The sequence below is a fragment of the Poecilia mexicana genome, unplaced genomic scaffold, assembly GCF_051168715.1.
Source record: "Poecilia mexicana isolate PSO_F unplaced genomic scaffold, ASM5116871v1 scaffold_2, whole genome shotgun sequence".
In the NCBI taxonomy this organism is placed as follows: Eukaryota; Metazoa; Chordata; class Actinopteri; order Cyprinodontiformes; family Poeciliidae; genus Poecilia; species Poecilia mexicana.
In genome coordinates, this window is record NW_028263371.1 from 20,306,793 (window position 1) to 20,450,320 (window position 143,528).

Genomic DNA, 143,528 nt, shown 5'->3' on the forward strand with positions numbered 1-143,528 from the left:
ACTAAAATATTATGCATGAAGTATATAGTTTACAAACTAAATGTTTGAAATTAGATATTTAGGCAATATAAATATGATAACTTCATGTCATCGTTTCTTTTTCAACAATTCAGACTTAGGAGTCAGTCTGAACCCAGCTTTTATTTTGATAGTCCACTTCCTCTTATTAAATTTAATTAGCTAAACATTTAGCTAAACATTTCATTTGTAAATTCTGTTTTTGTTAATTCTAAAATATTTGGTTGGAGATAAATTATTAGTTTGCTTAGTAAATATTAATGAATTAAAATTGCTACTTAATATTTAGGTTGGAGCTAAAAATAAATAGCTTGCTAGCTAAATTTTTAGCTTCAAATGAAATGCTTAGCATGCTAACTATATACTTAAGTTGGAGCTAAATGTTTATTTTAGAATAAAATGAAATTTATAAATGAATAACATGATAAAACCAGCAGTGAAAACTGATCCCGTGTTTTACAGGTTAAAAACTCAAATCATTTCCAAATGGCTCCAATCAGAACAGATGTGGCTGTGAAGATTCATGAGAATCACATGGAATCACCTGGAATCATCAGTGAAGGTCGGTGAAGGTCAGTGAAGCCTGGTCTCCTCGGCTGTGAGAACGAGGCGGCAGACAGGAAGCACCAAGTGCTAACAACGTTACGGTGGCGGAGCGTTTCCTGTGAGAACGTTTGGAGCAGACAAGGCTGCCATTCATGCTGCTGGTGTCGAATGGAAACGGGTTCGGGTCAGACGGGCCTCATGCTGTAATAGGACGCCACTCAGTCCACTCAGAGGAAACCCAAATTTAGCCACCTTCTCGACTCATCCAGACGCTGCAGCAGCTACTGAAGCTGCAGTAATTCAATCACTGCATTCTGGAGGCTTTGAGGTAAAAACGGCCTGATCTAATTAGCGCCTCATCTTCCTCGTCTTCCTCATCTGTGAACGCAGCAGAAACTGTCTGTTCTCACTGATGCTGCAGGCCAAGGTCAGAGGTCACGCCTGAAGACACGGTAAAGGCACCTGATTCCGAGGCGATCCAGTTCATCTGCTGAAACGTTCAGGAGGAAAAACGAAACAATTCATCCCAAAGAACAGGAAGTGTTGACAGAGATGGTAGAAACATGAATGATTGTCACTCTGAACATTTACAGGAAGAACATTTTCTTCCTGCACTTTGAATTGCCTTGTTGCTGAAAATGTGCTATATAAATAAAATTACCTCTCCTGTAGCTCAGAAATGTCTGACATTGATCAGAACATTTCAGAGTTTCTGGTGGAAATGTTCTCCAGTTTTCTATGATTTCACATGTCGCCACGGGAACGTCGCCGTGGGGACGTCGCCGTGGGAACGTCATCTCGCTGCAGAGCGTCTCCTCTGACCATTGCAGGTTTTTCTGCTTTCACAAATGAACTCTGACCTGATTCCAGCTCCGTTTCCCTCAGGCCTCCTTTCCTCCTCCATCTCGGCGACAAGCACCTCGGTTCTGCTAATGAGTGGAAACGAGGCGTTGAGTTGCTGCTGGGGGCCAACAGGACGGGGACACGGAGGGCCAAACAGGAAGTCCTGATCCACTGCCACGCTGTCACCGAGCCGCTGGCCGGATTCATTTAATCACTGATCAGCTGCAGTCAATACAAATCGACTCCACAACATGGAAAACAGCTATAATAATAATAATAATAATAATAATAATAATAATAATAATAATAATAATAACAATAATAATCCTTAATGTTATTCAAAATTATTCAAATTAGTAATCTGCATAAAGATCTAATTATTTACCAAGTCAAAAATAAACAAAAGATTTAAATAATTTGAATTTTTAACTGTTCAAATTACCATGTAACCATCTGATTATTGATGGATATAATGTATCATTTTATTACTGAATTATTGTTATATTGATGCTGGTTTTGTTTTTTATAAAATTGAAAGAAATAAAGATTATTTATCATCAATATAATTAAATTTAAATGCTATATTGAATAGCTAACTACTAAACACAGCCTTAGTTTGTTTATGTAAGGAATATTAATAAGTTTATACTTTCATTTATTTCATTAAATAAGTAAAACTGAAGTTTTGTCAGTTTGGTTTAAAGCTGCAGTTCCCGCCGCGGCCTGCAGGGGGCGCAGCAGCATGCCGCCCCGGTGTGTCTGAGATGAGTTAGAGCTGCTGCCTCCATGTTGAGGCGGTTTATTACGGGATGTTCTCCCGTCCTGATGACTTTAACGAGGCTGTAAGTCCCGCCGTTCATTGCTAACTTTTATTCTGAAGGGCTCAAATTAAAAGTTTATCTGGAGCCTCGTAAAGGCGCGACCTCACAAAGACACAAACCTCTGGTTTATTCAGACACGTTTAACATTCAGCCTGATGCTCAGAGTCACTGGAAAAATAATTCTGACTTTTCTCAGGAAATTCAGGAACAAACTCTACAAAACCCTTTTTATTTATTTATTGTTTTCCAGTTCCAGTTCCGGTTCTTCCTCTTTTAGTGTCACTAATCACAAATCAACGTTTTATTATAGATAATCTGAGAGTCTTTATGTTTTTATGTTTCTGTGTAATTTGTGACATTTTCATATAAAACTTGTTTAATTTAAGCTGAAACCGCCTCGGTGCTGCCCCCTCCAGGCTGAACGGTGGGAACTGCAGTTTGAACCTGAACAGTTCAGGAATCAAACCGTTTCACTCAGACAGCTTCCAGTTCTGGATGAAGTTTTTTGCAGACGATAACCTGCTGTTCCCGTAAAAACATCGAGTTTAAATATGATTTTCAGAAACGGTTTAATTTAAAATGCATAAAATTTAAAACATTTCTGTCAAAATAAACTGCTGGTTGATCAGACGGTCCCAAATCCATCCAGTGGTTCAGATAATCTGGAGTATTTTCTCTGATTCAGAAAAAAGACAATAACTCAGATCACTGAAAAACACCAAATCTAACAAATCAGTTTGTTTAGTTTGGAGGGAAAATATTTTAATACACCTGAAATGAAATAAAACTAACATATAGATCACATATCAGCAAATAGCAGCTTCTTTAGAGTCAATAATCCATCAGTATTGATAAAAACATCATAACTCCATCATCAGATTGATTTAAATATGTTTCTATATTTGGATGAAAGTTTAGTTTTGTTTTATTTCAGATGAACTGAGACGTTTACTCAGGAATTCAAACAAAAACACTTGGTTTAGTGTTTTTAGTGAAGCTAACAGACGAAGCGCTAGTTAGCTTGCTTAGCTTCATGCCAACCCGATCGGCTCGGTTCTGGTTCTGGTTCTGAGAAGCTTTGGGCTGAAATGTTGGATTGGATTAAAATTTAATGAAGTTAATTGCTGGAGCCATAAAGTATTTGAATTAAAAACCATAAAAATAAACAAAATTAGAAACATTTTGAGTTCAAAAAGTTTTTTTTTTCTTACCAAATTTTTAACAGAAAATTATTTATAGTTTTTAATCTCTTTTTAAACCGTCAGACTGGAGCAAAGTGCTATGTGACATTAGCTTTAGCGGCTACATGTTAGCATTGAGATGCTATCTTAGGCTACCACAGCTTCTCTGATATGCTAACTGCTTTTAGCTCAACTTGAACCCAACAATGCTTTCCATCGTCCAATCAGATCGTTTAGCAGCAGAAATGAGCGAAGCGAAGCTGCTTCATCGCTGCTGCTAGCGCATGTAGCTGTGGATCAGATTTATGGTCCTACCAGAAACATGTGAACATAAAGGTTCCTCTCTAAAATCTGATTATGTTAAAATTAAATTAGTTAATCAAAATTAACTTGTTACAGTTTATATCTGCTGCTTTATTTTGATCTAAACTCAGTAACTCAAAAACATGAAATGGATAAAAGTTAAACTCCAGATTAAAATCTGGATTTCCTCAGTAGATTAACCTGAATCATCCCCCATCATGGCCGCTTGTTGCAGCCTGCTGATCTCCCAGGTGAGCAGCTCCTGTCAGAGCCTTCATCATCACCTTCATCACCCCCATAATGGATGGCAGCGCCTCGCCCTGCATGCAGGAAAGGTTTAATTAAATCACAGTCCAATCATAATCCATGTTGTTAATTAAACTGGATAATTTATAAGTACAAAAGAGGGTATTTATTAGCTGCTGGTGGCAGCGCGGCGCCGTGCGCGCGCCTCGTGCACGGCGGCCCCACGCACACAGCCGCTGCCTCCAACCTTTTACTATTGATGCCTCGGCATGATTGATAATGAGACGGAGAGCGCTGCACTATTTGTCTAATGGCGGTGCAATTAAAGCCCTTGTAAATGACCCGCGCCTCGTTTCATCCTAATCTATGGAATTTTGATTGAATTTGTCGGCGCTAATTGAAAAATACTGCTATTTAATGTCTGCACTGATCAGGCTCCGTAATGACACGGCGTCCCGGTGACCCCGGGGGGGCGGGGCCGCTCATGCATGTCCTTGACTCGGAGGGGGGGGCTGCTCGGGGTCAGAGGTCACATGTGTTCCCTCTGATGCGTTTCGACGCCGCTGGCATTGATGAGCTGCTGCTGAATTGATGAGGAGGTCGTTCCTCCGTCCATCAGGACGCAGTTTGGAGGCGAGCAGGAGCAAACACTGCAACGGGCGGGAGACACGGCAACGGGCGAGAAATGGATCGCCAGATAATCACCGTCCGCTCCGTAGTTCATCAGCGGTCCGATCTGATTCCGTCTGCAAACACAAACCCAGCAGGGAGCAGAACCTGGAGGCGCTACGATACGAGTCTCTTTTCGTTTTCATTAATGGTAGAAATGATCTCAAATAACTAAAGTGTCAATATTTTTATCTGAGATTTGATTTTATTGATCCGGTATGAGAGGCATTAATATTTCAGAATCGAGTTTCACATCTCCATGAAGATAAAATAGAAACATCTGGGTTACTGTTCTTATTTTAAATATTACTTGATCAAATCAAATATGTTTTCATCTGTTTGCTGCTAAATTACATCAAAGGTTTCATCAAAAATACCCAGTTTAAGTGATGCTGCCTCCCACCTCCAGGGGGCAGTGTCTCACACTACTGCTGCCTGCTGCTGTCTGACAAGTTACAGGTCATGATTAATGTGGCGAGTAACAAAAAGTCACATTTACTGTCACATGAGCACAAATATAACAAAATTCACTGCAAATGTTTCTAAATCATTTCTACAAAATCACTCATTTTTATGTATAAAAAAAAATCATGAAATCCTGGACGGACTCATCAAAATATTCAATATTATTTAATTTTAATGCAGAAAGATATTTATTAATATTTCAACAGTTTGTTCATGCATTCTGGAGCAACCAGCCCTTTAAGGACATTCATCATGTTGAAGTGTCCAAAATAAAAATCAGAATTAGACATCTGTTAAAATTTAAAATCAAACTCCTAGAGAACTTCTCCAGGTTACCAAACCTCTGACCTGGTAAACTAAATCATTTCAGTTTTAATTTATCTGCGTTGAATTTTTAACAGCTGAAGTTTGGATCTAAAGCAGTTTCAGATTTGGACCCATCCTGCTGTTAGAAGAATAAAATGTTCATTATTATGTTTTTAACTGTTTTAGTTTTTCAAATCAGAACAAACTGATGTTAAACCTCTGTAGAAAATGTGAGCCGTTACTTTAGGACCGATTTGTCTTTACGCTGATGATCCGCTAGTTTCCTTCAGACAGTTCTGGTTTCTAACAGACCAAATGTTTTGTGCTGAAAACTCCTGAAAACACATAAAATATTTGGATCAGTGAAACAGTGTAGATATGAAACTTTACTTTAAAACTTTAATTTGATTTATGATTCATCAAATTAACAGCATGATGAAGATCCAGTCAGAGAAATAAAACTAAAGTTTTCTCAGTTTTAAAGATTCACATAAAAACAGAATTGAATCGTTTTTACTTTAATGATTATAAAGTCACAGAGGAAACGTCACAAGTTCATATTCTGAGGGGGGAAAAGCCTGAATTATTTTATTTTTGGCCCTAATCTTCCTCCGTACTCCAGTTTCCGTCCATCGGAACCAGAACTTCGGGAAGCCAGGATGAAACTCGGAGTGTTTTCAGATGATGAAGTTAAACTGTTTCACTTTCACTCCGGTTGGCCCCACGCAGCCTCCTGCGGCCCCACGCTGAGTGGGTCCGGATCGTTCAAGAGCTTCGGCTCGTCACCTGACATCCGCCAATCAGCGGTCGAGGGAGGCGGCGTCCTGGCGGTAAAGGCAGCTCAATTAACCAGAGGGGAGCGCAATTTAAATCCAAAACAGTTGCGGAGGCGCGCAGCGGCAGGAAACACACACCGACACACTCCGGCTGCAGTAGCGGGTCAGAGAGGAGCGCAGTCCGGAACCTCGGGTCCGGAACCTCAGGTCCGGGTCATCTCGGAGCGGAGCCTCGTCCTTCCAGTTTGCGCTTTTTTTCCTGGAAGCGGCGCATCTCCTGCGGACTTGAGGGAGGAATGCTGATCTCTGAGCGGATAGCCCTCAGCTCCCGGTGACTCCCGGCGGGGCTCCGAGCCCTCCGCGGCCGCCCGCAGCGGCTCTCCCTCGGCCTCTCTCGGCTCCAGCGGCCGGTCTTATGAGCGCGGCGTTCGGTCCGTCCTTCATGGTGATGCAGCGGCCACTCGGAAGCACCACCGCCTTCAGCATCGATTCCCTGATCGGCGGGCCCTCGCAGCCCAGCCCGGGACACTTCGTCTACACCGGGTACCCGATGTTCATGCCCTATCGCTCCGTGGTGCTGCAGCCGCCGCCGCCGCCGCCGGCCCTGCAGCAGGCGCTGCCCGGCGGACACCACCCGCAGATCCCCGGCCTGCAGAGCGGCTTCTGCTCCAGCCTGGCGCAGGGTTTGACGCAGGGCATGGCGCTCACCTCCACCCTCATGGCCTCGCTGCCCGGCGGGTTCTCCCCGTCCCAACAGCACCAGGAGGCCGCCAGGAAGTTCGGCTCGCAGGCGCTGCGGCTGGAGGCGGAGGACGGGAAGAGCTTCCTGCCCGGTAAAGAATCCGCGCTGCCGGCCTTCCACGACGCGGACGCGCCGCTGCAGACTTCCACAGGTTGGTCCACGCGTGGGTCAGACCGGAGTTCAAGTTGAGCTGGATCAAATGATCTAAAACACTTTGATTAGTTTCATCTCCTTGTTTCCAAAGTTCAACCAGGAATATTAGTTTAATTTAATTACATAATTTTGATTCAGTTTAATTTAAATATTTGATTTAAAAGCTAAAAATAAAATTCACTAAATTATGACTAAAACATTTATATCTACTTTATTTATAAATGTAAATAACGTGTTTATATGAAATGCTGCAGGTTATTATTATAATTATTATTTTTCTAAGGAGTCATTAATTATTCCGCTGTTTTTGCCGCGGGCCTCAGTTAAAACGGATCAACAGAAAAATCTGATTCATTCAGTCAAATTGGCCCACATGGGCCAAATTTAAACATTTATTTTATTTATCGAATATTAATTTATTTGTCTAATCTACTATTTAGTTTTAAACAACAACATTATAAAAAAAAAACATCCAGAACATCCGGAATTTCGCTGCTGAAAGCCTGAAAGCTGCGCGTGCTTCAGGTTTACTGGCTCGTGATAGATTTGTTTTTTATTTGTCATCACCTCTGACATCACACACACACACACACACACACACACACACACACACACACACACACACACACACACACACACACACACACACACACACACACACACAGAAGGCCGCGTGGAGACATCGGTGCGTAATTACGCGTGAAAGCGGAACGTCCCGCAGCGCGTCCTGATTCCGATCCAGGCTGATGATGGATACAAACACCTTCATCTCCTCCTCCTCTTCCTCACCTTAACGTCCAACAGCGGCTCTGATCAATCAGCATATTTAAATGATTAAACTGGGAAATAAATGTTTTTTTTTAATGGCTTTTTATTTGGAACATAAACCAGATTAAAGTTTTTTTTCCCCCTCTTGTTATTGATATGTATTGATTTAATTTCCGGATAATCAGATTATTGTTAATCTCGCAGCCAGAGCTCTGTCCAAGGAGGAGTCCAAGGAGGAGGACAGCGGCCGGAAGGACGAGAGCTTCTCCATGGACAGCGACCTGGACTACAGCTCCGACGACAACCTCACGTCCCTCTGCCACAAAGAGGACGCGGACGGCGGCGGAGGCCTGGACGACGCGCCGCACCTGCACGGCGCGGCGTCCGGCGGCAGTTGCGCGGCGGGAGGCGGCGCGACGGGCGGCGGCGGCAAGAACCGGCGGCGGCGCACCGCGTTCACCAGCGAGCAGCTGCTGGAGCTGGAGAAGGAGTTCCACTGCAAGAAGTACCTGTCGCTCACCGAGCGCTCCCAGATCGCGCATGCGCTCAAGCTGAGCGAGGTGCAGGTCAAGATCTGGTTCCAGAACCGGCGCGCCAAGTGGAAACGGGTCAAGGCCGGAAACGTCAACAACAAGTCCGGGGAGCCGAGCCGGAACCCCAAGATCGTGGTTCCGATCCCGGTGCACGTCAGCCGCTTCGCCATCAGGAGTCAGCACCAGCAGATGGAGCAGGCCCGGCCGTAGGACGGTTCGGATGGGTTCGGACCGAACCGGCACAACTCGACTCCTCTGTCGTCATTTGTTTTTGACTCGTTAAATTAAAATGTTTCCTCTTCACTCCGTGACTCTGCTGAGACGGATCTCACTGACCGGTTCTTTTTAACGTCTGAGCCCGAGAACGTTCAACCTGCTGAAAGAGCCGCAGTTTTTCACCGCAAACTGCGCCGCAAAGTGCGCGTGGAGCAGCTGATGATGTAAATACAGACCGGAAGCTGCGCGCGCTTGACTGAATGAAGCTGCTAACTTATTTATACACTGATGTGAAAATCTGCGATTAAAGGACGCAAAGTGAGCCGATGCGTTCAGTCTGACTCCTTCACACACACACACACACACACACACACACACACACACACGCACACACACACACACACACACACACACACACACACACACACACACACACACACACACACACACACACACCTCCATCTGGATTATTAAAAGCCAAACTCTTTACTTTCACTGATTCTTTACGTTTAGTTTAATTTTTAGGCTTCCAGACTTTAATGAGGAAGGAAAACTTCGTAAAAATGAAACAAAAGCGGTTAAAAAAGTGAAGAAAAAAAATCGAAATAAACTCAAGATCAAAATGAAGAAACGCGGAAGGCGACATGGCGGCGGGTTGAATTGAATTCAAACTAATTAATCTAAAAACAATGATCTATAATAATTTACCTTCCTCCAGGTGGCATCCTGTCGTTTATTAATCAGGTTTAATAAATAAAAACTGAATAATTTCTTATCGCTGTGAACCGACCGGCGGCTCCAGGTGAAGAACTGAAGCACCTGTGCGAATGACGCGTGTTGCCAGGTGCAAAAATCCCCCGATTAACTTAATCTAAAAATGTAAACTACTAACATCCTTCAGTTTATATTTATTAATTTTTAATTATTCTAAAGTTTATAATAGAAAAATTATTTTCTAAATAAATTTAGTAATTAAGCCCCAAATGTTTTAAATAAAGTTAAACATTTTAAAAATTAAAAACAGATTTATTTACACAAAATTTAAAATTTTTATTGTTTATTTTCGGACTAAAATAGTTTAATTTTGTGTTTTTATGGCAGCAAAGATCCGGTCGAGGTTCGGCCTCCTGGATCCGAACCACGGCCTGCGGAATCCAACATGGCGGCGCCAGGAGGCCGATAAACAAGACCTTCATCATCATCTTCATCCTCCTCCTCCTCAACCATCTGCTGATAAACCTCAGCTGGAAAATTTAAATATTATTTACTCTTTCATTATTATCTCAAGACAAATATTTAATAATTAAACTAAATATTGTCTTTAGTTCATTTTAATTTCTATTGACAATTTACCAAGTAAAATACCAACTATTGTCTGATATACTTTAAAGTGTTTATACCAAACAATACTCTAAAATATATAATTCATATCTCTGAACAGATTAGCAGGAAAATAAAACTTGGTTTTAAGAATCTAAATTAAATAAATTAAAGTTTCAGTTTTCAGCTGAAACATTTTATACTCCTCAAAGTAAAAGAAAAAAAACTCATTGTCAAATTTTATCTGACAAATCTGCACAATTTAATAATAAAAAATATTTTTTCTTAAGCAAAATTTCAGAAACGCTGTGAAGTTTGCAGGAATGTCGGCTCCATCAGGATTATTTTAACCTCACAATAAACATTTGTTTAATATTCATGTTTCTAAAATAATAAAATCTCACAAGTTCAGTTTATATTAAGAAGCATTTTCCTGTCTTTATTGAAAAGAGACAAATTACAGTAGAAGATTCTGCATTAGGTAGAACTTTTCAACATCGGTACTGTACAACAAAATTTAATAATAATAATAATAATAATAATAATAATAATAATAATAATTAGAATAACAATGACAACAATTACAATAGCGGTCTGGATGATAAAACAGGATAAAACGTGGATGGACTTCAGGAGGAAATGTACAAAAAGGTTTTTCTGTGGGAGTTTAAATAAGATGGAGGCTGGAGAGAAGTTATGAAAGTCATTATTAAAGTCATGATTAAAGTCATTATTAAAGTCTAGCACAGAAACATTTCTACAGTTCATCATTTAACAGGTTTTTATTATCTACACTGCTGCCTCTGCTTTCCAGAAGCAAAACAATCATTTTTACAGGTTTTATCTGCAGTTCAGCAGAGCATGTTTACAACAGAACCGTCTGAAAACTGAAACAGGCTCCAATATGAAAACTTAAAATAAAAAATAAAACTTCTTTCTCAATTATTACATTTATTATTTTGCTTTGTTTAAACTGTATGACCCAGAAACCAAAAGAAAACATCTTTACCGACGCTCTCTGTTAGCAAGATTATACCAACAGACGTGCATAATTATACTAATAAATTACTGGCTGTTGCTTTATGCTGGCATTTATTCCCAAACTGTTAAAACTGTTTATATTTAGCATGAAGGACAAAACTCTAGTGGAATAAAAAAAAAAAAAAAAAAAAAAAAAAGACGCTTCATACAACTGGAAAAAAGTCTGCTAATGAAGCTAATTTGTTCAGCGAGCTAGCTGGGAAAATGACTCGGCAGATTTGAGCTAACAATTAAAACGAGCCGACGCTGATTTTTCTCTGATACCGTTTGGCTTATTAAATGTTAACAAACTGACCTGTTAATGTTGTAAACAGAAACTCACCAGAACGATGACGTTCTTTTTAAAGGAAAACCAGCAGCTCTTTGTCTCACTCACCCACTGGTTGATGCTCCTTTCATTGGGAATTTTAACTTTTTAAATTTAGTCAGAAGGAAAATGACTCTTTAATGGACCCAGACTGTCAATAATTTCCTCACCTGCTAAAACCAGGCTGTTGATTTAATGAAGTCTTTGAACTGCTAGCTAAGCAGCGACATGACTCAGCTGTTTTGACAGTAACTGAATTCAGATCTATGCTATTCCATAAATGGAGCCAAATGTTCAATATGGCTTTAAATGTCCCAAAATCCATAAAGATGAATTAGAGATCAACAGAATGATTTAATGTCATAATGGTAAGCTAGCCAGCAGCTTTTATCAGTTAGCAATGTTAAGCTAACAGGTTAATCAGTAGCTACATCATCACACGGTGCTTTATTCTCCAATTTACCACATTTTGTATTCAGAGAGTGTAAACAATACAATATAAATCTTAATAACAGGGACAATAACTCAGCAGCTTTTCTGTTTGTTGTCCAGCTAACTCAGAGCACAGTTAGCATTAGCTTCCCTTTTTAACGCAGTAAAACTGATGTTAGCCGTCTTTCTTGGCCTGTAAACTTTTTTCTGCTAAAATAATTCCTATTATAATATTTCAAAACTGCCACAATTTTTGAAGCTGAATCACAAAATGTATCTTGTATTATGTAAACTAAATAATGATATCCAACTTCCTGGACAGATTTTTATTGAATCAGATTTTCTCCTATAAGCTTAAAACACATTCTGGGCTGTTTGTTTTATTACTTATAAAATCAGAATAAAAATAACTTTTTACTCACAGATTTATTAGAAATTTCCCTTTAACCAAGATGTGCTGTGACGATGGATATAAGCTGTGAGTTTCAATAAACATAAATAAAGTTATATTAGAAAACGATCATAATAAAGACGGACAGACTGAGTCAAATTTAGTGCATTTCTGAATCATTGGCCGACTTCCTGATCAGAACCATCGGAAATAGAAAAACAATACAATTTACATCAAAAATCCAAAACATTTTGAGATTAGAAAATTTCTAGAAAAAACAAGAACATTTTCTGAGCTCAAAAAGTCACAAGTTTATGAGGAAAAAAACTTTGAGTTTGATCTTAACTAAAATTGAAAATTTTCACCTTTGGAAGCTCAGAAAATGTTTATTTTTTCTAAACAAAATATGTGAAATTTATCTCAAAACTTCTGCATTTTTCCTCAAAAATATTTTGACTTTCTGAACTCAGAGATTTCCAAATTTTTTCCAGAAAATTTCTGATTTTAATCTGAAAATCTCAGGTTTTTCTCTCATTTATTTATTAATTTTTTTTAATCTTCAACAACCCAAATACGGTGTCGTAGTTCTGGTTCTGGTTGGACTGAGAGTAAAAAACATAGCATTGTTCAAACAAAATGTATGGAGAAGCAGTTTGTGTGATTCTGGGATCATAAAGGCAAAATAAAAAAGGCAAGAGGAGAAAGTTTGAATTTAGAGCTGTGAAATCAGATAATCCAGCTGCTGCAGCAACATCTAGGTCAGGATTTCTAGACGGAGTGTTCTTCCTGAGGCTCCTTCACTTTCAATCGACACTTTCTACAAACACCAGGAGTGATTTGACTAGGCCTGATGCCAACAGGAGGAGGAACGTCAGCCTCTTCAGGTTACCATGGACACCAGCAAAATGACTGACGAACCAAACAGGTTAAAAGACGTTTTTGTTAGATTGAAATAAACGTCAGCAGAGGAAGCTACGGTCTTCCGACTCTGTGTTCAGATGAACTTCAGGGTCCAGAACCGGATCAACTCTGGGTTTGGATCAACCACTGGGCTCTGATATGGAGTACATTTCTGCCAAAAAATCTCTCAAAGTTTGAAATCAGTCTAGAAAAAATAAATTTCTGATCTCAATAATTGTTGAGATCAGAAATCTCAACATTTCTGATTTTTTTCTTGCATATTTTTGACTTTTGGAGCTGAGAAGTGTTCTTGTTTTGAAATCAGTTTGTTAGCAGAGATGTACTCCTGTACTTTTTATCTCTAATGGCTCCAATACGCCGCTGCACTTTGACCTCTTGCTGACTTGGCCAATCAGATCGTCCAGAACCTCCTGCTTGAGTCCCAAACCAAACCGACAGACTCAACTACTTCCTGTTTGTGCTCGTTGTCACGGTGACCGTGACAGGAAATGAGGTGCAGTATTTACAGAAGAAGAAGAAGAAACAGCCCTTCGTCAGACGACGTTCCCTTGGTCCATTTGGACAAAACGAACGAATCAGAAATGGAGAAGGAGCCTCTGGGCCCCGAACCTGGAGGCTCCCAGGACCGCTCTCCCATTGGTCCACCAACACACACTCTCACACACACACAACACATTCAGACACACTCACAGCGGGGAAACTCCTTAAATAAAACAGAGTCTAAGATCCCGTCCCACCGGGCCTGGTTCTGGTCGGTTCTCCTCTCGTCGCCATGGAAATGGGTGCTGTGGGATGTGTTCCTGTTCCTGGATTCTGATTGGCCGATGAGGTAAGAGACCCATTTCCCATCGTGCTCTGGTCCCGTCATGGCGGCGGTCAGATGAGCGCGGCGCTGCCCAGGCTGCTGCAGCTGTTGTTGCGGTTGGCGTTGCGGCGCGGCAGGTTGGGCGTGGTCATCAGGGCGTAGCGCTCGTCGGCACCGCCGTACTGGGCCAGAACCTCCACACACTCCTGGCTGCCGGACTGCCGTGCGTACGCCATGGCGCTGTTCCCGTGGGCGTCCCTCGCCATCAGGTCGGCACCGTACTGCAGAGACAGCGGAACCGGATCAGACTGGGTCCGGCTGGCGGCCCGGCCGGCGCCGACCCGGAGGACACTTACCCAGACCAGCAGCTGCAGCAGAACCACGTTTCCCTTGTGCGCGGCCAGGTGCAGCGGCGAGCAGCCGTCGCCGAACGTGTCGTTGACCTGCTGGCGGGAGGCGTGGGCCAGCAGCAGCACCACGCCGCGCAGGTCCTCCTCCGCCGCCGCACGCAGCAGCTGCTGGCCCAGAGGCGGGTCGGCGCCGGGCAGCGCCGCCACAAACAGACGCTGCTCATACTTGGCCCGGATCCAACGCTCACGCTCCTCCCTGGAGACAGGACATGACATCACAGCTCATCAGAACGCATCATCAGAACGCCTCACTGCTGCCAGACATCAGAGAGAAAAAAAACTGATAAAATGATTCATAAAAACATCAAACAGGAAACAGGAAGTAAACTTTAACTCAGAAAATAAAACAGCAAACAGGAAGTCCGGGTTTCAGCTGGTTTACAGTTTTATGGAAGTTTGTTCCAGATCTGTGGAGCATAGAAGCTGAATGCTGCTGCCTCCATGTGGCTCTGGAGGCTCAGGTCAAAGGTCATCCCATCTGTAACATTTAGGTAGGAATGTTTCTGCATCGGGTCGACAGGTCCGGCTTTAGACGGCGATGAGGAAACGTTTCTACATCTGAGAGGCAGGAGGAAGAATCATCACCAATCCAGGATCATCATCGGTCTAATCTGTCTAATCCACAGCAGAGTGACTCTAATCTGTCGGCTAATCCCTCCGTGTAAACAGAGGCTCACTCAGCCAGCAGGGATCAGTCTGGACGGCTCGGCGGCCCGGTGGACCAGTGGTCCGGTACTGAACCGTTTCCTGCTGCAGACTGAAGGATCGTTTGCTACCAATGGCAGAGTCTCTCATCCTGGACAGGTTTCTCTCTGAACCCGATGGATCGGTGTGGGAACGGCTCTGGACCTCATTAGCTCTCTTCCTGGATACCAGCTGGGGGGCAACAGAGGGGCAGTAGGGGTATGTGGGGGGGCAAGGAGGCGCCTAGCATGGCGGAATGTCTCCAGGTTCCTCCTTCCTGCCCCGACCCAGAGACCAGAGAGGCTGGCTCCGACCACGGCCCAAAGCCCGCGGACAAAGCCTGGAGGAGTCCTGGAGAGAGCGCGAGTGTGTGTGTGTATGTTATATGTGTGTGTGTGTTTTATATGTGTGTGTGTGAGCGCCCAGCGGGACTCTGGAGGAAGTGTGAGGCCGTGGGACCAAGAGACGCATGCCTTCCTCCTCTGGAGTTGCTAAGAGCCGCCAGGCGTCCAGAAACACCGAATACCAATAACCCTACAGGTCGCCATGGAAACGGGATCAATAGACGATCCGTCTGAGTTGATGTTCAATAATTACACTGAGAAATCCAGAACCAGAACCGCACGGCATTCTGGGGGATGTAGGCAGAGGAGAGACTGTAGTCGCTCAACAGCTCAGGGCTAACGGAGCTAGCAGTGGATTCAACTAACTCGCTCCCTCTTCAGTTGCCTAGCAACAGCCCACTAGCTCTTTGGTTGATTAGCAACAGCCTGCTGGGTAAATTGCACAGCAGCAGTTTCAAGTTTGGAAACTTTAAAAAAAACTGGATAAAAAAGGAAACATCAGCAGATGTTTAACACTAAACCTAATCAATAATCATCGATACTGATGATCTGATTGGTTAATATCATGATTGGTTTTCAGCCATTTTGAAGTTGAACCTCATCTTGTTCTGATGGTTTGGTGTTTACAACCATTACTGAATATTTCTAACACATTTTAATGTAAATTAGCATCACTGTGATGTAATCTAACTGCCTCTGTGTATGTGTGGCTCCGTGTGTGTGTGGCTCTGTGTGTGTGTGTGGCTCTGTGTGTGTGTCTCTCTGTGTGTGCGTGTGGCTCTGTGTGTGTGTCTCTCTGTGTGTGTGTGAACTTCCAGGCGTGTATTTAGTAAACAGCGAGTCTCCGTCTCGAGTTAACGACTCCTGAAAACACAGCTCTGGACACTGGAGAGGCTAATTGCACTAATTAACATCGCCGAGTGTGTGTGTGCTAACGTGTCTGCAGCACACACACTCAGGTTGTGTGTTAATCTGTGTGTGTGTGTGTCCCTTTTCACATCCCATTAGAGGAAGCGCTGTGTTTTCAGCACCAAGGCATGCTGGGTAGATAATTAAACACGAGTCCCGGTGAGATCGCTTGTGACAGGAAAACACACACACACACACACACACACACACACACACACACACACACACACACAGACACACAGACACAATGCAAATATGTCAAGCGCAGCCCAGAGGGCTGATTGTGTGTGTGTGTGAGCTGCAGTGGATCTGTAGCAGGACGGCTGCTGCTGGTTTTGTTCCTGTTACAGATCAGATTCATCTGAACGTTTCAATAAAACAAAAAAAAAAGAACAGAAACCAGTTCAAATCCCTGAACTCAAACCAAAAACTAAAAGCTAAATGTTCCCTAAAAGGTTTCCACAGAGACAACGGCAACAAGAGCCTGAAAAAAAAAACCACAACAGAGAAAAGAAACTTCCAGATTAAACTGGGATTAAACTGGGGTCTGTCCTGGATTCTCCAGTCTCTGAAGCCTTTGACCTTTGACCTGCTGACTGACAGCTTCATCAGCTCTGGTTGTGTTTGGCGTTCCTCAGGGCGCCGCACTGGGCCCACTGAACATCTCTGACTTCCTGCCTGTTGTTTGAGCTCCGACAGTTCGCACTGTGTGTGTGTGTGTGTGTGTGTGTGTGTGTGTGTTCCCCCCCAGCGGCTGCTTTGTCTGGCTGTTGGACACTCAGCACTTCCTGAGGGCGTTGAACCGACAACCAGAGTCGAACTCACCGAGTCGCGGCGACAGAAACAAACCCAGAGATTCATTTATCCACTAATGATGCTTCACACAAAATACTTTGATTAGGACATATGGATTAAGTCCAGATTAGTCAGAGCAACTAAAACTAGAGATGAAGAATCAGCAACGAGGCGATAAATGTGAAAATAAAATATCAGAGCAGCAAAAACAAAAAACACAAGAATCCAAAATAAAACAGGAAATAAAAACTGATTCACCAGAAATGATAAAGATAAATCTGGACTGAAAGTTTTCTAAGATCATCAATTAGAAAATAAAGATCTGCTACAAATTAAATCTGAGGAATAAAAACTGAAAAATGTCAGAAAATAGAAAATCCTGAACCAGATGTGACAGATTACAACCAAAACATAGAAAACTCAAACAACTCAAAAATAAATATAAATATATAATATAAAATATATTTATGGAACCAGAACCAGAACCAGGAGTTTTCTGTGGTGATGTTCTATTTTAAATCATGATACTTTTCTCTGATTTCTGTTCTATAGTTACCTAATCAATGACTAATCATTGCTGATCGATTGATTATTCAGATTTCACAGTAAATTAACTGATTAAAGTTTTTCTTTCTCTCAGTGATGCTGTTTGGAAATTATCTGAACTCTTCCTAAAATCGAGACGGGTCCAGATGGTACCGACCGTCCAACCTGGCAACCCGTTGCTGCTGCTGCTCAGCTCTGTGCTGGTTCTTGTGGTTCTGGTTCCCAGCAGCTCCAGTCTGAGTCAGACGGATGAGCCTCCATTAGCTCCGGTGGAGGCTGAGGGAGGTAATGAGCGGTGAGGATCGGGTTAAGAGTGACACGGTGTCAGGCTGCTCTTCTGGCCTAATTAGCCCTCTAATTAATAGATTAATAGCCGGATAGATGGAGCATCAGCTAACTGCCTGACCTAATGTGCTTTAAAGATGAATCCCTGCCAGAAGAGGTGAGGGCCGCCGATCGGCTCCACCTTCACCAGGAGCCGGAGAGAGAGGCTGAAATCAATTAGCGGGTCGTTAGCCGCCCTCGGATGGGCTCAGATAATTAAAAAGAGGCCGGCGCAGGAGACGAGGGGTTAACGGAGCTGCCACCATGCAGATGAGGCGAGGAGGAGGAGGAACGGGCCGGAGCGACGGGAAGCCGATCCCTGGGCTGAAACGAGACGCTCCACTGATGCTGCACGGAAACCAAAGAGGAGCCGAGCAGCGGGGGGGCAGGATGTAGGAGACACCCCCTCTGGTAATTAACTACATGTCACAGAGCGTCCTGAGGGACCCGGAGACACACGGGGAGCATGGAGGAACATGGGGAACCAGGAACATGCCCTCAATGATCCGAAACACGGGGAAACCCAGAAACATGTCCTGAATAACCTGCAGCTCTTCGTCAGAACCAGCAGACGTTTACAGACGATCCGCTAACAGAGCGCTGACGGTTCAGGTCTTATAGCTCATGAAAATATTTTTATTCATCAGGAAACTGAAGATTTTAATTAATATATTAGAAATATATAAACTCAGGTCTAGTTTGAATATCAATAAATGTTTTACTAAAGACGATTACAGATCAAAAACAAAGAGTTTATTATTACAACAACAATAAACTGTATTAAAATGCGGCAGTGGCTGATGTCTGGACTGCAGGAGATGTTACTGTAATTAATATTTTCACACCTTATCAGGTATCAAACCATCAGAACATTTTCAGGATTTCATTCAGACTGACTGCAGGAAACTACAGATGATCTGGACTCCCGACCAGCTGCTGGTTTTGTCTCCTCCAGGCCTCCGTCCCGCGGTCGGCCATCTTTTCCGTGGCAGTGGGATCAGCTGAGCGTTCACCAGCGGCTCGCCGTGAACCCATTCAGTCCAAACACATCACCGCCCACGGCGGGACGGCGGCCGTCCTGCTGCTGCTCTGTGAGCCGGGAGGGGGGTAGTTATTTATTTCTTCATTATTAGAGGAAGGCTGGGGGGGTTAATCTGATGACTCAGGCATAAAGAACGCGCTTTTAGTTTGTGCTTTTAGTCCGCATTAGCATAACCTGGCCGCCATGACAGGCGATGAATGAGCTGCTGATTGGCTCGAGTCGGCGGCTTAATGTCAACAGTAAATTGGAGGGCTTGTTAGGCGAGCTGGGGGGGGTGAGGGGGCAGAGGGGGGCGGCGGGGCAGCCATGTACAAAATAACGTCCATTAGGACTAATCTAATCAAGCCTCCTTTACAGATGAATTAGAACCAAGGAGCCAATTATTCCTCAGCGATGCAGCTGGGCAGAGGGGGGCGGGGGCCGCAGAGAGACTGGCGGAGGGGAGGCGGGGGCCGCAGAGAGACCGACCAACGGGGGCGGGGGCCGCAGAGCGACTGGCCGCGGCCGGGTGGAGGGGGCCGATGGAGCCCAATCTGGAGCCGCATCGCGTGAGAAAGTTATTTATACCGCAGAGCGTTGATGCTGACGTGACACCAGGACTACTTCCTCCTGGAAACATCGGGGACAGGAAACGTCGTGATTGTCCACCACTTGCAGACTGGGCACAGGTCGAACAGGCCGGGTCCATTTAGGACGATTTAACACGGAAAAATCAGCTTTATGTAGCAGGAAGTTCATCTGTCCAAACAGGAAGTCAACAGGAAGTCCATCTATCTGAACAGGAAGCTGTGTGAACAGGAAGTTGTCTCAGCGGCGTCCTTCCGTCCATCTGGACCCTGCGGGAGGTTCTGGTTCCGTGTCATGTGACTCGTGTCCCATCTTGTCCTTCCCAGCTGATCTGAGTTGGTTTTATGAGGATCTGAGTCGGATCTGCCCCCAGACACCATTCCCCCTGACCCTGGGGGGCAATTATTCAGTGATGCGGGGCCCCCTGCCCCATCTGGTCCCCTGGGCCCAATCGTGGCGCCGTGTCGGCCGCAGCTGCCCCCCGGCTCAGATGAAAAGCCCCCGGTCTAATTTTAAATCTGTTAGCCTTTTCAGACGGAGCCGAGCGAACAAGACGGATCTGCTCCCATAACGGGCCCCGGCCCCCCCGGGCCCCCAGATCCCGGCGCCGCAGACCTGCTGCTGAATTATTACTGGCCGGGCATCCGTCATGCGCTGCGCGCCGTTAAACGGTGGAGCATCGCTCCGCGCCGCCATCCTTCACCGCCATGCTCGTTTCTCTGCTGTCAGAGCGACACCTGAACGCCTCGCAGCAGAGAGGCTGAGCGAGCAGAACCGGGCCGGATCGCTGACGGTTCAGATCGGAACCAGAGACACCATCTGATGACTGATTGGTTCTGATTGATCCGTTCAGGACCTGCTGCCTGCTGATAAAAGCAACCAATAATCAATGAGACCAGAACCACCGGTCCAAACGACCGCCCCGACACACAGACCGAGTCATCAGGAGCCCGAGGAACAGAATGTCCAACAGAGTCTGAGATTAATTAATCACAACTAATCTGAAACTAAAAATCGACTCAACGAGAAACATTTACAGATCAAAACATTTTTCTGCTGCTAAATTATGAAATAAATCGATATATTACAGATATTCATAGTTTTTAATCTTCAACCTTCAGATTGGGGAAACCTTAATCTGTTCAGAGTTTCAGGAGCTTCTTTATTAACGCTAACATTAGCGTTAGCTACTAGCTGTTAGCATTGAGATGCTATTGTAGGCTAGCATAAACTTCTTTTAGCCCAACCAGAAACGGTGAGCCGTAAGAAACAGATTAACTGGGTTAAAACTTTAATGTAACTAAATAATCAGATTGTGCTTCAGCTTCAGAGGCGGACCAGAAACGAGCAAATACCAAGACTGTAGAACCGGGACAGAACCGGGCCTGCAGGAAGTTTCAACCATCCTCTTCCAGTTTCCAAAATTAACTGGATTTTTCTCCAGCGGCTGAAGAAATGGACCAGCCTGAACCAGAGGCTGTCAACCCTCTCCAGAGGTCAGAGGTCGCAGCGGGAGGGTGTGTCCAGGGGGCGCTGTCTCTGCCGGTCGGCTCGGCCCGCTAACACGGTGTCAGGCCCGCTGAGCTGGTGCTGGACACCTCATTAAACCGATGAGCAGCGGCTGAGGGAGGCGCTGCCCCCCCACTGGGTTGGGACCCAAACTTAGCAGCCCCCAGAGCGCCGCCATCAGCCACCATCAGCGGCGGCGCGGCGAGCAGCGCGCGCGCCAGCCGAGGCGATGACGGCTAACCGCGGGCTGTCGGGGGTTAATGGCAGCGTTTAGAGGACGGCTCGGTCTTTTGGAGGCTGGAGCCCAACAAGAAGCGCCCCCCCCCCCCTCATAAGCCCCACCCCTTGACCCCCCCGCGGCGCGGCGGAGCTGGCGCGGCTGGTGTCGGTCCACACCGAGCCGCTCGCTTCCCTCCAGCTCAGCCGAGACGATTCCTTCACAAATAAAGGTGTTGGTCTCTCCATCCGTCTCCTCCTCCTAATTGGGAGGCGGGGGGGGCGGCGGGGGGCAGTAAGGGGGGGCAGCAATGACAGACAGGAGGTCAGCGTAATTGCTGCTGGCCATATTTAACATTAAGATAATCAGGCCATTAATTACCCTTTGGATCATTAAATCAGCCACTTGCAAAATGAAATTTCGGCCTCTATTACTCACTCCACAGACCACGGGGGGGCAGGGGGCAGTTCTCCATCCATTACCCCACATCCACACTCAACCCTCCACCTGCACTTTCAGCTCCTCTTCTCTTTAACACGCCGGGATTTAAACACACAGAATAAATCGATTCATGCAGAATCGCAACTCCTGGGAATCATGAATCCATTCAAAACGATCAGAAATTTATTTAAAATGATCAGAAATCTATTTTAAATTATCAGAAATTTAGTCTAAATGATCAAAAGTTATTTTAGGAAACGATCTAAAAACTCTATTAAATTAATAATATTAAATTAATATGTTTTCTTATGTTCATATTTTGTAGTTTGGGATGAATTTATCTCCATATTTATCACTATTCCTAGATTTATCTTTTCTCATGCTAATTACGATGCCCTGAGTTTAGTCCTGTCAGCTTCACCTGCAGATTTAATCCCAGACATTCGTACGTTTACCTCAGTAACTAGTTTTGCTGCGTTGTTGTTTCTCCTTTAACTAGATTAATGACATGCTAACGTGTTGCTGCTCTTAGTGGAGTATAATTCTGGGTCCTCTATAAAGGATGGAGGCCATCTTTAATTGGTTTTATTTCTGTTTTGTTCAGAGCTGGTGAGACATGCAGTCAGACGCGACGCAGTGCCACCTGCTGGTGGCTGGAGGAAGCGTTTCCACCAGCTGGATCGGAGGAATGAATCCTCTGGCCATGAGTTTGATGACAGAAGAAGAGAAATGGAGAGATTACAGCAGCGTTTGATGCTAATAACTTATAATTTGAGACGTTAGAGCCGGCAGCGAAGCATCAGCAGAATCTGCCGTCTAAGAGGAGAAACGACAGAAGGATGAGAGGGAGGCCGAGGGATTTATGTAGGGGAGAGGACAAACAGCGAGCCACTTAAGGAATGGACTGATAAAGACTATCGACAGCAGAGAGGAGGAGATGGAGCCGCGGCGGAGCGAGGTGGAGCTTAATAGAGATAATATTGACCTCCTGCTCTGGCCTCTCCAGGGGGAGCAGCAAGAGGTTCATAAATAAACAGCAACAAGAGCAGCAACATGGGGGGCAACAACAGGAAATAAACGGCAACAAGAGCGGCAACATGGGGGGCAACAATAGGAAATAAACGGCAACAAGAGCGGCAACATGGGGGGCAACAATAGGAAATAAACAGCAACAAGAGCGGCAACGGAGTGCTGTCTGAGGTTCAGCTGCTTCTTGATTATCTATCTGATAATTATAAGGAGCTTCTGTTGACTAATGATGGCCCATCGCCATGGAAACGACCCCGGCTCTGATTTGGCATGATTAACCACTTTCCATATTTTGACCCCAACATGGAGACACAGGAACTAAATCCAGCAGATCGAATCATTTTAATCTGGTTCTGATCGTGTGAATGGGTCGCGGCTCGGTTCTGGAGGCGTCTCCTACCTGCTGGCGTCTGGCCCCGGTTTGAGGCGGCCCTGGGCGTTGGCCTCCCACACACTGTTGGCCAACTCGTTGCCGATGGCGGACATCACCTTGATGAGCTCCAGCGGCCACTCGTCCAGGTCCAGGGACCGGACCCGGGACAGATGGGTCCCCAGGTTCCGGTGGATCCCGGAGCACTCGATGCAGATCAGAGCGCCCAGATTCAGGCTGGCCCAGTCCGGGTCTGTGGGGCAAAACCAGAACCAGCTGGGTGTCAGAGGACGGCAAAACATTCAAACTGGAAATCTTTCCCTGAACGGCCTAGTCCAAACAAATACAGTAACTACCTACAACCAGTTAATTCCTTCAACCACCGGGGGCGCTATGGTAACTTTATCTGTTTTTTTTTTTTTTTTACCACTTCCAGCAGCCATTGTACCACAGAACAGAATTACACAGAAGAGTTTGATCGTTTCTGATAAGTTTGTAAAAATATTTAAGATCCTGAAGTAACTGATTTAATTAATTTGGCTTCCAACAGTAATGTACTTCCTGCTTCCTGTTATTAATGTACTTCCTGTTGTTAATGTACTTCCTGTTGATACTGTACTTCCTGTTATTGATGTAATTCCTGATACTGTACTTCCTGTTAATGTACTTCCTGTACCAACCCCACCGATGGCTCCATCTATAGCCTGTGAACTCAAAGGTTTCCCCTTCAGGGTCGTAGTAACTGAAGAACCAGTAAACGGTTCCTGTCGTCCACCAGGACCTCCTTTCTTCTTCTGTGGTGCTAAAAGTGTTAGAACAGGCGGTTCACTCACTCGGTACGTCGCAGTCGGCACAGCGGCCGTTGCCCCGGATGCTCCGGATGGACTGCAGTGCCAGCGCCTCCGACTGGCTGGTCAGGCGAGACTGGAGGAGAGAAGGTCGGGTCCAGAGAGCGGCTCGGTTAGATCAACACACATCATCACAGACACACATGTTTCAGGCGTGAAGGGAAAACATGGCAAACAAATGAAACGGGTGGGGGAGGGGCCTCTGAGAAGCTGAGCGCCTGAGGCGTAAACACGGCCGAGACGAGAACCAGGCCGACCCGACAGTAATTGCTATTCTGTAATTATGGGAGTGGAAACGGGAAAGATTGGGTTTGAGAGGAGATCTGGGGCTGATTCAGGAGGAGTCGATTTAAACCTCCAACAGAACCAACAGAGCCAAGCAGAACCAACAGAACCAAGTGGGTCACCTTGTTCTTGCTGCTCTCGCAGGACTGCAGGCTGGCCAGGATCTGGCTCTCGATGACCTGGACCCAGGCGTCCCGCTCTTCGTACGACGTGGCCTCGAAGTTCCACGTCTGACCCGTCAGCGACACGATGGTGAACTCAAAGTTCTCCTCTTGTTCTGGTGGAGGACAAAACGGGTCAGAGAACCAGCCTGGTTTCATTCTGTGCTTTTACTCTGAAAGGACCAACAAGCAAAATTAGCAGAAACATCATAAAACTCCAAGTGAAAAACTGATTGATTCACATTCCTTTCAACCAACTCAGTTTGACGGCCAAACCGAACCTCCAGTCTGGTTCCTTCTACTTTCAGATCAGAAACAATAAACTAGACAAATTAACAGTTTTATTGTTTTCACCACAATTAGATCATCCAATCATCAAATCAAGAGTTTGTGAAATTCATCTTGGTTTTGGACCAAGATGAATTTGTTGGTTTCTTGTTTTTCCATCAATCTTTCAGGTTTCAGTGAAACACAAAACTTTTTAATTCCACCAGGAATGAAAAACTATAAACGTACAGGATGGTTGCTATGCTACAACAAGCATCACAAAAACCTGGCTTTGGATCCATGATGGAGGCAGACTAGCTAGTTAACATTAGCCTCAGCTGGCTGGTGTGAAACTTTTGCCTGATAGAAAGTTCCACCATAAATTAGCAACAATAGTCTTGGCATGATGAAATGTGAGATGTGTTTTTAGCGCCTTTATGGCCACCTGATGTGAATTTCAGACATTTTAAGGCCTTAATTTTAGACTTGAGCTTTTTCATGAAGCGCCCGGGTCTGGCAGGAAGTGTTATTAGGAAGAAAGAGTGAAGAAGCAGAACCCTGAGTCCGGTTGGACCAGAACAAAAAGAACCAATCGTAGTTTAATGGAGGGAGGCGGTCGTATTCTGTGGCTTCTAGCAGAACCAGATCCAAACTTGATCTGCCGACTGTTTGAGGTCTGTCAGCCTCCTGGTTCTGAACGGCGGCTCTGCCTCTGCCCTGCAGGGACCTGCAGTAATTAAATTCCCATGATGCTCTGCTTCCAAAGGGGGCGAGGGGGGACCCACACAGAGCGTGCGCCCCCAGAGCCACAGATTAAACGCCGGCCCGGCGGGCCACAGCAGCTCATGAATAGAACCAGGAGGGTCCAGATTGGACCAGAACCGGCCTGACATTTATAGCTCTAAAGGTCAACAAACACCTGGAGCCTCTGGGTCCAGAACTCCTGGTTCTGTCCAGAAACAGACAGAAAACATGGCTCAGCTCCACCGGACACGTTCAACACAGGCTGCTGCCCCCAGGTGGCCACTACAGGTCACTGCACTAAACCTAGCATCTAAACTGGTTTATAATGGTTTAAACTGGTTCCAGCCTAAGTGCCAGTCAGGTCCATTTCTCCATTGGTGTCAGTTTAAACCAGTTATGTTTTCTGGTTCACACTGGTCCTGTCCAGTGACTGGTGCTGATCTGACCCAGTTCAGCACCGGTATTAACCTCAGAACCAGTTTCCACTTCAGTGCTAAACTCTGGTTCTGAACTGGTTTCGAACACCAATTGAAACTGGTTTTATTTTGGTTTTATGCTGGTCTTGGCCTAAGGTTGAGTCTGAGTCCGGCTTTGGTTTGAAACTGGTTTTACTGGTTTTAGTTTAAAACTGGTCAAAGTTTTTACAGGTTCAGACTCTGGTTTAAAACCAGTGTGAAGGTTTTGGCCTTAAACTATGGACTGGTTTTGGTTTAATACTGGTTTTGGCTTTGGTTCTGGACCGGTTTAAATGGGCGTTGCCATGGCAGCAGCAGCATCAGCGGTGTCGAGCCTCCAGCAGGACATGAAGGTTATTTTTGATGCCTTGCTCGTTTTCCTAGAGTGTTTGTGTCAGCGGCGGGTTTAAACGTTGCGGGTCGACTAAACGTATGCACACACCAGAACACACACGCAGTGGTGTTGGTAATTACTGCCAGCGCTCTCGGCTACTGTGGCTGACATTCGCGCAGAGGGAGGTGGCGCCGAGGCAATTTGTGAACTCTGACACCGGCAACCTTTAGCAGCACAAACAGAACAACCCAAACAGCCGACGTTTCCAGCGGGACGCGCGGCGGGCCGTCAGGCGGGCCGGCCGGCCGGCTGCGCGCCGGCAGACAGGCGGCGGCCTCAGGAAACACAAATTAAAAGCCTTAAATGTCAGCGCACACACTATTGCTCTGCGACACAGGTCATTACTCCGCACATTATTCGCAGCATTTTACAGCATTAATAACCTGGAAAATATTGCAGACGATTGTTCTCCCTCTGAGAGGCTCACAGGAAGGAGGAGGGAGGGATGTACCTCAGGGGTCCGGTTCTGAACCCGACCAGAATCTGACCAGAACCCAGACCAGTCTGAACTCGCTCTGAGAGGTGGAGGAGGCTTCACAGGATGGAGGCAGGGAGGGATACACCTCAGGGCTCCGGTTCTGACCCAAACAGAACCCAGACCAGTCTGAACCCAACCAGAACCTGACCAGTCAGAACCCGGTCCGACCAGCCGGCTTCCCCCTCATTAATCGACTTTAAAGGGCTTCCTGCTGCGGTTCACCTGGCGGACCCACTGAGCATCTGCAAGGGGAACGCCCAATCAGCTCTGGTCCGGGGTCACGGGATCACCAGTCAAAGAAATTTCAGACTCTGGGGGTCAGAGGTCGGCTTTGAAAGCTACACAGCAGATATGCTGGTGTCTGTCCAGGCAGCTCAGTGACTGCTCTGGTTTACTTATACTGGTTTGGAGCCAGTTTGGCTTCCATCTGGACCGGCCCTGGGATCCCAGCTGGTCCTGGCACTGCTTCATGACTGGTTTGGTTTTGTTGTCTGTCTTGGTTTACACTTCTGAATAAACTAGTTTTGGCTTTGGTTTATTTCTGTTTATTTCCTTGGTTTACAGCCGGTTCTGGTTTAAACTGGTTCTGTCTGGTTTGAAACCGGTCCAGTCTGGTTTGAACTGGTTCTGTCTGGCTTAAAACCAGTTCTGTCTGGCTTAAAACCAGTTCTGTCTGGCTTAAAACCAGTTCTGTCTGGTTTGAACTGGTTCTGTCTGGCTTAAAACCAGTTCTGTCTGGTTTGAAACCGGTCCAGTCTGGTTTAACTGGTTCTGTCTGGCTTAAAACCAGTTCTGTCTGGTTTGAAACCGGTCCAGTCTGGTTTAAACCGGTTCTGATTGTTGTCAGAACTTTTGTTCGGCTTTGAACAGCTTTATTCTTGGTCAGATCCAGGTGTGGGTCTTTCACTAACAGGTGTAATTAGTAAAAACATCTTAACATGTAAACATGTGTTTAATGAATGTAAATAAACCCAGACAGGAGCAGAAACTGAGGTTAAAGCTGTGATGTCATTTCCTGTTGAACTGGGTTTGATTTGGTATTTTTTAGCTAAACCGACGATTTCAATTTAAAGCTGTATTATAATGTATGTGTGAAGCTGAAGCTGTGAACCAAGCAGGTGATCTCACCTGCGAGTGTGTGTGTGTGTGTGTGTGTGTGTGTGTGTGTGTGTGTGTGTGTATGTGTGGTCGGCCGCAGAGGGCGGTCCCCCATCGTAAATTACCCGGGCCTCGCTCTGACACCTAGATACTTCACCAGCCGCCCGGCGTGACAGGCCGGCGGCCGACTGAGCGCGCTCAGTGCTTAATGGCTAAATTGGGAAGACTGTTACTAATCGCTTATTGAATAATGAAAGTGACACAGCTGATAAAAGATTTCAATACCCTGGATTATTTATAATATTTCACTTAAGCTGACTAATCGGGGGGCGAGTCTGCTGCTGACGGGCGGAGGAGGCGAGGACGGAGAGGAGCGATGGCGGCGCAGGATTAAAGGAATAAAGACAGAATAAAGAGAGAAAATCACATTTACTCAGAGCGCAGGATGCAGCGCCCATCCATCACTCAGGCAGCCACTCGTCATGTCTGCTGCTTGTTGCCGCGGTGATGGAGAGACCAACATTACACATCTGCTGCAGCCGCCACATCTGTTCAGCCATGCACAGACTGCCTCCATTAGCAACGCCGAATCAGAGAGAGACAGCCAACTGCTGGCCGGGAATCCACCAAGGGCGGGGCTACGCTGGGACCGGCCAATCAGGACGCTTCTGCTGCAAACTGAACCTTTATTCCAGGAAGTCAGTGAGTGATGATGGAGGCCTTGATTGGTTGGTAGCAACAGAACCAGAGCAGGAGGTTCAAGAGCCCAGATCAGACCCGACGAGGCGAAAACGGATCTGGTTAGATCAGACCTGAACTCTAACGGACTCTAGCAGGCAGATCCTGACTGGACTCTAGTCAGATTCTGACTGGATCCTGAACAGACTCTGACTGGATCCTGACTGGACCCTAGCCGTCCTCCAGTCAGACAGCCAGGGTCCGACTGGAGTGCAAATACAATAATTTGCACTGTTTGCTACGGTGAATCGTAGCTAACAGACATTTTGTTTAAACTTTTGAAACAAATCAAAGATGGAGGACAAGATGAAGGGCTGAGGAATGAGGATGGAGAGATCCCTCGCTCCCTCTGGAGGTCAGGAGTCTCAGACGATCACATGGTGGCGTTTCCAAACCCGGGTCTCAGATACCGCTCACCTTAGCGAGTCCGCGGGCCGGACCAGAACCGGTCCAGGGGTCAGACCCGGGTGAGGAAAGTGAGGCGAGGGGAGGGGGGATGGCGTTACCTTCCGCAGTACCAGAGAGGCCGTCTGCCTTGAAGTTGCTGGTGCTCTTCTTCCGCCGGTGCTTCTTGCGGTTGGCGTGCGGCGATGGGGGCGGCTCCATCTTTGGACTGGTGGTACTGGAGATACTGGGACTGGAACAGACCGAGTCACCCAAACCAGTGTCTGCAACATAGAGCAGCAATAAGACAGAAGACACAAGGTTTACACGAGCCTGAGTTCAGGTAAGGGTTATGCTTATTGGGTCCAAACCAGTCTAAACCGGTACCAGACCAGTCTAGACTGATCCCAGACCATTCTAAAATGGAACCAGTCTAGACTGGGTCGTAGTCCAGACTTAACACTGGTCTTAGGCAGATCTACTGGCTTGATTTTCCACTAATCTGGTTTGAGTGTTTAATCTAAACGTGTTGAAGGTTAAACTGGTTTTAAACCAGTCCTATATGGTTTTGATATCCAGTCTGCCAGGTCACCAGGCAGACTGGACTTTCTACCGGACTGGTTTTGGCTTTGGATTTTGTTGATCCACTGGTTCAGGCCCTGGGTTTTTGAACTTTAATCTAAATCAGATTAAACTGGTTAGAACTGGTTGCTCTACATACTGGTAAACTGGTACTGGTCTTAGTGTTGCTCTGATTTTAGACGGGTTCTCTACCAGGACTGGTGTTAGACTGGAACCGTGCCTAACTGGTTTAGGACTGATTTTATACTGGTTGTAGTGATGGCAGTAAATTAGTCTTGGACTGGTTTTAATCTGGTCTTTCAGATTTTATTGTCACTGGACAAAGACAAACCAGTGAATCTGGTTCTGAAATGTCCTAATGTTGGTTCAGAACCAGGATTCGGGTCAGATTAGAGTATTTTATACTAAAACGGATCAATGTGGTGTTCAGACGTAGTTTTGATTATTATTTTCACTAAACCTGGTTGGAGGAAAGTTTTATTTCAGTCTCCTGGTTCATGGGTCTGTGTGGATGTTTGTTAGTTTTGGTGTCTGTAAGGTCGCGACCTGCTGTGATTTGTGTGTTAGCTGATGCAGTAGTCGGTAGAGCCTGAGCCTCACCGCCGCGTCTCTCTGGCCTCCCTCTGCAGGCTGACAGCTGTGACCAGCGGCGGAATAAAATAACATTCAGCTCCCATCAATCGGCCGGCGCGGCGGCGCGCTGACAGCGGCTCCGTGCGTCTTAACGGAACCCCGACCCGTGCGGCGCCCCAAGGACGGCCATAACTTACTTTACAATCGTTTAGTCTCAGCTCAAGTGGAAAATGTGACAACTTATCTCTGCTGACAAGACGCCGTCCCCGAGCGGCAATTAACGGCCGCCATCTGCAGACCTGCTCCACTCCGCAGCGCCCCCCGCAGCATCACTCTGCCGCCGCAGAACGGGTCGCAGCAGAACCGCAGCTGGGAAAGGTTTTATATTCATTTAATAACTGGATGCTTCAGCTACACTGTAAAAATGAGCTTCACTTCAGGTAAAGTTAACTAGAGTAATTCTGTTTTTATCAGAACCTCTTAGGAACATTTACATGTAGATCCTGGAACCAACCTGACCTCTGGGTCCATTTCAATAACTTACTTTCTATTTCAAAACTCATTTGTGTTTGTAGTGTGTTTTTATTTAATAATTTGGACTTTATCTCTGGTAGCAGTTTTCTGATTTATTGGTAAAATGGTTGGAGAAAATATTTGATATGAATTTTAAAGAAATAAACTGAAAAAAATTGAAAGGTTTTAAACTGTGGATGAAATTCATTACGATTCAACTTCATGAAGCTTTACAAACTGGTTTGAACTGGTTTCTGGATGGTTTGAACTGGTTTCTGGATGGTTTGAACTGGTTTCTGGATGGTTTGAACTGGTTTCTAGATGTTCTAAACTGGTTTTTGGATGTTTTAGACTGGATGAAGCGTGGAAATGGTTTAGCATAATGGTGTGAGGTTTGTTTTAACCAGTTTTCTGTTTCTATTAAACTGGTTTGAAACCAGTTCCATGTGTTTGTTGATCGTCAGTGTGGAGGAGTTGAGTACCAGCAGCAACACTTCTCCTCCCCACTAGCTTCACAGCTTTAAACGCTGCTTAAGTGCTTAAGGACGGCCGGCGGGGGGGCTGCCAGTCAGGCTTATCGTCATGACAACAAGCGGCCTGACAGCTGTCACTCTGTGTGTGTGTTTGGTCCTGAGGACGTAATGCTGCCACTTCAAGTCAAGCACACACCCCAGCAGCCACAAAGCCCCACCATGCAGCTGCACCGTGAGGCCCACCGGGGCCCCTGGTGCAGCTGCACCGTGAGGCCCACCGGGGCCCACTGGTGCAGCGTGTGGCCTCCCAGCCTCCTACCTGTGCTGACTCCAGAGTTGGCGATGACGGTGGCGTCGGCCCACTGGTCGGCGCTGGAGACGGAGTAGGAGCGCTGGTGGAGGCCCTCCAGGCCGCGGCTGTTGAAGGACACCAGGCTGACGCCACTTGCCATCTGGGACGCCGACGCGCTGCTGGACACCGAGCCTGAGGGGGGGGTCAAGAGGTCAGCAGACTGCCCTCTTCAGGCAGCACAGGGAACTACAGGACTAAACGTCACAGCTGAAACCAATAATTTGATTAATCGTGATGAATTGACCGATTTAGTAATCGATTAATTGGACACTGGCTGGAAGAACAACACTTTCAGAGCAGCAGCTAGCTTCATGACTGTTTTATCTTTTTCAATAAAAATCTAAGATTTTGAGAAGCTGATTAAGAAGAATTACAAGAATATTAGTGATATTTAAATTTGGTAAATGTGACTTTTCGTTCATAATCGTATTGATAATGACCTCTAACCTGACATGAAGTCAGAGAAACACTGCCACCTGCAGGTGGGAGGTAGTATCACTCTGTTTTTGACTATTTTCTCCTGCATTTCCTCCTCCTGTGTTTCCTCTTCCTGTCTTCTTGTTTCCTCTCCAAGTGTTTCCTCCCCCCCTTCGGTCTCATCACAGCCTGCACTCTGACTGCATTAATATTCATGGCAGTAATTAGTGATGGATCCTGAATATTCATGCTCTCAGCGGTTCTCCTGCTTGATTTAAGCCTCAGAGCTGCTTTTATGTAGCGGAGCGCGACACGCGGCGCCCCCCGGCTTTTGTTTTACGACGCCTCCTTCAGGTGAAGCACGGCGCCTGTTCTACCAAGGCCGGCCCGGTTCTGAAGGATCCAGATGATAAACAGGTGCTGCTGGCCTGCAGTCGGCTCAGATCATCAAACATTCAGGAATCTGCAGAACGCTGACATTTCCTACACCGCTCCGCTTCCTGAACACAGCAGGAGGGTGTACTAACTTTTCATCACCAGTTATATTTTTCGACAGTTTTGGATGAATTGTTGCTCTGAATATGTTGTTTTTCACCCAATATTCCTCCTGTTAATCAATAATCAGAATTAATCTGATTGGTCCTTTCAACCCGGATTAAAAATACAGTCTAATAAACTAAAACCTCAGTCCACGGGGAACAGTTTGGGCCCCTGAAACTGACCTGAGGTTGGTCCCAGCTGGACGTTGCTCATGTCCTTCACCAGGCCGTTGGCATTCTGGTTGGGCCCGGCGCCGCAGGCTGAGACGGCCCGCGGTGGCCTCTTTCCCGGAACCTTAACGGTGGTTCGCAGAAGATCGATCTCCTTACCGTGAACGTTCTGCATGTAGTCCTGAGACAGAGAGAGAGGGAGAGAGAGCAAGAGAGCAATAAGGCCAACACAGCAAACAAAAATAAATGCACATTACTGGTTTAAATAAAGTTTTATTTTTTACGTTAGCGAACACCGCTGGATTTTATTTAAGCCTCAGTGACTTTCTGATCGAATAAAGACAGAAATAACAAAACAATAACAAGTTTTTAAATAACCTGTTATGCTTTATTCAGCTGACCAAATGTTCTGGAATTCCGTGGGGTTGCTAGGTGATGGGAGGAACTCTGTGGGGTGGCGAGGTAATGGGCGGAACTCTCCTGGGTTGCTAGGTAACGGACAGAACTCTGTCTGCTAATCATTTTTGTTTTAAAGACACTAAAAACATTTTAAATTAACCGTCTGGATGTTTTTTAGTTCTTTGCTGTTTGAAGAAGCGACAGAAACTCAGATGGAAGAAAAGAAAAGGTGAATTTAAACGATTCGCTCCTTTAATGGAACAGAAACTGATTCCAGCTGGAAGCAAACATTTTATTTATTAAACTTATCAAACAAAGATAATATTCTACGATCAGAAGCAAAATTATCCCAAACGTTATCAGCCAGTCGATCGGTTGTGGTTCTGTTCTTTTGGACCTGCAGTCTCTGACACCACAGGGGAAACAAAGTAATCCTGTTGATCGGAGCCGGCTGCTGATTGGCTGCAGCAGCTTTGGGAGCGGAGAATAAACTGAGAGGGACGGAGCATAACCTGAGAGGGGCCGGGGGGGCCTAGCGGGGATCAGGCACAGAAAGCTGCAGCGATCCGGATCAGAACCACCAGGACAGACGACCGCCTGGCTGGACAGAACCAAAACCGATCCAAATTAGGCCTAAACTGGACCAGAAACTAAGACTGAACTGAACCAGCTGAAGCCCAAACAATCAGAACCAAAACCAGCTGAAATGGGTCCAAACCAGACCAGGAGTTCTACTCAGAACCGAGCTGGACCCGGCACCAGGTGGAGCCCAAAACCCTAAACCCGTCCAGAAAAAGAACCAACATGGTTCTGAATCAATAACCTGAAGGAAACCAGAACCAGAACCGGTCCAAACCCGACCCGATCAACAGAACCAGTCAACAGGTCCGGTACTAGACCTGTGTTTGTTTACATCCTGCGTGGTTCTAACGGGTTTGGACCGGCGCCAAGCGACCCGACACGTCTGATGAAGAGGCTGAGAATAACGACCCGCAGTAACTGCTGCCACCGCCGTGCCGTAAATAATAACCATAAACTAGATTATTAACAACACACACACACACACACACACACACACACACACACACACACACACACACACACACACTCTTTCCCTTTCTCTCTCTCTGATCGTCCCGCCTCCTCCTGGCAGCTCTCCTGACAAAGGGCCTATTCAAAGCCTAGTGCTCTCCAGGGCCTCGCCGGGGCTGCTGGGTAAACGCTCCGACAGATTGACGCCCTAATGACTCTCCATCTGCATCCGACGCTTTCATCAGTGCCGGTCGCTAAGCCAACGGCTGAGAGGACAGAGGGCAAGATGGAGCATGGAGCGAGAGAGAGGACGGGTCCGCTTGGCGCCAGTCCGATTGACGGAGCAGACCCAGAACCAGAACCGGTTCACACATGACTCAGAGTCAGTTCTGGTTTGTAGAAGATGATTCAGTTTTCGCCAGTTCTTCTGTGCGTAGCGACTCGGACGGATCAGAACCAGTCAGTGACTCTGGTTTGTTCCTGATTGGTTCTCTAATTAGTGGTGTTGCTGTGGTTCCTCAGCAGTCGGGTTGTTAGCGCCTCTGATTGGATCCAGCGGGTTAGCCGCCGCAGCGCGGCGTTGCTAACTGATCCAGCTGATCCGGGTCGGTCGGTCTGCGCTGCTGCAGGCGTCGGGCTGTTTATGCGGCGCTGATGTGTTAATGATGAGTTTAACTCTAATTTGCTGCTTCAGCTCCTCTAATGGCTGACTGACGGGAGCAGAGAGGCGAAGTGTGGCGACGGCTCTGCAGGGAATCAAACCAGCAACTCCCTGCTGCTGCTAAACTGTACTTCACTACTCAGGGTCAGGAAGGTTCAAGCTGAAGACAGGAAACAGTTTGCTGATATTTAGGTGACTATCAGCTGCTTTAGGTCATAAAATGTTGTTTCATGTCAGAACTGAGGCTATGGGAGGCTGAAAGGGACAAATTTAGTTCTGACTTTTAGTTGGATGGCAACAGCATGAAGACATAAAACTAAGCTATGAATGACAGCCTGTCCCAAGACAAGATTAATAAACAAAGCATCAACAACCAGTCAAACATTAATTACCGTATTTTCCGCACTATAAGGCGCACCTAAAAACCTTCAATTTCCTCAAAAGCCGACAGTGCGCCTTATAATCCGGTGCGCCTTATATATGGACCAATATTGAGCCACAACAGGTCTAGCAACTACGGTAAGCAGCCGCCAACTTAATTTTTGGCCGTAGAAGAAGAACCGCGCGGTGCATGCTGGGATAGTTGTCAGAACGCTGGTTTGTTAATAAAGTTTGACATATCTACCTACCGATCTAATAATCAGGTCGTCTGCAGGTTATTTTAGCACCATGTTCTCCACGAACATGCTGTGCGCGAACGGAGAAGGGTGACCATCGCCCGGCCACGTCCTGGCCCAGGAAGTCTCTCCTCGCCGACCGGAGTCGGACCGTTTGTTGACATTCACTTTAGTTCAGCTCCATCTAGTGGATGAAAAGCGTAACTCCAGCCTCTACTGTAGCGTCATTCTATGCGCCTCATAATGCGGTGCGCTTTATATATGACAAAAGTCTTAAAATAGGCCATTCATTGAAGATCTGCCTTATAATCCGGTGCGCCTCATAATGTGGAAAATACGGTAATCTGGAAAACTTAAGCTTTTCTGACATTATGAAAAATAAAGAAAAACTTAAAAAACCCAGGAAGTAAAACTTAACAGCTGAGAAAACAAGTTCATCAATCAAAACCAAAGCAAAGAATAAACTCAACAATTCAAAACCTGATTAAAACTAGCAAGATGCTAATGACAGTTAGCTGTATGCTAATGACGGTTAGCTAAAAGCTAATGAAAACTAGCTAAATACTAAAATTTGCTAAAAGGCAACAAAAAGTAGCTAAATACTAAAAATACTAAAAACAGCGGTCGGTTCTCCCAGACCTGCAGCGGTCGGTTCTCCCAGACCTGCAGCGGTCGGTTCTCCCAGACCTGCAGCGGTCGGTTCTCCCAGACCTGCAGCGGTCGGTTCTCCCAGACCTGCAGCGGTCGGTTCTCCCAGACCTGCAGCGGTCGGTTCTCCCAGACCTGCAGCGGTCGGTTCTCCAGACCTGCAGCGGTCGGTTCTCCTGACCTGCAGCGGTCGGTTCTCCCAGACCTGCAGCGGTCGGTTCTCCTGACCTGCAGCGGTCGGTTCTCCTGACCCGGATCCTCCTGCTCTCTGTGAGGAAGCAGCAGGTCTTTGCCTGCTGCCATAAAGCTTCTCTGAGCCAACAGGGTAATTAGCAGACACATTAGAGCTGATGTCCTCATCATGGTGGGCAAACAGATGACGAGTCCTAATTGATACACAGAGTGTGTGTTATGGCCAAACAGGAGGGTAATGTTGGCCATCAGCTTACATGGAGGCTGGGGTGGTAGGTGAGCAGTCCGTTATCGCACAGCGTCACGTACTTCTTCTTCCACTCCTTGTTGAGGGATTTGCCGCTCCTCTTCATCAGCATGCCCTGCAGGAAGCAGCACTGGGTTAGTCATCGGGAACAGTCATTACAGAACTACAGCGTCACACCCAGAGACTGGAGCCGACAGCAACAATACGAGTTGGAAATAAAAACTATCAAACACATGAAAACAAGAAGAAGGTTAGAAACATCAGCTGGAAATAAAAACTATCCTGTTGGAGAAAGCAAGAGGAAAGTAACACTGAGAAACAACATCATCAGTTCAAGCTCCGGTTGCTTTCATACAAAATCCGTCCTTAGTCTGTTTGACCTGCTGGGAATTTTATACTACGAAGATGAAGAACCCACCAGAACTGGACCAGAGACCAAATGTCTACCGGCTAGTACCACCATCAAAATTAAAAAAAATATTAGTCCCATCATTACCTAACAGATTAAAATTAACCTAAAACAACCTTCAGTTGATCAAGAGGCTCAATGGACTGATACCAAATGATCTCCTGCTGTGGTTCTGTGGTTCTGATGGGGCTCTTTAAGGTGATGGTAACGAGGTTTGGACCAAAAGCGGGTCAAACTACCCAAACATTGCTGTGAGTTCTCGTTGGCCAACATGAGGACATTCTGTCAGCTTCAACTCTGACTCACAGCGTCCTAATTGTGCATTTAGCCAACATCTCGATTGGTCGAAGCTCAAGCTAAATGACCACCAGGGTCTGTGGAGTGGAGATAACGAGCTCACAGCCAGAAGACGTCAGGAATCCAAACATCCAGTCAGAGGAGCTGAATGGGAGAAAATGTGGGGAAATCAGCACTTATTTAATTGTCTGGATCTTTATTTCTCTCTCCTACGCACATCAGCCGCGGCCGAGTGAGCGTTTAGGCCCGCCGCTCGCTCTCCGCTCCTTCGCCGCCCACACTTCATTTGAGCAGCATTCATTAGGTACGAGGGGAGAGCAGGAAGGTCAAAAAGGAGGCGAGAGGGAGGCGGCGGCGGGGGATAAAACCGTCCGCTGATTAGCAATTACAGCCGCGCTGCCACGCGTGTCACTTCACTGGACCTCTACAACATTAACACTCCGACACAGAGTATTAATAGAGTCCGCTGTGAAGGGAGGAAGAGCGGGAGGAGGAGGAGGACGGACAGGCCGGATGATGGACAGAAGCTTGCTCTCCGCTCAGCTCTCATTAAGGCGGTGGGTGGCGGTGGGACGCCGTGGCGGCCGGCATGACCCCCGCCGGCTCGCTGTAATTGGCGGCGACAAAACGCCACGAAGAAACGCTTCAGAGTGACAGCGAGGCGCGGAGACGGAGCTGGAGACGGTTCTGATCTCAGGCCGCGGCGGCCATGTTCAAACTCATCCCAGCTGCTGTCAGGAAGCGGCGGCGTCTCAGCGCGCCGCGGGAACAACATGGCTTCCCCGCGGCGCGCTAAACGCGACGTGACGAACTTCCCGCCGCGGCCAAGCGAAGGCCGCCGGCAGCCGAGAGCTGTCAGGCCGGCTGAGCGTCCGATAGCGCCTGCTAGCTAGCGGCTAACCGGGTCAGCGCCGCCACCTGGGATCATCTCAGCTCAGAGGAGATTCCCTAAAACGGCCTAGACCAAGTCACAGCAGGACCAGAACCACAGGCAGATCAGAAATATTAAGGGATACTGACCCTGTTGGTCACAAAGGCTGTGAACTTTAATCCTTTGACCTTTGAACTCTAATCCTAAAGCTGAAGATGAGTTATTCATTTATTTCGCCAACTGAAAACTGAAACTTTCCTTTCAAACTGAGTAAACTGATTTCCAGGAGAAAGAATCAGATAAATGTTTGGTTTTATTTCACTAAGGTTCCTATTTGGACAGGAAACAGGAAATAACGCATCACTTCCTCCAGCACCAGATTAATTCCCAGCATCCCTCCTGAGGATGACAAGCGATCAGTTAGCATGAGAGGAAGGCTAATTGAAACCCTCCTGATGGGTAATATCCTCCATTATTCACCTCTGTGACACACTTGTTTTACCTTCGGGAGGCGGCGGGGCCGCGGCGGCCATGACGGCCCACAAGGTCCCTGCTGGGAGGATGGATGTAAGATAAATACTTCCAGAGATGGACTCTCTGAGCCCGGTGAAGTATGGCGAGGCAGTGCTTAGGAAAAGGTCGCCGGCTCGGGGCGGCAGATGAAGTCATTTGTTAGGCATCTCAAAACGTCCGAGGGCGCCGCTGAGGATTGTGGTTCAGGTCGTGTTGAGCGGCGGCGGTGGATCCCTGAAAACGCTGCGCCGCTGTGAGGGATGACAGGAAAAGGTCGGCGGCTCGGGGGAAGCCGAGAGACGAGTCATTCGTTAGGAGAAACGCTGGCGGAGTCGGACCGGGCCTCTGATTAAAGAGCCGCGCTGTCACGAGTCCGATCCGTCCAGAAGACGGAGACACAAAGACAGCGGGACAGCTTCTGTCCTGGCAGCAGAGGAACATCAAACCCATTAAACCTGCTGAGCAGAACCAGATAAAGAACCGTCCAATAATCTGCCTCTAATCGCTCAATCGCCCCCATTCTGCTCACACAATGGACGCCTCCCTCCGCCGACGGCCTGACAGCACAGATATCCCAGGATCCTCGGGACAAACCCTCGGCCCTTTGTCTCCAGGATCAGGAGGATCAATCAGAACCTTCCTGCATCTGATCCGGGCCGGACTCCGTCCCGGGTCATTTATCATCCCCTCAGACAGGCCCGGAGTGTGGGCCGCTGATTACAGACGTCCAGCAGACAAAGAGCAGGACGGAGGCAGGAGGCGGCGCCGTTCGACCCGTCAGAGCCAACACTGACCCAAACGGTGAGGTCCATCAACGGAACCAATCACAGCAACGGCCAGAGACCTCAGGAGAAGTTCTGGAAAGTTCCCCTGAAAGACTGACGGGTCTGTGCTTGAACTCACAGAACCAACACATCGGGCCAGTGGCTCTGAACCAAACCGTCCTCAGGTTCTGGTCCAAATAAAAAGATTTCCTTCAACAAAACGAGACCCAACCTGAGAGTTGATGTGATTCATAAACCCAACTTTCAACAACAGACCATGAACTTTGATTATTTTGATCAATTTTACTAAAATCATAAAAAAATCACCAAATGTGATCAGAAACAGAGACGTCTCCAATCAATTTACCTCAAAACTACTGATAATGATTCAGAGTTCAGACCAAGAACTCGTCCAATCAGCTGACCAATCAGAGGGGAGGAAGCTGTAAGGTTAGACCAATCATCAACATGGAGGACAATGATTGGACAGAGATCTTTTCTGATTGGTCGGACAGTTTCTATGTTTAACCAATCAGACTTTTCCCTAAAGAACATCAGTCCAGGTGTATCTTTAGAAAGTTCCCCAGGTGTAGAAGGTACCAGTGACCTGATGGACCCTGTGACCTCAGGGACCCGGTAACCTGATGGACCTGATGACCTGATGGACCCGGTGACCTGATGGACCCGGTACCTGGAGGTACTGAGAGATAAAGCCTCCTCCTCCAGAGATGCTGGAACAGAAAACTGTTAGGCCTGGTTCTGGTTCTGTGGAACCTTCCTTTGTGTCCGTAGAGAGGTGCAGGTTCCTCCTGAACATGGCGCTCAGAGCAGGCCAGGTTTATCCGCTCTCCTTCCTGATGATGAAAGCTGCTGCTTCACCTGCAGCGAACAGGAAGCCCCGCAGTGGCGTGAGGACGGGAGGCGCCGCGGAGCAGCGTCCGTCTCCACCAAGGTCGGCGCTGATGAGGCGAGGACGGCGGCGCGGGGCAAGCCCAGGGGAGCGGTGCCGAGCGAGCGGATCAAACAACAGCAGAGAGGAAGAGGAGCTGATTTATCTGATCAGAGTTCTGGGTCATTAATTAGAAACTCAATTATCCAAACCTTCCTTCATTAGAGGAAGGAGCGGCTCCTCTTCCTGGCCGGTCGTGGCAGCCAGCGGCCGAACCGCTGCGCTCCGAGCGCCGCCGCCATGTTGGCCCTGGTAACGAGCAGGAGGCGCTCGCTGCTGCCTGATTGACGCCTGAGTTCCTGGTTTTAATTATTCCTCGGACCAGAACGGCCCCCCCGCTCCTGGAAGCTCATTTGCCGGGTTGGTGTGCATGACAGAAATGTCATCAGGGCCAAAATGGCTCCCAGCGCTGACAGCCTTTCTCAGGGAAATGATATTCTTCGGATCCGGCGGAGGGCGGGTCGGTGGGCCTCGTTAAAGCCTGATAGCAGGTCTTTAATATTCACCGTCTTAATTAGGGCTGCAGTTAATTTCATTAAATTCTTTGGCTGCTAAATGAAGCAGATTATGAGACATCTTTTATTGCGAAGCGTGAAATTACAGCCTGCCGCTGCCAGTGGCGCCGCTAATGAATTACAGGGTAAATAACGCCCGAAATCAGCCCCCAATTTAAAGAGAGAGAGAAGTGGGGGGGGGGCCGGCCCACAGAGGCTCCGGACCGGGATCAACCAGAACCAACCAGAACCAGGGGAAAGGCTCACCTGGACCAGGTGTATCCAGATGTTTCCTGAACAAACTGACAGATTTTCATGTAATCTCGAAAAAAAGAACAATTTGAAAAGTCAGACCAGTTAAACAATCACCAATCTATAAGAAATATCCAGCTTTACTTCATGACCAGAACCAGTTCAACCAGTTAAAGGTGAACTGGTTCTTTGAACAGGTTAGGATCTGTGGCTTAAACAAAACCTGCTGATCACATTTTTTATTCTAACACAATCAGATTTCAGTCTGACTGGTTCTTCCTGTTCTGAGATGTTTCAGGGTCTCTGTCACTTTAAATCCAGATAATTTGCTGCTGACCACGACCCCAACTCAACGTTTATACAAAATGGCTGCAAACAGACACAACCAGACATGTCTGAAAAGCACAAGTGGAGCCTCCTGCACAACCAACCAGAAAGCTGCATCAAAACTTCTGTCTTTTCCAGCAGCCACTGTACAGCCGGAAAACCAGCTGACGGAACGCTGGAGATCAGCAGCGGTTGCTAGGTAACAGGTTAAGTTCCACTGTGGTTGCTAGGTAACAGGCTTATAATCTGTGACATTCTGGAGGTTTCTGAAACGGTTCATTTTCCAGACACCAGAAACTTGATCTTATTGCCAAACTAATTTATTTTCAATTTGTTTCTAGAAGCAGCTGAGATGCAAACAGAACTGAAACAAGAAGTGAGTTTGTCGCCTTAAAGACGGAGCAGTTGGACCCTGATGAGAGCAGAAACCAGCGATGCGTTCAGGGACAGGGATTAGGGGTCCACTGGGACCCGTTTGGAGGGTCCGGGTCCGGCTCAGGGAGGGAGTAGAACCAACAACCCGGCGGCTCAGCTGCTGTTTTTACAGCAAATTAATTTGTCAGACTGTTGCTGTTCAAAGCTCCCTGGTCAGCCTCTCTCCGGTAATTATCGGTTAATTAGCGGCGCAGAGCAGATGTTGGAGGATCCCCGCACCGTAAACAAACGCAGCACAGGAGGAGAAGAAGAAGAAGAGGAGGAGGACGGAGCAGCCGGCGGCTCCTCTGAGGCTCGGCGCTGCAGGGAGGATCTAGAGATCAAAACCAGTCAGGAAAACGGACATTTTTCCTGCGTTTTGGCTGCACCTGAACGCCCCTCCAAGCATCCAGGTCTGGATCCAGAATGTCAAAGTTTTTCTCCAGACATGTTGAATTCTGGGTAATAACTCGTTTACGCTAGTGAATCAGACTTTGGGTGATTCCTGAACAGTTCAGCAGAACCTGAACTCTGAGCCGCAGCCCAGCAGCAGGTCTCCAGGTCCTAGTCCAAGCCCAGCTGAGGCTCCCTGAGTGGGGCTGTAATTGGGTGTTTTATCAGTGGAGTGTGTGCAGGTCGTGCTGGCGGCGTGCGGCCAGCGCCGGGTGTGTTTGTGTTCATTTACGGCTCTAATTGAGTCAGAGTGGAGGATCAGAGCGCCGCTCTCAGCCCAGAGTGTGTGTGAGTGCTTTTAATGAGTGTCGCTCTCCTAACGAGGGCGTTCCCGCGGTAACAAAAGGCTAAGCCAGGCGCCGACACCTCGAGTTGTTGGAGAGCAGCGCTAATGAGCCGGCGGCCGGACACACGCACCGCGGCGGCGCACACACAGCCTGAGGAGAGGAGAGCTGACGGCGTTTACATCGACACTCAGCAGCAAATTAAACCAATCAGGACCAGTTAACCAATCCAGTTAAACCAGTAAATTGAACCATCTACAGTCACTGGACCAACCTGAACCATACAACATGGCTGACAAACATTTTACCAGCTCAATGTCTGTATTATTGATCATCTGAATTATTGATCATCATCATCTCTGTTTCATCCACTTTCCTCTCCAAACCCTGTTCAATCTTAAACCAGTTCTGAAACTTTAAGCTGCTACTCAACAGGTCGTTGCTAGACAACCAAAGTTTGGGGGAGCCGTAAACTGCTGTTGCTAGGCAACCAAAGAGTGAGAGAGTGAGTTGAAGTTGATAACTAAACGGTTTGTTCCTTTAGCTCATTTAAATTATTAAATAGTTTTGTTTTGTATTTTGTTCAGTTTGTCATTCCTGCTTAGAAAACAAAGTTTAATAAACGTGTTGGGGTAAATAAATTATGTAATAAACAATTTAAATACTAAAATGAACAATTTTTATCAAATAAATTCATTTGTAAGTACTTGCAATTATTTCAGTCCATATTTATTTTTTAATAAAGTGAAACAATTCGGTTTGGTCGGTCCGAGAGCTGCTGCCAGGTTCCCTCCATTTCCCAGGAAAGGCGGGAATCGCCATAGCAACCAGTGACTCAGCATTTTCCTAATCAATTATTTAGTAGGTGCAGAGCAGACAGAAAGTGTTTTCATTGCTTTTATTCTAAAAAGGTAGTGGAGGTCACAAGGAGCTGGAGGTCAAGGTGAGCTGGAGGTCAGGCGGAGTGGTGTGTGTCCAGACATGCTAATGTCTGGACCTTTTATTTACGGCCGGGGTAAATAAAACACTCTGAGTGTAATTATGGAGCGGCATCTGTCAGGATCATCAACCAGTGAACACACACTTCCTGCGGAAGCAGCTGGAGCCGCTGGCCCGTTTGTGGTCCAGAACATGGCTGATCAGCAGGGTGGAGACGATGTTTCTGCTGCAGCTTCAAGTTAAACACATTTCAGCTGTTCAGAAAGTTTTGGCACCAGATCAGTGTGTTGACTTATTTTACGACAGTTAATTTACAGCATAATCAAGGATTTCTAATTAAGATGTTTATCATTATAGCATTAATGTACAGCTAAAGAATTTACAGAAATAAACTAGTTTATTTATTAAACATATAAAGCATTAAAAGAGTGGAAATAAAACAGAAAATAAGGTTAAATATTTTAGAATAGATTATCTCCTTCTGTTTTTTGGCCGTGATGTTGCTCCACAGAATTTATTTATAAATAAGTTTATTAAACACATAAAGCATGTCTAAGGTGGGAATCAAGCAGCTGAATGTTTTATTCATCATCATGTCATTGTGTTTTTTGGCCGTGCTGTTGCTCCGTAGAACCAAAGTGAATAAATAAGGGTGCAGAGAGTGAAAACAAGACGCTGTGCTGTTGTTGGAAATGAAAGCTGACGTGTTTCATGTGAAATGATTAACTCCATAATGAGTCTCTCAGGCTCTCCACGCCAGCAGCAGCACCACAGAAGAAGAGGAGGAGGAGGAGGAGGGCTCGTTTGAAGCCGCCGGGCGCTGAAGGAGCTTTTCGCCGGTTATTACCTCGTCTCCTCTTCAGAACATGACCCCCCACTCAGATTACAAACGAGGCCGCGGCGCGGACTCGAGAGGCCGCCGCCGCAGAGCTGTAATTGCCTGATTCGCCGGTCCAGCTCGCCGCCGGTGGCGCAGACGCTCCTTTCTTCCTTCAGACGGTGCAGAGGGGCGGCGGCTCCTCCTAATGATCCGGACCCGGACCCGGGAGAGCCGGCGCTCTAATTCATGTCAAGTGTGTGATTGTGATGAAGGCGGACCAATCAAAGCGCCTCACCTGTTTGATGGGGATGGCGCGCCCGCTGCCGATGCTGTCGGCCCGATTCTCCAGACCTTTCTTCTCTTTGTCCGGATCGCTGGCCTTCCTCGACTGTGGAGCCACAACACACCATCATCATCATCATCATCATCAGACCGGGTCCGGCTGCAGCAGAACCTCATTCATCTACAGAAAACGCTTCATTAACACGTTCAAACACAACATGGGCCTGTAGAACCGAGTCAGAGCGGCTCCACCGAGCATCAGGCTCAGATAAAATGTTTAAATTAGCTCAACCGACTGGTTACCATCGGTTACCGCTAGCTGCAACGCTACCTGTGCTAATGCTAAAACACTGAGGAGCAAATCACAATAACCAGAGACATGATCGCTCTTCCTAAAGGGATTTACCAGCTGTAGCTAATGCTAATGCATGACTTATACACATTAGCTAAGCTAATGTTAAACCAACATATTTGGCTATAGTTAATGGTTAACCTTAACCACTAATTATAAATATTAGCTAAGCTAATTCTACATGCTATGCCAACATGATATTTGGCTATCGCTAATGCTAAAGCTCTAATTTATCCAGGATTCTGTACTTAGACGAAACTAAATGTTTTCAAAGTTAGCACTAAACAAACGTAGCTGTGCTATTAGCAGATTAGCGGACATATAGCCACCATTGTCAGTTACTTCCTGGAGCGTTTTATGAAATCTGAACAGTTTTAAAATAGACCCGCCATGTCGGATCCTCTGGTACCAGTCCAGAACCACTGACAGAACCCGACCTGCTCCTGCGATTCTGTCCGACCTGATGCTGAGATCAGAGACTCACGGTGAAGAGGTTGGAGCGGCGTTTGGACTGCTTCCTGACAGGTGTGGGAGTGTTGGCGGCCTGTGGTGCGTCGATGCGAAGCTCCTTCTGGCTGGTGCTCGGCGTGGACGGAACCGACGAAGAGTAGTCACTCAGACTGCCGCCGCCGTTACTTGTCTGCAACCAGTACCAGAGCACCGAGAGGCTGGGTCAATGCTCACCATGTGAAACAGGATAAAGACACAGAAAGGAAGCCGAGCGAAGCGGACCTGGCTGACGTGGACGGCTGAGACCTGAGCAGCGCAGACGGACGTGTGACTTGGAGAGTTGGGGAGTGACTTGCAGGGTCCAATGGAGAGCTGCTGCTTCTTCCTGACGGCAACGACCTTCTGGGCAACTGAAGGACAACAGCAACACAACGGCAGGGTTAAAGACCAGGAGATGATACAGGTCTGGATCCAATCAATCAGTCAACCAATCAATGAACCAATCAACCAACCAACCAGAAACAAACTGCTAAGGGTAACACCAGGCAGAGATAGCGATCTTTAATCCAGTCAGTGATTTCTAAACTACCATCAGTACTTAAAGTCTCTTCTCTTCCTGGTTTTAGTCAGAACTTCAGCAGCAGCGTTCTGGATCAGCTGCAGGAATCAATGTGACTAAAACATGGCTGAGTCTCTGTGATCCTGAGATGTTGTTCAGGCGGCAGAAGGCCGTCTTTGTAACGTCTCTGTGTGTCTCTGGAGGTTCAGACGTTTCAGGCCCTAAGAAGCGTTAATTTTCTGCGGTTGAACCCTGGCTGTGATTCTGAGGCAGCAGAGAGTTCAGACTTTAGAGACTCCATTATCTCCGTTCCAATAAACTCTGGCCGGCTTCGTTCTCCCCCAGATGAAGCCATTGTTTTAATTGGGCTCGTTAAAGCCCTGGGCTTCGTTAACGAGGAGCCGCTCGTAAACATTTACCTCCAGGTGACTCGGGCCGAGCCAAGGGCAGCGAGAAGAGAGAGCGACCTCGGCGGTCTTTAAAGCGGCCGCTGCGGCGCAGAGAGGCTGTTCAGAACAAAAACAGGCGATGAAAGGAGGCGAGCGATCAGGGCGAGCGCCGCGGCGGCGGATCAGACGCCGCTCCTGCTGCTCGGCCACCGCAGCTGGCAGGCTGTATTTTACTCTGAGGGGCTTTAACAGTTATGATAAGGTTGTGCTAAATATTTAAACTACATGGTTAATACAATTTAACTCTATCCATCAATCTCAGCTCTGCGGTGAGAATCTGCCATTCCTTCTAATGGACACGTCTCCCCTCTGATCAGATTTATGGCGGGTGAGGCGCAGCGGGGCGGAGAGGTGAGGAAGAGGGGTGAGGCGGACACTGCGGCGTCTCACTCTTCTCACTTCACACTGAGGAGCTTCTTCAGCAGATCTGATTTATTTCACAGTTCAGGAATCAAACTGACCAGGATGAGTTGGTCGGGTCCCAAACATCTGGGTGGGAGGAAAACGGCTGACAGCTTTTAAAAATGGATCCACATTTGGAAAAGAAAAGGAGATTAATTAAAAAAGACGCAATAAAAACATTAAACTATGCACGTTCTAGTTTAGGGTTTCTTACTGTTTCATGTTCATGCCATGTGCTAGCTTGCTTACTAGCTCGTTTGGCTACTAGCTTGCTACCTTGTTAGTTTTGTTTACTAGCTTGAAATGTTGCAAGTTTGCTATCTTGCTATCTTACTTACTAGCTTGCAAACAAGGAATCTAACCTATTTTCTTGTTAGCTTGCTTACTACCTCGCTACCTTATTTGCTAGCTACCTTTTGCTTGGTAGCTTGTCTGTTTGCTAGCTTGCTACCTTGTTTACTAGCTTGATATGTTGCAAACTTGTTATTTTGCTTGCTACCTTACTAGCTTGTGTGCTTACTAACTAGCTTTTTACCTTTATTGCTAGCTTGCTAACTAGCTTGTTACCTTGTCTGTTTGCTTACTAGATGGTTAGCCCTACACCTTATTATCTCACTGCCTTGCTAGTTAGCTGGCTCATATCCACCCCAAGTCTCTACATCCATATGACTAATATACAGGCTGTATATGTATTGTCAGTTGTGTGTGTGTGTGTGTGTGTATTGACACACTGGATTCGATCTCCTGGTGATTTCTGAGCTGTATTTATGCATGTGTGGTCATTATAGCTCATTAATGAGCGCTAACGAAGCGTCCAGAGTCTGCACTCCGACACGGATTATAAAGAAGAAGAGAACCTCTCTCTCTCTCTCACACACACACACACACACACACACACAGTTTATGTGTGTGTGTGTGAGAGAGAGAAGGGGTTCATGTCAGTGTAATTAAGCTAATTAAATTAGTGCGCTGATGGACGAGAACGCACGTCGCTGTCACCCCCTGAGTCCCTCACACGGAGGTCATGCTCCGCTCCTCCCCCCACCGAACCGACCGGCTTCACTTCACATTACAGGAAATCAGACACACAGAGACAGACACACAGAGAGACACTGAGGACAGACTGAGACACTCTGAGGACAGATGCTAACAGGACAGGTTACAGACTTTATTTGGGGTCTGACAGTAAAACCCCGAGCAGCCATCAGTTCTACCAGCTCAATCTTAATCTTTACGTTAAACAGCCTCTCAGTTACATAATTCAGCTCTCATTAAGGTTTCCGTGGTAACCAGGACTCTGGACCTGGTGGTGTGCAGGTGTAGCCTGTCCAGGTAACAGAATCAGCAGTTCTGCTTCCTGCCATCATTATCTAGCTGGGTCTGAAGCCCCGCCCCCTCAGCCGGCTGATCGATCACTGAAGGTCACAGAAATATGTAAACAGCATCGATACGCGCTCATAAATTGTGATTTCATTCCCCATCGACTCACATTTACTAAATGCAGTTTAAATCAGGCGGTTCAGGACGGATCTGTCTCTGCATGAATCCTCCATTAATCATTAATATCAATGGAAACCAATCAGAACCAGAACCGCGGCGTCCTGCAGCAGCTCACGACTGACACGGAAACAAAATCAATCCGACTCGTCGTTTCATCACCAAAACACAAAACCAGCTGGAAAAATGACCTGGAGTTCACATCTGATCTGCAGAAAGCAGAAACAGAAAGAAACTGGAGGAACAGCAGCACCATCAGAACCACTGCGACACATCTAATATAGATATAGACATAACAGATAAACCAGAACTACACGATACGTCCTCATGTTAAATGTTTGCAAACTTCACAAAGCAGCGTCTCTTTACAACGACACAGATAAGTTAATATCAAATAACCTCCATACTGCTAACGTGTTAGCTTGCTAGCTAATTTACTAGCTTCCTACCGTAATGACTTGCTAGCTGGCTTACTAACCTTCTATCTTTCTTGCTAGCTTTATGCCTTGGTGCTACATTACTTCTTACTTTACTAGCTTGCTAGCTTGTTTGCTGGCTGCCTTGCTAGTCAATCATGGAGCAGCACTGTCTGTGACCTTGACCTGGTCAAACTGTTAGCTTTGTGTTTTGATGCTCTAGAATACATCTAGTATCTAGTAATAAAGCTCTACAATCACCTCTCTCTGTGGCAATAATTTCATCAAACCCTCAGTCTGCGCCAATGAAGATTCATCCATATGTGTATGATGCAGCTCATTATCTCAGCAGAATAACAGAGACGATCCTGATGTTACACAGCCGATCCCAACAGACCTGAACTATTCAAAACAGAACAATGTGATAAAATAAAGTAAAAATAACATCAGATTATCACCAGACATGATGAGAAATGAAAGAGTAACTACAGTGTAAAATAATTTCTGCTATCTTTCCCAATCAGCCATCTTGTTTGCATCATTAGGCGTCATCGCTAACCTAATTCCTGTTGGGAGACTTTAATTATGTCCAGGTTTAATTTTTTCAACAGTTTTCTAAATAATGAGTTGCATTAAATTATTGGAGGCGGGACGTTAACACCTTCATTTTGATTAATTATTTACATAAATTTTAACACAATTAATCTATGTTTTTTTCAAATGATCCTGAAGCTGATTGCATATGAAAACACTTTGATCAATCTGACGGTTGAGCAACATACATTGTTCAATAACGTACCAGCAAAAATGTTTTTTAATTAAAATGTTGATTATTTAATTGATATAAAGTTTGATTAATTAGATTAAACGTTTTAATCCACGAGAAATTATGACTGCAAAAACCTAGAAACGCTGTATAGATGCAGAAAATTGACTGGACGTCTGGAAACAGGCAGACTGCTGCGGTGACACACACACACACACACACACACACACACACACACACACACACACACACACACACACACACACACAGTGCTGCAGGCTGCTGCTGTCCACAGAAACATTAAACTCTTGGTTCTGCTGGATGATTAGAAAACTGATTAATCTGAGATAATGATGAGACAAATACAAGGAGGCAAATACACACACACACACACGCACGCACACACACACAGAGACACACACACTCACTGACACAGAGACACACACACTCACTCAGTGGAATAATTAAGAGGATAATCAGGCAGCGTTTAGTCTGCAGACTTTCCTCCTGAGGCTCGGCTCTGCAGCGCCGCTCAGAGTGGATAGGCTGCCCCCTGCTGGACCAGCGGCGAAACAGCAGCGCTGCTCATCATTACGGGTCGCAGGTTGAACACCGCTGGTCCAGCCGGTTAATGTTGCCTTCATGGACTGATTTAAAGTAGTAAACTTGACATTTAAAGTTGCTGCGGATGACTGTGTTGCTGTGTTAGTGAAACCGGATCCGAACCGGAACCAGGCGGCCGGGTCAGTGAGGACTCTGATGGCTGCGGTCACTTTCAGCCGTAATGTCCGGCCCTTCATCTCCCCCCCTCCTCATTATAAAAGTTAATTGCGGCTGGTCGGAGCTGAATAGCCGAGCGGCGCCATTTCGCTCCTAATTGCGGAGCGATTAAGAGCCGATGGAGGAAAGTCACCTTCCCGCAGGAGCGGCTTACCGTCCTGGAAGACGCGCTCCACGTTCAGCCCGTAGGTGGCGCACGTCTCATAGTAGGTGCAGCGTTTCAGCTCGTTGGAAAGCTTCCTGGCGCGGCTGTCGTCGATAACCCGCGGGTTGGACGAGCTGATGGCGTCTGGAGGGAAACGACCAGAAGAGACGGTCAGGAGGAGCTTTGGCGCCCTCTGCTGGTGGATAGGCTTACACACCGATACAATAATAATAAATACAAATAAATGATTAAATAAAATTAATAAAAAATAAATTAAAATAAATGATAATATAAAATTAATAAAGATAAATTATAAAATAAAAAATAAAATTTTAATTAATAAATACATTAAAAAATGACTAAAATTTAAATAAGCACAAATGAATGACTAGATAAATTAACAAAACAAAAATAAAAAATAAGTGATTAAATATATCTAAATAAAATAAGATAAATGGATAAATTATTAAATTAAATGGATAAATAAGTTAAATAAATAAATAAATAAAACTTAATAAATAAATTGATTAAATTAGTAATAATTAAAATTAATGAATGATAAAATAAATAGATAAAATCAAAATGAAAATCTCAAATCACGGATGAAAGCCAGTGTTTCTTAAAGAAATTAATTAACAATTAAGTAAATAAATCAACTTAATAAAAATAAAGTAGTAAATAAATCATTACACAAATAAATCAATAAAAAATAAATAAAAAACAATGAATGTTTGATTTTTATTTATTGATTTTTATTTACTGATTTTCAGTAATCAGAAAAATGAGCTGACAGAGATAAAAGTTTTGTTTCTGATGGACTCTCAGCCTGCTCTGGTTCTGGTTGGATCAGAACTGATTGGCAGTATTATGCTGAGGGCCCAGTTTGATCTGAAGCAGGTGAGACGGCAAGAGAGCTCCAGAAGTGAACTTTAACCTCCAAACAGAACCACTGAAAAAAGCACAGCAGAGGCTGCATCATTATGTGGTGTGAGAGAAATGAAAGACGCTCAGATGTAACGCTGCCTGTCGCCACCAGAGGGCAGCAGAGGATCAGACAGGAAGTGTGAGTGGATCAGGATGTTTCTGTGTGTGTGTGTGTGTGTGTGTGTGTGTGTGTGTGTGTGTGTGTGTGTGTGTGTGTGTGTGTGTGTGTGTGCGTGTGTGTGAGCACCTTGGGTTCCCACCAGCACCAGCGGCAGGTCGGCGGTGTTCCTATAGGATGCCAGGCGGCTGTAGTAGTGATAAACCGTCTGGAAGCTGATCTCATCCTCCAAGCTGAAGACGAACACCACGGCGTCCACCCACAGAGCAAACTGCGCACACACACACACACACACACACACACACACACACACACACACAAACAGGTCAGAGCAGACCACAGGCTGATTAAAACTGAAAAACTCGATGGAAGAAAAACACCTTTATAAGAAACAAATAATCAACCAGCTATCCGTACAGATTAATCATGATGAATTTATTATTGAAACCAACCGGGTTAATAATCAGTAATCATTAACTGGAGCTGAAACAACAACACAGACAGAGCAGAAATGAAGCAAAAAAATAATAATTAAAATATGAAAAACTTTCTGTAAATCTGTTTTTTAATAGAACATAATCAATAAAAATCTATTAGCACCTTTTGCTATCAGTTATTAGTCAGTTAATTGATAAAATATCAACAGAAAAGTTTGAAAATAAAATCTGTTAATAGATTTATGGATTAAAAGGAATTTAATTATTTGTTTACAACTTTTAATACGTTTTGAATATTATATTTAAAAAGTTTAAATAAAATCTGCAGAATGTCAGGTTTTTTTAGACAATTAATCATCAGAATAATTTATTAATCAATAGTTAGATAACTATTGATAACTATTGATTAATAATAGTTAATCAATAGTTATCTATTGATAACTATGGATGTATGGATAATAGTTATCCATACATCCATTGATGTATGGATACATCAATCCATACATTGATGTATCCATCAATGTATGGATACATTGATGGAATATTATATTTTATTATTTTCATACTTTTTTTAAATCTTAAAGCTGTCTCTCAATAAATATTTTTTGCAAGTAACTTGCAGAGTATAATAGTCCACCAAGATGAGAAATGTAATTAATTTTAAGTTAAAACTGAATTAAAAGCTGATTTATTAATCATATTTATTCACCCGGTATGAGCTGCAGTACCTACCTGCGCCTCTGGGGGGCCTCCTTCATCCCTGATGAGTAACAGGTGACTCTGGCCGTCCACCACGATCTCCTTCTTAAAGCGCCCTCCTGCGGCAGAGAGGGGAGCACAGCTGATTGGTTCAGCAGCTGAGGTCACAGAGGCTTAAACTAGCGCCCCCTGGCGAACAAGATCATTATTTAACAGGAGGGTCTCTGTTAGCTTGGTGCTAAACCAAACTCTAAAGCCACAAATGTTCCACGACCGTTTGGAAAAAGGTGATATTTAGACAAATATTTTCTAAAGGAAATTGTATCAAAAAGTTCAGAGTAGTTTAACCTCTGGCCTCTAGGGGCGCTGTTCAGCCGGATTAAATGCTGCCGTTTCCTGACCCAGTGAACCTGATGTTCCGTCTGACTCGCCCCGAAATCTTACTGGACTCAAACCGCCATCCAGTCAGACCTGAACTGGAAACTTTTCTCTTCTGGGTCAGAATGAGATCTGATTTCATCTAGCTACTGAGGATGAAGACGACGAAGAGCTGGAAAACGGCAAAGAACGAAAGAGAGGCGGAGCTAACAGCTAGCTAGGCTAACAGTCGGCTAGCAGCAGCTGATTGGAGTCGGCTTTAGGTTCTGCAGAACCGATTGGGTTCTTAAAAACATTTACCGTCAAAACAGAATTTGGAGGAAAAATCTGAAACACAGAGGAGAAAGTCTAACTTTTTATCTGGTTTTACTTTATTACTTGATAAAAATAATCTGACCTTCCTGCGCATTTTTAATCTCGACTTGTTACATAATTAAATAAATTAACATATACAATCTAAATAAGTAAAATATTTTAAATAAATAATTTTAAGCAAAAATATAAAAAGAAAAATCCTTAAAGTGAGTAAAATATAAAATGTTATCAAACAGTTTTCTGGCTGGTCAGCTGAAGGTTTAGAGAAACTTTCTTGTGTTTTGTCAATAGGAGACAAGAATTGAGCTGCTGCCAAAGAGCTGCTGCTAGAACCAACACCGGCCTGATGGATGGATGGACAGAGGGATGGATGAACAAATGAACAGGTGGACAGATGGATGGACTACCAGAGCGAGAATTTACCTGCATCCACGTCAGCTAGATTATCAGACCGTCCCAGAAAGCAGCAAGAGAGGAAACACAAAGCAGAGCAAGGTCAGAGGCTGAAGGACATGCAGAGGTCACAGAGAGGTCACAGAGACAGAGGACAGCAGGCTAAATCATCTGGTTCCTGTTCTGGATCTGCTTCCTCCTGGTTTAAAGGTCAGAGGTCAGGTAAGTTTCCGTCCTCCGCTAACGGCAGCGCTGGTCTGTCTGAGTGGCCCTGAACGCACCGCAGAGCAGGACGACCCACCGGGCCAGCCGCTGCTCCAGAACCAGAATAGTTCTGGTCTGTGGTCTGGCTGCGTTGCCACGGTAACCCGGGCTCCGTGTATTTTTAGAGCGGAGGAATGCGCTTCCTGCTGGAGCCTCCAGCTGCTGCTGAACCGGACCAGAACCGGACCAGAACGGGCCGGTACCAAGCCCCAAACATGGAGTGAAAAAAGAACAACTTATGTACTAATGTTAATAAAAATATAGAAATAAATCTGTAAAAAAATAAGGATAAATAATGGAATAAGAGTTGATTCTGTTCGGTTTGGTCCGGTTCTGATCAGCATAACATTCCTGCAGTGAAGCTGGGTCTGTGAATGTTTTGGTCGGTTCCAGTTAGAGGAGACGCTCTGACCCAGTTCTGCTCATTATTTTGGTTAATTTCTGATCAGAACCCAGAGGAATCGGGTCAGACCGACACCAGAACCCCTCACCTTCAGGAGACTCTTCCTGGACGTAGGTTCCTGTCAGGTACCGGTGGACCAGCGCCGACTTCCCGCTGGCCAGATTACCCACAATGCCCTGTGAGGAGACAGAACCAAGCGATTAGTTCTGATCGGACCGGACCGGGCTGACTCGGACACGGAACCGGGACTCACCACTTTGAGTTCTGGTACGGTCCGGCTGAGGGTCCACTCCTGGCTGTTGACGAAGGCGTCTGAGGAGAAAGCAGCGGTTAGTCAGGTCGGATCGGGTCGGTCCAGAATCACGGCTCACAATTATTCATACTGCAGCACCACAAAACCCAAAACATGACCTGAAGTTGGTTCTGATTCTGCAAAGGCCCGGTCACCAGGAAAACATCAGAATTTTTTTCAAATCTAAACATTCACTGTAAAACTGGAATCTAAACGTTTGGTTAGAATTAAATGATTAATTCAACAATTAAAAATTTATTCTGTAATTTAACAGATTAAAAATCTGAAGATTCTTCTTACATTAAAATGTTTTTTTCATATTTTCTTATTAATTACGAGACAAAAACTGACATTGTGGAAAAATATACATATATTTTACAATAAAGGTTCAAAATGAAATGATTGTTTCCCCCTAAATGAATCCTGAATTTGTTCATATGATTCAATAAAAGCAGGAAAGATTTACAAATTATTAAAAAAAAAAAAAAAAAAACTTTTTATTGTAATTCTAATCGCTTACACTGTAAAAACAAATCCCATCTAAAATATCCTTAGACGAGGTAAATGTATTTTATTTGGATGAAACACCAGAACCGGGTCACACATCAACCCATTTCCATCTCCAGTCATGAAAAGTAGCTTAAACCGGTTTTGAGTAGTTTACACTCAGCGTTTTGTTGCATTTTGATAGTTTAAGTCGGCTTAAACCAGCCATGGACTTTGGGACAAAGTTTATTTTAGTTTGGACTTTTCCAGAGGTTTGTCCACAGAATGTGGTCAGGGTGATCCTGACCCGGTTTTCAGGTCCAAACTTCCGTCCGCATGGAAAGAATGCAGAGCGACGCGTCCTGATTGGCTGGCGGCCTCACAGAGGCGGGCATTGTTCGGCCTGTATGGAAAGCTGATGCGTCACGTAATGCCAGGCAGGATGTTGATCCAGCTGCTTCCTGTTTTCCTCCGCTGCACCAGGTGATGGACCAGCAGCTTCAACTGGGAGGAAACCAGTAACCAGCCAGCAGCTGCTGGGAGATCCAACGGTACGAGGACCGTTTCCATAGAGACGTTTCTGACAGGAAGGCGAACAGAGGGACTTGTCGTAATCTGCCTCAGTCAGCTGTCTGCTGGGCTGAGAGGTGGGCGGGGCCTGTGGTGGGCGGAGTCACTGAGAGGGGTCAGTGGTGGGCGTGGCCAGCAGCAGGCGGGATCTCATCAGATGAGATCAGACCCGCGGGGTCAGGTTGGGTCAGGTCGGTTGTGCTGCTCAGGCTGCAGATATTCATGGTATGAAGATCATCCAGAACACGTCAGAACCTGAACCTGTCTGCACATCAGCAGACAGCCAGCAGAGATTATTACCAATAATTAATAAAATAAAAATGATTTAACATGGACAAGATATTCAAAAAGGCTTCATTACTTCTTAAATGAATAATCATGAGAAAATTATTCTAGTTATTTATTTTATTGGAATTTAAATTGCTTTAAATATTATATAAATATATATTTTTTATTTTTTATTTTTTTTTTTAATTGCTTTTTATTTTGTCCCTTTAAAAATAATGAACCTGTTTATGATTTCATTTTTAGATTTTTTAAATGTTACTTTTTTTTAGTTTTGTTGAATCTTTTTATATTTATTTTTGATTGTTTTGATGAAAAGTGTATTTTTCTAGCCACAACTTTATGTTCATATTTTTCTTTATTAAATAGTTTTATATTTATTTTTGCCTTTTTTAAATGTTTGTTACATATTTAGAATTTTAGCATCTTGATGAAAAGTTTCTATCCGTCTTCAGTTTTTCATTATTTATTTTCATAGATTTGGTAGTTTTATATAATATTAAAAAAGTCTGCATGGATAAACTGATCAAAATCTCCTGGATGACGTCAGTCAGCAGCTTAAAGAACGACAGGAATCTGCTGCTGATGTGTGAACGTCTCACAAACAGCTGACAGGGTAAACAAGGAGCAAACCACGCCCCCTAAACAGGCCACGCCTCCGACCGTTAGACCACGCCCTTCGACCAACAGGCCACACCCCTGTACCATCCCAGCTGACTGCAGAGCTCCTCAGCAGCAGCAAAGGGACAAACAGAACCAGAACCTCCTGATGTCGGGTTCTTACTGGTTCTGACCCGTTCTGGTAGACGAGTTCTGCTGGGGTTCCCCTCCGGAACCGTCTTGTTCTGCAGAACAAAAGCTGTCTGTTTGCAGGTCAACCTGTCTGACAGGTAACACACCTGGAGGAAGAGGAGTGGCTCTTCATCATCAGCTGCTCTGTCTGCAATTCGTCCTCCTGATGACACTACATACAGGGTGGTCCAACATGCGGCCCGGGGCCATGTGTGGCCCCTGACCGCAGCTAAGAAACAGTGGATGTGTGGCCCTGAGGCAGAATCACTTCCTAAACTCAGATTTCCATGGCAACGTCATATTTTACATGGAAAACCCACAACAACAGATCAGAGCATGAAGTTCTGCCTCAAAGATTTAAAGAAAATTCAGATTTTAACATCTAGAAATGAAGCAAAAACTGTAGAAATGGAAAATAATTGATTCATAAAGTTAAATGTAAACATGAAGGAAATTTTATTCTCATGGATTCAGTGATAAAAGTTTGGATTGGACAAAAACTGGAGGACTGGTGACCCAGAGGGAGGTCTCTGGACCCAGAACCAGAACCAGACCCAGAGTATCAGAACCAGACCCACCCTGCTCTTATCTGAGCCACAGAACCAGAACAGGTCCAAACAGAACCAGCAGTGGAGCCATGATCCCATCAGATTCAGACCAGAACAAACGATCAGCGTGAAGAGCAGGAAACAGTGATAGGCTATCACACACACACACACACACACACACACACACACACACACACACACACACACACACACACGGTGTGACCTATATCTGAGCCTGTAATCAGCCGACCACCGCCCCTCCCCCGCCTGCTGCTGGCAGCCTGCCGCCTGGCTGCTCCTCTTCCTCCTCCTGATCAAACGCTCCACTCCAGCCGGTTATGGCCCTCCTCTCAGGGCAGCCTGGAGGCCAGGGGCGTCTGGCTGAGATGAGCCGGGCCAGCTCAGTCTCTTGGGCTTTGGACCAGCAACCCGCAGGCAGCAGTACCAGCAGGTTCTGACTCCTCCAGGAAACAGGAGTAACGGTTCCTGATGGTTCCTAATGGTCCAGAGAACCGAACCGGGTCAGAGAGGTTCTGGTCCATTACACTTCAGCTTTATTCCTCTGGGACCATTAGCCATTAGCTAAATATTGTTTAGTTTTCATTAGTTTTAGTTCTTTCATATTCTGGTTCATTCTTAGATGCTTCGGTCAAAAGGTCAGAGTGATTATGTTTACATAATAAATACTAAACAGAAACTATATTAATTTATTGTTCATCAACCAGCTGCCTGAGTTTTCAGATGTTTGTAGCTCCGTATTTCTCCATCAGCTGATCTGAACAGTTTGTTTCACATCAAACTGAAATGCTAATAAATAAAACAGAAAAACAAAGAATATTATTTATAGTTTGAATGCTTTAGTTTGATAAAAGCACAATATTTTCAGTTATAGTTTTCCCATTAATTCCAGCTTTTATTTGTTTCACTTTTCATCAGTTTCAGTTTTCCTTCTTTAGTCAGCGTTAGCATTAGCTAACTGTCCTGTTTCTACCGTCATGCCAACAGCTTCATCACATAAAAGTCAGACGGTCAGCCTGCTGTTTCCCCTGCAGACTGAGGGGGTGCCACCGAGCCAATGCTAACATTAGCATAGCGCTAGCTAGTTGAGGCACAGCGCTAGTTAGTATGTTAGCAAGAAGTAACAGCAACTGACAAGTCAGACTGATGCGAACATGAGATCTGCAGCCAATCACAGGCCAGGATTTTCTCATCCAATCAGAGCGCTCCTTATAAATACTGGATAACCAACCAATCACAGCCAGCAAAACCAAATGCTGCAGCAAGCTGCAACAAAACGGCAGCAAAAAACATTTAAATACTTTAACTCTGAGAATATTAGTGAAGTATTAAATATTATGACTTTATTTTACCCTTTATTAATTATTTTAATTTTGTTTAATTTGAAACGTGACCAGAATTACACAGAATGACTGATTACAACTTTTTATTTTAATTCTATATTCTATGGTTGTTTTTTTTAAACTGGTTCAGCTCAATAAGAACCAGAACTAGTTACAGAACCTGTAACAGAACAAGTCCTCAGTCCCGGTTCCTCCTGGACCGGGCCAGCTGTCTGACTTGTCCTGACTCAGCCTCAGGCTCTTTATTTTTAAATGTTTGTCAGAAGTTTTACTTCCTGGTTCTGACCCGGTCGGTACTCTGGGCTCTTATTGTGATGGAGCCTCCACCTGGCTGAGCTTCAGGATAACTGGATCAGCTCAGCGTCCCAGTCTGACCGGGTCAGACGCTGGTTCCAGAGTGGGTCGGGTCAGCAGGTCAGCAGCGGGGGGGTGGGGCCTGTGAGGACGACCCACCTGATTGACCGGACCTCAGGAAGTGAATCACAGAGTACAGTGGAGGATGTGTGATGCTGCGGGCCGCCAGAACCAGTTCAATAAACCCTGAGGGCCCAGAGAGCAGCCCTGCCGACCTCATTTCCTGTCACTAAAGCTGCTATTGAGCGCGCTCAGTTCTCCTCTCAGGAGGACATCACTTCTGCTTGGCCGAGGATGTAGGTCACACGCGGGCGGACACACACACACACACACACTCATGCATACTCACACACACACGGACAGACACACACACACACACTCAGGTGTGTGAGGAATCCCAGAAATGTTTTCTCCCTCTGAGCCGTCAGTCCAGCTTCTGTCTGGAGACGATAAGATATGTTTAAACAGAAGTCAATCTAGATTCATTTTCTAGATTATGATTCTGGGTAAATCAATTAAAACATTTAGATTTAAAAATATATTATTGATCTATAGTTTAGATCTTCTCTGGTATTTGTGTCATAATCTCAACCGTTTAAAATAATCTGAATTGAGGATTATTTGATAATCTACATTTCACAGATGAACCTGCCGGTTCTGGACCGTTTGGACCGGGTGTGCTGCTGCCTGCAGCAGGTAGCAGGTGTGTGGTTACCATGGTTACCGGTGGCTCCGCCCCCGTCCATGCTCTCCGTGCTGGATGGCGCCCCGCTGCGCCGCAGCGACCTGCTAATCCCGGGGCTCCGGACCGCGCTGGGCCTGGAGAAGAACCCGCTGAAGAAGCGTCCCAGCCGCCGGTCGCCCCCCTGTGGCGCAGCGCCGTCGCCCTGGGTGTCCCGTCGCTGCAGGTCGCTGTTGTCCAGTGTGCGGTTCTTAGCGGCGCCGGCCCTCTGGCGGCTCAGCTCGGTCAGGGAGTCGGTCCTGTTGAGGACGGCCCCCACCTCCAGGGTGCGGCTCTTCTCCCGGGTCCTGGTTGGCGGGGCCTGTGTGATGGGCGGGGCCTGCTCAGGGAGTGGGGCCTGCTCAGGGAGTGGGGCCTGCTCAGGGGGTAGGGCCTGTGGCGGCCCGTCTCTGGACGTGGCGTGGAGCCGCAGCAGCTCTCCATTGATCCGGGTCCGGACGCTGAAGCTGAAGCTGCGCTGCAGCAGGCCGGGCTTCGGGGGGGCCCCGGGTTTTGGCGGGTCCCGCTCCTCCATGCTGCGGGCCTTCAAGAGCCTCCTCACCTTGGCGGCAGCGGTTTCGGGCCGCGATTCGTCGCGCTGCGCCCTACGGGACGCCCTGAGCCGGCCCAGCTCCAGCTGACCTGTGCTGAACGTCCTGAACCTCCTCATGATGCCACCCTGAGCTGCCGCTGGCTCCGGCTCCTCCTCCAGCACCCCGCCCCCCCGACCCCTCTCTTCCTCAACCCCCCCCAGGTTCTCCCTCTTCACCAGCGTCAGGGAGATCCGGTACACGGTCTTCCTCTGAGGTGCTCCTCTCTCCATCAGCATCCTGATGTTCCAGATGTTTCTCACTGTCCTGGCTCCGCTCCGGCCGCCATGGCGTTCCCCCCCCCTCTGGGCTCCTGCTCCTCCCCCCCACTTCACCTGGGACCAGAGCGTCGCTGCCTCAACGCTTTCAGCTGCCGCCGAGCAACGAGGAGCTCCAGAATGCTGCTGCTGTCTGAGCCGCTCCACTGATCACTGACACCCACACAGAGCCGGGAGGGGAGGAAACCTGGAGCGGAGCGCCAGGGAGGAGGAGCCAGGAGGGGAGGAAACCTGGAGCTGAGCACTGGGGAGGAGTAGATGGGAAGGGAGGAAAGCTGGAGTGGAGCGCCGGAGGTGGACTGGAGGCGAAGCTACACTCACATCAGATCCATGTGACCAACTTTCCTAGGAAAGCGTGACGGAGGGAAAAACTGCCTCTGATCTGAACTCTGAGCTGCAGTTTGTTTAAATGTAACCGACTAATAAACCAAATAATAACACAACTGAATCCAAATTGTGGCCCCCGGGCCATTTGTGACCCTTGAAATGCGTTTGTTTGGACCCTGACTACAAGTCAAGAAAAAATTTGTCAAACAAACAAACAAACAAAAAAATTAAAAACCAAAATCTATAGAAATGATCAGTTTTTTTAAAATAAGGCAACAGTCCAAAACATTTTTGTTTTGATACATAGATTTAATTAAAAAAATGTTTAATAATAAACTGGTAAAGCTAAAATAATAAATTATTTTTTGTGTTTTTAATTTTGTCTCCAGTGTAAAAAGTTTGGACACCCCTTGGATGAACTGAAGGTGTCCAAACTTTTTACTCTAAATTAAAACTGAAACATTTATTTTTAATATGTTTGCTGTTTTTATCTCTTCATTAATAAACCAAACGGATCATATTTTCTCCTCTGGGTTTATTCTAGTCTCCAGCAGGAAAACAGGAACTCCAGTCCAGGTTTTCCAGCCTGCTCTCTTTCCCCACAGTGCTGGCTCTTCCTCCTCCTCCTCCTCCTGCAGCCATACAGGCTCAGGCAGATCTGCAGCTCCAACAGCAGACTCCCAGTCCCAGCTGGTCCTGTCTCCCAGTTTGGGATGGTTCCTCCAACCAGAACCAGAACCCAACATGTTCCCTCTACAGAACCAGCAGAGCTGCTGGAGCCGCCATGTTGGTCCTGCTGTTTGCAGATGATGCTGTGATTTAAATGAAGCTGAGGGAAAATCCCTCAGCCTCTCCGGGTCTCCCAGTGTTCCCAGTAGAACCTCCAGTCTGGGTTCTGACCCGGTTCTCAGATGTCCAACCAGCTGGTCACATCACAGATGTTTGTTTTTATCCTAATGTAACAAAAATTCAATCTGGAGCCGTTGTTTCCATGAAATTTGAATTAATCTGTTCACATGATGAGTCGATAATAATCACGGTGGATGTAGACAGTTAACGGAGTTTTATTCATAACTCAGCCAAGGTGGCGCTAACGCTCATCTGTCAGCCAATCAGAGGAGACATCAGCATCTTGTTCAGGCCTTGGAGCGATAAGCCCCGCCCACCTGGGAACAGTGGTTTGGGGGAGCTCTGGTTCCACTTCCTGTTTTCTTGTGTTTCCTGCAGTAGTAACTTGCGGCTCTGGTCATGTGACTCGTGATCCGAAACAAAGAGAAACCAAAATCATCCCAGAAAAACGAGACTTTCTAAAGTTGAACTTTGACCCTGTATGGTCTGGATCCCTTCATGTCTCAGTGTCTCCAGAATCAGAACCAGTTGTAGGGGTCAGAGGTCGTCCTGGAGAAGTGGGAGGAGCTACGCAGGAGTTTGTGGATCAAACGGCCTGGTCCTTCATCCTCCTCATCCTCACCTCAGACCTTCATCATGTTTCCTCCTCTTCTTCCTCACTCTGTGATTTTCATGCGTCACACTGAAAACATTCCCTCCTCCCATCTTTCTATTCCTTCTCTCCGTATTTCCATACATCCTTCCTGAGTTCTGTTGGAGGTAAAACGGGTCAGAACCTCGACAGATTCTCCCCTCAGGTTTATCTGCTGACCTCTAACCCCCACAGGACAGACCTTTAGTCTTAGTAGCTCATTAAAAGGTGAGAGGCGACTGATTGGTAGATTCTGCATATTTCCCACCGAATGAAATAGAACAAAGAAATTCCTTTATTTTATACTAAATGTTTTAATATAAAAATAGTTTTTAATTTCTTAGCTCTGAGATTTCAGCCTCATCATTAATCAGCTTTAACTGGACAGTAACGGTTCCCCCATCAGGTTCATTTAACCTCATCGATCATAGAAACCTCCTGCAGTTTGAACTGAAACAACTGGAACCAGACCAGAACCATGAAGCAGCTGCTTGAAACCAGTAGATAGACTGAACTGGAATTGCTGGAAAACAGATGAAGATATCTGCAGCTGATTTAGGGAAAATCCACCAAGATGACAAACTGATGTCACATGTATGAAAACACTGAGGGATCATCAGCATAAAGACTGATTCACCTCATCGCTCACAATGTTACAGCTCTACAGCCTGATAACTTCCTTAGCCTGCTACCTTCTGGATAACAAGCCAACAAGCCTGTTGGCTTCTCTAACAAAAACCAAGCTGCTCAGCCACGTTCCACAGGTATGAAAACACTAAGGTATCATCTGTGTAAAGACAGAAGCCATTTCACAAAGTAAAATGCTAATTAGCTGGTGAATTTAGCAGATTAATCATCAGGAAATGACAAACGTTCTGCTGAAACAGCAGATGATCTCTATATGTAGTTTGTTTTTATTTACACATCGCCTGTTTTGTGTTTATTGATTTATCTATTGGATGGTTGATTAGTGACTATAGAAAACTGACTGAACTGTTCCTTTATAAATAGTTATCTCAGATATTAAATGAAAACTGAGTCTCGTTGGGGTTCCCCTGGACTCTGCTCTTGTCTCCTCCTGATTCTGGTCCATGGAGGGACAGACAGAAACATTAACGTAACATAAAGGATGTAAAACCAGCTGAGGTCAGAGCGGCCAGCAGAACCTGAACTGGGTCAGTGAAGTTATCATGACCTTAGAGCGGAAAAGTCCTGGAACCCAGCAGAGTGTTGATGTGGTACTGGACCGGCCGCGTGGTACTGGACCGGCCGCGTGGTACTGGACCGGCCGCGTGGTACTGGACCGGCTGCGTGGTACTGGACCGGCCACGTGGTACTAGACCGGCCGCGTGGTACTGGACCGGCCGCGTGGTACTGGACCGGCTGCATGGTACTGGACCGGCCGCGTGGTACTGGACCAGCTGCATGTTGGTGCTGCGTTTCTCCATGCTATGAAATATGCATGCGGCGCTGCAGAGGCTGCCGGAGCGCTCACTGTGAGGAGACCGGCGCCGACCCAGCCCGGTCCAAACAGAACCAGGCGTTGGCAGCCGATTTTATCCCCGTTGATCCGGAAACTAAAGGCCGGATTTATTCAGGCGCAGGCGCTAAATCCAGGTGTGACTGCAGGTGGAACCAAACCAACAACCTGAGCAGCTGCAGCATCTTCCTCCCACGCTCTGCCTCACCCTGCAGCCTGGAAACTGGGTCAACCAGCAGCGGGCGGGGGAGGGGCGGCAGCAGGCCCCCTGCTGACAGCATCATCACTATGCACACACAGGTTTCAGTTTCCAGCAGAAAAAAACTCCTCAAAAACGACAAAACAAAGCAAAGCAGGCGGCAGTGACCAGCAGTGACCAGCAGGGGCACCAGACAGCATGAAGGTTCTGTTGGGTCAGGATCTGACCCATGTGAACCCAGACAGGAAGCTCCTGCCCCACCAACCAGACGCTGCTGTGTTGCCATGGAGACCACTGTGTGGGGGTAGGGGCCGCTCTCACTGAGCGCGTGCAAACCAGGATCCAGACCTGGATGTTCTCCTCCTCCACCAGATTCAGTCAGGTCTGCTTTGATGGCTTTGACTTTCTGGGCCTTCAGGGACACCGTAGATCCGTCTGAAGTCGAAAGCTGCATCAGGAGCTGACAAGGAGAGGCAGGTCGGCTTCCTACCAGCAGCTGCAGCACAGATGGAGACCAGCTCATCACACATTCATGAAGTTATAATGCAATGCTTTAATCCTGGAGGAGGTGGAGGAGGAGGAGAGGAAGAGGAGATGAGGGAGGACGCCGACGGTTCAACTCCCAGGAGAGACTAACAATACAAACCCAGCAGGGAATTCAACCTGCAACTCTCATCCAATTCAATCTCCAAACATTTAGAATGACCTTCGTTTGATCAAACACAAAACTGTCAGGTTGGTTTCCACCAAAACATGAGGATGGAGGCCTGGTGGGGACAATTTACCTCAAATGAACAACCATCGAGCATCAGCCTGTTTTAATAAGAGACTGGAGAGAAAGAAAACAAAGAATTAAAGACATAAAGACAACAAGAAAGAGAGGAAACAAGAAGGAAGAAAAGAAGGAAAGAAACAAAGAAAAGAGAAAAAGAAAGTTAAGAAGAAAACAAAAACTCAAAGAAAGAAAAGAAGAAAAAGAAGAAAAGAAATGACAACAAAGAAGAAAGGAAAAAAAGAAAGAACGAAAGACAGAAATTCTCCCAGGTCAGATGAACGTTTCCTATCTGATTATCGGGTAAACCTGCTTTCCATACATTCAGTCAACATCAGCCCTGATTGGCCAGTTCCAGCTGAATCCCAACAGGAAGTGGATTTAATCTCCACCAGTGATCAGCGGCAACATGAAGGGCTGTTTGTTTGGTGTCTGACTACTGACCTTTGACCTCTCTGTTTATATCAGAACCCGAGAGCAGCCGACTAAATCTCTATGAACATCAGCTCTCTGCTGCCCCCTGCTGCTCAGCACACAGCGCTGCGCTCCAGAGCCATCATGACACTCTGCTTTCCCGCTGCTCATCTGGTTGCCACGGCAACGCGGCTGCGGGCCAGCCTGTGGAATACGTTGCCACGGTAACGAGCATCACTTCCTCAAACAAAGCCGGCCAGGTTTATTTCTGGCTGGTTTCCTGTGGAGATGACTCTGAGTCCTGCAGGAAATGATGTGACATCACTTCCTGTTTCTACAGCGTCCAGATCCACTTCTGAGCTTCAGCCAGTTTTTATCTTTATGTCATATTTGTCTGATAATTAATGCAGAAAAACTGCTTTAATACACAAGCAGGAAGAAACTCTATATATAATTTTTTTAAACTAAAGCTTATGGTCATTATGGTTTCTACTATGAATCAGCAGCTGCTTCGTTTCTATGGAGGACTGCTACTGCCAATAAAGAGCTGCAAATACTGAAATAAATAAAGGGCTTGATAAAATTATTAATATGGAAAATATTACATCTAAAAATCTAGAAATAAAACAGAAAAGAATGTATTCAATAAATACAGACTCTTAAAAAATAATTAGGCAAAGGAAAATAATTATTTAAAAAATTAGATTGGAAATGAAATAGAAAACTAAATATTATAGTTATTTATGGTTTAATGCAACTATGAATAAAGTTTTGGCAGCACCAGTCCTCTGTACATTTCCAGCAGCCTCAGGTTTTCTCTGCTGCCAGCTGGAGCAGCAGCTGCTTTTACACCTGCAGCGGCAACAACGCAGCCAGCAGGGGGCGCTAACGCACATCCAGGTGTCCCAACAGGTAGACGGACCAAGCACCTGGACATGTGGACATCTGGACGTGTGGACACCTGGACGCGTCTGGGCTGCGTCTCCTCAACAGGAAGTATCAACAGCAGCCGTGCTGCGTCCAGCAGTATAAATAGACTTCCTGTCCCGCTAACACAATGCGGTTCGTTAGCTTACAGTGGCTCCCAGGAGAGGCTGATGATGTCACTTCCTGCCACGCGCTGGCCGGCCCCGCCGGGCTCCGGAGCAGAACCGAACCGGGAACAGAAACGTTTACTGCAGGTCTCCAGACTGAGGCCCGGGCCGGCTCCCGTTTCCATGGTAACGGGCCAGCAGTTCACCGTCTGATAGAGAAGTGACACTTCCTCCTCTGGCTGGTAGAAACAAGAACCAGAACCAGGGATCGGACTGGACCAGCAGACCAGACGTGTTTTACTCTTCTCTGTTGTTGTTATAATAATAATTATAATAATAATAATAATAATAATAATAATTAGTAGTAGTGCCAGTAGGAGTAGTATTATTAGTCCTAGTAGCAGTAGTAGTAATAGTAGTAATAGTATCTGTACTATTTTCACTTCTGTTTGTTTCTCTTCTCATTCTTCCTGTTTTCACTTCAAACTTCTTTAATCTTTTATTTATTTTCACTTTTATTAAAACTTCTGCTTATTTTAACATTTTACTTACAGTTAAATCTACCCATGTTATCATACTTGATATTTTCATCTAATTTTTAATACAAAATATTTTCTGTACAAGTTTAGTTTTACTTAAAGCTTATTTATTTTCATCTAGTATTTCCTTAATCTTCTACATCTTAAAGAATAAATTTTTTTTACAACTATTACAATTATTATTATTATTAATCTACAGTTTAGTATTTAAGATTTTAATTTATTTTTTCTCTTTTTACATTTCAATTTTTTTATTATTTTATTTTAACATGTCTTTTTTTCTATTTTTTAATAACTTTTACTATGATTAACTTTCTTACTTTTTCACAGTTAGGATTTTTACTTCATTTAAAATTTACTAATATTTAATAAAAATTTTAATTTTAATTAATAATTCCCTTTTTTAAAAAATGTCATACATTCATATGGATATTAAATAATTTATTTTAAGGTTATATATTTATTATTATTAATTATTATGTTCATTATTGGTACAACTCAGCATTTAACTTTTTAAATATTTTTTTATAAATTCTTCTACATTTTCTGTTTCGTATTTAAAAATTTTCTTATAATTTTTTGTAAAAAAAATTTTCTCCTTTGTTTTTTACCTCAATTTTTCTCTTTATTTCTTTTTGTGATATTAAAATTTTTCTGTTGGATTTTATTCATATGATTTTTTTTTTCCACTAAATTGTTTTATTTGTATTTGTTTTCATTGGCTGTCTTCTCTTAGGGCTTTTTACAGTTTATTCTGTGACCTCTGACCTCTGACCTCTCTTTGGGCTGAAGAACCGGTCCAGTGAGCTTTTAAGACCCAAGTCCAGAACCGTTTTCTGTGAACTCTGAAACAAACTACTTCCTGTTGGCCGATGCGTTTAAGGACCAGAGAAACCGTCATATTTTCCAGCCTCATAACAGCAGCTTTTGTTCAGATCAAACTAGTGTTGCCATGGAGACTCGCTGGCTTAAATGACCTGAAGTGGGATTAAATAATGAGTCATCTGCAGCTGTTTCCTCTCAGGTTCATCAGGTTTCCAATGGCAACCGGCCTCAAAGTGGCGACCGAGTCGACCAATCAGGCGGCTCCGTGCTGCTCTGATGCTTTCCAGGATGAAACATCTGGAACATCAACACGGCCGATAATCTGGGCTGCTGCAGATTAACACAAACTAATCCCAGTTCAGCTTGAACTGGTTGAACTGGGATTCAGATGTGGCTGCTGCCTGCACACCAGTCCAGATGTTCCTGCTGGATCCAACATCTGCCACCATAATCCCATCAGAATCCACTGAGCGCGCTCAGTACTCTCCGGCCTGGCGGTGACTCATCATCATCATCATCAGCAGCAGCAGCATCTTCCTCTCCTCTGGAGGACAGACGCTCTGATGTTACATAACGGCCTGAAGCAGCTTTACAGCCGCTCAGGTTACACAACCAGGACCGGAACCAGAACCAGACCAAAACCGGACCGGATCAGACTGCAGAACTGGAACTGAAATGAAAAAACTCAAACCATTACAAAGATTTAGGGAGCTCTGCTCTGGAGCCCCTCGTTGCCATGGTGATTCCCTCCTTTCCCAGGGCCTAAGGTCAAACTCACAGATATTTATCTGGATCCACAGTGAGATTTGAACAGAACCTTCAGGTCCAGCTGCTAAAGAATTGTTCATCTGATGAGTTCAAGTCCGTCTAATGCTAAACGCTCTGATAATGCTAAAGTCAAACGTTCTGCTAATAATACATGATATGCTAATGCGAAGCGCTACACTAAAGCTAAGCGCCCTGCTAATGCTAAACACTGTTGGTTTAACACCAACATTATGGGTTTAAACCTGAACCAGGTGAAAAGCTGCATTTATGTTAGGACTGATTTTAGTCGTCATAGTTACATAAGGAACCGGTTCTGGTTGTTTCCAGCAGAACCTGGCAGCACCGCAGTGTGTGTTTAAGCAGAACCTCAGCCGGGTTCTAGTTCTTTATGTTGCTTCAGAAACAGAAACCTGAGATCCAGGCTGACAGAGGAAACAAAGGCTGACGGTGAACAAACAGCAGCCGGGCCAACTGGGTCACACGGCCCGGCAGAACAAAGGTCTGCTCAGCTGCTGCGTCCTCTCTGGACCCGGTTCTGAACAGGAAGGGCCCGCTTCAGGATGGATGGACCAGCACACAACAATGAAGGTTCCTGTGAGGTTCTGGAGGAAGCAGCAGCTGCAGCCGGGCTTCAGCCTGGACCAGGCCTGCAGAACCAACCGGACCTGCAAAACCAACTGGACCTGCAGAACCAAACGGGCCTGTAGAACCAAACGGGTTTGCAGAACCAACCGGACCTGCAGAACCAACCGGGTCTACAGAACCAACTGGGCCTCAGCTCAAATTAAACTGGTCATTATCTTCTGGCCCGCAGCATCACAGTCTGCCAAACAAGTCAATGCAAAATAACATGATGTTTTATAGAACTATTGTGATAACGATAAAAAGTGACGATAAGACAATATTTCTCTCTAGGTCTCACAGTAACCATAGTGACACAACCTGCTCACAGTTACACAACTGAACTGCATTCAACCAGATTGTCAAACTTATTGATTTGTATCGTTACATTAAAATGATATAAAAAAAAATAAAAAATCAATCGAAAACTAACAAAACTAACAATTCCAACAATACTGGAGGTTATAAAATAACGATAAATCACGATAAACGATACGATAACTGTTCAGACCAGAACGGAGGGCCTCAGGGATCTGGGCCGGGTCAAGCATGTTCAGAACCAACTCAGAGCAATAACACACACACACACACACACCTGCGCGGCTCTCAGCACCAGGATGTGCAGCAGCCCGGCGGGCCTGCAGAACCTGCATCTTTCTCTCGGTCCTACCTTCGATGGCGATGACGTGCTCCCGGATCTGGTTCTGCAGCAGCGGCTCCTCCACCCGCTCCAGCAGCTCGTAGATGGAGTAGATGTTCGGGTGCACCGACTCGAACCTCTGGATCTCGGACCGGATAGCGGCCGAGTTGGCCAGATGCAGCTGGTAGTTCATCCTGACGGTGGAGACGCGGCTCCAGGAACGACTTCAGGCTTTCTGGGAACAACTGTAACAATAATCCCGGAGAAATAATCCCGGATTCTGCTCTACATCCCGGGGAGGAGATCCGGGATTCCTCCAGCGGCGGGGGCCAGATGGCAGCTACAGTCCGGGGAAGGCTGCTTGTCCCCGGGGCTCCCCGCTTCCCTGCTCCGCTGCGGTGACAGATGTGCGGGAGGCGGCGGAGCTCCGCTGCCCCATATCCTTCCAGGCAGGGCTGGATTACCGGGCCGCTGGGAGTCCTGCAGCCGGATTAAACGGAGCTTCCAGCGGAACTTTGAGTCATAACTGACCGAAGGAGGAGGATGACAAACGGCCTGGTGGATGCTAGCTGGCTAAAGCTAACTAGCTGTAGCTCCCAGCAGCCGGGGGGAAAACTGGGAAAAGTCGCCGAATTCCAGGGGTGAGAGTCGGCCTCACATCAGGCCAGAATGCGGGGTTTAACCGCAGACAACATGCGGGAAAATAGCCGCGGGTCGGGGCTCGGTAATCAGTCTGCGGGGCTAGTTTGGATCCCTGCTCCTTGTTTTGTCTCCCTGCTGGTAAAAAGATCCGGATAACCTCCCCGATTCGGCTGGAAACTCAGCGGAGGGAGCCAACAGGAGGTACCGGGTGACCCAGGACGACGGAACCGGGTCAAAACGTCAGGTATGTCCCGCAACCAGAACCCAAACACCGCTCCTGTCCCGCTCCTTCTGCGCGGTGAGCTCAGTCCTGGATACACCGAAGATCCCAGCCGGGATTTCCTCCAGGACCATCAACCACACACCACCAAATAAAGACGTTCGGTTTAACCTTTCAAAATAAAACAGCTTAGTTTAACTTCCAGCTTCACTGTCTAACACGTTTATTTTAACTTGTTTATCCTAATTAATTTCCGGTAATTTCAGGGAAAATCAACTGTGTTTGTTTGTGTTTTATTAATTTAGTTTTTTCTAATTAAATCAATACAATAAAATTTCATTTCAGTTCCATTAAACTGGAATCAACCCAGTTTCCTGTAGCTACAAGCAGGGGTGAAAGTAGGCAGATACGGTCGGGTACTGCCCCTAAAAGATTTAGCGGGGGTACGCGGTACCTGCAAGACAGGGGAGCGGAGTCTGCTGTAAAGAATCAATGGGTTCACTGTGCAGTGAGTGCATCACTAATCAACCGTGACTGATTAGTTTTTAAAGAACAATCTAAAACATGACTTAATCAGTTAATAAATAGCTTTATTCCCATTTCACATTGTTTCTGAACTGTTCGTGCTTTGAGCAGCGGTGCAATATGTCGATCGCGGAAGGTTTTGAGTCGATCTCGGAATTAAATGACAAACTGAACGACGCCAGGACGCTGAGACCAGCATGTCATCCTCTGATTGGCTTAAAACGTTCGTAACTTTATTAAACAACAATAACAACAACAAATAAATAAATAAATTAAATTAAATTAAAAAATCAACAAAACGTGTTGATTTTTCAACAAAACCCAACAACAATAATAATCTCAGTGATTATATATATATATATATATATATATATATATATATATATATATATATATATATATATATATATATATATATAATTTTAGGTCATTAAATTCAGTTTTTAGTTCAGCTGGCTTTCAGACAGACCAGACCAGTTTAACTCAACACAAACTGTTTAACCCCTTCAGTTTAATTCAGGTTAAATTAGTAATATTTCTGTTCAGCTGAAATCAACTCAGTTTGTTTGAATCAGTTTCAATTTAATCCAACTTAACTTTAACATATTTTATTTTCAGTTTATTTTGAGTCCGTTTAAAACTAAAACTCAGTCCAGTTTGTTTCCTTCGTGACTTCCATTAATGTGTTCAGTTTGTTTAATTTTGGTTTAATGAAGTCAAACTTTATATTCTGTAACCCACCTTAACTCCATATAAACTAACATTAATATGTTAGTTACTTTATTGACGAGTTATTATTTTCACCTAACAGATAAAGAGTAAAGCAACATCTGTTTTTACTTACATTCAGAAATTAGAAAACTAAATCTGTATTGAGCTTTTATTTTGAAGGTCAGACCAGTCGTGTTCCGGTTTTCCCGCCGTTCTGCTGAACAGCTGCATTCAGACAGATGGAGACTGCGCAAAGATTACCTCTGCCATAACAACCAGCCATTAACAACCTTTCAAAATAAAATCCCATCAGAGGAGATACAGCTTTATTTGTTAAGAGTCAGAAAAGAAAAACAAGTCCCACATCTGTGAGGCCATCCCACAGCGCCCCCTGCTGGTTCTGTCTGAACCTCTGGTCCAGCTCTACTGGTCCTGGTTCAGCTCCACTGGTTCTGGTCCGGCGCTACTGGGACGAAGCAGGAACCTTGAGTCCGTCCAGCAGCAGGCTGTGGTCAATGCCGTTCTTCTTCTTGCCTCCACTTGTGGCCTTGATGCAGCAGGCGTGTTCTCCCACCGTGAAGTGAGTCTCTGTGCCGTCGTCCACAAACTCTCCCTGTGGACAGGAAGACAGGAGGACAAGAGGACAGGAGGAGGACAGGAGGACATGCAGGAGACACATGGGACAGCAGGAAAAATTCTTATTCATAATTTAATTGGACAAAAATTACATCTAAAATAGAATAGAATATACTTTGTTGATCCCCAAAGGGAAATTGCTTAAAAAAAAAAATTTACAAATAATTTAATAAAATAAATTATTCTAAACTTAAAATGCTTATAAAAAGTACTAATTAAAACGTACAAGTGAAATGAATATTAAATATGTAGGTACGGAAAAATAAAAAAGCTAAATAATAAAATAAAGAAAATTAAAATAAATTACTTAAGTTTAACTTCAGAAAATTAAAACCCACATTAAATAAATATATTAATTTAGTGATTTAATTAACTACATGTATTATATTGAAATAAAAGCCAACATTAAATAAATAACAATATCATGACCAGCCCTGACCATCCTCTTCATCAGACTGTCCTGGGAAAACAGAGCGTCTTCAGTCAGAGGCTTCTTCAGGTTCGTTGTAACACAGACTGCTACAGGAGCTCTTTCCTGCCAACAGTCTCTACAATAACAGCATTTAATTTCCCTTTGGGATCAGTAAAGTGTTTCTGAATTTTAATTAAATAACTAAATAAACACTTTAAATTATTTTTAAAAAGTCACATTAGATAAAAAAGTAAAGGATTAATTCAGTGGACGCTTCTGCTGTTGGCCTCATGGTGGCACTTTGGTTCTGGTGGGATGTTTCTCACCGTTGTCTCCACTTTCTGCCCGTTGCACCAAACATCCATGGTGTCCTTCTCTGTTGGACACAACACAGTCAGTCAGGACCGGTCAGTGTTCAGATTGACCTCTGACCCCTCTGTGCACTCACCCAGGACGACCCTGCAGTCTGCTCCATCCACCTGGACCACCCAAGTCTTGGTGGTCTTGGCTCTGTGGTCGATGAACTTCTGCAGGCTTTTCCCGCCGACATTCAGCGAGTATTCATAGGCGAAGCCGCCGACGGCCTCGATGTTGATGGTGGCCTTGGTGTCGGCGCTGCCCAGTGAGAACGTCTCCTTCCCAACCAGCTTGAACATCCAGTCCTTCCTGATCACCTCCTGCACAGCAAACCACCCCATTCATCCACTCACCACAACCAAGGAAACGCTGCAGAAAACCTGACTGACTACAGGCTCCTTAAAGGGATGGTACAATTTAAGGGATAGTACGGAAACCGTAGCCAAGACAAACGCAGACCAGCCAGCCAAAGGGTCCGCTGTCCCACACAAGGACGAACGCCACACTGCTCCTCTTAACCTGAGGTTCACCAACCAGTTTGAGTCTCCACTCCAACATCCTGGACTGAACTCGCCTGAAGATCCTCCATTGATCCTCACAGACATGGACAACCACCCTGACCTGCCACGCCAGAGGACCGGTCCTCCATTCAGGAGACATGTCAACCAAACAGTCCAACAATGTCCAGAACCTTTAGCTCCATGGATCCTACCTCAGTCCCCCCTGCTAGCAGGTTTTACTTTAGCTCTGTCTCCTAAACATAGAACTAGGTCAAACAGATCCTCAAAGTGCTCCTTCAACCATCCAACATTACCCTGAGACCAGGTCTTCAGTGTTCCCCGTTTCACCTGTTGGGTTTTCCAGGACTTCCACGGCTCCAGTACTTGTTTACTGGTTTCCTACTCCAAACAAACCCTAAAAGCCTCGTTCTTCAGGTTACAGCTTCTATCACCGCTGGTCTCTACTGGACCTTCAGTCTGCCACCATGACATCTGGAAGCAACATCTACACAGGAAGCCCAGATGGCCCAATCAGAAGACGTGGGAAGTTCTCCTGGAGGTTATCTCAACATGGACTGATTCAGAAACTTGAACCAGAACCTCAGTAGTAATAATAACCGAATCCTGTTGGGTTTTCAGTCGATGGACGGATGTTTCCATCATTAAACCTTCACCAGAACCTCATTGAACACCTAGAAACCCAGTTCTGATGGGTTTATTGCTTCTGCTTCAGTTTGGACTCATTGACCAAACTAGGCAGTTTAAAACCCAGGAACTGACCTCACCCTGACGTCACGCTGAGCCCTATCTGGTCCCAATTCTGGTGCTGTCCGTCCTGTCAGTGAAATCAGAATCAGCTCTCAGACCTCACCGTCCCGTTGACATAGACGACCCGTTTCCCCGTGGTGGTGCCGTGATCGAACTCGACCCGGTAGACGCCGTCGCTCAGAGCCACGTCCCACACGGCCACCGCGTCTCCACACGGCATCCTGGACTCCTGGGCCGAGCCCGGACCGGTTCTGAGGAGCTGCGAGGCGGAGGAAGCGGGTCCTGCCGCCTCAGCAAGAGTGTGATTACAGTAAGAGGCTTAGAGGAGGACGACCTGGGGATGTGTGTCACCGTCAACGGGACGGTTCTCCTCCGAACCGCCGGCTTTCAGCCTCATTAGGCGGCCTGAGCCTGAAGCCGGACCCGAAACCAGCAGCGAAACTGGAGCAGCTGCCATAAAACTGGAGCCGAGAGCATTTCTGCCCCATTCAGCCGTTAACACCGAGCACACACCGCCACCTGGTGGCCAGAACCAGACCTGCTGCTGTTCCTCAGCCAGTCATTTAAACTGCTTCACCTTTATAAAAGATTTAAAACCAAATACTGTAAATTTTATTAATTCCACTCCAGACCAAAAATCTTCAACATGATCTTTAAGTTTGGACACTTTTTTTTAAGGCTAATAATTTATCTCGTCTTTTACATAATTTAATATATGTATTAAATGGTTTTTATCATTTAATCTACATAAAATCTATTTTTATATTTCAAATTTCTTTATTCTTTAGATTAAATATGTACATCTTCTCTTGCTGAATATTAACATTTATTTTTAGTATTTTACAGTGTAAATATTCTGTTTTTGAAGTGAAATTAAAGAGAAAAGCATTTTTCTAACAGAACTTGATTTAATCAGATATAAACAATAATGAGTGTTGGTGCAGAATAACAATAATAACAATAATAATATTCCTATTTCCCAGAGAAGCTTGAAGCCGAGTTCCCTTAGAGTCTGGTTCTGTGGCATGATTACAGAGTTTAACACGAAGCTTGATTGGAGATGGGGTCAGAGGCCACCCAGGGTGCAGACGAGTGTTTCAGAGCCTCAGGAATGTGAGCAGAGATAAATAAGAGCCGAGCGCTGCGGTCTGAGCGCGCTCAGTTCCACCTAGAGAACGCAGCAGCGGCGCTTCTTCCTGCCGCCGCTCGGCCCGTTCTCTTTGCTCTCCGCCATTTTCTTCTTACGGACTTCCCTCATGAGGTCGAAGAACACCTGCAGGGGGAGGGCAAAGGTCAGGCAGGTGGAGGGACAAAGGTCAGAGGTCGTCCTCCACCACAGCGCTCACCTTGTCCACGTTGGCTCTGGTCTTGGCCGACGTCTCCACGTACGGGACGCCCCAGCCGGACGCCTTGGCTGTGGCGTCGTCCACGCTCACCTGGCGCCGGTCCTCCAGGTCCGACTTGTTCCCGACCACCAGCAGCGGGATCGCCTCCTCCTCCTTCACCCGGACGATCTGCTCCCTGCAACCAGCATGGACACACGGTCTAGTTAAAGCCCGCAAACAGGGAGAAGAAACTGGTTTCTGTCAGAGCACAGCGCTGCTTCTGATTGGCTACCAGTTAAATTTATTAATCTGTTTTGATCGTTAATCTGGAAATGAAACAGTTTGACCAGAAAAAGACTGGAGCAGCTGAAAGAGCTGAGGAGATCAATATGAAATGTTAGATATTTTATCATCAAAAGGAGGATTATGGTGTAAATTTGTCCCTGTTAATATGTTTAAAATCAGATTTTGAAGTCATGATGACGATGCATAATGAGGAAGTTATGAACCAAACAGAACAGCCGCTGTCGGTTTTTAACGGTTAGCTGATTAAATCATTAACAGTAAATCAGCTGGAGGGAGCGCTAGCCAAACGTTAGCGATGACTAAAGCGGCTGGAGGCAGTCTGAAGGGGAAACGTATGGAGGACACATCCTGCCAAAACTAACAATAAAAATAAAAATGAATAAATGGCTTCATAAATAATAAAATCAAATAATTAAAACTTTTCAAATTTCATTAATTATCCATTGTGAATTAATTATTTTCAACAGTTTTAATTTATCACATTATCATAACGTGGCTTCATTAGATTTCTTTATATTTAATATTGATTTCATATTCTCCATGTAGTCATTATGTTAATCACACTGAACTTTGTCCATACATATTTCTTTGTTTCCTCATTTCTTTCTCCTGACTTGTTGCAGGAGGTAAAGTTGGCGGGACTTCAGAGTCAGCTTCTCTCCTATTGGTCAACATTAAGCTCCGAGTTGGGGAAGACTTTATATTTTGGTTTTTAGATTAAGTATTTGTCACGTGAATCACTTTATCCAGTCATTTATTGTTTTGATTTTTACTGAGAATCTCGGCAGAATGAGTGTTCCGTAGAACCAGTAGAGAGAAGACAGACATGGCAACCTGTCAGAGAGTTTCAGGTTGTTCCGTCCTGGATATGAAAACTGGACTTTCGGGTTCAGTTTAAGGCCGATGTGATTAAAGTTTTATCGTAAATTCATATCAAACTCAGTTAGCCGGAAATTTGCCATTTCATCTTTAGACAAAACAAACAATTAGAATCGATCTGTCGGGGTTAAACGGAGCCGAGTGAGACGCTCCTATCCGCTTTGGCTCTGGTACCAGACCCATACCCCTGCGTTACCACAGTGACGGGTCAGACCTGAACTCGGTTATGGCGGTGAAGGACTCCTGCTCAGTGATGGAGAAGACGAGCAGGAAGCCCTCGCCGCAGCGGAAGTAGTTGTCCCTGATGGCGGCGTAATCCTCCTGCCCCGCCGTGTCCAGGATGTCGATCTGAACCTCCTCCCCGTCCAGAACCACCTTCTTCCTGTAGCTGTCTGCCTTGGTGGGCTCATAGTCCTCCACGAACTGCGACAGAGCGGACAGTTGGCTCACAGAAGCCAGAGGCATTATGGGAAATGTAGTGAGAGGCTCACCTCGTCGTACATGAACTGCAGTGTGAGCGCCGACTTCCCCACACCACCGCTGCCCACCATGATGACCTTGTGGAGGGTCAGCGAGTTCTGACCCTTATTCTTACCGGAGGACATGGTTCCGGTCCGGTCGGTCCAGTTGGGACGGAATCAGAACCGGTCCTGACACCAAACCAGGACTCAGCTTCTCTGGAAGCTGATTGGCTCAAACCAAACGACACTTCCTGCACAGAAACACAAGCAGTCAGACACCAACAGCACCGGGCCGGGTCGAGGACGTTCTACTGGAACCTGGAACAGGAAGAGGTCCATCAAAACCTCCCAGGTCAAAGTTCATCGGGTACTGCCTCCAGTCAGAGCGCTGGGCACCAAGTTTCTCTGTTCTGGTGTCATCAGAACCAGTTCCACTAGTTCTGGAGCCGTGGTTCTGATCCAGACTGATTCTGAAAAATCAGCCCCACTTTACTTCCCCCCCGGTGTCCTGACAGAACCTGGCCAACAGTTACCTGCTCCTGGCTGGACTTCCTGCAGTAGAAACGTGCTTCCCAGTCCCAGTCGAGGTTCTGGAGCCGTGGTTCAGATCCAGTCTCAGCCTGGGCCCCAGAGCTGCTGTGGAATGAGCCACTTGACCTTATCAGTGGTGTCAGTGAGGGGCGACCCAAACCAGCCTGACCAGAACCAGTCCAACCAGAACCGGCTCAGCTGTGACCCGGAACGTCCAGTGATCAGAATCAGGAACTGTCGGCGTCGACATTCAGCTTCCTCTGAGCCAGCAGCTGGAAACCAGTTTCTAAACATTCTGCTGCACATTCCCGCCTTCAAAGGCAACGGCGCCTCTGATTGGCTCAGGCTACCAGCAGAACTCCCCTCCGGAGGCTCCTATTGGCTGCTTCCCCCGTCACTCTGAACGTTGAGTTTGCTAGCCAGTTAGGCAGCAACAGATAACGCTTCTCTGCTCAGGGTACTTGAGTTAAAATAGACCGTTAAACGGTTCTTTCTGCAGTACCGAGAGCCCAACAGTGACCGAAAGAACCCGGAGAAACTCCGGTGACTCACCCGCTGCCGTGTTTCCCCGCCGTCCTCCCAGAAATCCGTCTCAGAAAACTTTTACAAGTTGATCATCAGACTGAGCGCCCCACCTTTACCCGGACCTACACGGATCGTCTATATCCGCGAAGATGAGTCCTCGGACCAAGAACCTGTCTGAGACAGGGATTCTGACCGCCTCTGGTTACTATAGGAACAAACAAAAAGTCTAATAGACTCGAGTTAAACAAATATTATTCTTATTGTTGCTTAAACCACAAAGACACGAAAGAACGCAGAGGCAACTTAGTTACATGACTTACAACAGAATTAAAAGTGTAGTGAGACATCTTACTTTCTGTCTTTTCTCTGATAGGTACAGATAACATTAACAGGAAGTGATGTCACGGAGTTCCCTTTTGTTGAAGTTATTTATACCACATAAAACTACGAAAAAAATCATAATAAAATACAATAAACATACGAAAAGTAAATTCAAATGCAATAAAGTAAAGCAAAAATGTATTTAATAAAAACGTATTAATTCAGATAAATGAAATATGAACTTCAAATTTTATTCTGCTTATATTTTAAAAAGCATGAATGAATTTTCAAAAAAGAAAGAAAATACAAAACGTACATATGAAGTAAAATGAATTTGAAATTAAATTAAGTTAAATTAACATGATTATGTTAAATAAAAAAACCCTTAAAAGCAACAAAAGCAATAAAATAACGTAATACAAAAATTAAATGAAAATAAAAACATAAAAATTTCACAGAAAAACCTAAATTGAATTACTTGGTCAAATAAAATTAAATGAGATATATTGAGCTACATAAAATCCTAAAACCTTTCGTTATATTTTATAAATTTTAATTTTAAAGTAAACTGGAACAGAAATAAAATCCATCCGTCCGCTATCTAACAGGATAATCTCTTGTGGAATCGTGAAGGGTAGTGGTTGGATTTAAGCATGCACAGTTAAACTAGGATTCTTTAATGAAATACATTCAGATGTATATATATATATATATATATATATATATATATATATTTTATTTTTTATTTTTTTTACCTTTTTATTATTATTACTGAACCAAAAGTTAATAATGGATCCAGCTGATATTCCCAGATTCCGGTCTGCAATTCCGGGTGACGGACCGAGGATGGCGCCATTTCCTTCCCTGTGGATTCTGAGCGCAGCTTCAATAAACTCACTTTCCTCCACTTGTTCAGTTGCTGCTGCGCATGCCCACTGGCTCCGGCTGAAGCGCCGATAACCCTAGAAGCGTTTGCATGCGGCTCTCTGTTGTAGCAGCAGCATGTGGGAGGTCAGAGGTCAACGCGGCTTCATTTGGTTGACAGGTTTTACTACCAAATATCGGGCTGAGTCCTGGGCTCCCATTGGCTGAAGCTGCCGGCTCGTTTGGATATTTTGACCCAGCAGAACCAGGTTGGGTTTCTGCTTCTACTGCAGAACCAGCTGTAGAACCGGGCCTGGACTGGCTCGGCTGGTCAGCAGCCAATCAGAGCGCCCATCTCATTTTAAAGAAGAATTAAAACCATTTTAATGATTTTAGTCACTTTAGTCTGAAGCTGAAGGTTAACGACCACTAGACACGGTGATGGCAGCATCATGCAGTGGGACGGTCCAGACTAACAATCAGTCCTCGTCCCTCTGAACTCTATCACAGAGGGGCTTAGTCAAAGTCCAAGGGGTGTAGAAAAAGAACAAATCTACTCCGCACTTTCGAGATATTTTTGTAATTAATGTTGTTAAACCACGTGGTTTGTAAATGTAACTCCCAGCATGATGCTGCCACCATCAACATCCGGGCAGTTTGTGGTTCGAACCTGAAAACTTTGATCCGCCGCTCTGAAACCAGAGGCGCTCTCTCTACCTCTTTCTCTCCCTCTCTTTCTCTCTCTCCCTCCTGATTGGCCCCGCCCCCCACCGGTCCTCCCCCCCGCCCTCCCTGCTGTATATAAAAGTTTGTGGCTCGTGGACTCTCCAGTTTTACGCACGCCAGGATGGAAACGCTCCTGTGCGCGCTGCTCCCCGCTGTTCCAGCTGCTCCCGTTGGTGCTCCTCTCCTCAGCGGCAGACCGCAGCTCCCCCGCTAGAGGCGGCTCCCCGGTTCTGGTTCTGGTTGTGGACTGGAAGGATGCTGCGGCGGGACGCAGCTCCGCTCCCTGACAGGAACCAGCTGGAGGCGGGTTCGGGCTGAGTCCAGAGCCAGACGCAGAGCGGCTCCAGTTTCCGTCCGGCTTCGGAGGATCGTGGAGGATGTAACTGAAGCTGAGGACTCTTTCCGGTTCCACTAACTCACAAAATGACGCGCTGTCTCCTCCGACTGGCTCTGCTCGCGGCGTGCGTCCTTCTCTCCGCCCGCGGAGCCGCCGCGCCCGACGCCGAGGCGGCGACTGGGGCCGGGGCGCACCCCGAGTCCTGCGCGTCCTGCGCCGCCTCCGCCCGGCTGGAGGAGCCGGAGCCCGGCCGCGTGGACGGGGACTTCCTGGAGGCGGTGAAGAGGCACATCCTGAGCCGGCTGCAGCTGCGGGAGCGGCCCAACATCACGCACCCGGTGCCGCGGGCTGCCATGGTGACGGCGCTGCGCAAACTGCACGCGGGCAAGCTGCGCGAGGACGGCCGGGTGGAGATCCCGAGCCTGGACGGACACCCGATGAGCAACGAGGTGCTGGAGGAGAGCTCCGAGATCATCAGCTTCGCAGAGAAAGGTCAGCAGGACGGCAGGGGCAGCATCATGGCGGTGGCAGCGTCATGCTGAGGGTCAGAGCGGCAGCATCATGCTGAGGGTCAGAGCGGCAGCATCATGCTGAGGGGTTGCTGCTCAATCCGCTTCCATAAGTTTTTCTCCTGAAATTCCTGAATGAAGTTGACAGGAAAACATAACTTCCGGTCCGTTGCCATGGAGACGTCAGTTGGAGAAACTTCTGGGTTTGTCAGAAATTTCTTCTGGTTTCATCTTCAGCAGATTCAGGTTTGAAAGTTACAGAAATAAAATTTTTAAAACAATCTACACATTGAACTGCTGGACATCAGTCCATCATTTTCTGATATTTGACCTTTTGAATGTTAGTTTTAGATGGTAATCACTGGATTTAATCTGATTATTTTTAAAATATAAAGTTTTTTAAAGTCATAAATCTGTTAAAGGACCAAAGGAAACATTTCTAGCCTCCTGTAAAGGGTCCAAACTGTGGCTCGGGGGCCATTTGTGGCTCTCAGAATGATTTTGGATGGCCCATTATTACAGTTCAAGAAAAGACTAAATTTGATGTTTTGACTGATGCCAGGATGTTAAAAATGATAAAATTAAAATCTGAACATGGAAAATGCAAAACAAAGTTTAAATATGATGTAATAAATAAAGACCAAAAACATCCAGAAGTTTTTACTAAAGCTTAAGACTTCATCAACTTCAGCTACAACCTGCTCTGAAAAGTCAAAAATAAAACATCTAGAAAATTTGAAATGTACAATATGATTTGTTTTTTTTAATAAGTTAAATCTGTAAAATCCTTTATTTAAACTAAATTAAACATCTACAGAAATCTGATTTATTATTTCATTAAAACATTGTGAATCGAGTTTATTTCTTATTTAGCAGAAAAAAAATACTAAAAAGATGTTTCTACTTGATTTATTTATTTAAAGGTAAAAGTAAAACACATGTTTTTGCAATTATATTTAAATAGAAAAATAGTAAAAAGTTTCTTCATAATTGAGTTTTGAGTTAATTGTGTAAAAATAAACAGTTTTTATTTAATTACAACTAAAATGAAAAATACAAAAAATGTTTTAAGTTGAGAGTAAATTGTTTATTTAGCAGATTAAAACGAATAAAAGTTTGCAATTATAAAAAATAGTAAAATTTATGTTTTGAGTTTGTTCTGCATTCATAAGGTAAAAATGAAAAAAATAAAAATACTAAAACTTTTTAGCTGGATTTTGAATTCATTGTGAATTTAGCAGGTAAATATATAAAATAAAAGTTTTTGCAGTTTTAATCAAAAACAAAACTAATATTTTTCAGTTCGTTTATTTTGCCAGTAAAAATAATAAAAAAAAGTTTTGTAGTTATAAACAAAATGATTTTTTTCAAAATTGTGTTTTTAGTTGAGTTATTTATTTATCCAGTAAAAATAAAAGAAATAAAATAGATTTTAGAATTATTATCTAAAATATTAACGTTGTGGCCCTCAGAGGTTCTTCAACGTGCCACTTTTGGCCCCAACGGCCCATGTTGCTGCAGCAACATGTTGCTGAGACAGTAAGACGTTCTGGAAGGTTGTCAACCTGAGGAGGTTCGGCCCGGTTCTGCTGCAGATGGAGCGGTTCTGGTCCAGGTTAGGGAATCAGTCAATGAATCAATCAATCAATCAATGTTTGGTTTACAGAGTTTGGCAGGGAGGATCAGATGACGTTTTTCTGAGGTTTCACTGTGAAACGTCGACCCTACATGACCTTTGACCTCCTCAGGCAGAGATATGCACTGTAAAAATATTAACAAGTATTTTGATTTCTACTGAAAATATCTTAGTGCACTTTAAATAAGGAACTTTTCAGCAAGATGTAGCTGCTTGTTTTAACTAAATAATTCCTTAATATGGATTTTGAAGTTTGAATTCTCCTCCCAGGTTATTATTATGACTTTAACATTTTTCCATGAGTGAAATAATCTTCCAGTGGAACTAAAACTTTATCGTTATTAAGTCATTAGAGTTAAATCAAGCTGCTGTATTTTGCTGTAAAAGTTTTAAGTTTTTCCTCCTGAAATAAAACAAACTATTTGCAGTAGAAACGGACAAAAACACTTGGTTAGATTTAGTGTTTTTACAGTGTAAACCAGCTGATTTTAATGGGGTCTAAGCTGTTCTATATCTGTAGGGTTGTTCTGTCAGAAGGTTTCATGTCCCCACAGCATAATGCTTCCACCACCATGTCCCACCCTATTCAGGATCAGCTGAATCCAAACTAAACCTGAAGTTTTACCAGAGAAAACCAAACTGGCTGTTTAGTAAATCTCTTATTGACATTCAGGATTCTCCAAGTAGCAAGCCGTTTATCGTCTTTTAAACTCAAGAAACATACAGGAACAAAATAAAACAGAAGAAAACAAAATATAAACATAAATAAATATCTCAGCACAGAACATGGAAATTATATCAAAATATTAAACTGGTGCTCAGGGTTGCTGTCTGTTAGGGGCAGAGATAGTCTGAATCGTAGTTAGCACTTTAGCTTCAGCTAAACACCGTGTTGGTATAGTGCTTTAGCATTAGCTTTAGCTAAACATTGTGTTGGTGTAACAACTTAGCATTAACTTCAGCTAAACAGCATCTTGGTACAGCGCTTTAGCGTTAGCTTCCATTAAACACTATGTTGGTATAGCGCTTTAGCATTAGACTAACTGTTCTGTCTATTGTTTCAGAGTGCAGCTAGCTTTGTAGCCATCAGTTCCCACCACTGGTCTGATGCTGGGATCCAGTAAAGCCTTTAGTTTCCCATCATGCATCAATCAGTACAGCCGTCAGTAATCGCCATGTTTCATCTATCACCAGTTCCGTGTTCTTGTTTCTCTCTTTGGTTCTGACCCGTGTTGTTCTTGTTTCTCTCCTCGGTTCTGACCCGTGTTGTTCTCGTTTCTCTCCTCGGTTCTGACCCGTGTTGTTCTTGTTTCTCTCCTCGGTTCTAACCCGTGTTGTTCTTGTTCTCCTCAGATGACCTGGTCACCTCCAAGTCCAGCCTGTTCTTCCTGATCTCCAATGAGGGGAACCAGAACCTCCAGGTGACCCAGGCCACCCTCTGGCTGTACTTCAAGCTGCTGCCGCCGGCAGCCGGAGCCGAGGTGCGCGGGAAGCGGAAGGTGACGGTGAAGGTGTACTACCAGGAACCGGGCCTGGGCAGCCGGTGGAACCTGGTGGAGAAGCGGGTGGAGCTGAGGCGCAGCGGCTGGCACACCTTTTCGCTGACGGACGCCGTGCGGCTGGTGTTCGAGCGGAGCGGCGACCGGCGGCAGAACCTGGACGTCCGCTGCGAAGGCTGCGAGGTGGAGGGCGTGGCGCCGGTGCTGATGAACCCGAAGGACGAAGCCCACCGGCCCTTCCTGGTGGTGCGGGCGCGGCAGGCTGACGGGAAGCACCGCATCCGGAAGCGCGGCCTGGAGTGCGACGGCAGCAGCAGCCTGTGCTGCCGCCAGCAGTTCTACATCGACTTCCGGCTCATCGGCTGGAACGACTGGATCATCGCGCCATCGGGGTACTTTGGGAACTACTGCGAGGGGAACTGCCCCGCCTACATGGCGGGCGTCCCCGGCTCGGCCTCGTCTTTCCACACGGCCGTGGTGAACCAGTACCGCATGAGGGGCATGAGCCCCGGTTCCATGAACTCCTGCTGCATCCCCACCAAGCTCAGCACCATGTCCATGCTCTACTTCGACGACGAGTACAACATCGTGAAGCGGGACGTTCCCAACATGATCGTGGACGAATGCGGCTGCGCCTGACTCTACTTCCTGTTTATTTAACGCCACAATGCGGCAGACTAACGACTTTACCGCAAAAATAAATATAAAACAGAATATTTATGAACGTCCTCATCCACACAAATCCACAAACTCGCATGTATGCCTGCACAAAACCTTGTACATATATTTATGTCTGTTGCTATATATTCTGTCCAATCTTCCAAATCTGATCGACTCGGCAAACAATCAGCTCCTCAGTAGAAATCTCCAAGACTGTGAGGATGCCCTGGTTTCTCTCTTACAGCAGTATAATCCAGTTATTTGAGCCTTATTCAAGTCAAATGTTTGTTTTTACATGAAAGCACTGAAGGTACGACTGCCAACCGACAGCACTTCTGGCCTTAAGTTATTCAACTAGGAACTGGACATCTGGGCACCGACCCACAGAATCATCCTCCAAAGACCAACAGGAGTCAGACGGTACACCCAGCCAATGCTTCAACCATTAACTGCTAATATTTGACAATCCAGAGGCTTGTAAGCAGCTAAAAGTTGCCTGAAGCCTTCAAGTCCCATCAACATTGGTGTCAATCGACCTGTTGGCATTGACATGTGACTGAACATCTAGAGTTCCTTGCTGCTGGCTTTGAGTCAGGTGTTCTTGGAGGAAACGACTCTGTGGAAGTTAAAGACACTCAGAACCTGTAAAAATCATCTTTTCTTTGCACTTAGCAACACAAACCAGACGGCTGAGGCCAAACTTTGCTGTTTCACGCTTCATCTCCAGCACTTAGAGCCGAGGGAACTCTGAGCCTCATTAGACGTTGCCATATTCAGTTCAATGCAGCTCTGCACCCCCCAACGCACACATTTTTAAACTCCTGCAGATTGATTTGCCTTTAATGAGCCTGGAGTGGCGCTTCATCACCGGCCAGCCCTTTGAAAGTGCCGCATTAGCTATGCAAAATGTAGAAGGTACCCATAGCCCAACAGCTCCAAACGTCCCACTGATACATGAAACGCGGGCGGTTCAGGCTGGAGGACATCTGGTCGCTCACACACCGACAGTGGTGGCCACATCCTGCTAAAGGCGCAGCTAACTGGTAGCTTAGCGCTTCTGCTAGCTTTGAAAACATTTAGTGCTCTTAGCTTCCCCTAAATTAATTTTTCTGGATAAATTTTAAAGTGCTAATTTAATTGGTTGCTTTTAAGATTTGTTTTTTGATTATTAATAATGCTTAAAGTATTGAGGTTTATATTCATGCTCTAATTTTAAAGTCTGTTTACCCAGAAATCAACATTTCCTCTTAAATTTCTTTTTCCTTCCAATAACTGAAGTCAAAACAAGATGTAAACATTGATATCTAAGGGCAGAAACTTAACATGTTGATTAAAATTAAATTGGTGCTTAAAGGTTTTAATCTTTTAAAGGCAGATATAACTGAAGTTAGCGCTTTAGCATTAGCTTCAGGTAAATACCATGTTGGTGTAGTGCTTTAGTATTAGCTTAACTACTGTTTATGGTTAGTGCAGCTAACTTTCTATAGCTAGTGGTGCCAGAAACAAATGTAAATCAAACTTTAAACCAACAAATTCGTTTATCTAAATCCTGATACGATGTACAAATGACTTTTACTTTTATAAAGTTTCACCAGTTAACTCAAACTCTGCTAAACTGGAAGCTAACCAGTTCAGAAAAAGAATAAAATATGTGAAAAAGTTATTTTCTGACATTAAACGTACAGATTCAGTCACTGGAAAAAGTCGTAACATAAGATTTTGCTGTCGTTGGGATTTTTGTGCTATATTAGTAGAAAAAGAGCCGATATGAAGCAAATCAAAAGGAGGGTTAAAATCAGGCCCTGAGGAACTCCAAAGGGATTCTCAGGGTTTATTTTGGGGTGAAACCAGGTTGTCCTCCGGCCTGCCAGCTCGTGTTTCGGCTCTACTGGACCGCCATCACAGCAGCGGCACATGGAGGCGTTTCAAACACTGACCCAGCTATAAATACAGTTCTACTGGCAACATGGAGGCAGCATCTGAAGATGAAAACCTGGGGCTAACGTCGACCCAGATGTGACGGAGTGGTTTTAAAGCTGCGTCCCTGCGGAGCGCCGCCGCAGCACACTAACACACTTTACGACACAGTTTGAGCGCCCTGTTACTTCCTCGCTCAGGAACACCTGAGCTCCACTTCCTGCTTATCATCCGTCCGGGCCGACGCCCGCCTCGCCCGCCACTTTAGTCGGCCTCTCCCTCAGAGCCACTTGTTGTTAGTATTTGCACTGAGCAGACAGACGCTGCCGGGGTTCGATGAAAAAGCTATTTTTATAGGAGCAAAGTGTTCAGATGTAACTGTGGAACCAAAGAGGCTGTCATGTTTTTGTTAAGAGGCCTAAACACTGTTCAGGGTTCAATCAGTCCATAGATCAAACTCTTTTCTATTTTTTACTTAGACATTAAATATGTCCTATTTTTTCATCAGAGTACTTAAATATTCCTAGTTTGGTTTTTGTTAGCTTGAGTTGTTTAGCCTGAAGCACACGCCATCGACTCCTGTACAGATCATGTAACATATCAGCATCCAGACATCTGGTTCTTTGTAATTGTTGGAAAATAAATTTCTTATTACTTGTAGCAAAGTGTTGTCGTGTTTCAGAAACTCATTTTGTACTGGAAGTATAATCAGGATTATTGGTTCTGGTCAGATATTAAAGTGATGATTTTTATTTAAATCACTATTTGAGAGACAAATGCAACATTTCTACCCAAAAACAAGAACAGAGAGCAAACGTCTGAGAATGTGATGTATATTTTAACTATGTGGAGTGAAATATGATCAGATATGATCAGATATAAACATTCAGACGGAGTGTGTGAAACTGAGTCTTCAGTAAAAACACAATGGCAGCATGAGAACATGAGCTGGACGGCCGCTCCGCGAGGAAGAAGACATCAAAGTTACAATTTTAATTGTTTAACTGAAGTTATTTATGCTAATGTACCGTGGTTAGCACTGCTAGCTTAAACGTTAGCTATGCTAACACGCTACGTTGATTCACAACCAGAACATGAGGTCAGAAATGAAAACACGCCGAGGGCAGAAGAAGAGAGGATCTGCTCCTTCCTCCATGTTTCTTCTGTCAGTTTCAGTCGTTTAAAGAGCCGCACATTTGACATCATGCGTTTTCTTGGTTGCACCACCTGGTGGTTGCTGGTGGAAGTGCAGCCGTGCGGCTCTGTGGTGACGTCAGGCGACACGCGAGCTGTTTGGTCCTGCTGCTCGACGGCGGCAGGTACACAGCAGAGCGCAGGAATGTTAATGATGGCCGCCGCGGGGCCTGGCGCGCCGCTCTGAGCGGGACTCGATGTGCTCTCTGCTGATTTACGACCGGCGGCAGCAGAGGCGGAGCGCTGCCGGGAGAGGCAGTGAATCATGAGCCGCGCGTCTAACGAGGTGGTACCTGACGCCTGGACACGAGAAACGGAGAGGAGGAAAACTACAAGCTGCACAGGGGAACCGGAGAAACGCTCCGTCTGACGGAGGAGCAGACCGGAAAGAAAGAGCCAAATTCTGCCAAAAAATATCAGAAATGTTCACATTAATCATTAGCTAGAAAAAACTTGGAAATATCCAAGTTTAAAAAACGGATAATTTTCCAGTTTTGAAATTCATGAAACTTCAGGGGGTTTTTTTGCAGAAAATTCTGGAGAAAATTTTCAAGCATAGAAATATCCAGTATTTTTGGAAAAATTCTGAGATTATTCCAAAAAATTTCTCACAAATTTTAAACTTATCGAACTCAGAAATTTCCAAGTATTTTCTAGAAAATGTTTGACTTTTAAAGCTCAGAAATGTCCTTTTTCTCTTTTTATAAAACATCAGATTAATCTTAAACTTTTTCAATTTTTCTTTCAAATTCTAAACTTTTTAAACTCAGAAATGTCCAACTACTGAGACTAATTTCAAAATGTGAGTTTTTCTTGCTAAGTTTTGACTTTTCAATCTCAGAAATTTACAAGTTTTTTCTTGAAAAATTCTGAGATTAATCTCAAACTGCCCAAATTTTTCTTACCAATTTTCAACTTTTCAAATTCTAAAGTTTCCAAGTTGTTTTGTAGAAAATGTCAGAGTTTTTTGTGGTAATTTGCTCCATGTTTCTACAGCTGGTGGCCCTGGTTCTGAAAACCAGAACCAGCTGATAACGCTCCTCTGTTAATCACTGTTGGACAGATGTTGAAGCACAAACTGACAATTTTTTACAAATATCATAAAACCACATTTCTGCATTTTCAGAGAATTGAACAGTTTAATTTCTGCCAACTGGTTCCAGTTCCAGGAGGAATATTGTTGAAGTTTTTTATCGCTGGAGAAAGATTTCTGGTCTAGTCAAAACATTTTGAGGCCACAGATGAGTTTCTGGAAAATAAAAAGTTTTTTTTTATTAAACCTCCAGAGTTCACAGCTCCTTCAGTGACTCAAAGCAGAAACACTAAAAAAGTTTCTGTTTCTAGTTTTTACTGAAAATATGGATAAATTAAATAAATTAAATTATTTCATCAATACTGAAGAATTACTGACTTAAATAAGCAGATAGTTATGTCTTATTTGAAGCGTACTTGATATTTGCACTGTAAAAGACTCGGTAGGATTTAGTGTTTTTACAGTGAGAAAGCAGAGCAGACTGATCAGGTTTTGTTATGAAATCAGATTTTTATGACTATTAATCCACATAAATGTTTATTAGTGAGTTAAAAATTCAAACTCATAAGGCAGGAAAATAAGTGAAAAGTTTGAATCTAGTTAAAGTTTTGCAGCTTTAAACGCCGTTTCTTAAAATGTTTCTTCATTTTCTGTGAACAGAACCAAAAGTTTTATAAAATAAAATACTTCTTTAGTTTTATTTCCTCCAGTCTGTAAAATGAAGTCCATGTTTTATTTAAATTTGTCAGTGTCATAAAATCCAGAAATAAAATGTCAGATCAAATATTCCTGTTAAAATGAATTCATTGTAACTCTAATGAATTAAACTGTTTTAATTTTAATACATTTTTACCAAACGGATATAAATCAGATTAAACTGGAGAACATCACTGGGTTGGTCTGAGTGTTCTACTACTGGATCAACTGGATTAAACTGGATTATAAAGAAAATGTTGGGATTAACCAACAACTATCAGATCAATGATGACTATCAAAATCAACTGGATTAAATTAGAGCAAAGAAACGAGACGATACAGAATGATTGGACTGAACTGGACCAGATAAATGAACTGGGATGATGAACTAGACAATGCCGTAGCAACCAGAGGCTTCCGGATCTCAATCAGGTCATGCAGTTTGGAATGCTGGGAATTCTGAACGGCTGTAAAGATGTTGGACGTCTGAGGTCAAAGGTTGTAGCAGTCCTGGAAAGTAACCCACTGAAGCGTCAGGTCCAAACATCCTGATTGGTCCAAACCTCAGCGTCCAGCCGCCTCCTGATTGGTCCAAACCTCAGCGTCCCGCTGCCTCCTGATTGGTCCAAACCTCAGTGTCCAGCCGCCTCCTGATTGGTCATTGCCTCAATGTCCAGCCGCCTCCTGATTGGTCCAAACCTCAGCGTCCCGCTGCCTCCTGATTGGTCCAAACCTCAGCGTCCCGCTGCCTCCTGATTGGTCATTGCCTCAATGTCCAGCCGCCTCCTGATTGGTCCAAACCTCAGCGTCCCGCTGCCTCCTGATTGGTCGTTGCCTCAATGTCCCGCTGCCTCCTGATTGGTCCAAACCTCAGCATCCTGCTGCCTCCTGATTGGTTTGTTGCCTCAGCGTCCAGCCGTCTCCTGACTCATCCCTCAGCCCTTCCTCAGTCGGCGGTGGCGGCGTCCCGCCTCCAGACCGGCGGTTCACGGCCGAGCTAAGTTTGGAAGGTGAGTCACGGCGGGAATGTTTCCAGAGGAAGCCGCAGTCACAACAGCTCCTCCCGGATTAGTCCAAACAGCCGTGGCGATCCAAACAAGGTTTCATAACAGCCCAGCCTGTGACTCACTGGGACGTTTCCTGTCAGGCTGAGGCGGAGCGGCGAACACCTGCAGCACATCCACCGGTTTGTTTGGACTCTGCAGAACCAGCTGCTGGTTCTGAAGGCGTTTCAGTCAGAGAACCAGAATAATGACCCAGAATAAATCAATAAACCAGAAAACACAGATTCACTTCGTCTGGATTCAAACCAAATATGAAAAAAAAAACATTATTAGTTCATAAAATACAAAAAAATACAAACAGTTCCTGCCTACATATTCATAAAATAAAAACTATACAGTAAAATATAACTTATTTATTGTTCCTCTTATTGGAGTTTATTACCAGAAACCTTTACTGAATTAATTCATTTGGTTTTTAAATCTAAAGTTTCTTGGGGCGATTTTCTGATATCTACATGTTTTATAGATTTAGATTTTATTTTTTGCTTTTAAATGTTTATTCTTATGTGTTTTTGTTTCTGCCTTTTGGCCTGCATTCCTCTGAAAAGTGATTTTTAATCTAAATGGGTTTTTATCCTGGTAAAATAAAATTACAAAAGATTTCCTACATAAACATAAATATTTATATAAAATATATATTATTCCTGTTATCTTCTTCAGCTTCAGCATCGTTTATTTTATTACAGAGGATTCTGTGATTTTTAATAAGTATTGAGCAATATAGATGGTCGAATGGCATCAATAAAGTTGATTGACTGACTGATTATCAATTGAATCCACAGATTAATTTGCAGAAACTCTTAAGATTTCTGTCTGGAAAAATGACGAGACAGGAAGTTAACTGAACATTTCCTCAGATCGATGGAGATAAATCGCAGTCGTTTTGCAGCCATCTTGTTTAGCAATGCGGCGTTTCCTGTTTCCGGTTGTTTCCCAGTTGGTGGCGTGGGGCGCTTCCTGAACGCTTCCTGAACGCTCCAGACGGTCGGCCGAGCCGATGCGGGTCCGGCCGACCCGGCCGCGCTCATGAATATTCAGCAGCCTCATTAGTATCGTCCCGGCTCATGATTATTCATGTTTTCACAGGTTTCCAGAGAGCAGGCGGCCATCACTGGTGCTGATCCGTGTTTCTGGGTCAGGGTCTAGCAGCATCGGAGGTTTGGTGGAGAAACGCAGCGTGACCTGCAGTCGCTCAGGTTTTCACACCTGTTTGTCCTGCATTCATGGCTCCATTATCTCTGCCTTTTTGTTCGCTGTGGAGCCTCAGAAAAGTAGGACAGAGCAAGTTGCAAAAGGCACAATAGGCCGCGGTTTGCTTTTCTTGGTGACTCCCAATTAGGCATTGTTCTCCCTCCAAATGTTTGAATAATTGAGCAGAATTTAAGGGGAAGCAGATCTATTATCTAAATCAGGCCACGTGTCTCTTCAGGCTCATATGAGGAGTTTGCAGCGCTGTCATGCCGGGCGGCTGTGAGCGGGGGCTGCAGGTTGGGTCTTGTTTCCAGGCTAAGCTCTCTGAATAAAGGCTGATAGCTTTGTTACATGAGTGGCTTTTCACCTGCTTTAGGTGCTGACTCCAGTTCTCTCCTCGGCCCTCAGGGAGCCCGACGGGAGCTGATTGAGCCCCTGATTGCTCCGACGCAGAGCCTGCTGTGACCCGCGAGTCGGGCCGGGTCTGATGAAGAGGAGGCAGGGGGTCGGCTCCCAGAGAGACGAAGAGCTCCTCATCACAGGCTCATCAAAATCAGCCACTGAAACTCTGTCTACAACTTTCCCTCATCAGGAAGAGCAGAGGAACCAGAAATATCCTGGTACACATTCAGGGAGTTTCCTGCTTCATGGAGAGTAAACAAAGACAGAGTCACATAAAGTCATTATGCAAAAAAAAAAAAAAAAAAAAAAAAGATTTACCACAATAAAGTCAAAATACCAGGATAAAAATCTGAGAATAAAGTTGTAATTTTGAGCAACTTGTTCCCCTCCTGGCCTGTGGGGGCGCTGCACCAAGAACCGCTGAAGGAAACGACACAAAAACTTCTGAAGACACTGAGAGCAACTCCCTTCTTCACGAGATGGAAACAAGATGGAGGCGTCAGACTTTAGCGGTTGGAGGATTTCTCTTTAGTCTTTGGCTAAAGAACAGGAGCCAGTTCTCCTGCTAGTGCTAGGCTAACATGTTAGCTTTGGCTGTATTTACCCAGAATGCCCTGCTCTGTAGTCCACTTCCTGCTGTTAGAGTAGTCTCCAATCCGCTTTGCGTTCACATTCAAACCGAACCTAGGCCGAGGTTTGGAGGACCAGAGGTCAGAGGTCGATTAGTGTTCACACTTCACCAACCGAACCGGACTTTGACTTTGCGAAACATCAGAGGAAGTCAGGCCCATCCTGCGTTGATCGCCAAAATAAAAGCTCTGACCCAACGCTAAATAATAAAAGATGAGATCTCAGCGGAGCGACTGCTTCCTGTCAGCTGCCACAGGTTCCTCCTGTAGCGCGTCGCTCATTTCGCCGCCATCAGAGAGCGCGTCGCTCATTACGCCGCCATCAGAGAGCGCGTCGCTCATTTCGCTGCCATCAGAGAGCGCGTCGCTCATTACGCCGCCATCAGAGAGCGCGTCCCTCGCCATCATCAGTACCGCCTGCAGCCGGCTCAACTGTGCTGGAGGTCACCAGCGAACCGTCCTGCTGGAGGTCAAGGCCCGCCGGTGCGGTAATCTCCTGGTTTGAGTTACTTCATCGGTTAAGAAGCCGGTTGGCCCAAGAATGCGGCGCTGGTATAATTAAGAGGCTTAGCTGAATTTGTGCAGGAGTAAAAAGCCTCATTATGGTCTTAACGGGGATTTGGAGCTGAATCATTTCCTTATAACCGCACACTCGGCCCATTATGGGCTGAGAGCGGCGAGGAGGCGCGGCGCATGTCTCACTGCTCCCAACTGTTGAAGGATGAATGAGTGAGGCTGTTTTCCCAGGAATAACACAGTCATGATAATCAGAGACTCACTAGGAGGTTCAGTCACAGAAAACACCGACCTGACTCCAGCAGAGCAGCTTCACTCTGAGTTCACAGGTCAGAGGTCATCAGACAGGACCTGAGCTGCTGCTGGAGGGTTTAAATAACTAGAAAACGTTTAATATTTACTGTCACTAATCAAAGTCTTGGGAGATAAAGACATTTAATAACCAATAAACACTGAGAATGAAGAAAATGAGAGAAACGTTTCTAGTAGCTACCAGATCGCTGCTCAACTTTAGACCTGGGCTTTGACTAGACCAGTGTTTCTCAATTCCAGTTTCTTCTGCCACACACCTGATGTGAGTAAGTGGTGTGTGGATGTGGGTGGCGTGCAGAGGAGGTCATGCAATCGTCTGAATCAGGAGGTTAGAGACATCAGGAACTGCTGCAGCAAAGGGTTCCAATCCATGACCCTTCCTGCTTCCCGTACATGACCTCTGACCCGCGGTCCAGATAAATCTGGACTTATCTGGCCAGTGAACTTTATTCCAGGTTTATCTCCAGCAGTCCCGATTCATCAATTTAAAGGAAACAAAGTCCAAACACTCAGCCCTGCGGTACGCCACTGGAGAAATAACCGGCTGTTTTCCTTCACGACAGGAAGAACAATCACCCAGTTACCGTTTAATGTCCATCATCTGTTTCCTTCCATCTGTTGTGAAAATTTTGAATCAAAATTTTTAAATGTTTCCTTTAAAAGGGAAAATGCTGATTGTTTGGAATGAATGAGCTAAGTTTGATGCTACGCAGCGTTGCAATAAACAGGAAGTAGAAACTACACACTAGTGCGGATCACACCTCGGAAAAAATTTAGTTTTTTGTGCCTCTGGTAAGGCACAGACCCTCCAGTGGATGGGTTTGGAAAGCCAAAAACCAACTTGAGCAAGGATAATTGTTTTACTATGTCCAGCAACATTTCCTGATATGAAACTTTAAAATATGCATTATGGGAGTTCAGCTGTTGAAACCAGTCACAACTTTTCCTCCTGAAACTTGACGTCTTCAACATTTTACTTTCAAAGTTTCACCAGTCGATTTCTTCCATTTGCAGACGTATCATGCAAAGCGAATGTTGTCTGTTTTTAAAATGGCGTGTTGATGAAGCTGACCGTTGAACACACTGACATGCAGCCAAATGCGATGCAGCCGAATGCGACGCAGCCTCAGCTCTCGACTCAAGTCCCGGCCAACACCAAGCTGAGCCAGAACCCAGCAGACTAATTGAAGTGCCCTTGTTTCTGGGCATTTTTTAATTACTAGCTGACCTGGTAATAGCACGTGCTAACATTAGTGAAAATAAAGAGGGCCTCACACACACACACACACACACACACACACACGCGGGCGCGCACACACACACACACAGTGTCACAGTATTCTCCAGGAGGGATGGCAGCGATTCAAGACGGCAGCTATTAAAGGTCCAAGTCGGCGCTGAATGAATGACATCACTCACAGCTTGTGTTCATACAAATCCCACCCGGACCCTGAGATCTCATTGGAGGCAAGTTGAACAAACACTGGCAGCGGCCCTTTAGCTCCTCACACACACACACACACGCACGCACGCACACACACAGACACACACACACACACACACACACAGAGTGAGTGTTTCTCTGGAGAAAGCGTTTAGCAGCAATCACCATCAGGCCCGCTGCAGCAATAATTTATGGTAATATATGGTGGGGTGTATATTTACTTTACAGGCAGCCTGATAAGGATCATGTGGCATGTTTCTGGAGAGCGTTGGGAACACAATTGGGAGATTTGTTGCGGGGCTCTGGGGGCCGCAGCGGCCCCCCGCGGGGCCTGAACAGAGCGGCTGTGCTCTGAACACTGAAGCAGTGTCTCCGCCTCGGGCCGCGTCCATCACTCAGGCCGTCGATCCGAGTCCGGCTGGATGAATGGGAGGCAGCCGGGAGGCGAAGAGAGGCGGATTCATCCTGGAGTTCAGCAGCGCCACCGTAAAGCTGAGTCAAACCAAAAACCAGGATGGTTTGGTCACTTCGCCTCCTGCAGACGTGATGAAAGATTCTCTAGATTCAGTGAGCTAAAAATGATTGAAAAACTCAAAACGACATAGAGATCCTCCATCGTGGTTAGCTTGTTTGTCCAGAGGTCATACCATCATGGCCGCTCAGAAACTCCAGAATGTTTCAATAAAACGAGGCGTCTTCTTCCTGAAAAACGAGAGCAGGTTGACATACTTCACTCTGAGACTCGAGGCTGATGTCTACCAGAGGTTTGCAGACGTGAAGCTTCATGCTTTCAGTGGAACAGTGTTCCCATCAAACGATGCTGTACGTCACACTGAGTCGATAAGGTTGGGAATCAGGACAACCAGTCATAAGAACGTGATTACCGCTCTGTCAGAAGAAACGGGGTTAGCCGCTCAGTTAGCTCGTCCATTCAGGCTGTGGCAAATGAATGAATTTGTAATGAGATGCTGAAGATGAAATCTCCGCCTGCTGGCGGCGGCGTTGAGTCCGATCCGTACGGCTGAACATGTGGGAAGCTTCAGTCTTCCAACCGGCTGAGGACTGAAATGGTTCAGCAGACAGTAAATGGACCAGATCCCACCAACATTTCAGATCTGAGAAAACCTGGACCAGAGGATCACCAGGACTCCGGCCCATGTAGGTCCTGTTCTTACCTGGGAGTTTTACTGGCTACCACTGCTGCTCCAGAAAGCTTCCCCTAAATTAGAGCAGCTTTTTATTTTTCTATAGTCCTGGATAAACTCCGTTCTGGCTCGACCCAATCCGTGGAGACTCCGTGGTGTTGGGCCCAATCTTTCTGGACGACTTTAATGGGATTTTGCTCAGGTCCTTCCTATACGAACCAAAGGTTTCTTGGTTTATTGCGACCTGACGTTAGCGTTTCTAAGTGTTTTTTTACTGGTTTGGCAGCACAAAGTCATGATTGTAAACCTGATGCTACACAAATGAAAGCAGCAATCAGCCGTCCAGCACGGCTCTGCAGAGAGATGGCTGGTGTTGCACATGTTCCTCGTTCAGCTTGTTCTCCCCACCCTGCCCATGGTTACTTGGCTTCGTGTGCAACTTGTTAACAGCTGACATCAATATTTCTTGTGAGCCCCAGAAGGGAGTCAGGGGTACAACATGTACCACGGTTTGAGAACCACTACAGAAGAGAACATCGGTCCCAAAGAACTTTCTGTTCAACTTCACAGCGCATGGAGACTAAACTGTCTCTTTTTTTCTCAAAACCGCAGATTCAGACGTACGTGTGACCCTGTTAAGAGTCCCAACATCTGTAGAAAGAGGCCGAGTCCCTGAATGTGATCCTTTCTTCTTCATGTATGCTTTAAATCAGGACATCTAATGAAACACAAGAAGCTTCAGATCATATTTTAGCCATTAAGAATAATTTCTTCAAGATATTTACTTTGGGTCACCGCTGGCACCAAGGCATCGTCTCCAATCTCCCCCAAGATGATTGAGGTCATGCAATGGATAAGGGATGTAAGTCATGTTTATGTCAAAGCATTAATGATGCTATTTTTCATTTAGCTGAAAACTCACTGTTTTTATGGCAGTGTTTGGTTTATCTCCTGACAGCTGACGTGTCTCTCCACCTGGCGGAGGAGGAAAGAAGGCCAAGACCTTCCTAAACGCAGCAGCGTGGACGTCCTGTCGGGGGAATAAATCACCATCAGAGGTGACTCTCCCAATCACGTGGCAGGAGCGGGGCCTCCTTTCTACAGCCGTCTAATCAGGGCTGAGCGCCGGGACAGAAAGCAGCTGCAGCGCTCCTATGAAAGGCATCGTTTCATGAGGAAACAGGTGAGACGGCTCTGGGCTGCCTTTGATGATTAGAGGAACTAAACAAATATACAGTCCGCTCAGTGGCATGAAGGAACTGCCACCAGGGGCTGCAGCGTGCGTCAGCAGCAGCACTGCCTCCAGATGACAGATTTTCTCGTTGTTCTGGCTCACATGCACAGTAGTTGACATGTTTCATGAAACCGGATCGTTCCTGTATCTCAGAGTAACAAGAACAAGATGTTCTCTGGGGTGAGAGCCAGCGGAAAGGCAAAGACATGAAGGAAGGGAGCGGGTGATGAGGGCACAGCGCGAGATTGAGTTGGAAAGGCAAGGGGGAGAATTGCAATGGCAGTGGGCCGGGTTCCTACTGCACACAGCAAAGTTCAGAGCCAATCTGTGCCTGGAATACCAAGCGGCCGGTTCCCCAGGCGGCCAACAATGGGGCGGCGGGCGTGCTGCGGCAGCTTAATTTCCACTGAGCGAGAGGCGAGCGCTGTCCATCTCTTTCAGCGCTCAGCAACGAGCCTGATGGCCTGAAAGCAGGAAGAGGACCGAGTCTCACCTCCAACCAGGAAACGGTTGGCTCCAACCGGCTGGAGGCGCGCGACGACGAGCAGGAAGGACGGAGAAACGATCTCACCTCCAGTTTTCACCAACACAACCCGATCATGAGGTCGATACGGTCCGGTTCACTTCATCAAGTCAGATATTAACACCAAATGTTCTCCAGTTCTACCCAGTTCAGCCAGATTGAGTCCAATTGATGAGTTTACCAAATGATCCACTTTATTACTGCTGATTTAAGGTACTGATGCTGGACTGGGTCGCTCTGTTTCCACTGTAAAACCAACTGGTACCGCTCCATTGCTTCAGCTGTAGGTCCCACATCATCAACCAGAACCTCTCAAACTCTGTTCACCATGAATCCATGACCCAGAGGTTCTGCAGAGGGACCGGGTCAGGTCAGGAAGGACCGTGTCAGAGGTTCTGGCCTTTTATTCATTCTACACCAGAAGCAGGAGACGTTCTCCATCCATCCCTCTGAGGAAGGAGGTGAAGGTTGATGTCCTCTGCTGGGTGAATCCTGGTCCAGTCCGGTTCTGTTAGGTTTATCGGTTCTGGTCCTGGTTCCAGTGCTGCAGAACGCTTCAAGCTGACGCTGCGGCTGACGCTGTCCCCGTCCACGTGTCCGGTGATTAATCTGCTGGTCATTAGTCTGCGCTGAAACCCAATCCTTTTCACTGCGTTTTGTTTCTGCTGCTGAATTAGCCGCTAGAATACATTAGCATACTAAACACGAGGAGCTGGGAACCCTTCCTGCTCTGGAGGCTCAAGTAAAGAAACGTGGACCTGTCAGGAGCTCAGATATCAGGTAACCAGAGGATCGCTCACATCGCGCCTCAGCGGGGGGCAAACCGGACCACACTGCTGCTCTGATGGAGAACATGGGGCAACAATGCCAAATGAAGCAGGAATTCCTGATTTGTTTGGACCGGCCTGTAATGGCAGGCAGGGGGGGTCATTAGCATAACAAGGCCAGCGCAACCAAAAGCCATTTTGCTCCCTTTGTTTCAGCTAAGCAGCTGTCATTTGCACAACATTATGCATTTTGGATGCTTCTATGCTAATTTTTAGGGGGGGGACAATTTTTCCAACAATGAGCATCGGGCGTCCAACAGAAAGCTTTTCATGGCACAGACCCCGGGGAGCCCTGAGCCGAGCCAAGTCAAACAATGGCTTACTGGGCCGTGGACCGCATGGAGGGACCCGGGCGGCACAGCCAGGTCCCAGCGCCGCGTCCCGAATCCCAAACATCCCACATACAGTACGGAGCGGCCCGGGCAGCGCCAGCTTCAGCGCTGATGGACAGTGAAACGGAACGGACCTGATCACCATGAAACCGGCTGAGATCCTGCTCTGACTTTAGCCTCACAAACACACAGACGGCTGCGGGTGTTACCCAGAATCCACCAGCAACCGTCTACATTATGGACTCATTACTACAGGAGAGTCATCAATCTGTCAGGCTTAATAGTTTAAAAATAACTAAACGTTTCCAGAAACGACTTCACCAAACCTCTAGTAATCACAAATACGATTAGAATCTACGGAGCTATATTAGAGTCATAAAATTAGTTTAAAAAATGTTTTTGAAACTGAAAAATTACCTTGAAACTAAAAAAATTATTTCAGATTTTCTGTTTGACTTTGAAACAAGAAAAATTAAACTGAAGGAAAAAAAACTAGATTTGAAACAAACATTTTGAAAATAAAAAAATATTTTTAAACTAAAAAAAATTTAAAAGAAAAAATTGATTCGATACAAAAATAATTTTTAAAGTAAAAAAAGATTTTGAAAGAAAAATTGTTCTGATACTATAAAATAATTATTAACCTAAAAAAAAGATTAAAAGCTAAAATATTTTTGAAACTGGGAAATTATTTGGGTACTAAGAATATCTGTAAATTAAGAAGATTTTAAACAGTTTTTTAAAAAACTGCATAAAACTTTTGAGACTAAAATATTTTGATACTAACAAAATATTTTGATGCAAAGAATAAATGTTAAACTTAAAAAAAATATTTGAAACTGAAAATTTTTTTTTTTAGCTTTTCTGGTTCTTTTCTTCAAAAAGTCAAAAACTGAGCAGAGATCATTATCGTTTCCATGGTTACAGATGGCGCCATGTTTTGGCCCCTGGCTGCGTTACGTTAATCATAAACTAAAATCCACAGCAGATCAAAAAAACTTAAAAACCTCCTAGATTAATTTCACACTTCTGAAGGAAAATATTACAACTTAATGATTGTTTAATTATTTAATTCTTAAATCTCAACTTTAGTACTTTAATATGTTGTGTTATAAATTTGTTGTGATTTTCTGTTTGACTTTAATAAATTGTAAAAACCATCCTAACAGTTTTCAATATTAATATTCAGATCTGACTTTTTTTAAGCTTCAATAATTGGAGTCAAAGTCAGAAAGCAGTTTGATGTTTGACAGTAATTTACTGTATTTACTCATTAATAAACATTTTTAGTGTTTAGTATTATTAAACTGAAACCAGATTCATCAGGTTCTTGTGTTTTTTATGATTCAGATAACAACATGCGGCTCTGGTAGAGAAATCCTCTAATTTCTGTTCTTGTTTCTGAGTTTCTATAAAGTTTTACACATTTTGATGTTTATTAGATTTAATATAAGAAATAAATAATCAGTTTAAACTTTAAGTTGGCAGCAGCTGATCACTTTAGTCTCTGAATAAAACCGTTTGGGCTTCGATGAAATGAAAGATAATCTCTGTCAGTTTCTCTGCTGTTTGGTTTTCATCCTGTGAATTCGTCTGAACAAACAGCATCAGAGGGAAAGTGTTGAGTTAAAATGCTTGAACCCGAGTCTCTGGCAAGATGAGCTGAGCTAATGGAGTGCGATGATGTGTGGAAGTGTGCATATGTGTGTGCACCGACAGCAGAAAGGTTCGCCTTCATTGTGTTGCTTGAATTATGACAGCGCACAGCCCCGGGCCACGGCTCTCCCTGAACGGGCAAAGTCAACTCAAATTGGGTTACGGCAGACCTGGGGCGGCGCAGCCGGGCCACCAGGAATCCAAACCGAAGCAGCGGTCTCCTTCTCCCGCCCCCACCAAAAATAGATCAGCATTGGCAGGCGGAAACCAGGTTAATGCCAAGGAAAAACTTCACAAGGATTTTCATGGCGCGTGCGTCCTCTCCGTCTCCTCCCGAACTCCGGATCCCATCAGGCCGCAGATTAAGGGGTGAGCCGTCCGACCGCACCGGCCAAACAAAGGGGACGGTTTAGAGGCCAGCGCCTGACCCCGGGGGCAAAATCAATGGCATTATCATGGCCAAGAACAACGAGATTACATCCAATCAGTGCAGATTTCAGAGGAAGTGGAGGTAAAAGTGCCTTTTGGCTCCAGCTGTCGCCAGTCATCAACGGGATGGCGGCTTCAGGACGATAGAGCCCGAGGGAAGGTCAAGATGGACGGAGGGATCACTGCTCCTTCAAACCCAACGTTACTCCATATTTACAAAGTCCTTTATAGTTCTGACTAAAGACTGAAATCTGTTTTCATCAGCAGATGAACAAAACCCACCAGCAGTAACTCGTTTTACCTTCGACTGTAGAAACGGAGGAGCTTTGACCAAGTTCAGACTATGTTTAGAGATTTTACCATTTCTACTAGCTATGTGTCGGTTTTCTGGGTGAAACCCGTGGTTGTGATCAGTCTGCTTCCTGATGTCGTCCACCATGCCGTATGGATCATATCTCACGTCTAAGCCATGGGGGTTGGGTTGCATGACGTGGAATCGGGGCTTCTACGCTCAGGCTTGTCCAAACATCTTGTCCAGGCTCATTCTGACAGCGGGATTAGAAGCACCTGCCATCCAGACAAAGGCAGGCCTGAAGCCAGATGAATGAAGAGCCGCTCGCCCCGGAGCTCCGCCCCCCGCGTTAGGAGGGCTCCTCCATGACGGTGGCGACCCGGGGCAGATGTAACGAGTCAATTCAGCTCTGCAGGCTGGGAGCCGGAGCTCTGGGATGGGAGACGAGGATCGCTGCTGGGAAGGGTGATACCGGATCATCAGCTGCTTTTCTTCACAACATGAATATAGTTAACGGTTAAATTAGCAGCGATGAAAGTAATACTTCATTTTGAAACTGAATTTGGTCAGAAATAGATGTAGTCTACAACCGTAACAGTTCCCTGACTGAGCTCTCATCAACTCTGACCAGCTTTGGGTTTATTTGGAGGCATCAAAGTAAACACAAATGCAACTCAAACTTCCTTCTACCAAACAACTTCCTGTTGGTCTGTCACATCAAATCTTCTTAACTTACCTTTCAGGTAAACTTCCTCTGTGCATGTAGTCCAGAAAAACTCAGGGTAAACCTCAGAACTAGTGCGTTTTCACACCTGATCTTCCTCTAGACTCGGTTCGATTGGGGATCAGTCGCCTGTGGGGGGCGCTGCACCAAGAACCACTGAAGGAAACGACACAAAAACCAACGAAGAAGACACTGAGCACAACTTCCTTCTTCTCCAAATGGAAACAAAATGGAGTGTCAGATTTTAGCAGTTGGAGGATTTCTCTTGTCTATGGTTAGCTCTAGGCTAGCACGTTTGTTTTGGTTGTATTTACCCAGAATGCCCTGTTCTGTAGTCCACTTTCTGCTTTTGGAGCGGTCTCTGGTCCGCTTGGCGTTCACATTCAAACCGAACCAGAGTTCACTGGAACCGGACCCAGACCGAGGTTTGTAGGACCAGTTAGCTTTATTCAAAGTTCATTGACCAGTAAGATAAAGTTCACACCACAGAGGGAAACTGGTCCAGTTTGGGTGTGGTCCAATCCTGTAGTCATGGAGATGGTCCAGCAGTCAGTCAGAACTCTTTACTGGTTCTGGCATCACACTGTGTGATTGGATCAACCTGGGCGGCCTTATTTAGGAGTCAGATGGTAATCTTCACATTGTTCATTTTGGAGCTAATCTTAAATAAAAGTTAGCATCTTTAAAGCACGGTAGAGGCTGCATCATGGTTTGGGGTTGTTTATGGAGATGTTTGTGTTTAATTTGGAAGAAAAGCTGCTGTCCCCTGAACGCTGTAGTTTCTGTTGGTCCTTCTGTAAACACTGTCTGGTTTCTCCAGGGTAAAACTTCTCCTGGTAGGACAAACCGGAGGTCAGCTGCGTTCATGCGGCCTCCACGACCCTCACAGCAGGATGGATGTTCTGCATGTCTGAATTACTTCAGTGTAAAGGAGATTTTCATAAATTAGGAGGAGGAACGATGTGTGTGGAGGATGCTGTCCTCAGCCTGCTCTAAATGCAGGAGGGGGAGTTTGTTGTTGGAGGGAAGGAGGCGGATTAATGGGGGAGGAGCTGAGAGGGAGCAGAGCCCCTCGGGGTTTTTCTCCTTCTCCTCCACGCAGCCTGCAGCTTAACCCCCCCCAACACTGGGGCTTGAATTAGAGCAACAGAGGGGTGTTGGGGGATCCGGCCACATTACGTCAATCTGGATCAAACTCAGCCGACGTGAGGCAGGGAGAGGAGGACTGCTGCTGGATGGAGGTCAGCAGGTGGAAAAATGGCGTCACAGAGGGCCAAACATCGGCAGGTCGAACAGAAACAGAGAGAGACTGGAGTGACATTCAGACTGGAGAACTGGGCAATGTGGTTTCTACTAAAGGGTTGACAACCAGAGGCAACATTGGAGATGCTGAAGACAGAAATAAGGACCTATGGTTCTCACAGGCAGTGAGCAAAGAGATCATCCACAGCCAAGAGGGACCCTAAAAACGGAGGAGAGCTGAACCCTTAGACTGTAGTCTGGGAAGACTGGTGAGGATCAGAACCAACATCCAGGGTCAAACTGGGAAGAAAAAGCCAACAAACCACCTGAAGCTGTGGCTCAGGTCAGGTCCGACCAACAAGAGGACACAAGGGTCACTATCAACAGAGACCAAGGTCTTCTACCAAACAACATGGAGCCAAGATGGCCTCCAGTCGTTCTGCACGTAACAAGATGGTGGCAGTTACATCAGACCTGGAACGGCACAAACATGTGGTAGAACAGAGAGAGAACGTCTGTGACGAGTCAGAGATGGAGACAACACCAACGGTTATGGAGCTAAGGTCCAACTTCCAGAGGAACGATGGCTAATCTGTGGAGAAACATCTCCAGACCTCAGTGGTACCAGGGGTCCAGTGGTCTGTCGCTGCTGCATGAACATCCACATAACTCTGTCCATCTGCTGATCCTGGTGAACCTGAGAGGACGAGGCTCCTTTAGCCCCAAACTGTAACGAAGGAAAACAAACGTAAAGTCCTCTGTTCTGGATAATCTCAGCTTAATCCAAGTCAACACCTCCACCAGCAGGATTCCAGGTGTTTTCCAGGCGCTTCGTACCGCTGGCTAAAAACAGACCAGATGTGAGACTTTAAGGCTCAGCTTTCACTCCCAGCACTTTCATGCTCCATTAATAATCCAAGCCCCGTTCCCACGGCTTCACGTTCTTATAACCGTCTGAGCAATAAATGATTCATGTTCGGGTTTAACCGAACTGCAGTCGCCTGAATCAGAGCGCTAACGAGGACAAAATTAAAGTCAACACAGCAACGCCTCGTAGCTTTCAGCAGCAGACTAGGCTAACGCTAACAATTATTAGCACGGATGCTAACACCGACCGGCTGTAGCTCTTCCAGGGTTGTTGTTGTCGAGGCTCCGTCAGAACGTGTTGTTGACACGTGTCTGGTTTTCATTTAACGTCATTTAACCATAATTGCTGGATCTGATTCAAAGGGACAGAAATACTTCAACAAATTAAGATATAAACTCTGGAAAAACAGTTTTCACCAACATGAGAATGGAAAATACAATAATAAAGTTAAATGCCTCTAATGGGAGAACAACAGACGGCACCATGTTTGTGATGTTGGGCAATCCTGGTTATATTTAAATCAGTTCAATCTGCAGATGAATCCATTTAAAATGAAAACATTGACTGGCTCCACTGGGTTTGACCAGGTTTGACCTTTGACACTAGCATTTCAAACGACACACTACTCGTCCAGTTCATCCACTTCTTCATGCAGAGATCCCTGCATGTTTTCACCCTAACAGATAACTGTGATTTTACAGCAAAACGTAGAGAAATGGAGAAAAATGTGTAGATGTAGCAGTGGTTCTGAGTTCAGCGTATAGATGTAGAGCACATAGATCTGCTGGCAGGATAGATCTGGTGTCAGTAGAAACCAGAGCAGGGCTGTTTGACAATCAGCTTTACAGATCAGAAAGCGTCTCATTAATGTTTAATTTGATCTGAAGGCTCCTGTGGTGAACCTCCAGGCTCTGTGTTCGGTCCAGAACCTTCCAGGATTCATCAGTGATGTTTTAAATCGTTTATTTAAATAAACATTATACTGAACTGAACTAAACTTCTGAGGACGCTTAACAGGAATCTGGTCAGTTTGAAAAATGTGAGATTAAACGGTAACTTGGACCAGATGTATGACCATTAGAATAGAGTTGTAAATAATCAATATTTGAACCACTGCAATGATCAATAAAACAGCAAACTTTAGGTGAGATCCTCCACTGCCTGGAAATTCAACGTAAAACTAAAACAGTTTATCAAAGTAAATGTTTTAGCTCTGCGTCTCGCAGCCTGACCTCAGCAGGTTTTCCTCAGGTTTCAGGTCCGACGGCTCCTGAAAGGCGACTCGGTGCGACGAGAGTTCTGCTGGGTTTGGTACCGACGAGGATCTGGACCCGACCCAGACAGGAGAGAGAAAATACAGGTCTGAAATAAAAACCCTGTAAAAACTGGAGCAGTTAATCCTCTGGAAGAAAAACAGGTTTCAGGAAACAGACGGGTTTAAAACGAGAAGCTAAAAAATTATATTAAACTTCCAACATTTATATGACAGGAAATAAAAACTGAAACTTGTTTTGATTTAAAAACACCAAAAAACAAACATATTAATTCAAAACTGACTTGTTGTAATTTGTCTTTTTAATATTAACACTGACAAAGAATGTTTTTATATGTGAATTTGACTAATTTAAATTAAATTAGTTTCCACCTGAAACTAATTTAATTTAAAACTTAAAACCAAATTTAAAACATTTCAAAAAAACAAAAATATTAATTTATAAACTGACTTATTGTCATTTATTTTTCATTTCTTATTTTATTGTCTTTAGTTTTGAATATTAAAAATGTTTTTCTAACTGAATTAGTTGATTAATTTGACTTTGTTGGAGCCACAGGATTTTGTTTTCCTCTGACCCGAGCTGAGATTCGGCCCGGGTCTGTGTGGTTCTGGTCCTCTGGTCCTGTGTGGCTCTGTGGTTCCGGTCCTGTGTGAACACACCTGTCCGGCCCGGTCTCGGCCCAATTTCAGCCCGCTCTCCTGTGGATTATTGATGTTTGTCTTTGAAATATGAAAGCGTTTGAAGTGAAATAAAGTGACGGCTCTTCAGTCGTTAGGGAGGCTCTGCTGCTGAAAGGCAGCTTTGTTCGCGGCGCTGCTCTAACCTCATAATAGGTCCGTCTGAGCCCAGAGGAACCGATTCGGGTCTGGAAACCCGCCGCCCGTTCTTCCATTTGTCAGAGTCAAAGGCCGCGCATCTCGCTGCAAACAAAAGCTATTGAGGCGCCGACAAGCCGCGGCACGAAAACGCCGCGCAGACAGACGGAATGGAAGACGGCCGTATCTCCGTCAGACGGCTCTAATCTGGGCTCCTTTAGAAACCATCAGAACCGTCCAGCTCTTCTCACGCTGCGGCCCAAAAGCCTTTCAGCCAGCGCCGCTGCCACGCTGGCTGGACACGACTACCTGATAGCCTTTCTCCTTTTACCGCCTTTTACCGCCGGCCTTTATCGCCTGGAAGAAAGGGACAACCTGTCCTACCTGACCCGGACTGTCCCCGCTGTATGGCAACAAGACGGGGCAACAGGCCGGGGCAACAAGCTGGGGCAACAGGTTGGATGTCTGGGGGAAACAACTCAAAACGCAAAAGTAAACTAGAAATACTGCAGCAAAAGCTTGAAACAAAAACTAGAAATGTAGCAGTAAAAACACAAAAAAGTAATAAAACCTGAAAAATGGCAACAAAACCCCAAAGTGCAACAAAAAAAAACAACATAAAACCTGGATAATTAATAACAGAATAAAGTAAAGAGAAAACTTTATTATTGAGTTTCAGAAGTCTGGTCAGTAGGAAGTGTTTCTTCAACTTTTAAGGGATTTAAATTGTGAGGAAATGTGATTTACTGGACTCTTGTGGTACCACGCTGGTTCTGGAGGTAACAGCTGTGAGGACTGGGCAACATGTTGCTGCTTTCTGACTGGTAAAAGTTGCCTTTCAGTGGCAGGCCTCAGTGAAAGGCTGGTTTCCTGGGCCCAGACTATAACCAGAACCATGAAGCTCCTAACCGGTCCCGGTGGGTCCGGTTAGAGCGCTGAGTGATGACACCGGTACATAAACGTCAGGAGGGCCTTCTCTTTAGAAGCCAGTAAACTTTAAAGCCCTCGTTTGTCAAAGGTCCCATAAGGAAGACGGATGGAGCTTTCATTGGCCTCTTTCATGTCTGTTTGCCCACATGAAAGGCGGCCATCATGTGACGCTCCATTGTGCTGCTTGTTCTCTTTCCAGACCAGTGGATGCTGGATGGAGCTGAACTGGTTGGACTGGAGGAACATCTGCTGCTCTGTCTGCTCATCAGAACGTCTGTGGTGGTTTCGGGGAACGCAGCGCCGCAGTGAAGATGCTAGCTGACTGACAGTTGCGTAACTGGGCCGTTCTCCGGACCGGTTCAGATTAGCTCCACCAGTTCACAGCCTGCTGCTCGCCTGGCTGGTTGGAGCGTCTGACTCCTCTAGCCGCTCACAGCCCCTCAGTCTGGCTCCTGTCCTTGAGACAACCTCCCTCAGTTTATAAACTCCCTCAGTGAAGCGTGGGATTCCTGCACTGTTTTGACTTCCCTGAACGCAACAACAGCATCATTTCTCACATACTGAGCCTGAGGCTGAACGGGCCGGAGAACGGGAGAAACCTTCACCTGTTTCACAACTTTCAGGTAATAAATGTGTGAAAAGTTAAATCACTCAACGGAACTTCTTTATTTTATATCAACTCATAAAAACAAAAAGTCCCTTTCATAGAAGACTAAATTTATTTTATTCACTTTCTACACAAATATTCTATAAGATTTTTATTTGATGTATGTTTGGACTTGAAGTGTCGCCACCCCATGTAGTTTAAAAAGAGTAGCTGGCAAAGCTAGCTAAAAGGTAGCGCTATGCTAACATGGTATTTAAGCCAAGCTAATACTGCAGTGCTAGAAAAAGATGGTATTTAGAGGAAGCTAATGCTAAAGCATTATGCTAACATGGTATTTAGTCCAAGTTAATGCTAAATCACTATGCCAACATGGTATTCAGTGCGAGCTAATGCTGCAGCACTATGCTAACATGATAGTTAGCAGAAGCTAGTGCTAGAGCGTTTTGCAGACATAGTATTTAAATCAAGCTAATGCTATAGCATTTTGCTAACATGATAGTTAGCAGAAGCTAACGTTAAAGCTAAAAACAATGGAAGACAGCTCCACAAAACTACATTTAGCTTCCCACTGATGAATCAACCTATCATGTCTTGTCATATGACATGTAAGTTATTAGCATCCCTTCAGCTAACCACTGCTGAGTTGACCAATCACATCTCGTCTTCCATTTAATATAAAAATATTTTCTTGGTAAAGTTTAAATTAAAGTTTACCAAACCAAAAATTAATTAGCACTTCAGAATTTTTCTTTAGAAAAATGACTTTAGGGGAAGATAAATTCCCAAAACGTTTTTAAAATTAGCAAAACAATTAGCTCCGCTGCTAGCAGAGCTGCACACATTTTGGCTCCGTCTTCTCAGCAGAAATGTTTGGCCAGAATGTGAAACCTTCACACCAGTTCAGTCCAGACTGGAGACGTTCCTCCATGTTTTCTGCCCCCCCCCCCCCCGCCCCCTAACCAGGGCAACTGGAAAGCATGCATATCTAACGCCTGCAGGATTGTGAGCAGGCTTTTGTCTGGACCTGACTGCTCCTTTGGCATCATCCCATATCGATTCTTCTGTACAGGCATAATATGAATGGTATTCCCAGCCCGGCTACGTTTCATCTCAAAGTGTTTACCGGGCCAAAACAAAGGGCAGCAGTCACGCCTGTTGGCAGCATGGGGCGCGCTGCAGAGGGGAGATGGGAGACGATGCACTCAGAAGCCACTGCGTTCCCTCTTCCTCCTGGAGGAACGCTCGGCGCTCCTTTCACTCATCATTGTGTGGAGAAAATGAGCCAATTTCCATAAGCGATTGGAGGGACAAAGCCTGGAACAAGCGTGCATGCAGCGCGACAACGAGGGAAGAACAAAGGGCTGTCCTGGTTGTCTGGCTCCGGGCATTCCTTATGTCGCATCGCAGCAGTCGTTTGATTTCACATCACAACATCGACTAAATACATTCATGCGTCTTTAAGGCTTGTTTTTCTGGAGACTTCCCCGCTTGGAGCGTCGAACCCCGCTGCTTCCTCCTCACCGATACGAACCAGGGAGGAACGCTGTGTTAGCGACGGCAGAGTACGACGGAGAGGCTAACAACCAAAGTTTAACAGGCGCAACAAAGTCAGAACGACACGAGAATAAAGTACAAATAATACGAGGATAAAGCCATAAAAATAAGACAATAACATCAAAATATTACAACAAAAACAGCAACAACAACGTCGTGATAACGAGGATGAAGTCGGGGCGGTTAGACGTCGGCGACTGACGGACCTTAGAGTCAAACAATCAAACAACCGGCTTCTCTACCAGGCCCGGTTCTCAAATGTACATTTTTTTCTTTTTTAAACGTCAAAATTCTGAGAAAAAGTCAGAATTCTAGAGGAATTTGAGAAAAAATGTTTTTGAGTTTTAAATCTCAGATATTTCCAAGTTTTTAATTTAATCTCAAACTTTAATGGACTTTTCCAGCAAGTGTTTGACTTTTCAAACTCAGAAATTTTTGAAAAGTTAAAAAAATTTTCTGAAATTTTGAAAGCCAGAAATTTTAGTTATTTTCTACAAAATTTGAGATCTCAAATATTTGTAGTTTTTAGGCTGAAATTCACTCCTTTTTCTATCTAGAATGTGCCTAACATGCCCATCATCTCTAGTCACTAAATATCTAGAGAGTTTTAAAATGTTAAATGATAGAAATGTTAAACAAGCTCTGCTTCTAGAAAAACTTGCGGTTTGGTCACGTGAAAATATTAAACTTTTGAAACGCAGAAATGTTCAAGTTTTTTCTAAGAAATTTCTGCGATAAATCTCAAAATTTCAGATTTTTTTTCTGGCAGATATTTAATTTTGAAACTCAGACATTTGTCAAAACATGTCTGCCTGTGAGACGGTTTGACAGTGTGGTCGCTCTCTGAGCGTTAATGAGGGAAACCAAACTGCTGTTCCGGTCGAGGAACCAAACGTCCTCACTGCGTCCTCTCTGACCGACTGTAACGTCACGCGCTTCTGTAGGCCTCAGTGAATCCACACACGCTGCGGGAAACCCAGAGTGTTTGGGTTCTGCTGGTTCTGATCCTGGATGTCCTGGACTCCAGTCAGGATCTGTTGTTTCCTCCAGTTCTTTAGCTTCTGTTCCTTCTCTAACCACTAACAGACGCATCGTGGCTGCAGCAGGCGAGAGGGTTATTATGGGTAACGGGAGCCGCCACGAACACAACAACCCGTCACAATTAGTGGATGGTTCTGATCCGGGTTGCTCATCACGCTCCTCCCATCCATCATGCTGCGGCGTTACCGCTGGCCGACATCTGGTCAAAATGTTTCTGCCCATGAAAGAAAACCAACTCCGTTTTGTTTTTTAGATTTTTCTGTTATCTGCCTCCAAATTGGGACCAGATTTTTGCTACTTTTCGTCCAGATTAGTTAAAAATCGTTTGAGTTTCCCTCTGAGTGGGAAACAGTTCAGCATTTTAACACCATTCAGCCTCTTTTCTCTTCATTTGACGCCAGCTTGGAGCTTTTTGAACGAATCTCGCCAGTTGGCTTCGTCTCGAGTTTGAGAGGTCGTGAACGGAACAAGCTCTCACCGAGACGCGAAAGCAGAGGTGAATTATGGGAAACCAGGCAGATGAAGTCAAATCCCACCAAGCTGGAAGCTTGAATTATCATAATCGGAGGCCTTTCCAGTGGAGGAGGGGGCAGACGTTGGAAACGTGATGTTCTGGAGCTACAGACAATAGAGGCGATGAGCATGGCTGTCACAGGAAGCTTCCTTTCCTTTGTTATCCACTTCTGATTTGAAGAGACGAGGAGCGACAGGCGCCTCGCCCCACTTTCACACCTTAGACCCGTTTGATCTGGTCCCAAAGTTCAGCAGAACCACAGCCTGCTTCTCCAGCACCTCTGGGACTGTCTGGAGGTGAATGCCAAACGCCGCCATGTTGGGGAAAACATCTCCTTCTCCGGGCGTTTCTAGGCCAGGATCACATGCAACACATGTTCAAGCTGGGAGGAAACCAGGGATTTGAGGAACCATCTGTTAACCAAAGCACACTAAGATGATCTGAGGATATTGTTCTCCCCAGGTGGGGCTGGCGGGGGCCCTGGGCAGAAACACGGGGAGGGAAACGGGGGCTTAGGCAGCCATAATCTCATTTTCATTCATAACAGGTTAGAGAGGGGGAGCAACAAACTCCAGAGATCCTGGAACATCACAACAGGAACACTGGCTGACAGGAGTTCAGTCAAACATAGACGTTTAAAACATGCATCACGGTCTCTGTAGGGACGGCCTGAGGATCTCTGCTGCTACTTCCAGAACACGTCAGCGTTGACGAGCTGCTGACAGCCATAAAAACCGACACGTCTGAAGCAAAACAAGTCCTTGAAGTGAACTTCAGGACAGTGTGGACCGTCTCTAGGAGTACAGCCAGAACATGCTGAGGTTTCTAAGGTTGTCTGTAGCTTGGGCTGGGCTTCAGAGGAAAACACCCACTGGGATAATCTTATTCAGACTGGGAGAATAAATTAGTTTCTCTTGATGACGAGTTTCTGGATCTGAAACCAGGTGGGAGGGCAGGAGAAAATGTGGAGGCTTTCACTCTATGCAGAAATGAAGACGATCTGCATGTTCAGCTGGTTTAGTTGAGTGCTGAGCTCTAGCCTCACATTTCACAGCCAAACATGGCGCCTGCTGTGGTTTCCGTGGAGACCCTCCAAAAGCAGGAAGTGGACTAAAAACAACCAAAGCTAACGGGTTAGCCTAGCGCTAGCAGCAGAAATGGCTCCTGGTCTTTAGCCAAAGACTAAAGAGAAATCCTCCAACCGCTAAAGTCTGACGCCTCCATCTTGTTTCCATCTGGTGAAGACGGAAGTTGCTCTCAGTGTCTTCAGAGGTTTTTGTGTCGTTTCCTTCAGTGGTTCTTGGTGCAGCGCCCCCACAGGCCAGGAGGGGAACAGGTTGGTTTCACTCAGAGCAGAGAGAAAGAGAACCACAGCAGCTGGCGGTGGAGCAGATGTTCTGGTTCCAGTAGAACCGGGTCGACCGGACCATCAGGAGGAAAACAGAATTATAAATGTTTTATGGTTTATTCAGAGCCGATGGATCGAATGGATGTCAAATAAAAGTGGTCTGAGGATGGAGATCATCAGCAGCCTCCTTAGAGCATGTTTGAAATAACTTAATGTTTAAAACTTAAACTAATTTTCACTGAAAATGTTTTTAAACTTCATGTTTGATGACGACACTCAGGAAAATCAAAGTTCAACCACTAAATGTTAGTAAAACCACATTTAATGTGGAGATTTATGAATTAGTTCTGAATTGTTAGGATCATTTTCCCAATGATTCAGTTGGATTATATTATTTTCAACTGAGCTGCAAGTTGTTAATAAGTTAGATTTACCTGTCTGATAATCAGACGGTTTGGGATCAAGTCACACTGGATGTTTCTCTGCCTCGGGTCCGATTGGACCGGGTTGTTTACGTTCTGCCGGGTTCGTTCCTCCTTCTGTCTGCAGATTAAAGCTTTGCTCTGGTGAAAGAGCCACCAGAAAGCAGCTTGTCCCTGTTGGGGCATCATGGATTAGTTACAGTCTGTGGGCTGTAATAATTACCACAGCAAACAGCAGCACCTCTCTGCTGCCAGGCCTTTCCAACCTGTAATTAGGATTTTACTCACCTCTCCTCCCTCTGCCACCACGTGTTTCTGCTGGAAGTCATCTTCCTCCTCCTCCTCCTCCTCAGTCAGAGGTAGCGGGAGGTTTAAGTGGAAGGAGGGCGAACAGATTGTCGGATGCCTGTTGACCTGTCAAAGCGAGCTGAATTGAGGCGCAGGATTGAAAATCTAAATCTGCATTAGAGGCTTTTGTTGGGCCTGAGGCGAGTGGCTCTGCACGAAGGGTCTTTATCCGGAGAGGAGGGACGGAGCGGGCCGCCCCGCTCTGCATCCACAGCAGGTTTAAAGTTGTTTCCAGTCTGAACTAAACCCGGGTTACCTGAACCTGAACCATCTCATTAAGAGACCTGGAAAACAGAAATAAAGATTGAGCGAGATAAAGTCTGATTCTTCAGGTAATCTAGATGTTTTTTTTACCTCATTAAAAGGTTTCACTCAAAGCTCTTAAACATTAATGTTGGCAGGTGGATCAGTTTTATTTCTGAATGGATCCAGCGGCGGCAGCTCTCAGACTTAATCTGGAGTGTTTGTGTTTGTTTGTTTGCTGCGCTGCTTTATGTGAAAGCATCACTTCATACGGATAATCCTGGCTGCATCTAATGCGCTGGCCCAGATTGCAGCACGCTTCGGTTTCCTTTAGCGGCTGAAACTGGAGGAACTGAGTTCAACAAACTGAGGACCTCACTGCTCTTCATTTACTCCAGATTAACAGATTTAGAGCAGGTTTGATGTTCAAAGATCTCAGTTAAACTCTGATTTTACCAACATGAATCCTCCGAAGATTTTATCATCCAGAATCAGAGCCGAATGTTTCCTACACTTTCCTGTTGCTTCATGTTGTTTCTTATTGTTTCCTGTTGTTCTCTGTAATTTCCTGTTGTTTTCCGTTTCTTCCTGTAGTTTTCTGTCATTTCATGTTGTTCTCTGCTGTTTCCTGTTGTTTCTTGTTGTTTCCTGTTTCTTGTTGCTTCCTGTTTCCTGTTGTTTGCTTCATGTTGCTGCAGGACCTGGAGGATCTGGACAGAGATTATTCCAGGAGCTTCCTGATTTGGTCCATATGTGATTAAGAGGATTTAGATGCTTCCAGGTCATTTCACCCAGTTTGGATCCTTCATAAGCCACAACAGGAGCGCTGGTGCAGACCTGCTGTCCTGCAGATTAACACGTCTCTGTCCATCATCCGTCCACAGAGGAGGACGCTCACGTTTCCATGACGATCTGGATCTGCTAAACTGTTTCTCCAAGTGAGGAATGAAATTGTGAAATATCACAGAGTTACGATTACAGCTTTAATGTGAATATAAAGATAATTTTCTGCTTAAATGTTGGCTGAACTGTGGGTTGACCTTCACCCTTTGACCTTTGACCTGCTGCTGCTCTAAAAGAACAATTAATTTAGCTAGAGTTTAAAGTGAGCCAATCAGTAATCTGTATAATCACTCAATTTTAAATGTTTTTAGTTTGATGCTGAAGTTTAAACTCATGTTTGATTTATGGATCATAACATAAAGAATTTCTGATAAAGTTTAAATAAAATCAGGTTATTTATTGATGTCACCTCTCTGGTTTCTCTCAAACGAATCTCAGAAATGAACCTGTGAACGTTTATTAACTTTTAACAACCTGAATTAGTTTAAAATTATATTTAAATATTCACATTTCTAACTGAAGGAGGGGATTATCGTTTTATGTTGATTTTGTGTTTCCTGTAATAATCAATTACAAATCAAATCCTGATTATTGATCTGGATTAATACAAACTCTGCTGGTTTGGTATGAAAATGTGAAAAATAAAGCATAAAGTTTAAAGTTACGGAGCAACAGGTTGAAGATGTAAAGAAAGTTAACCTGAATTGTTTCCTGCAGGCGGCGCTTCAATGAGAAACTAAACGTTCCTGATTTATTATATCATAGCTGCATTAAGGCAGAATGTCTGAATAGTTAAAATGAGCCTGAAAAACTCAGGAAACATATGGGTTCATTCTGGAGTTGAACTGAGAAGTTAGAGAGGACACAAAGTGGATCCGGTTCGATTATCAGAACCGAACCGGTTTCAACACCTTTCTCTGAACTTCAGGTAGTTTTACTCAAAAACTTAATTTCTGTGTTGACTTGATCTGAGTGAGCAGAGAAGCAATAAATTCACATAATCAAACAATCTAATTAAGCTCCTTACGTATGGAGCACCAACAAGGACAAAAAGCCCTGAAACTTCATGTTACATTTCACAGCGAATGACTGATCGTTTTCATCCAATCAGCATGAAGAAAAACCAACCATAACCAACAATCAAAATATTAATTATTAATAATTATCTGCCTTGAAGTTTCAATAAGTTATTATTTGCTAATTAGTTCAAAGCGTAACGGGCCGATGAGTATTTGTGTTGCGCAACTTTCTCACTTTCACCAGGAAGAATGGCTGAATGCTAAGTGCTATTAGCATAATGTAGGTCGACCAAACATCCTGTTTTTGCAGACATTTCCACATTTCACATTCTGTCTGCCCGGATTTCATTGCTTGATGAAAACATCCATGTTTTCATTGTTATTAAGGGGAACGGACAGATAAAGCAAAGTCTGAACACAGCGAGCTGCTGGAGCTAACGCTTAGCATCAATATGTTTTTAACAGAGGAACCAGAAGATAAACTTCATGCCAACGCCAACATGTGTGGCGTAGCGCAGCTGGCATGTTTCTATAGGTAATGAAGATACAGAAAAGTAACTGTTGGAGATTTAGGAAACAATGAGAATTTGGGTCGATACTGATACTCCTGTTAGTTTTTATCAAAATGTCAGGATGATGGATAATCAATACGACAGTCGCATCCCACACCCAGACGTTTCCTTCCCTCAGGGTCGAACTCTGACGTCTCATCCTAGCATGCTGCTGTCGCTGAACAACAACGCCCAGCGGATTAATTAAACCGAGGCTCCAGAGGCTGATCGAATCAGCACAAAGATTACCAGATTAATAGCTGCAACATTAAGCCACTAAAACCTCATCACACAGTAATCATCCAGCAAGGAGACTATCAAGGAACCGCTTCGTTCCTGGCTCTGCAGGATCAGTCCTGATTAGCTCCAGCCGGACCGCAGTCTGCCGCTGCATGAACAAATGGCTTTTACTGAAGTTTATGGGGAAATATTTACCATAAACAGCCCAATATTCACCAAACTGAAACATAACTAAAATTACTATCTGAAATGACCAAAACTAGAACAAATTCATGAAAAGTGAAGGATGGATTGATAAAGTAAAGGTCACTGTGCAGCTCCATCCAAGCAGAAATGAGCATGTTGGTTGTTTTCTCATTAGCAGTTAATTCATCCGTCTGATCCAATCACATCGCTCTGCTGAGAGCAAACAGGATTAGAAAGGACCGTATCACTGTTCACCGCCACATGTAAGTCGTCTGCTGGTTGGTGGACGCTTTCCTGATTAAAATTCAGATGCAGCTTTTAGTCCTTCATTCATTGATGCTTTTATTGTAAATTACAGTTTATTTAGCTCCACCTGCATCAAATGAGCTGGAGTCTCCTTAATTATCTGAAACTGTGATTCTACTAGAAGCATTTTAAAAAATGTTTAAACTTATTAATTTTCTTACTTTGATCAACTTAAAAATTTTATTAATTGTATTTATTTTTGTTTAATTTTTAAAATTTTATATGTTTTCTATTTCACATTATTAAAAAATACTTTATTTCATTTTTTTAAATGTATTATTTTTATTTTGTAATTTTATTTATTATTTTTGTAGCTCGATACTCCCTGATAGGCTAAGAGGTTTAGTAACATACTTGCATGTAGGACCAGTATAACTGGTGGAAATGATCCCAGTTGGTCTTCCAACCACCAGAGAACTGGTTTTCCTGACCCGTCCTAAACCACCTGGAAGGACTCCATCGCTTCTGACGTAGGAAAACAAGATGATGTCTGAGTTTTATTCCCAGACTTCTCTGTCACCTGATGGTCAGAGGGCTGGAAATCTTTAACATGAAATGCAAACATCATATTGAACCTGGACCTGGATTCTGGTTCACGGTGCAGACCGGTCCGTCTGCAGCATCTTCACATTTCAAGAGATATTTGAAGCACTTCCAATATGAAAAGATCTTCCCCTAAAACAGCTGCTTTTTCCACGGACTTGTTTCCTCCGCTGTGGCTGAAGCTGGTTTGTGCCGAGTCTGAAGAAGCGCTTCACAACAGACTTAAACTTTGAGTCCGTCTCACCAGCGATCAAGTGTAAGTGGGTGGTGTTGATGTCTGGGCCGCCAGCTCCAATAAACAACCATTACTGTCACTTTGTGAGGCTTTAAACACAGATAACTTTCATACGCTTGAAGAATGCACAACAAAAATATCAGGCTGTACATCTCCGCTGTCCCCTTCCGCTCTCCGCTCAACTGTGGCGGCTTTTGTCTGCTCCTACAACCAACGTGAAACACAATAAAAAAGTTGGCCGCTGAACAGCAGATACATCGTAACTCAATCTGAACTGGCGGCTTTAAACTCTATCTAAGGCAAGGTGGCTTTTGTAAACCGTCAGACAATGGAGAGCCCTGTTGAAGGCACTGAGGTTGATTTTCACCTTTTAAGTGAAGACACCAGATACCCGCCTTTTCACCATGTTTGGTTTGAGGACAAACTTTCTTTCTTGAGGTCTTTTTTGAACACGAGCATGGGAGGAAACATGACACAGGGTCAGGCTGTGTGTTTTCTGGTCACATAGCTCAGATACATCTGGATTTCTCAGGCAATATTCCTTCACTCTGGGAACGTTTTGCAGAGGCGGATTAAAGTCTGTGGACGGAGGCTCTGTGAACGTTTTCAGCCATGAAATCTGATCGTGGAGATTCGGAGCAAGCCTTCAGGTTCTGAGGTGGCCGGGATGCATCCAGCTCGTCTTAAACTGCTTATTATTTGCATAAATATGTCGGGAAACCAAAGCTACCTGTTCCAACTCTTCTCAACGTGACCTCCCGGTCCGTCCTCCCCCGGAGTTAAAATGAAGAAGTGATGCGTCCATAAACATGAGGAAAATCTTCAAAGAGCTCTTTGGCTTTCCATCAGCCGGTCCCTCTTCCTCCTAATCCTTTCCACCAACACCAGAGTCCAGAGGACATCAGTCAGGCCGCGCTGCCGTTCTGCTTCATGACGATCGAGTGACGCCGAAGGAGCTTAAGAAAACACGCTGGTGTTTGTTTTAGCACGGTGCCATCAGAGCCATCGGCGGTCCGAAGGCACCAGGAAGGTTCAATAACTCGGAGTCAGTGATGTGTCCAACAGCTGGACCAATCAGAGGGGGCTGATGGACGCCATAAGCTGATTACCAGAGGTGTTGAAAACTTTCTGCTTTGTCTGAGACGGTTTCTCTTTAAAACAGAAACAAGTTAGAGAAATGTTTTAGAGGAAACAGCTACCAGCTCAGGTCATCCGTCTGTTTTATTCTTCTCTGCTGACGGGTGTTCTCATCTTTTCTTTAAATCTCAGATCGTTGCATTTATCTCAGGTCCGTCTATTCTTCCCAGCGGTTCTTTGTCTTATTTTTGGTAGTCATGGTTTTCTCCAGGTTCTCGTTTCTCAGGATAATTTTCCCTTCAGTTCTGTTGACATGTTGGATCATTTTGGTTCTGCTTGTTTCTGTTCAACTTAAAATTAATTCGTTTTGTGTTTTTTGTTGTATTTCAGAGACATTTATGTTCAAACTAAAAGCAGTCGTCAGGTTTTATTGCCAGGCCTCCACCTGGAAACATGATGGACGGTTTTCAGCAGGGAGAATATTTGTTTATGTGATGCATGATGAAGCAGCGGCGTCTGACAGGTCAGACTTGCTGCTAATCAGCTTTATTTGTGCCACTAAAACCCATCTGAGGGGATCAGACATGCCAGCTGTCTGCACTATAAGGATGATTGTTGCTGAGTTTCATATCTCCTGATCTGGGAGGGTCTCTGCAGAATATTTCCCTCTGGCTTCATTTCCAGCTGCAGGGCCCTGACCCACGCTGCGCCCTACGCGTCTTCATGGCCACAGGTGAGGTTTGGAGCATCCAGAGCTGAGAGTCACCAGATCGTCTGAATCAGAGTAAATAACGGCTCTGATGGAGCGCTGACAGAGGCTCCGGATCCTCTAAGCTGCTGCTGGCTTAAAGCATTCATTAGCTGATTAGCTAAATCGATTAGCAGCACAAATGAAAACAAAAGGAGGTCCTTAAAGGAAGAAAACAAAACTTAACCCACATTCTGCTTGGTCAGCGTTTGGCTGAGATTAAAGCTGCCGTCTGACCGCTTTGGTTGTTGTTACAGTTGAGGCACCTCAGTCAACGAAGCTTCATCCACTGCTGCCTTCATCCAGTCTGAGCTCTGAATGAAGCACCAAGCCAGGAGGAAACTATCTGGTGTTTCTTTAGCCTGGTCTTCTCATCACACTTACAGCTCAGTCTGGGTTTTCTCCCAGCTACTTTGATTCCTCTGGTACATTTTCTACCAATCAGCAAACAGAAGGAGAAGTTGTAATCGACAATTCATCCTCCGGGAGGTTTCTCAGCATCAAACGATAAAACAAGAAGCAATTGTTTCTCAATAATCGAGTCCAGATGCTCTGGATGAATCAAACGTAGAAAAAGGATCTGTTTTTATACGCTCCATCATCATCATCATCATCTTCTTTTTCTTCTTCTCTTTCTTCTGCCATTTCATCTGAAAGGCTTCTTGTTTTGTCTCACTTCCTGTCGGTCAGCAGGTGCATCAGCTTCACTTTACCTTCAGATTCAGACCTGAGCAGGAGTTTATTTTGGAGATACAAACTACGGCCTGATTTGATCTTTTTTCTCCATTTAACGGAAACCCTCCAACGTTCAGGTATGTCAGAGGTTCCTCTAAATGTGACGCAGCAGCACTGAGGCCTGTGCAGCTTTTGTGCAGGAAACCAGAGGTCAGTCCCATCAGAAACATGCTTTTAATGAGCCTGTTGTAGTAATTGCAACCACATTGTTCCCCTAATGTTAACCATACTATAGCTGTCTTATGCAACACAAACAACAGAATGGGTCAGAACCGTCCATTAACGCTCACGTTCTTTATAAGCTGTGTTAACAGTGTGTTCTTGTAAGCCTGTAATCTTATTTTGGGAGACTTAATTAAAAAGTTTTGGTGAATCAGACGAGGCTCCAGCCTGTTTTCCAGTTTTATTTGTAGAAGGAAGACAAAAACAAGAAGGGATTCTTTGTTCCAGCAGTATTTTTTCCTCCGTCTGGTTGTTTGAAGTTGGAGCTACTGGATCCCAGGTTTGTGGCCGCCGGCTCCAAATCCACACAACAAGAAGTGGGAACCGCTCGGGTCTCTTTGATGTAGCCAAAACCCTCATGTTCTCTCCACGTTCAGACACGACTTCAGTCAACACGGCGGCGCAGAGCGGCACGGCGGTGACATAAACACCTCTGATCGCAGGCTAATGACTCCCATGCAGGACCACGATTGCGAGAGGGGTTCAGGCTGAGTTCACGCCTCGCGTCGGCCACATGTTGGAAGCAGGCGCGCTCTCAGCACCGTCACCTCCTCATCACAAGTCCTGTTGTTGCAGCATGTGTCTCCGATAAACGCAGCCTGACTCCAACTACTGCAGCCTGGATTCAGTTATCTGTCCTTCTTCTCTGCGTAAGCAAAACTACAACAATGTCATTTCTGTCATTTAACGGCCTGCCACTTTGGCTCAGAGGGAACTAAAAGGGAACTAAAGACGCAAGTTTGATGTCATTCTAAAAAACCATAAAACCATCAACTGCTTTGGAAACTGCAGGATGCATTCAAACCTAAAGTCAGGAATTTAAATAAATGCTCAAAAAAATATCAAAATTTATCCAAATACCTTCAGCTGAAAGAAATCTGATCAGAAGGTTTTTTTTCCTAACGTCTTTTTAACTCGAAAACAGAACTGACCTGAAAGCGGGATTCAATCTTCAGAAGAAGAGAAAAGAGCCTGAAGTTGGAGTGAAACGTCTGGCGAAGAGTTTCAGATGAGATTTTATTGTGAAGGAGCTGCACGGCTTATGAATAGCCACCAGAGGGCATCGGTTGGGTCATCAGGAGGGCAGTCGTCATGCGATCTGGCAGTAACTGCAGCATCTGACAGGTGGGGGCTTAAAGACCCTCAGACTGCATCACCAGTCATGAAACTGCCCAATGTGGGAACCAACAAGATGGAGCCTTTGTAAAACCCCCGCTAGTATATTTTGGCTTCAGGTTCAAAGGTCAAACAATCTCCATGGTGCATCTTAAAATATGCATGTTTTAAGTAAATGATCAACTGATATTTTTACAACCAATGTTTTGGCCATGAGGAGCTTCTTAGAAATACCAAAAACAGTTTAGTTGGACGTCAAGTAGCCCAGGTTGGATCACACCGAGCATTTCAGGAATCGTCTGATTCCTGACGACGGACTCAACACCACGAATCAGCGTTCAGACAACCAGATTCAGTGAACTAATGAACTCATATTCTGTTTTATGATAGACGTAAAATAAAAAACGCAGCAACTGAGGTCAAACCAAGACTGTTCTACAAGACAGCTGAAGCAATTTCTATCCTCTAAAGTACTTCAACTCACTGAGGTCAAAAGTTCAGCAAATAAAAATGCAGGTTTGACACCAACTAAAAGTCAGTCTCCATGTTTAAATGTTCCTATCATGTTCCAGTGAAATCCTCGTCTGAATCTACTGCCAGATTCAAAATCCAAGACTCGTCAGTATTTCCCTGATCATTTTTAAGAATAGGATGGACTTTGTGATGGATGGACAGACAGACAGGCCAGTATTTCCAGTAAATCTGGCCTCTCAAGCTGCACATATCTCCTGAAACTCGACTGTTAAACTAATAATGTGCCTGGAGGTGCTGGAGGTCCTCGGCCCTCCTGGGTTCATCTACGCAGAAACTTCATCACTCAGAGGTTTGAAATGAGGGCCTACAGCCGGTTTCACTGGTGATGAACTCACCAAACTGCACACAGACATCGAGGGAAACGGACCCTGAGGGACCACTTTGCAAACCATTCCTCTTTGCCATATTTCTGAAGAAGATGTGAAAACCTGTCCTCTTTCTTTCAAAGCTGTGGAAAATGTCCTGAGGTCTAACTGGGACTGTAAGAGGACCGTGGACTCACACTCAAGGTGATATACGAGACAAAAGAGATTCAATTTGTCTCTGCGAGGCTGTGTGAACCGCACAGCTGGACCCTGTTAGCGTCCAGCGGCTCGAACTGAGCAGTGGGTTTCTGCTCCCCACATGAAAGACGACACATAAAGAGGAGCATGTGCACTCTGGCAGGGACGCCATCGCTCTTCTGGGCGTTTCAGCTCGTTTGAAATGCCGCCACTGAGTGATGAAAGTGCCAAGAGGAAGAGGAACCAAAACACCAACAATACAAGCAAACAAGACAGATAATTGATGCTCTGGTTTCCATGAGGAACCCATAAGGTCCATTTATGATGCTGTGAAGCGTCAATCCCATCAACCATCCAAACTTAACATCCAAACTATTCTGCTGCAAAATAAAGAGTAAAACACCAACAACAACTAAAAAAAACAATCCTAAAACTACAGAGAAATGCAGCTGAAGAAGTTTGGGAACATTTAAAGATCAACAAGGGCTTCATCTGCCTCTTGTGGGAAACCACATGAAGTTTCTGTGACATTTCTAAAGGCTACAAGGAACAAAGCAACACACTGTAAACCATGAGCCGGCCGTGACGCAAAGCAGGGGAACCAGAGGTTGAGAAACTGCTGAGAAGACAATGAGGAGGCTGCTGTGGTTCCCTTCACCACAACTCCAGACTGTGACCTCACCTGCAGAAAACCCATCAACCATTACCTGGAACCACAGGTCTGATGGTTACATGAGTCACTTTGTCATCAACCTTTACAGAGACTCACTGCTGAGGCCGCGGCAGAAACAGCAGTTCAAGAGTTAAAGGCCATCAGCTGATGATTGAAAATGATTCACATCCCAGGAAAAGATGACGTTTCAGTTTTTATCAAGACTTCTGAGGAACAGAGGAAATGAGGTTTGTGGCCTTCATGGTTTATGAAGCTGCAGCAGTGATGCAGCCAGACCTTGGAGGTTTTTATTCGACTCGGTGTACACAAGGCCTAAAAGTCTCCCTGAGGTTCTGAACAGACACTTCAGACCCATAATGTGGTTTAGACCAACCGGAGGCGGTCCAGTTAAAGTCCAAAACGGTTTTCCATAAGCAAAGTGGCTTGATGTCATAAAATGTTTAGTCTGAGTTTCTTGGTTTGGGTTCTTTGTTGATCTGGTGAACCGGATCGTTCTGCTGAAGGTTTGGTTCCGTTTCTGCTGAGCTCGACCCAAACGCTGGTTCCTCACATTAACGCTGGAGTCTTCTTAAACCCGACTGGACCCGACAGCAGCCACATGTCTTCAGGGTTATGCAACACGCTCCTGTTTCTTCCTGATAGCTGCTGCGTCACGTGACCAGCACCGTCTTCCTCCTCCATCACACCCACTTACATCACACACTATCGCCCACTCCCACATCCCAAACAACACCCACCGCCCTCTTGATTTATCTGATGCAGACCACATGTTGGGATAAAAACGGTACAGGGAGGAGAGGAAGAGGAAGAGGTGAGAGGAAGATAAGTCTCAGGGTTTTGGTGGAGTCCTTTCAGGTCACTGAGCCCTGAAGTCAGGCTTCGCCCAACCTGAAGGAACCTGAAGATCCAGAACTGGACCGGCTCCAGACGGCGCCACAGAAACGGCGATTAGCAGCCGAAATCCGCTGGAGCTGTTAGAGTTTGCTAAATCCTCCAGTGAGCTGCGTGATCCTGCTCTGCGCAGAGGAAAAGTCTCCAGACCAGAGACGGCTCACATCTGGGCCGTCTGTCCAAACCATCACTACCTCTTCCAACTCCCCAGGGAAAACTCCACAATCCCACTTTTATTCCAAGAAACAAAAGTCCTGATGCAGCGTTTGCAACAATTCTTTGAATAAGATGTTGGAAGTTTAAAGGTTGTTTTTAAGTAGCTGGAATCATTCCTGGAAAAAAATGCTTTGGTTCTTCACAGCAGCCGGTCAGGATGGATAAAAATCAGAAAGAAGGAGCAAACGAGCCGCTTTGGTGGAGACAAAAATGATGCTAAAGGAACGAGGTTCAGTTCTACGGAAGAGGATTAGGGCCAAGAAGAAATCAGACTTTTTTCTCTAAATTCCGACTTCAAACGTCTGGGATCAAAAATCTGATTTCTGAGAAAAAAGTCAGAATAAGAATCTGATTTCTGCTTTTTCCCCAGTGGCTCAAATCCTCTTATGTAAAGATCTGAGATTAAAATCCAAATTCTGAAGGGAAAAAATTTTTAATTTCAAGTTTGAAATGGACGATATGGCTAAACGTATCACAATACACGAGTTTCATAGCAGTCATTATGTTTGTTTTTTGTTTTTATGCCGTTACGAGGCATGGTGGTGAAGTTACTCAACATGTTGTTGCTACGTAAAAAAAAGGTGGGGGAACTTCAAAGAGCTTGTTACCAAGGAGGTTGTTGCTAGGCAACCAAAGAGTGAGTGAGTTGAAGCCACCAACTTAGCTTAGCGGCTAAAGCCTTTTCTCTTCCTCCGTCCCCCAGAATGCCGTGCGGTTCTGGATCAGAGTTCAGTGATATTATTGGAAATGCTATAGACGTATTATCTATTGATAATAACAACAACTACATCCAGTTTGACCACATTGTCTGTTTGTGGTGCCACTGAATGAAGTTAAACTACATCGCAGAAAGGCCTTGACTAGATGATCAAAATCAGAGATCAGATTGTTTGATTGATTAGATCTGATCTGGTCATACCAACATGATCAATCTGGAAACGTCTGAAACATCCAGTAAAAATCCTGATTCTACTACTGCAGTCAGCAGCTCCATTCACACCGAGGAAAAGTAAAATTACAGTTCCTGGAATGATTTATTTGACCTTTGGTGGGGTCAGGTCTTTATTCTGGTATTAGTCTGGCTAACTAGTCATGGTTGGATGAATGTGATGCAGCAGCACAAACTGGGAGCTTCGGTTTCATTTCCAGCTGCTCAACCTGAGGACTTGCACAGGCTCCCTGCTTTATTAGTGTGTGACTTTATAAAACTGCTGAAGCTCCCAAACAAGCCCTTCCCTGCTAGTTACTTTTATTGAGGTATTTCCTAACTGCAAACTAAGTGAGGTACTTTCTTTAAAATTGCTCTAATTCCTCTCTTGTTGGGGGATTTTCAGGGCGCTACGCTTGGAACGCCCTCAACAGCAAAAAAGCAAACACTGGCAGGAAAATTACTGCCTGCAGAAGACTTCCCTAAAGTAGTGGCCTTCAGACTTCAAGAGGAAGTGTAATTCATGTCTGCTGGGGAACAAAAAGCGGAAGAAGAGCGGTTTGACTGGAGACACTTCTAGGAACAGAGAAATGAATCCAAAGTGGAGACAGAAGAGCCGTTTCTCAGATAATCCCTTCATTCATATCCATCCCGGCGGTCTGTGAAGCCCAAACTGCAGCGTCGTTAAAGTGATCCATGGGGTGACTGGTGGTAAAAACCTTCCCTGCTCTGAAACACACTGGGGGAAGCGGAGGTTGAGGTTCAGGCGTGCTGCTCTCAATCGTCCTGTCTGGTTTTAGGAGGTGCCGGGTGACGGGCTGAAGCAGGAGGAATGCTTGGAGCAGAAGACCGGCCCTCTTCAGTCCACCTCCGCACTGATCCTGGCCTGATCCAGCAGGAAGTGAGACAAGTGCTCTTGACCTCAGTCGCTCCAAACCTTTTCACCTTCTCTGAGAAGGAGAACCTTTGAGTTGTTCACATTGAGCTTTAAAAGCCTCTCTGCAGCACAATCCTCCCGACGCACTTGAAGAAACATTCGGTGCATCAAGTAAACCTGCTCTGCAGCGGTCAGATTTATTAATTCAACAAGTTTCATGGAAGATGGCAGGATGAGGGCTGGATTCCCTTCTCTATCCAGTAGGGTCAGACGTTGACGAAGAAACTGGTGGAAAGTTTCAGAAGTAAAACAATCTGCTTGAGAAACTGGTACTTTTTCAAAAATATTAAGTGGTTATTAACTTAAAACAAACTCCTATATCTTGCTGGAAAGCTACCGGTACTTGTTATCTAGTTTTGTCTTATATAAAGTGTACTTGCACTAGAAACTATGCAAAAACACTTGGTAGGATTTTTGTTTATGCAGTGAGGATGAATAATCAGAGCAGTAACTGGAGGATTAGAAGAAAAATATACAACCTGAATATTTTAAAGTCTCCAAACAAACCTGATCTCCTGTTTCCCAACAAGAATTTGATCCAGGTAGATTTATTCCCAGGAATGCACTTCCATCTATCCGTCTTTGTTTTACCAGATTAAATCCAGCCTACTGCAGCAGGGCAGAGGATCCTGGGTCCAAACTAACAACATGATGTCCCAGGTTTACCTCGGGGATCCGCTGTTCTCCTGGAAATTCCTCTGTTGTAGGAATAAAACCTGGACTTTCTCTCTGTTTTCAAGATTTCGATCTGATGTTTCTTCTTCTGCTCTCTGCTGTTGGCTTTCCAGACATCGGAGAACTTTGAAGACTAAAGTCGGACATATTGTTGGACTCAAACGGTGTTTTTGGGAAGGTTTAGGAGTTGATTGCCGGGTTGTGAACCGGGTTGGGATTAGCGCTGGTTCTCCATGGTCAACGGTACTCATTCAGTCATTAATGCAGAGATTCAACTGGATTCTACACGGCGTTACAGCAAACATCCTCCACCAATTGTTCCTGCACTGTTCAAACATGCAAAACACCAACAGTTATTGACTTATGCTGATGATAGTTTCCTCTGTATGTATTGAATATCACAACCCATTCTCCTGTTTCATGTTCAGCTTTAAATCAAGCTGCCTCTTGGCAGCAGTCGCTACAGCAGAGGTTTCGAATTAGACCCAAAACGGCTCATTTTGGGTCAAAGTGGTGCACCATCTACAGCTATGCCCATTATTGCAGCTCCATAAAAGCTAAGAACATTTTCCCACATTGTGGTTCTGGATTGCTCCTCATCTCCAATAAGTCAGATCTGTCTCTGAGGCAGTAAACGTCCTGTTCTCATGACTCAGCAGCTATGAATTCATTGAATTCGTGTTTCCAGCAGAAAAAGGCTTTTAAACCACAGAATCTGAAACCTTGAAAACGACAAAAAGCTCCTGTAATGATAAAAGGTCAATCGTTGTTCGGTTGGACAGTCTGGATGCTTTTAACCCCACCGACCCGTCCTTCCACAGTCCTGTTTACATCTACAGCCTCCTGTCAGCACCAACTCATTCTCCTGAACATGTTTCCCTTTCAGATCCACTCGGCGGAGCAACATTTCTGCCTTTAGCATCAACATCCTGACAGGCTGACGCTCCGTGAATCTGCGCCGAGCGGCTGGACGACTCGACGACAGAGAAAGACGATACCTATAAAACACAGACCTGAGAGGAAAGCTTTACCTCACACACTGCAGGCCCATCTGAGTCTTTTACGGAGAAAATTATGATTTCTGAGCAAACATTAGCCTCATATGTCAGGTGTACATTAAAAGAAATCACCAACAAAGGGAAAGTTATTGAAAAATAGAATAAAAATGCCCAACAGATCTCTATGGATCCAGTTATACTTTGATTAACCAGAGCACATCCCTCAGATACCCACCTGAAACACGGCAGCACTGATCTGACGCTCACACACACGGTGGCCTGAGGGCTGCTTGGAGGTCGGGGGTCAAGCAGAGGTGGATTGGGCCGGTAAAAGGTTCAGAGATCAGCAGAGATAACGGCGCTGATCTATCCTACGATATGGCGCGTCGCCCAGGTCAGCGCGCTCGGGTTACTCGGCTTGTTTGAACACCGACACCTCCACCCAAACATAAATACAGACACCCTTGGACATGGACTTGAGTCAGGAGGAAACAAGCTGCTGGTTTCTGGTTTATCGCATCTACTTTATCAGAGGTAAAACTGAATTTCTTCTGGACAAACAGACTCTGGTTTTCTCGTTTCACCGACCTGGAAATCTGCTCAATTGTTTTGTGTGAAAAACCCAAAAAGTTTCCAAACCAAACTTGTGGGTTTTGATTTATAACTTCAGGGAATGTTTGTGTTTTGAAGCGGTGAACGAGTTGAAGCGTTCATTAAAATAAAGATGAGCTGGAAACCTCCAGGTGACTCGAGCAGTTCCCAGATCCATCTGGACCCAAATGTTTCTGCGTCCCTCCTTCAGGATTGTAACTTATGATTCCCTCAGGAGCTCGATGTCCTTCCTCTTCCCTCACATGGACAGGTTCAGGTGAAACCTTTCAGAGACGGTTGGTTTGGTCACCGTACAGTCCTAGCTAAGCTGACCGAGTCGTCCAGAGGCCCTGAACTTCCCAGAACTGGGTCTAAGCCGCACCAGCGATAAGGTCAAACAGCAGCTTACCGCTGACCTTTCCACCCCGGCTCAAAGCCTCCAATCAGGAAGCCGCTGCCTCAAGTTAGATGACAGAGTGGCCAGCCAGACGACGTTGACGTGTCCGAGTGGCGAAGCACCGGCTGTCATCAGAGACATCGATCAGAAAGCGGGCCGGGCCATCCGCACGGCGCTCGGCTTCAAAGCGCTGGAGGTGATTCATCACAACGGCGGCGTGGGAAGAGCAGCCGAACACGAGGGGAGAGGAGAAACAAAGGAGACCTGCTGACATTTCCCGACTCCCTCCCAACACATCCAGCTTCCGTCCACAAACATCTGCAGCATCTCTGACACTTTCTGGAAACTTATGAGCTACTTTCCACTCGTTCGGTCCACAACGTGGACACGTCGTCTCTGTTTGGTCTGACTCTTAACTCTGACCTATGAATCATTCAGGATGAAAACGCCTCCAGGACTCAACCTGGGTTCAGTCAACAAATAACTGGAAACTTGGCAAAGAACCACTTTGGATCCTCTCTTTGATACCAGCAACGTCTCATGAGAACCTAGTTTGCTCCCTGAAAGTATGGAAACCACCAGTCTGACAGAAGAAAGTACACCCCACTGGCAAACACAAAGGGAGACATCCAGCGTCCAGAAATGTGGTTGATGATGAAGATCTTTCTGCTTCAGACCATAAAAACTCCAGAAACTAAAAGAAATCATCACAGAAACGACAGAACAAGTTTCTACTGGCTGCACTTTCATCTCAGAGCATTTCAACTAAAATCGACTGATTAGAGCTTAATGAGCTTCCATACGATCATCCAGATTCCTCTGGAAATCAGGAAATTTCCTCACTTTTAGGATTTAAAGGGTCATATTTGGAACGGGAGACGAGCCAAATGTTTTCATTTTAAGCTGGAAAATGTCACGTTCTGCAGGAACAAACATCTTCCTCTGGACCTTTTACAACATCAATCACTGAGTATTTCATGAAATTCAGGACATTTTGGGTCACAACTTTTCACAGGCTTCATGCAGATGTGAGAAACATGAATGAATTTCAGCTCTGAAATTGCTGCAGCTGTCTCACTTCTGATCCTGACATAATTTAAAAATGATTCCAGCCTGTTTCAGAAGAAGTTATTCACTTCAAAATGTTTTTCATGAATAAATGACTATCATTCCCATGTTTAATGCTCGTTTCAGCAGCTCGTCTGCCGCCCAACTGTCCAGAACCAAAAAATTGGGTCTGCAGATTTTATCTGAACCAACAGCAGATTTCTGATGTTTGGGTTTATCTTAGACACGGCATCTTTCAGGTGTTGCACTTTTGTCCTGCAGTTTGAAGCTAAATCCAGGTGATTTCATCGTCTCTGTCCTTAACGCAGGAATGTGGGCTGCATTGATCCGAATAAACTCCTCTGGAATCCCAGATGGGAAAGATGTCAAACGTCATGGAGATCAGCCGGCGGCGCTAACGTCCGACCAGCTTTATGGGCTTTAATGAAAGTCGGGACGGTTGTCGAAGGAGGGGGGTTCAGAGGAAATGCCTTGATCTTCCAGGCCTGTGCTGAATTATGGGACAGTTTGGACACATCTGGACGCTGGGAAGGACTGGATGGAAGGATGGGTGGGTGGGTGGTGCGGTCTCCTCTCTCCTTACACAAACATGTGCACTGGGCTTTATTGGAGGACATTTCTGAGACGGATTCCTCTCTGCTCCGGCGTCTGGAATGCAGAGGAAGCTGGTCTCCAGCCAGACGGAGAGCTGCTAACAGGACAGCTGCAGGGTCAAGTGTCTCCAGATAAAATGATCCACGCCGAGGCAAATAAAACCCAGGAGACTTTTATGAGTGTCCAGGCAGAGACGGAGTCCTGTATACAGAAAACGTCTTTATTTGGAGAGGAGCGCACATGATTCAGCGCCCAAGCTGCTTGACTGGAAGCACTTGGAGGAAGAGGTGATGAATTTCAGGAGATGCTGGAAGTTCTGTCAGCGAGATGGAGACGCATTCATCAGGATTTATGAGACGACATGTTGAGGAGCTGCTGAGATGATTCGAGTCCAGAGGAAAACCTACAGGAGACCCAGAGGAGACATCCCAACGTTCCCATTGGTCCTCAGGTCTGAGCCAGTCGCTCCTCGGCCAATCACGCGGTTCATTGATGAGGGTTGGTGGCTGAAAAGGGAAACCTTCAACCTTTAACCTTCTCCACAACATTCATCCATCCGTCCGTCCATGTTTGTCTTGGAGATGTAAACTGACCTTTCTGGTGTTTCCTCAGTGAAAGCAACATTTCCATGCGTATCAAATAAAAATGGGTAAATAAAGGATCTCTTGGCATTCCAGATAAACATGTTTGAATAATTTACCGGTTGCTCTGCTGCCGCTTCTTCTCAGGTCCCAGAGCAGAACAACTTGTCCCTGCCTCAGAGGCTTGGACCAGATGTTACCCCCTTCAAATGAGAACGTTTTGTCCTGATGCCTGTTTGAAAGTCCAAAACAACAAAGTTTGGTTGAAAACTTAACGTTGTGTGAAGTTTCTGGGTGAAAGCAAGTTCAGGATTGTGTCTGTAGTGACGGGTGGAGTTATTAAAACACTCCTCAGTGTCAGAGCTAAGCTTCTGGAGACCAGAAAGCATCTCTGATCCTCTCAGATCTGATGGAATGGCAGTACAACGTCAGGTCAGCTGTCCACAGACTAACTACCAGAAATCTGAGGTCAAAGGTCTCCAGAAAGCCTGGAGAACTAAAGTTCAGATAAGCTCTGGCTGCTTAGGAAGAGAAACATATAAAAACCTGACAGTAAACTCTTTAAACTACATCATGGAGCTTATTAATCATCCCTCTGGCAGAAAACACCAATTTCTTCTTCTGCTCTTCTTTCCTCAGGCTCGTGCATCATAACTGACCAGCGGAGGGTCGCAGGGATATTTAGTTACATCTCCTGACCTCTGACCTCTGGGCTATTAGTCGCTTGTAACTGTGAAATGGAAATAAACCAAGGATCAGACTGACTGAAATTAAAAGACGGTTTAGTCTTTTTACACTCCTCCATCCTCGCCGTCTGGTGACAGATGAAGGAGACGGATTACCAGCCCAGAAGTGAGAGCTGTCCTGGATATTTCCTTCAGAAATGTTCGTTTTCTTTCTTCCAGCGCCTAAAATCATGGTGATGATGCCAGGCTCTTCGAAGCGCTGAAGTTTCCAGAGGTTTTATTTCCTCTGTTGAAGGAGGAATCATCGAATCCCTTACAATCTCTTTCAATCAGTCAGATTGTTGGATCAAACAAACATCCTGGGCTGATTGGTTTAGGACTTCAGGATCGCTCCATCTCACCCGCATTCAGACAGCAGACAGTCTACCAACTGTTTATTCCAACTTTACTCGAACACACATTCAATAACAACTAAAAAAAAATCAGGGGAAATTTGGGTTTTTTTTTCCCCCCAGAACTTTCTATCCAACTATTGAGTGTTTTGGCATTTTGTTGCATAAAGTTCCCAGCAAGCTGTGTGGCGACGTGAGGCCTTGCTTATAAGATGCGACCTGTTGTTTAGCACATAGTTGTGTAAAAGCCGTCCTCAGAGGTCTGTGGGAAGCCTTCATGCACATTCCTCCTGGTGACTGTATATAAAGCTCTAAAAGGCCTCGCTCCATCACTCATGTTTGCTTTACAACTATGAGACACTCTGGTCTCTCTTCACATTCTTCATGCTCCAAATTCCCGTTCCCATGTGTATAAAAAGCAGCATGAAAAGGCTCAAATATGCATCTGTGTACACAAGACATGGTCCTGCGGTGGAGAGTCCACTTACATTTAATGTCCCGATTTTCTGCCAAATATCTAAAAGAATGACACTTGGATTAGAGGATCAGCGAGGTTTATTGAGAAGGTGAAGAATGGTTTTCATTGGCTTAGGGCTGGGACTTTTTCTTCCAGAGGAATCCTCTCAGCAACCTCTAAGTCACTGTCCAACTCTTGGTATCCAGGTTGTTTTGGTCACATGAGTGTAAGCAGCTCCTAAAGGTCACCAGCCTCACCTGTGATCCGGCTGAGTGGAGTAGGGAGTGGGTGTAAAAAGTCTGGGAGTTTCCAGACTCCTGAGCACCAGAGGATGTGCAGGACGCTGAGTCTGAGTTTCAGAAAGCAGGAGCAGATCTCAGGCTGTAACAACATCACAACTAACAGCTACGTTTATATTATCTTACTCAGATTATACTTTTATTCATGAAAGAAGGTAGAGGAGCTTCCTGTGTGCAGTCAGACTCAAGTTCACCGACTAGAGCCCATGGCCCCTCGCTGCCCTCTAGTGGTGACGAAATGGCACTGTCAGTAGTTTTTCTCCAGTCTGGCTGCAGGTGAAGCGGCGTTGGCCTCCAGAGACGTGAAGCAGCAGCAGAAGAAGAGCAGTGATGCTTGTTTTTCTCTGATAACCGCGCTGGAAGTGATCCCGGTATGCGGGAATTCACCGACCTTCATCAGCCGCTGTCAACATGGGCTCCAATCAGCAGCTCTGCTGACAAGCTTCTCATGCCAAAGATGCCTGAAGGGAGTTCATGGGCTCACTTCAGGAGGTGATTTAGAGCAGGAGCGTTGCTCAACGGTTCCAGGATGAGGGTTATTTATGCTCCACGAAGGCCTGAAGGCACCCGGCCTCGGTGGAGGGCTTTGGGTTGGAAAACAACTTCAGGATTTACTTTAACGGTTCAGGTTGGTCGGCAGTGGGAGCTGGGACTGAACCGTACGGTGGGCACTGGAAATTTCGTCACCCTTTTTGTTATGACAGTGAATTCAAATGGGCATGCATCTACAGCAGTTGGAAAATGAAACATTTTTCCTGAACCTTCATCAGAAGATGCATCAAAAAGCAAGGCAAGAAAAAGAACTAATTTCATGAGGAAAACAGAAGAAAATGAGATTCTGTTCACCTGATCTTTACCTAAAGGTCCATTAAATGTAGTTTTATTTGACTGGTTTCATTCCTCAAGTTTTCATAAATTGTAAAACTGGAGTTGTAGGGATAAAATCTGACCTTTGACCCCACAGAAGTAAAAGATGTAAACAGCCATGCCACTCCATCCAGCGCCACTGAAGACCAAATTCATCCGTGGGCTCTAATCCATTCCTTCGCTCAGCCTCCATTCCGGCTCAGATCGCACACCGGCGGCCCACAACGTATCAGCTCCCTCACTCCTCCCATCAAACTGTGGAGGACGTAACGGCTCCTGACTGAACCACAGATTTAATTAAAACACAAAGCAGCAATTAAACCCGTCCTCCTTCCAACTCGCTGCTAGAACCAGTCCACAGGGTCGCTCGCTGTGACCGGACCTCCACCGGTGAATCCCACCAGGCTCTTGACATTCATCTCCTCTCAGATCACTTGAGTGTGACTTTCCCTCGCCTCGGCCCAGCGTGGAGCCCGGGGGTCCGTCCCACCGCGCTGACAGCCATTGTTGGCGTGTCACCGGGTTCTGGAGAGGGCCACGTGCGTCCAGTCGCCTGAAACAAGCACTCCCATCCATGATGAGAAAGAGGCGCTCCGTCTGCAGCCACCGACGGTACAAAGAGACTCATCTGAGAGTCAGATTAGAGGCCGACGGAGGCTTTGTGCACAGAGTGACATCTTGGTGTTCTCAGAGGAATTAACATTTTTCCTGCGCTGAGTGCTGGATGCTCTCACACAGAGCCGGTTCTGCTCAAGGACACTTGAGCAAGAAAAATACTGGAAGCTGAAGCGTCTGCGGGATTATCCCTGAATGCAGCGAGTTCAGCCGTTCCAGAGTTGATCATCCGGGGAACAACAAAAACACACAAGTTCCCAGCAGACTCAACCCTCTCATTAACCTACTGTAGAAGAATTCACAGAAATATGAATGAAAACTAAGGTTTTTATTTCTCAGTGTCTTTATCTCCATGGCAGAGCTTCCCTGTACAGCTGGAACTCCTGAAAAGGCCGGTTCAGTCTGATTGGTCAGACACAGTGGCCTGTTAAGCTCCGCCCATTTTCTGACCCCAGGAGAAATGGGAGGAGCCTATAGACCTCTACATGTTTTTATTCAAAAGGTACAACTGATGGGACAATAGTTTTGTTTTTACCAGAGTGTGGTTACGGAAGCACACAAACACTGAAGCAGCATTACATTTTAGGAGTGGACAATAATTATCATCCCGATATCAAGAAATTATCTGTCCAATTAACAAACTCAACCAATAACACATTCAGTGGAGGAGATTTTTCTAAATGCAGCGCCACACACCTGCATGAGACCTACACGTCTTTCAAGTAGCATCGGAATAAATGAATAAAATAACTTTCTAACTGAAAATAAATCCTTTGAAAACTCACAGAGACACTTGCGGCTCACCAACAGATGGCAGCAAAGAGCTGAATCTCCAAACCAAAAATACATTTACCTGAAAATCAACAAACGCAACCTAAATATCCGAGATCAGAAAATAAAAAAGGGAAAAGAAACGGCGATTTTTGTATTATTATTACTTTATATTAAGTAATATTAATGAAATACTAATGGCATATCAGGCAAAATTAAAAAGGGTATTTTACCACGACTATATGAGGGATTTATGAGTAGAAACAAAAAACATGCAACTTCATATGTAAAAACAAAAGTAAAATGAAAATCACTGCAGCGTGGCGAAGTCATATGTCATTGTGGAAATGTGAAAATGTATTCATGGAGAGGATTTAATTGGAAATGTTCAATAACAGTGTGGACTGTGCAGTAATAAGGCAGTATGGGTCAGAAATACACAAAAATATGAAAATAAGAGTTATATAAGAATACCTTGTAAAGCCAATATATTTTTCTGGGTAACAAAATCTATGCAAAATATTTGCATCAAATTTTAATTACAACGTGGGAAAAAAAAGACAAAAGTGTGTTAATGAAATTGAATACATAGAAAGAGTAACTTTCTCAGTGCATTTACAGATTACTTAAAAATTTACCAACGAAAAGCAAAGCGCCTGGAGGTCGATGTTTCAAGAATCTGAAGCCTAGTAAACCTAATAAATAAAAAGTTTATGGACTGAAGAGCACAGAGGGTCCCTGGAGGACACGATGACCCATGGAGCCAAGCTTGATGGGTCTAAAACCAGGCAGTTTCCCAAAAGACGGCGTCGGTTTCCTCCTTACCTCTTCAAGCTTCAAACATATCAAAGCCCAGATCCTCAAACTCAGCCCAGAAAATGATCGAAGTCGTCTTTACAGAAATACTGAGGTCAGACTCTAGAACATGAGATGAGGATGATTCAACGTCTGCTTGGTCGGATTCTTCTGTCGTGATGCGTGAGGAAGGAGCAATATTCAGACAGTTATTCACAGACAGCTGTGAACAGGTCTGGACTTTGACTAGGCCACCGTGTTCTTCAAACAGTCTCTGTGTGGCTTCAGCTGGCCGTTGTTCTCTGGTGATGGAAACTAATCGTCCTCCAGGACTTCCTGATATTTTTCATCTTAAGGATCCATGTTTTCCTCTGAACCAGCCAGAGGAATGCAGCTCTCCGCCCGTTCTGTTTAAAACAACAGCGAAGCTCTGAGGCGAGGGTTGGATAATGATCTGCTATCCTGTATCAGGGTCAACAGAACCTCCCGGCCCGCCTCGGCAAACACGGAGGAGGCCGGGTCCAAATCCATTTACAGGGAAAACCTGAGGTCACCGGGGGTTAAGCAGGGCGGCGCTGCTGCGACGGTCGGCATATCTGATTTAATACGCATCAGAGCGAGGGGGGGCCCAAATAAACCGAGCGGATATTAAAGGTCAAAGGTCAGGGAACATGTGTGTCTGAGATAGACGAAAGCAGCTGAAAGCAGAAACGAGCTGACATGTTTCACCTCCAAGTAGTTGGGAAACTTCTCCGACCCCAAAATTATCCAACAGTGGCGCAGAAAACACAGAATTACTAAACAAAAAGAAATTCACAATGAAATGTGAAGTTTAATTAGCTGATGTCAGTGGGAAGGTGCAGTAGATTCAGGTGTGTTTTGGCCACTGCAGCTCCTGTACCACCCTTTTATTGGATCTTTATCCACAGACAGAAAGAACCGATCAGACATGGCAACATAAAGAAAAACTCTGAAATACCAAATCCTTAACCCCACAAAATAAAGAACTTAATGATGAATTCAGGAGCAGTGAGTTTTACGAAACAGGAGAAATATTTTCCGTATGTTTTGTCAGAACACGGTTGACTGGAAACTTAAAAATATGACGCCGATTCAGAAACCCAGAGAATAAGTTAGCTAGCTGCATCCAGTCAAGTCTGATTTATAAACTAAAATAAATCAGTAGAAGGAGCTTCCCAAATCCAATTTCCTTCAGGAAAAAAATGAAACAACCTTTGCTCATTTCTGGTAAAGCAGTTGAACATGAAGGCAACACTAACACTGTTATGGTCATTACTTTAAATGAGATTTATCAAAACCTGAACTGGTTTGAGTTCAATGGTGTCATGAACTCAGTCAAATTCAAAAGCACTTTGATCCCAAATGGAAAGTAAATGTTGCAGCTCATAAATTCAAAATTATTCAGAGTATTATATAATTTCTATTTACGTTTAAAGTTAATTTGTTGAAAAAGGAACATTGCCAATTCCAACCATGTGTCTGATTTTAGTTTAGTTGTTGGGATAACCAAAAATTAAATATCTTCAAAAATCAAAAATGATTCTAGCAATCCTCTTGCATAAGCCGTGACAAGTCAAAGGTCGATGAAATGGTAAAATCTGGCAGCAGAGTCCATAAAGCAGACATGGAGTCTGTAGATGAGAAGGAAAATGGTGAGAGAAGTGAAGCCGTTCCTTCAGGTTTGAACAGACTCACAGACTCTCTGCCTGCTGGAGGAACGTCAGCCGCCTCTGAAGCTGCGAACTTCGGCCTCCAGAGGGGAGAGGACGGAAATCAGACGGAAATTCAACAAACGGTTTAATGAGCAGCCACAGATCTGTGGAAGTCATCAGCATCGGCCGGGGGAAGATTTCTCACGCAATCCTTTAAAAGCTGAATATTCCTCCAGCAGACGGCTGAGATTACATCCATATGGCAGAACAACAACTCATCCTGAAACGCTCAGCTCATTTATCAGAGGGCTGGTTTAGGAACGAGCTGAAGCTGCTCCGCTCACGTTTCTCCAGAAGGGGGCGGTAAATAGATGTGTTTGCTCCAATAAAACCGGCCTGTTACTTTACTGGACATTGATGTAAAACCTGTCAGATAATCACAGATTTCCAGCTGACTGAAAATGGGACATTTTCAGACAATCTTCTAGAAAATGACTTGAGCTCACGTTCAAAATGTTTCTCTAACCAACTTTGCTCTGCAGCTTCTCAGGTTTTCCGGAGAGCGTTCCTGTTTTCCAGTCAGCTGTTCCTTCAGACTCTACATCCTGATTCTCACTGCAGACTCAAAGCCACGCTTTAGTTTCAAAGCTTCATCAAAGTTTCTGCTTCATCCATCACTTTATTTTTCAGAGCACCAGATTATTGGAGTGACGTTTCGGTTTTTCCACCAGGTGGCGCTGCTTCACCGTCTGTCCTGATAACCAAAGAACCTGAGAACTCGGCAGCAGACTAAGAAGTAGAAAATCAGAGGCTACACGCCAAATTTATCTGTTTTAATGGCAAAAATTTAAAACTGTCTGAGCATTATGGAAAGATAAAAACCAGACGCTTAAATATAAATTTAGAAATGATAACAACCCAACAGTTAGGAGGGAAAGTAGAGCTGCTGTAAACAATTATTATACTAACAGAGTAATCTGCCGATTATTCCAATAATTAATCAAAATCCATATGTATTATGTTTCATTGTGTTTTATTTATTTCTGTCACTTCCTGCAGTATTTTCATTATTGGCTGCGATTGGTTCTTTTTGGATATTTCACTGTTTAATTTCAGGAATCAGGCCGTTTATTATATTCTTATTATTTTTTAAAGATTGTTTGGGTTTCTGTCAGTAATAAACATCTACATTTTGCTGTGTAAGGGTACAAAAGGACTCAGACCCCCTGCAGTGATGCTAACTATGCCAACTAGCATGTCACTGAACTGTGTTGCTCACCTTCATCATAGCGAGGAGTCAGGCTGGTCTGGGGGTCAGAGGTCAGGGCTGCTGATGACTCATCTGTAGGTAAATGTGGTGAAATGTACAAAAACAAGTTAAATATATAAATATTTCTATAAATCTTTTCATTCACTGACTAAATGCTGGTGAAATGGACGCTAACACTCGTCTGTAGCTAACAGACGAGTGTTAGCGTCTGTTAGCTACAGACGGCTAACAGTATTAGACTATATTACAGCACAGTATTACAGTCTATAACTGCACTGTATTAGAGTACAGTCCAGTAATCTCTGAGTAAAAACTTAGAAATAAATTTACATGAATTATTTTCTCTTTTTTCTACCTTATTTTATTATTTTTCTGGGCAGCGTCGTCATTCTGTCGTTTTCTACGTCACCATCCGCGCGCGCTCCGTCGGGTAAAACCATTTTATCCATTTAGTGAACCAGTTTAAATTCAAAAATACTTTATTCAGTTTATTCTACATGTTTCCTTGAGAGGCTCCCGGACCTGAAATAAGGTCATTGAAAGGTTTTCAAGGAACCTGGTGCTTCTTCATTCTAAAACAATATGCAGGAACCGTCACCGACTGGAATGGAGTGCGGATCGGGATCATAAATACATTACACAGATTTATAAAGAATTTATATATATATATAAATTTATATATATATATAAATAAAATAACCATATTATCTCCATTAAGTTAGTCTTATATATATATATATATATATATATATATATATATATATATATATATATATATATATATATATATATATATATATATATATATCAAGCTGTAATTTGTTTTCCTGCAGGCAGGAAAATAAAACATGAAAACAAAAGGAGCATTTTGCTGTTTTATGTTTTAAACAAAGAACTATTTAATCCTGTTCGATCAGGATTAAACATTAGTATGGTTTATTTCATTTAAATGTTTAATTTGATTTCCGTTTGGAATCAAAGTATTTTTCTATTTGAATATTTTCCTCATTATCCCAACATCGGTAAAATGCATTACCCATAATTCACTGCTGCAAATGGACAAAAACTCAACCAGTTTAATAAAATATTTACAAACTGCATCCATCAAAATGTAACTCATGAAAATTAAAACAATTTCACAAATTAGTCTTTTTCTTCAAATCAAACGAAATTGGTATGAAACATTTCTGCAGCAAAAAAATTACAATTATGCTGTTATAATTTTTAAGATTAAGATGTTTTAGTCCAGAAACGTTTGAGAACAATTTGATTGTTTTAATGCTGACATATATTTATATTAGTAATTTCCACACATTTTAAGCCTTTTTCTGTAATTTATTCCAATATTAATAACAGCATATTTGCAAATTAATTATTAGTCTGATATATTTTTACCTTCAGTCGGTGAATTTATCTGTGAATAAATGAGCTGAAGGATTGATTTACATTCTGCAGGTTGAAACGTCATTCTGACATGATTCTAAAATAATAATATTGATAATTAATCTGTTCGTAGCTGAAAACTGAAGATTTGATTTAAATCTGCCCGCTGATCGGCAGAAATGAGGCGAGCAGGGCCGCATGCAGTACCGGCCAGCCGCCGCTAGAGGTCAGGGCTGGACAGAACCAGGAGGAAGTTCTGTGGAGTTCTGCGGTTCTGCTGCTGATCCAGGACCAGTTCTCCGGGACTGGAGAGAAAGGACTGCAGGAAGCTGTGGAATTTGCGCCACTTTTTGCACAAGTTAAGCTGTAGATAAACACTCAAACTGATGAAAAACGGAGTAATTTAGCCGCAGATGGATCCGAACTGCATGAACTGAAGCGGCTGGTTTGGTTTTAAAATGACGCCTGAATGTGAGAGATCAGCGGGATCAGGAGGAGGAGCGCATCCTGGAAGCTCCGCAGCATCCCGGTGAAACTTCCTCCTCCTCCTCTTCTTCCTCCTCCTCCTGCTCAACTTCTCCTCCTCTCCGCTCCTCGGGGTTCAAACTTTCCCTCCTCCTCCTCCTCCTCTTCCTCCCTAAGCTGGACGCTTCTCTCAACTTCTCCTCACTTTGAGTTAGTCTGCGCTGCGTGGAGGTGAAAGTTTGCCCGCCGCCGCACCGCGCCGCGCCACGCCACGCACCGCCGTGCCGCGCCACGCACCGCGCGTCCCGCAGCAGATGGGAATCCACGTGTCTGGAGCCGCTTTTCCTCTCCGAAAACAAAGTTGAGGCGCTTTGGAGGGAAGAAGAAGAAGAAGAAGAGGAGCGGAGCGGTGAGTGCGCTGACCATGTGCTCAGCGGAATTCATTTTTATCTTAACTTCATTTATTCAAATTAAAAACGCCAACCTGCCTTTTAAACTGTTTTTTCCTTTTCGTTATATTCATTATGCCTATTTTAATTTATCCACAAAATCCAGAAAATCTTTTAAAAATTCTTTAATTTCCAAATTTTCATAAAATTTCATTTTTATTTTATTTTCATTATTAATATTTCAGCTGATTTGTTGTTGAGTGGAATCATTTTAAAGCTTCCTCCTTAATTTAATGTTCATTCTGTGTTTCTGCAGCAGATGAAATAATCAGGTATTAATATTTGATGTTATTTTTAGTAAAGCAGCAGAGAAGGCCTCTGATTTGATCAATAATTAACGCGGAGCTTCCTGTCCTCTCCGGCCTCAGAGCCGATCTTTTTGTCCGTCCTCATCCTGAATGGCCGCCGCTTCATTTGCATCAGAAGAAAAGTTTTAGTGCGTTTGCTTTTGTGAGCGATGAAGAGTTCCAGCAGTCAGCGAGGAGGAAGAGGAGGAGGAGGAGCAGGGAATGGGGCCTTGGGTTCGACATTCCCAAACCTGGGATGAGGATGTCACCTTCATCCTGTCTCTTCCTCACATCCTGCCGGGAATTTCTGGGAATCTGTGGATTTTGAGTCGGGAGAGAGTGAGCCGCCCCGCTGAGACGACTCAAAAGTCTCTTATCCCACAAAACAACAAGACCACAGCAATTACCGCTCAGCGTGGCCCCGGGGCCACAGGGGGCCTCTCTGGGAAAGGCCCCCAAAACCTGCCTTCATTCTAAAACACACATGGTTCCTGGAGCGGACCGGACCGGTCCCAGAATCGGAGCGCTGCTGGTTTGATCCCTGCAGGGAGACGATCCGACGCTCTGCAGCTCCTGACTCATCCGGATGAAAATAATTGAAGGTTTTCAGGTTGAAGTGGAAGAAAAACTCATCTGGTTCCAGTTAAAGTCGGGACGGTAAACTGGGCTGGTGCAGCTCATCATTAAGGCTGCAGGAGAACCGGATCCATCCAGAGTAACGAGCTCAGCTGCTGGAAACCAAACTGATTCTCTGGAGTCAGAGGGTCCTCTAACACACACACACACACACACACACACACACACACACACACACACACACACACCCTCTCTCTCTGTAAACATTTACTCCTAGAGTCCCTCTGAAGATCTTCTTCCAGCAGATCTTCTCTAAGATCCTCCATCAGGCAGCAGCAATTACCCGCCATCAAACAGATCTGGAGGCCCCTGCAGACGGACCAATCAAAGGCCGGGGGCCGCCGGGGGCCTGTAGTTCCTCCTCTGTGCCGTGTTGGGCCCGGCTTTGATGGGGTTGTTAATTAACTCCTGAAGGGACGGCCACCGTCAGGACCGGGCCGCCTCAGAGCGCCGCGGCGACGGGATCAGAAGGAAACGTCCTGTTAGAGGACCTGGGGGACGCGGACACGGCACAGCGGCGGGCCCCAGAGGACCCCGGACACTGCGCTCGGTGAAGGACCTCAGTGTGTCCGAGACGCTGCATGGTGACGGGGCTCCGGCTCTCCAGATCTCCAGCTCCTGTAAATCCGTCCCGCTCCTCCATCCTGAAACTGATGAGGAAAATGTCAAAACCTTCCGGTTCCGGATGAACCTCCTCATCCTCTTCCTCTTTTCTTCCATCAAATAGTCGAATATTTTCCTCATAAAGAAACATTTAGAACCAACCCAGAGATCCTTCACACATTTTGATTTAGTCATTTTTCTGAATAGTTTGTATTTAAGTAAATAATGGAGATTTAAACTCTAATTTCCTGGAATTTAATTAAATTAATTCTTTCATGAACATTTTGAATTAAACCTCATTTTAAATTTGTTAAACAAAATATGAGATTAAAATATTAAATTCTTGGTTTCCTTTGCCTGCTGAGGTCAGAATGATGGAAAAATGTTAAAATCAGGTGAAGAGTTGATCTGACCCAAACTGAATTAAGATCAAAGTGTTCACCACCCTGAAGAGAGGGACACATGGCAGGTCCAAGCGGGCCTAAAGCCAGAACACCTGGGTAGGAAGAGGAACTCCGGATGAAGGAACAAGATGGAGAGAAGAAACCAAGAAAACAGAGTAAAGAAAAACACCAGGGGGCAAAGAAAACCGACCCACAGGAACCATCACACTGTGCGAGACATGATCCGTCCAAACGGACGCAGGAAAGCCGTTTGGACTTTACAGTCCAACCAGCTGAGGTTCTGTTGGACAGTTTGGCTGAAGGTTCAGATCAGCTGCTGGTCGCCTCACTGCTTCAGCTACGATCAACGCCTTCCCATCACAAAATGAGCACAAAACTTCGTCAATATAGTTTGGAAATTTCAGTGATTCCTTTCAATAAGGAATAATTTTAAAAATCACGTGAATAAGTTTATTAATGTGATAAGTCATTAAAAGGTCAGGTGGTGAGATGTGGATGCTA

At 45.1% G+C, this 143,528-nt stretch overlaps 5 protein-coding genes across 8 annotated transcripts; 2 read left to right on the forward strand and 3 right to left on the reverse strand.

Annotated features, from left to right (window-relative positions):
- Positions 1 to 6,311: 6,311 nt before the first annotated feature.
- On the forward strand, positions 6,312 to 8,908 carry gbx2 (gastrulation brain homeobox 2). The gene is made up of 2 exons (XM_014998167.2): positions 6,312 to 7,067; positions 8,042 to 8,908. The coding sequence occupies exons 1-2, from the start codon at positions 6,590 to 6,592 to the stop codon at positions 8,578 to 8,580; spliced, it is 1,017 nt and encodes a 338-aa protein (XP_014853653.2). The 5' UTR covers positions 6,312 to 6,589; the 3' UTR covers positions 8,581 to 8,908.
- A 1,410-nt stretch (positions 8,909 to 10,318) lies between these two features.
- agap1 (ArfGAP with GTPase domain, ankyrin repeat and PH domain 1) lies at positions 10,319 to 70,496 on the reverse strand. 3 transcript variants are annotated; one of them, XM_014998174.2, is made up of 18 exons: positions 69,480 to 70,496; positions 54,327 to 54,385; positions 54,162 to 54,249; positions 52,354 to 52,439; positions 51,314 to 51,455; positions 50,152 to 50,286; positions 45,411 to 45,538; positions 45,163 to 45,318; positions 44,340 to 44,432; positions 36,269 to 36,373; positions 32,475 to 32,643; positions 31,303 to 31,467; positions 28,965 to 29,126; positions 24,246 to 24,400; positions 23,824 to 23,914; positions 23,021 to 23,243; positions 14,160 to 14,409; positions 10,319 to 14,084 (listed from the first exon to the last, which is right to left on the reverse strand). In XM_014998174.2, the coding sequence occupies exons 1-18, from the start codon at positions 69,640 to 69,642 to the stop codon at positions 13,875 to 13,877; spliced, it is 2,580 nt and encodes an 859-aa protein (XP_014853660.1). In that variant the 5' UTR covers positions 69,643 to 70,496; the 3' UTR covers positions 10,319 to 13,874. The 3 variants fall into 3 exon arrangements, with proteins under 3 accessions (XP_014853660.1, XP_087859879.1, XP_014853658.2); XM_088003753.1 differs by lacking the exon at positions 69,480 to 70,496 and adding an exon at positions 59,486 to 60,795; XM_014998172.2 differs by lacking the exon at positions 69,480 to 70,496 and adding an exon at positions 59,477 to 60,795.
- A 1,350-nt stretch (positions 70,497 to 71,846) lies between these two features.
- LOC106924466 (fas apoptotic inhibitory molecule 1-like) lies at positions 71,847 to 74,967 on the reverse strand. The gene is made up of 4 exons (XM_014998177.2): positions 74,324 to 74,967; positions 73,044 to 73,272; positions 72,922 to 72,971; positions 71,847 to 72,160 (listed from the first exon to the last, which is right to left on the reverse strand). Exons 1-4 carry the CDS (start codon positions 74,438 to 74,440, stop codon positions 72,011 to 72,013), a joined length of 546 nt encoding a protein of 181 aa, XP_014853663.2. The 5' UTR covers positions 74,441 to 74,967; the 3' UTR covers positions 71,847 to 72,010.
- Positions 74,968 to 75,108: 141 nt separating this feature from the next.
- Positions 75,109 to 78,428, reverse strand: LOC106924464 (ras-related protein O-RAL-like). Of its 2 annotated transcripts, none has more exons than XM_014998175.2 (5): positions 78,275 to 78,428; positions 77,222 to 77,442; positions 76,945 to 77,153; positions 75,567 to 75,741; positions 75,109 to 75,493 (listed from the first exon to the last, which is right to left on the reverse strand). In XM_014998175.2, the coding sequence occupies exons 2-5, from the start codon at positions 77,333 to 77,335 to the stop codon at positions 75,389 to 75,391; spliced, it is 603 nt and encodes a 200-aa protein (XP_014853661.1). In that variant the 5' UTR covers positions 77,336 to 77,442; positions 78,275 to 78,428; the 3' UTR covers positions 75,109 to 75,388. The 2 variants fall into 2 exon arrangements, with proteins under 2 accessions (XP_014853661.1, XP_014853662.1); XM_014998176.2 differs by lacking the exon at positions 78,275 to 78,428 and adding an exon at positions 77,725 to 77,983.
- Positions 78,429 to 80,280: 1,852 nt separating this feature from the next.
- LOC106924467 (inhibin subunit beta B) lies at positions 80,281 to 87,381 on the forward strand. Its single transcript, XM_014998178.2, has 2 exons — positions 80,281 to 80,987; positions 83,994 to 87,381. The coding sequence occupies exons 1-2, from the start codon at positions 80,582 to 80,584 to the stop codon at positions 84,776 to 84,778; spliced, it is 1,191 nt and encodes a 396-aa protein (XP_014853664.2). The 5' UTR covers positions 80,281 to 80,581; the 3' UTR covers positions 84,779 to 87,381.
- The last annotated feature ends 56,147 nt before the right edge of the window (positions 87,382 to 143,528 follow it).

Coding starts and splice junctions, on each gene's coding strand:
- LOC106924467 (XM_014998178.2), top strand. CDS start 80,582: ATGACGCGCTGTCTCCTCCGACTGGCTCTGCTCGCGGCGTGCGTCCTT. Junction 80,988..83,993: donor CATCAGCTTCGCAGAGAAAG/GTCAGCAGGACG, acceptor TGTTCTCCTCAG/ATGACCTGGTCACCTCCAAG.
- gbx2 (XM_014998167.2), top strand. CDS start 6,590: ATGAGCGCGGCGTTCGGTCCGTCCTTCATGGTGATGCAGCGGCCACTC. Junction 7,068..8,041: donor GCCGCTGCAGACTTCCACAG/GTTGGTCCACGC, acceptor TTAATCTCGCAG/CCAGAGCTCTGTCCAAGGAG.
- agap1 (XM_014998172.2), bottom strand. CDS start 60,311: ATGCTGATGGAGAGAGGAGCACCTCAGAGGAAGACCGTGTACCGGATC. Junction 45,539..50,151: donor GGAGCGCGTCTTCCAGGACG/GTAAGCCGCTCC, acceptor GTTGTCCTTCAG/TTGCCCAGAAGGTCGTTGCC. Junction 23,244..23,823: donor TGCCGACTGCGACGTACCGA/GTGAGTGAACCG, acceptor TTTGCCCCACAG/ACCCGGACTGGGCCAGCCTG.
- LOC106924464 (XM_014998175.2), bottom strand. CDS start 77,335: ATGTCCTCCGGTAAGAATAAGGGTCAGAACTCGCTGACCCTCCACAAG. Junction 75,742..76,944: donor ACCGCCATAACCGAGTTCAG/GTCTGACCCGTC, acceptor TGCTGGTTGCAG/GGAGCAGATCGTCCGGGTGA. Junction 75,494..75,566: donor CCAGAGCCAACGTGGACAAG/GTGAGCGCTGTG, acceptor CTCCCCCTGCAG/GTGTTCTTCGACCTCATGAG.
- LOC106924466 (XM_014998177.2), bottom strand. CDS start 74,440: ATGCCGTGTGGAGACGCGGTGGCCGTGTGGGACGTGGCTCTGAGCGAC. Junction 72,972..73,043: donor AGACTGCAGGGTCGTCCTGG/GTGAGTGCACAG, acceptor TGTGTCCAACAG/AGAAGGACACCATGGATGTT. Junction 72,161..72,921: donor GGCAGAAAGTGGAGACAACG/GTGAGAAACATC, acceptor TCCTGTCCACAG/GGAGAGTTTGTGGACGACGG.